This window comes from Lynx canadensis, chromosome C2 (genome assembly GCF_007474595.2).
Source record: "Lynx canadensis isolate LIC74 chromosome C2, mLynCan4.pri.v2, whole genome shotgun sequence".
Lineage (NCBI taxonomy): Eukaryota > Metazoa > Chordata > Mammalia > Carnivora > Felidae > Lynx > Lynx canadensis.
This window is the reverse complement of record NC_044311.2, coordinates 152,785,727-152,929,905: the sequence shown is the minus strand read 5'-3', so window position 1 is coordinate 152,929,905 and position 144,179 is coordinate 152,785,727. Positions and strand designations below refer to the sequence as shown.

At 45.9% G+C, this 144,179-nt stretch overlaps 1 protein-coding gene across 1 annotated transcript; it reads right to left on the bottom strand.

Annotated features, from left to right (window-relative positions):
- Window positions 1-79,399: 79,399 nt before the first annotated feature.
- On the bottom strand, window positions 79,400-139,627 carry LOC115523499 (SH3 domain-binding glutamic acid-rich protein). The gene is made up of 7 exons (XM_030329595.1): window positions 139,465-139,627; window positions 130,395-130,580; window positions 120,338-120,420; window positions 96,208-96,280; window positions 95,487-95,577; window positions 81,681-81,809; window positions 79,400-79,870 (listed from the first exon to the last, which is right to left on the bottom strand). The coding sequence occupies exons 1-5, from the start codon at window positions 139,507-139,509 to the stop codon at window positions 95,503-95,505; spliced, it is 462 nt and encodes a 153-aa protein (XP_030185455.1). The 5' UTR covers window positions 139,510-139,627; the 3' UTR covers window positions 79,400-79,870; window positions 81,681-81,809; window positions 95,487-95,502.
- Between the last annotated feature and the right edge of the window lie 4,552 nt (window positions 139,628-144,179).

The window sequence follows — 144,179 nt, the reverse complement described above, 5'->3', positions numbered from 1 at the left end:
CCCTCAGGAGGTGGCCAGTGGATGCGGCCTTCCCCACCAGCCGCCCCGACCGTTGTGTAGCCCGTGGCCGAGTCATGCGCGGGGCGTTTAGAGGGGCCTCCTCCTTAGTGGAAGGACATTCAAGTGTCCCAACCCAGGGGAGGGACGTCTCGGCCTTTCACATCATCTCATGAGCCCATCCAAGAGCTGTGAACAGAAACCCCTTCATCATCCGTCTTTCCTGCCGCTGGTGGCTGAGGGACGCTGTGTCAGTGAAATGTCCCCACAGGTCTGGCCTCAGGGGCATCCTGTGCCCGTCTTTCCAGGCTGACCAATGAGGACAGGAACATATCCTGTCAGAAGAGCCCTCGGCGTGGCCCGTGGCTGTCACAGGCAGTGAGCACTTGCCCTCATCCCAGGCCCTCCTGAGAGGCCCCCCTGTGCCAGGCCGGGGTCCGGGTGCCAGGAGCTCCACGATGAAGACAGACCTGGGAGGGGCTCACGGCCCACAGCACGGGCAGGACAACAGCTACTGCTGAACACAGCGAGGAGGACCGTGTGCCGGACAAACACTCTCCGACCAGGCTCCCATCGGCTCCTCAAATTCCTTTCCCAAAGAGGCCTTGACCTTCAGACTTCTGCCCAATTTTAGCCAGAATCCTGCTAGGTTGGTTTGGCCAGACCCCCGAGCTCTGATGTTTCTTTCCTCTTAAGAACCTCTCATCCGTGGGGCGCCTGGGTGGCTCAGGCGGTTAAGCATCCGACTTCAGCTCAGGTCATGATCTCGCGGTTCATGGGTTTGAGCCCCGTGTCGGGCTCTGTGCTGACAGCTCAGAGCCTGGAGCCTGTTTCAGGTTCTGTGTCTTCCTCTCTCTCTGCCCCTCCCCTGCTGCGCTCTCTCTCAAAAATAAATAAACATTAAAAAATTAAAAACTAAAAGAAGTTGTCATCCACTGACTGCCCCCGCCCCCCACCACCACCCTGCTCCTTGGCTACACATCCCACTTGTCTGTGCCATATTTGGAGTTGAACCCACCTCTATCCTGGGGTCTCCCCCCACGGCGATAGTTCCTGCCGCTTTATCCGCTGACCAGCTCTGGTTTTTCTTGGAGAGCGTAGAGGAGAGAAGAGAGGTTTGCTGGGGCGGGGGGTGGGAGGGGATGCTCCGGGGAGGCTGAGGGGCAGAGGCAGGGAATCCGGAAGGGCCTGGTAGGTTCCAGAAACAGGGAAAGTTGTACTAAAGGAAAATCTGGGTGTCAGGTTAGAGACCAGGCAGGGCAGGCTCAGGACCTTGCATTTTCTGAGGACCCCAGGGAGCCCACAGTCCTTCCGGAGGCTTCCCACCCTGATGAGTCTGGGGTCCGATGGGGCCTCTCTCTCCTACTCATAAGACAACAGAGAAGCCTCCCACTAACTTTGCACATGGCCGCTCCAATCAAACCAAGGAGGCATCTGAGGAGATACAGTGCGGGATTCATGCCAATGATCAGTTGTCTCCAAGTCGATGAATTTAGAGCTTTCAGAAGGCATTTTCAGGAATGACATTTTAGGCAACAAAATACCGCAGACTGGGCGGTACTTTGAGCAACAGACCTTTATCTCTTGCAGCTCCGGAGGCAGGAAGTCAGAGATCAGCCCGCGAGCATGGTTGGGTTCTGGGGACAGTCCTCCTCGTGGCTTGCAACAGCCGATTTCTCACTGTGTCCCCACGTGGCAGAGGGGGGAGGAGAGAAGGAGAGAGGGAGAGACAGAGAGGGAGGGGAAGGAAGGTGCACAGGGGCTCCCTTGGGTTCTTGGGTCTCTTCTTTACAAGGACACTAATCCCACCACCACACAAGCCCCACACGCATGACCTCATCGGAACTTACTTAGCTCCCAAAGCCCCCCCACCCCCGCAAATGCCACCACATACATGAATTTGAGGGGCAGGAGCACAGTTCCATCAAGAGCAAGGATGGAACTTTCACTGAGCACCTACTACGTGAAAGGCTGTGTCACCGCGAGCAGTCCTGGGGTCTCCTGAGACTCCTTGCATCTTCCTCAATTACATGAGCTTACTACCCAGAGGAAAATGTCGCCTTTCCATGCTATCCGCTGTGCTTCCCACTGGGAAGGGCCATTTCCAGACACTCTAGACTCATTCCCTCCTGAACATGGACAAGATGATCGTACCTGGCCTGGTGACACGAACCCAGACACTGAGAGAGACGTGAACATGCTCGGGGGGTCTAGAGGCACCCCTGCTGCCCCCTTGCTCTGCACTCTACTCCCTGCTAAAGCTCTCTCTATTTAAAAAAAAATGTTTTTTGGGGCGCCTGGGTGGCGCAGTCGGTTAAGCGTCCGACTTCAGCCAGGTCACGATCTCGCGGTCCATGAGTTTGAGCCCCGCGTCAGGCTCTGGGCTGATGGCTCAGAGCCTGGAGCCTGTTTCCGATTCTGTGTCTCCCTCTCTGCCCCTCCTCCGTTCATGCTCTGTCTCTCTCTGTCCCAAAAATAAATAAAAAACGTTGAAAAAAAAATTTAAAAAAAAAATGTTTTGCTAGCAACTCTCAAGCCTTCAGAAAACAAAATCACAGCTCAAGGTTTTTAAAACCTGATTCCTTTAAACCTCTGAAGCGTTCTTTCCCAAACAGTCCAAATAACACTGAGCAGTTGTACGGGACAGTTGTATCCACAGCGTCAAAGGGAGCGGCGGCAACAAATAGTGTCTGTCCACAGATTCAGGAAGGGCCAATCTACAGTGGGCTTCTTAAAGCATAAGCTCTGGGGGCGCCTGGGGGGCTCGGTTGGTTATGCGTCTAACTCCAGCCCAGGTCATGGCCTCTCCGTTCCCGAGTTCGGGCCCCGCATCGGGTTCTGTGCTGACAGCTCAGAGCCTGAAGCCTGTTGTGGATTCTGTGTCTCCTTCTCTCTCTGCCCCTCCCCAGTTCACGCTCTGTCTCTCTCTTTCTCTCTCAAAAATAAACATTTATAAATAAATAAATAAATAAATAAATAAATAAATAAATAATAAGTTTTGGTGGAGCCTGGGTGGCTCAGTTGGTTAAGAATCCAACCCTTCCTATCAACTCAGGTCATGACCTCATGGTTCGTGGGTTCAAGTCCTGCATCAGGCTCCTTGCTGCCAGGGTAGAGCCTACTTGGAATTCTCTCTCTCTCTGTCTCTCCCTCTCTCTCTGCCCCCGCCCTGCTTGCTCTCTCTCTTTATCTCAAATAAATAAGCATTTAAAAAAATTTAAAAATAAGCTATGGATTATTTCAGTAAGCTAAGAATTGGGGGCCCTTCTTCTGACCAAACGCCAAACAAAACCAACTGGTAAAATGCAGAAAGGATACAGCACCACATCATGAATGGGTCTGTTGATTATTCTACACAGTCAACTATGGGACCAAAAACCTGGAAAAATTGGAAAAGCTCTTCGATTGCCTGGGTCTGGTGAAATACAGGCAGGAAAGTACTCTTTAATCCCACGTAAAACAGCCTGAAAACAAGTACAAGAGATTTCTCGGGGGCGGAGGGGCATCTTATCCCTGATTAGTCCACAGTCCTGTGGCCCAAAGGGTAGAGCCACAGAATCTAGGCTGCCTGGATGGCCTCAATATGAATTCTAGAGTGATAGGAATTGAGCATACAAACCACAGAACAGGGAAGAGAAGGAAGAATAGTAATTAAAACCAGTGAATGTGATCATTCTGCAATTTGGCCTGCCCAGATTTTAATTTTTAAAAAAAAAAAAGTTCATTTATTTATTTCGAGAGAGAAAGAGAGAGAGAACAAGTGGGGAGGGGCAGAGAGAGAGGGAGAGAGAAAATCCCAAGCAGGCTCCATGCTGTCAGCACAGAGCCCGACCCGGGGCTCAATCCCACGACCGTGAGATCACAACCTGAGCCGAGATCAAGAGTCAGACGCTCCACCGACTGAGCCACCGAGGCGCCCCGGGCCCAGATTTCACTTTACATGAGGTGCCCTGAACAAGAGGCAGAGGACAAAACGGGCAGCGTTCAGGTTGGCCCGTGCTGCCTGCGAGGCGTCTTCGTGGCTTGAAATTTCATTTCTGGACGAGCAGGTTCAGCCAACCTTTACGATGACGACTCAGGGCTCCTTATCAGTTAGCCCCTGCCCTGGACCATCTGTTCCGTTAACATGGGCACCTCTGCCCTCAGGCCACTCCCGTTCCCTTTCAGTCCCACAAACAGACCTGTTCTTTCCCTTCTGTGCAGACGTCCCTCCCTGCGTGCGTTCTGGGCCTCCACCTGCACCCCCACACACTTCCGCTCAGCTAACTTAGCTCACCCCTCACCCGCCACCCCCAACTCCTCAGCAAAGCGCTGCCTTCATTTACTGCTCATGGCACCCACCGTCCGGTATTTTGTCAATTTCATTAATGGATCGTACTGTATTACTTCCTTTTTCATGTTTATTTATTTTGAGAGAGAGAGAGAGGGCGGGGGAGGGGCAGAGAGAGAGAAGAGAGAGAGAATCCCAAGCAGGCTCCACACTGTCAGCATGAAGCCTGCTGCCGGGCTTGAACCCACAAACTGTGAGATCATGACCTCAGCCAAAACCAAGAGTCAGACGTTTGACCAACTGAGCCCCCCGGGCGCCCCATACTTTCTTATTTTTTTGTGCAACCTTGGACTGGCTTTCCCGCTGCTTGGTAACTCCTGCTGCTTCGTCCAGCAGAGCAAGGACCACTTTCCTTCGGTATTTTTCACTGTGGTAGCAGCTGCCAACGCACCATATTTGCCACATAGAAGCCCAAAGGAAAGCTCTGTATGAGCCAATGAGAAGATGCCCACGTCTCCAAAAGCCAAAGCTTGCTTCTTTGCAACGTGGATACACTTCCTTACTTGAAAACCCTTGCTTTGTATGGCATCTCCCTGGGATGAAATTTTTTTCGCAAAATTTTCCGCTGCCTTAGGTATTTTTGCATTGTGTACATTTCATAAGACCTCAATTATTCCCAGAAGAAACAGAACCTGGCATACTTCAATGGAAGAAACAGCCAAACCGAGAGTTTCACCCCCTACTGCTCACCCTGAGGGGGCTGGCGGGTTACCAGAGGCAGCGTGCGGAGTGTTAGGAGGGTGTTCAGACAGAACATCAAATGCTTTCGTATGGAAGGGAACAAAAAGCCATGCAGAGAAGGAAGACAGGAATCAACTCCACACATTAATTCCAGCGTTTGCCTATTGGTCCCAGGAGGTAGGCATATGGTTAAGAGAATGGAAGAGAAATTTCCTTGAGAAAATAGTGCATGTACATGGTAATCAACCACGGCTGTGCACGCACAAAGGTCAAAAGCATTCATGATTTGTCCACACGGCGGAAGGGACCCTTTGAGAGGAGCTAATCCTCTGCCGAACAGCCTCCTGGCCCGAACCCCGAACACCTCACTCTCCAGGGCCCGTCAAGAGCACCCTCGACGTGCTACTTTCCTCTGATGATGGAAAAACTCTCTCTTCACAGATTTGGTCACTCATGGCTACCTCTCAACCCTGACAGAAGAAGACCACAAAAGTCTACAAACGAGCAAAAAAGCTGAAATCCAAGTGCCCATCCTGAGGCTTCCACTGCTGATTGCAATGATGACCATGCATCTCCTGCTAGAATTAAAGCCCTTCGGACAGTGGGCTCTCGATGTCACCGCGGGAGGTGTGGCAGGTGATTTTGACCTCAAGGTGACGAGCTACGTTCTTAGGCCTGTGGGTTTTTTTCCTACAGGATGATCACTTAACTTCCCTCAGCTTCTCTTACTTGCTGATTGTTCAGGAAGGATCGCACTGAGAACACGTGACTGACTAGGAAACGAAATTTGTGTTTCTAACAGAAATAAGGCAACACGTCATGACGTCTGCTCGCTGGGCTCAAGATCACTTGGCTTGGCCTGAAGCCAGTGCCTCTGCCCAGGTTCTGGACAAAACTTCGAGGCCGTGATGCCTGGACAAGAAACTCACTGATCGGGGAGGTTGAAGGGCCCCTTTTCATGATTCAAACACTGACCTACACAGTTGCCAAGACACTTCCCTCAACCTTGCAGGCCTGTTCAACCTGCAGGTTCATTTACAAACATGAGCCATAAAGAATAAACCAATGGACACTTGAGAATTAGCAAATGTTAGAAAGACTGGGCAAACATCTTCGCAGTCTTCTTAAGAAAGCAAATTTCTACCTGACACCCTAGAAACAAATTTTACAACTGCTATTTGTATATGAATATTGTTCTGGTCACAAATACTCTTACCTAGATCACAGTGCAAGCCTTGTAGAGACACCTCGGTCGCAGGGAAAGCGAACGTCGTTATGCCTAATAATGAGTTCAGGAGTTTAAACTGAACTTTTCCCTCACTACTGAACTTGAGAAAACCTTACCATAGTGGTGACGAGTAATGTTGAGTCACACCTACTTTTTAGGAGTCCCTTATTGCCAGGGACCAAGCGCAAGACGGCCAGTCAAGGCAAAGCCTCACGGCCCTCAGGTAGTGCACGGAGCCATCTGTCTGTCTCCGCTTCCCCCTCTAGGTGCATCATGGCACCCATTGCCCTACTCCCTAAAGTACTCAGCCTTCTAATAAAAGAGTCCAATAGTCACTTTCCATCGGGAATCTTCGGATCAGGAATGATGGGATATGTACCTGCTTTGCTTCACTCCCCAGAGGCCCAGGAACCTCAAGGCCTAACACAGTGGTAGGAGGTACGCAAATATTTACTGAACAAATGATCTGAAGTGAACATCCGGGCAGAGTCTACGACCATCGCTAAGCTCCAATGCTCTGCTCTCACTCCTTCCTCTCAAGGGGCATTCACACTCACACCTCAATCCCTGTCCACACTCCGGGACCCAGGCTTCAGGTCCAGGGGGAACTGTGAATTTCTTCCTCATCGGTTCCAATGACAATAGATAATAACGAACAACGCAAATGTGTTGACTTTTCACTTAGGATGACAATCACTGCCTGTGTGGATTTCTGCTGTAGGTCTGACTGCAAAACAAATATTCGCTCCAAAAAAGCGTTTAAGAGACCTTATCCCGGGGCGCCTGGGTGGCACAGTCAGTTAAGCGTCCGACTTCAGCCAGGTCATGATCTCGCGGTCCGTGAGTTCGAGCCCCGCGTCAGGCTCTGGGCTGATGGCTCAGAGCCTGGAGCCTGTTTCCGATTCTGTGTCTCCCTCTCTCTCTGCCCCTCCCCCGTTCATGCTCTGTCTCTCTCTGTCCCAAAAATAAAAAATAAAAAAATAAAAAAAAAGAGACCTTATCCCAACCACCTGACACCTTCTGGGAGCTCACCACTGCCTCGTCCACCAATTAGTTAATTAATCTTCGACCACAGCAACCTGCGTCCACGCCCACTGCTCATCCGAAAACACCCTGCCAAAGGTGAGCCACAGCCTGTTTGGGGTCAGGAAAGAATTCACAGGGGGATGCGCAGAGCCTAGCCCTGGTCCCCGGTCTATCGAGAACACTGCCCATTACCAGCTTGCTCCTTGCACAGAGTTCGGGTGGTAGATGAGGACAGAGTTGAGAAATGCTGGAAAAGGCAGAGTGACTAGGGGAGCAGAGTAGGGTCGACAGGAAGATGAGAGACACCAGGGCAGGAGAAAGGGTGGCGGGGGTTAGCATACAGAGGGAGTAGCAAGAATTGAAAACTTTGCTGGGCATTATGGATGGACTCATCTTCGGTGTTCTTCCAAAGATCTCAGGAAAGGTTCAAATTGCCGTTCTGGATACCAAACTGGTGACACACACATACATATCAGAAGAGACTTTGAAAACATCATGTCAAGACTGAGCCACAGGCCACACTGCTTTTGTCGGCTTTATCTTCCATGACCTACTTGTGATGTCAGGGGTTTCTGTCCAAGCTCTTCTCCTTGTCACCGCCACACTCCTCGGCTTCGGTGGGGTGCCCACCTGGTCCGATCTCCCTGATCTTTCTCTCTGACTCTCCTTAATTGGCTCTTCTTCCTCATCCTGCCCCTAAAATCCAGGTGTGCCCCCGATGCCCCCTTCTATTTGACACAATTATCCGCTCCCATGGCTAGACACAAAACAATCCCCGAATGCATACTGTCCTTCCATGCTTTTTGCCTGACTCCAAATCCAAGTGCCACTGGACATCCCACCAACAATCTCAAGCTCCACTCTTTCTCTCCGACCGAAGGGCCTTGGAATCCACTCAGTGCCACAAGCACCAGACCCGTGGTCATTCCCACCATTTTATCTCACAAACTCTAGACTTAACCACCTGCGCTCCAGCCTCCATGCTGTCAGTCAGAAGAACATTCCCGAAACTACAAGTCCAACAGCATTGCTCTAACACTTAAGACTTTGCAGTGGCCACCCACCACAGTGCACCCTATCCTCCTGCCACAACATGGCTTCAAAGTCCGTGAATGCGCCATTTTGTCTCATGCAGTCTACCTAGTGAGCTTCTTTGAATCCTTTCGCATCCAGCTCAAGCTTTGCCCCCATAGTGGTCTCTTCCCCAGTGAGGAGGCTTGACCAGTTCCCTTCTTGGCACCACAATTCTTCGTACCTACCTTTACCATGACTCCGCCAATCACAGCTATTTGTTTATATGCCTCTCCTACTTTACTGTAAGTGGTTTGGTACAGGAAATGTTTTACTCATATTTATTTAAATCTCAATGCCTCATATCACACTTTGCACATAATAGAGGCTCCTTAAACATTTAACGGGTGTGTAAATAAATATTTACTGTTATGGGCTAGGATTGTGTCCCTTCACCCCCAAATTCATATGCTGAAGTCGTTCGAAACCCCCAGGACCTCAGAAGGTGACCTTGTTTGGAAATAGGATCATTGGAAATGTAATAAGATCCAGTCACGCAGAGTAGTGTGGACCCCTAATCCAATATGACTGGTGCCCCTATAAAGAGGAAATGTGACACGGGGCACCTGGGTGGCTCAGTTGGTTAAGCGTCTAACTCTTGATTTTGGCTCAAGTCATGATCTCATGGTTTGTGGCTTCAAGCCCCGTGTCGGGCTCCGCACTGACAGCAAGGTTGGGATTCTCTCTCTCCCTCTCTCTCTGCCCCTCCCTGTCTCATACTCTCTCTCTCAAAATAAATGAATAAACTTAAAAAAAAAAAAAAAAGAGGAGGGGCGTCTGGGTGGCTCAGTCACTTGAGCATCCGGCTTCCGTTCAGGTCACGATCTCGCGGTCCATGAGTTCGAGCCCCGCGTCGGGCTCTGTGCCGACAGCTCGGAGCCTGGAGCCTGCTTCCGATTCTGTGTCTCCCTCTCTCTCTGCTCCCCCCCTCCTCAAAATAAATAAACATTAAAAAAACTTTTTTAATTTAGAAAAGAGGAAATGCAGACCCAGACACACATACACAGAACACCACGTAAGGTGAGGGCAGAGACCGGGGTGATGCAGCCCCGGGCGAGGGAACGTCAAGGATGGCCATCAAACCACCAGAAGCTGGGGGAGAGGCCTAGAGCACATTCTCCCTCGTGGCCCTCGGAACCAACCCTCCTCGCCTTGATCTGGGACTTCGGGCCTCCAAAGGGTGGCAGCCAACTTCTCTCGGGGAAGCCCCTCGGTCTGTGGTGCCTTGTTCCGGCGGCCCTAGACGCTTCCGCGTTTACTGAGGAATAAATGATAACATGACTCAGAGCAGCCACCACCTGCGAGCACAGTGGTGTGAGACAGAATTCCGCCCACGGCCCACGCGCTCTGTCAGCGAGGGCTTCCTCCTCTCTCTGGGAAGACTTTGAAAGGGAAAGTGGTTTTTTTCCACATAACTCTTCCCCACTAGATTTTTCTTTCTGTTAGGAGAAAACTCGACAGGGAGGGACAGTTCTCCAAGACAAAGGGTTACACTGAAGACTCGAGAACAGCTCGGGGGCGATTCCCATTCAGCTGTGTCCTGCCTTTCCTGTATTTCTGCCTCGTCTTCCCTCCCTGGACGGCCTTCCCTCCTCGGGCCACCTCTAGGCACTCACGGCTTTTCCGTGCACCGATGGAAACCACATTCCCTGAGATGGAAAAAGAAAATGCTAACAGGTGACCAACATCTCTCGTCAAATGCCAGTCACCCCCTCGTGTGTCACTTGAAAACCCAGCACGGACGCCAGGGATCAGTGGGAGAAGCCAGAAATGTGTGAGGAGGACATTTCACTGGCTAAGTCACCCATGCCCAAGTGGTCCTGACTGAGTCACTGCCATACGCGTGTCAGGGAGCGTGGCCAAAAAGATTGTCACTGCCATACGCGTGTCAGGGAGTGTGGCCAAGATCGGGAGTGTGGCCCAAGATTAACAGAACCAAGACCCAGATGCCCAGGAAATCCCCGCTCCGACACCTGGCTTTCTTGTGGGATATGGGATCTGCTTCCAGGCTCACTCACATTCCCTCCCCTCCAAATCTAGCTGAACGTACACAGCTTTCGCTAAAGATAACTCTGGCAGGAAAACCACAGATTTTAATGTAAAATGACTCACAGTGAAAATATGACATTTTTTTTAAAGTTCATTAAAATCGTTAAACATTGGTGGGCTTGTTAGAGAGCCGTCCTGTTCCACTTTTAACAACACCTCCTCATTTTGTCACTCTATCTGGCTCTGAGTGCTGGTTGTTATACAACAGGCGGGACCACTTTCCTATGAAAACCCAACTGGCAATGTGCCCCCAAGAATTTTATTGAGAATATATATTCTATTTTAATAACAAAAAGAAACACAACGTATCAGTTGGAGAAACAAGAACTCAAATTTAGACTAAAATAAGTGAGGTATAAGCACCGTTTTCAATCCTGCTCATGGTCATTTTAAACCAGTATTTCCACTGTTACAACCACATATACTCCTGATAGCAATGGAACTGTATACAGACTTAAGAGGAAAACAATAAGCTGTCATCCTGACCATAAAGCAATAAAGGAATTAAGGAATAAAGCAATAAAGGAATAAGAATTTGATCAAGATCATCCCAAATCCCAACCACTTAGAAATAAAGAAAATTGACTAAGAAGTCAAAGGAGAAATTAAATGTGTAAAAACAGATTACTTATAAAACAAAACAAATGAGACCACCACAGAGCATTCCTAAGGATGTGTTCAAAGTTGCTTTCAGAGGCAAATGCATAGCCTTGAGTATTTTCATTATACAAGAAAAGAGGGGAGCCTGGATGGCTCAGTCAGTTGAGCATACAACTCTTGATTTCAGTTCAGGTCATGATCTCTCAGTTTGTGGGATGGAGCCCCATATAAGGCTCTGTGCTAACAGCATGTAGCCTGCTTGGGATTCTCTCTCACCTCTCTCTCTCTCTCTCTCTCTCTGCCCCTGCCTTGCTCACGCCCTCTTGTGTGCTCTCTTTCTCTCTCAATAAATGAATAAACAAGCAAAAAATAAACAAACTTTTTTAAAAAGAAAAGAAAGAAATTTTTAAAAACTAAGCTCTCTCAACTAATTTAGAAAACAAACAAAAAATTACAGAAAAGAGCAGGAATAATAAAACCAAAAAGCAGGACTGGACTAATTCAAACATTAAAACAAAATATTACTGGGGCACCAAGGTGGCTCAGTCGGTCAAGCATCCAACTTCGGCTCAGGTTATGATCTCACAGCTCCAGAGTTCAAGCCCCACATTGGGCTCTGTGCTGACAGCTCACAGCCTGGAGCCTGCTTCTGATTCTGTCTCCGTCTCTCTCTGCCGCTCCCCAACTCACTCTCTCTCTCTCTCTCTCTCTCTCTCTCTCTCTCAAATATAAATAAACATTAAAGAAAAAAATTTTTTAATAATGCAATTCATAGAAATTGGTGAAAAGGCTAAATTCTCCCAGATTTGAAGAGTCGCCGACATTTTGAAGAGTCGCCGACATGGCTGTGGATGAGCTGGCGAGGGGGCGGCTGGCGAGGGGGCGGCTGGCGAGGGGGCGGCTGGCGTGCAGTGATCTGACAAGAGTCAAGTGTCCTCCAGAACATACATCCCTATAGCACAATTCTGAGATCTGCGTTACAAGAAGCCTCCCGCTAAAATGTAGAGAACCGACCTCATTAGATCTGCCCGCACAGGGTGGGACACTGAAATGGCAAGAGTGACACAATGTCTGGGATTAGACTAATGAAGAACAAAGAACAGAATCTCAGAAACACGAGTCAGAAGACGGAAATTGGGAGCGGAGAGGGATCAAGTGGATACACAGGAGGAAAACCACGTTAATGTGCCAACAGTGGCTGACACAGACACGTCCTGCACACGGGCAACCATGCCAAGTGCTTCTCATGTGATTGCTTGCAAATCCTTCCCACGCATGTTCACGGTGGGCGCCAAAGTTCTTTTTGAGGAGAACCCCAAGAGTGAAGTCACCAGCCCGGGTCCTGGCATGAGTTAAAGGACAAAGTCAGCATCAACAGCCAGGCTAAGGTGCCCCGGGGCCCACAGTCCTGCACCCACTGCTTACTCCCCCACTCGGTGTCACAGAGAAGTATCCCAGGGACCAAGGAAGCCCAAAGAAGGGAGGGCCATCATCAGTGCCAATCCCATAGAGGGCTGCGGGGAGCTAGAAGCTCTTGGACTTCCACAACGCTGCTTCCGTGGAGTAACTGTGGCTAAAATCAAACAGCAGATGACACAATCCTTTAGGAAGAAAAGGAAGGTGATGGGGAAATGGACTTAAACAAAACAGCCCAGTCAAGGAAACAACAGCTAAAAAGACAAGGGTCCAAAACACGGGCCGTGGAAAGGGGTGGGAAGGAATGGAGCCTCGTGGTTCAGCCAGAGACTAGGACAAGTAGGACAGTGATAAATGATGGCTGATGTCAGAAAAGAAATTAATGCTGCCAACATCCTTCCCGGAAGTAAAGTTGATGCCGGTAAGAGAGTCTTACCTGTTAACAAGTAGGGGACTCATCTACAACGACAATAATACTGATTTCAAAAATGGGCAACAGACATGAATAGACAGTTTTCCACAGGAGAAATTCAGACGGACAAAAGACTGATGAAAAGATGCTCAACATCACTCATCATCAGGGAAATGCAAATCAAAACCACCATGAGATGCCACTTCATACCTGCGACGGGGGCTCTTATAAAAATAAATTTTAAAAAATTAACAAGTGTTGACAGCTCAGAGCCTGGAGGCTGCTTTGGATTCTGTGTCTCCCTCTTGCTCTCTGCCCCTCCCCCCCCAAAAATAAACATTAAAAACAATTCACAAGTGTTGGCAAGCGTGTGGAGAAATTGGAGCCCACCTTTGCGCAAGGCTGGCGGGAATGTAAAATGGTGCCGCGTTCTACGATACAGAGCATGGCAATTCCTCAAAGAAGGAAACAGAATTACAATATGACCCAGTAACTCCGCTTCTCAGGATCTACCCAAAAAGCAACCCACACGTCCATTGACAGATGACTGGATAAGCAAAACATGGTTTATACACACCGTGGAATAGTGTTCAGGCTTAAGAAGGAAGGACATTCTGGGGGCACCTGGGTAGCTCAGTCGGTTCAGCATCCGACTTCAGCCCAGGTCATGATCTCCTGGCTCACGAGTTCGAGCTCCGGGCGTCAGGCTCTGTGCTGACAGCTCGGAGCCTGGAGCCTGCTTCAGATCCTGTGTCTCCCTCTCTCTCTGCCCCTCCCTGGCTTGTGCTCTCTCTCTCTCTCTCTCAAAAATAAATAAAAACATTAAAAAATGTTTTTAAAAAGGAAAAACATTCTGACACCTGCTACAACAGGGATGGATCTCGAAGACATAATGCCGAGTGAAATCAACTAGTCATAAAAGACCAGATACTGTCTGACTCCATTTACAAGGTTCCCTAGAGCAGTCAGATGAAAAGTCCGCCAGTAGTACAGTGGTCGTCAGGGGCTGGGGGCTGTGGGGAGAAGTGACTGATAATGGGCACAGGGTTTCCTTTGGGGTGATGCAAGTGTTCTGCAACTAGACAGCAGGGATGGGAGCACAACATCGTGAATGTACTGAATTTCATGGAATTGTGGCTAATGTGGCCAACATAATTTTTACCATATCTTTTTTTTTAACCATAATTTTTTACATATCTTTTACCACAATGATAAAAAAATTGGAAGTTCACTAAATTGTAAGCTTTGTGGATAAAACTTGTATCGATACTGCACACTAGTAAAAGTGTTAATAAAACAAGAAAAGGGAAGAAAAAATCAAGGGTTGAAGGGAAGCCGAGATCAGAGCTAGAAGGGATGTAGAGGCTTTTCTATAGCTATAGGACAGGTTTTCCCAAACTGTGCCCACCACACACCCAGAGGACCCGCCGTGTGTCTGGGGGGGATGCATCGGGGTGGCAGACAGGTAGACTGCAAGTTGGGGAACCACTGGATTCAACAGAATTAGACGAGCTTCTTCACTGCAGGACTTTGGGGAAACTTTACAAAGTTAACGTTCAGAGTAAATCTCAAAAAAGAAAATTCCTAGGCAGGGCTGCCCAAACTTTTTGGCCCTAGACCAGTTTATGAAGAACACATCCCACGGACTAATGAAAACAGAAAACAGACACAGAAAAAGATTGACGAGTGGGGTTGGAGCTGGGTCAACAGCACAGGTGAGGTGGGTCGGCAGGTGAGAGCCATGGGATCTACGAATCTGAGTCACCAAGAACCAACCACATGAAAAATGCCTTTCTAACCTCATCATTCGGCCTCTCTAACCATTTAAACCTCCCACACAGTGCCTGGCATGATCAACTTTCATTAGCCTGGAAAAGCTACTCCACGTTTCATCTAACGGAATAACTTACGCAAACCACTTTCCGTGTGGCGGACCAGAGGATGCTGCAGATGACCCAAGACAGAGCTTCAACAAGACAAGTGTTAATAGACTGTGTTACAAGTCAGCAAAACAGGAAACTGGAACACGTGCCTGTCAGTCAATATTAGACACAGCGCTACCACCTAAGTCCCAAATGGGAAGCATAAGTCTGTCACAGAGCCCAGGTGGCTCAGTCAGTTAAGTGTCCGACTCTTGATTTCGGCTCAGATCATGATCTCACAGTCTGTGAGATCGAGCCCCCACTCGGGCTCTTTGCTGACAGTGTGGAGCCTGCGTGGGATTCTCTCTCTCTCTCTCTCTGCCCCTCCCCAACTCACACACTCACACACATCTCTCTCTCAAAAATAAATAAACATTTTTTTTTTAAAAAAGAAAGCATAAATCTATCAAAGGATAACAGAAACAGCTCCTTTATGTTGCATGTAGTTCAGTTATCTTTTATACAAATTATTTTCTCTCATGGGACAGTCAGCTGGTAAACTAATTCTTAGAACAGAAGCAAAACCAAGATTCACAGGAGAGTTAGAATGAGAAGAAAAAACTACAGTCCTAGAATGATGAATCTTGCACATTTTGGGGATGGTCACGTGATTAGTTAATAACTAGCAGAGGGGGTATCTGGACACTTTGTCCTTGAGAAAGCCAAATTAGGGTATCAAAACAATCCAATTTGGCTACTTCTGGGTCCTCCAGGAAACTCTTGAGTGTGAGCTAAGAAGCATTGGTGACAGGTTGTATCTATGGCATGTTGACCACCATCTTTCCATCTATACCCCTACCTTAGTAAGGCCATCCCTCAACCACTGATTTTGCCTCATTCAAATTTCTCAGTTTCTTAATCCCTGTCCAATTATATAGACACCTGTTTCCCTCCAAAGATGTCAAACACCTGGGCATTGTGCCAGGCTTCATACGAAACGGGGGCACTGAATACCCACTCTGACCTACTGCTCATGGGTTGAGTAACAGTACCAACTCTTACTGCTTAAATGTGTAATAGGGTATTGAGACATTTGTTTCTCTACTTTGTCCACAATGACATAAAACCGTAAGTTCAAATTGGCCAAAAGTAGACAAGCAACATTCAAATGATAGTATGACTATGGGCGTGGTCCCTGAAAGCAGTGGCCAGGGAAAAACACCTGAATTTTACCTGTGGGAAAAATTCACTGGGGAAGTGTACCTAGGGGAAAGGTGAGGAACCGACACTCACAAAAGTCTTATTTTTATTGGTCTCCCTTCCCGAGCTTGAGAAAAATGAACAGGGGTGGTAAGTAGGAAGCCTCAGGGAAATGGCCCTCTAGAGTAAAATGGGATCAAAAACCTACCCCTGCCTTCCACTTTCCACAGTGAGGAAAAGCCCAACTGAAAGGAGAATTATTACCACCCCCCAAAATAACTGCCTCCAACACAGACAAGACTTACCAGAAAGACAAAGGAGATGTAACAGACAGGTTACGAGGGTCAGCTTAATCTTGTAAGCATTCCTGAAAAAAAGAATAAAGGGAATAGATGAGAAGACATATCAGCTGAGGATTTTCCAGAATGGAACATGGGAGTTCTCAAATCAAAATTGCAGCCTAAGTGCCCAGCACAATGATTAAAAGTAAATCCACACCTCAAATTATCCTAGCGAAACTAACAAACATCGAGGGCAAGGAGAAAGTCTCAAAGGCTACCAGAGAGACAGGAATATTATCCACAAAAGCCTGAAAATAAGATGGACAGAAATTTCCCATAACTGATAATGTAAGTCAGACGATAATGCAGTGTTACCTTCAAAACACCAGAGGAAAAAAACTGCCAATCTAGAGTTTTGTAACCAGTTAAAATAACATACAGGAGTAAAGTCACATTTCCAAACACACAAATAGGAACTTTATCACCATGGAGCCTCACTAAAAGAATTATTAATAGATGCACTTCAAAAAGATCGTCAAGGGGCGCCTGGGTGGCGCAGTCGGTTAAGCGTCCGACTTCAGCCAGGTCACGATCTCGCGGTCCGTGAGTTCGAGCCCTGCGTCAGGCTCTGGGCTGATGGCTCGGAGCCTGGAGCCTGTTTCCGATTCTGTGTCTCCCTCTCTCTCTGCCCCTCCCCCGTTCATGCTCTGTCTCTCTCTGTCCCAAAAATAAATAAACGTTGAAAAAAAAAAAATTTAAAAAGATCGTCAAACCCAGGCCTCTGTCAAGGAATACAGGACACAACAATGAGCATAGAAATTGACCAAATATGTGGTTAAATTTAATTAATTTATGTCCATAAGAATAACTCATTTTTTATGTTTAATTTTTTTAATGTTTATTTATTTTGAGAGAGAGCACATGCAAGGCGGGGAGAGGCCAAGAGAGAGGGAGACACAGAATCCAAAGCAGGTTCCAGGCTCTGAGCTATCAGCACCGAGCCCCATGCAGGGCTCGAACCCACAAACCACAAGTTCATGATCTGAGCTGAAGTCAGATGCCTAACTGACTGAGCCACAGGAGCCCCTAATTTTTCATGTTTAAAAACTTAAAACCAGTGGCGCCTGGGTGGCTCAGTCAGCTAAGCATCCAAATTTCAGTTCAGGTCATGATCTTATGGTTCATAGGTTCGAGGCCCACATAGGGCTCTATCCTGACAGCTCAGAGCCTGGAGCCTACTTCAGATTCTGTGTCTCCCTCTCTCTGCTCCTCCCCCACTCTCTCTCTCTCTCAAAAATAAGCATTAAAAAAATTTTTTTTTAATAATGGAAATACAGTTTGTAGATTGAAAATCAGCAAGGGGAGAAAATGGGAACACAGAAAACTTTACTAATTCAACAGGAAACAAAAAAATAAAGAGAACTAAAGAAAAAAACCTAGTAAAGAGAAAACACAGGAGACAATAAAATTAAGTCCCAGTACTTCAGAAACCACACTTATTATAAATAAATTAAACTCACTTATTTAAGAACAATTTATCAGATTGGCCAAAAAAATATCCATCTATATGCAGATTCAAAAGATACACAAAATAAAGATACAAAGACAGGTGGGGAAGACACCAGCAAGAATTGGGGTCAAGGAGATCCCTAGAGCAGCTCTGTGACACAGAAGAGAATTCAAGCCAGAAGCATCAATACAACACAGCACTTCACCATATAATTTGTAATATAGATCCTTGATAAACCTGTACACTTTTTACAACTTGGCCTCAAAATATACAACACAAAAACTGACAGTACCATAGGATAAATTATATTTTTACACATCGTCTCAGAAAACAACACAAGCAAACCAAATAATAATAATGATCTTATGGGGGCACCTGGGTGGCTCAGTCGGTTAAGCATCCGACTTCAGCCCAGGTCATGATCTCGCGGTCTGTGAGTTCGAGCCCCGCATCAGGCTCTGTGCTGACAGCTCAGAGCCTGGAGCCTGTTTCAGATTCTGTGTCCCCCTCTCTCTCTGACCCTCCCTCGTTCATGCTGTCTCTCCCTGTCTCAAAAATAAATAAACGTTAAAAAAAAAATTAAAAAAAAAATAATGATCTGATGAAGAAAACTAACAAATTCCATTCTATCCATAGGGAAATAGAGAATAAACAAATCTAACAGATTCTGTTGAATGTTTTACGTATTTGATATTTTGGTTATCTGTGTCTTCCTAGCACATGGGAGGGTTTCACTTCCCAAACTATTTTTTAATGTTTTTTTATTGTTTATTTATTTTGAAAGAGACAGAGCATGAGTGGGAGCTGGACAGAGAGACAGAATCCCAAGCAGGCTCAGTGGTGTCAGCACAGAGCCTGGCATGGGGCTCAATCTCACAAGCAGTGAGATCATGACCTGAACTTAAACCAAGAGTTGGACGTTGAACCCCCTGAGCCACCCAGGTGCGCCCCTCAGGGCGCAGAGTTTTACTGATTCATTTATTTTTGGTTACATCTTTTGAGGTAATCATGCATTTCTTCCCTCCATTAATTTATTGATATAGTATATTAATAAAAACCGGATATATTATTTAGGAACATTTCACTTGTGTTTAGAAGAGATACTGGGTTTTTTTAGAAGATAACCTATTAATTCTTTTTTTTTACTATCTCTTTCTGAAGTGGAGAACTTTTCTGTTTTCTAAAACAGCTTGCACAATAGAAAGAGTGGTTTTTTGCTGTGCCTTTAAAATTTAGTGTTCACCCCTAAATCTTTGGGGGGTTGTTGTCTTTTTAGGATGGGAGCAGGCAGAATTCTGATTACAAATTCAGTATCTTTAGTTGTTATTTTTTACTCAGGTTCTATTTCTCTTCAGTGAACTTTGTTATTTGTGATTTTTTACAAAATGATTTTATCTAAACTTTGAAATGTATTGGCATAAAGTTGTCCATAATATTCTGATTTAAAAAGGTTGTTTCTCTGTGCTTGTGGATATTCTTCATTTTTAATCTGGTTTGTTTGTGTTCCTTTTCTCTTTTTGGTTCAATCTTGCTAGGCTTTATGTTGTTGGTTTTTCTTTTCTTTCTTTTTTTTTTTAATGTTTACTCATTTTTGAGACAGAGAGAGACAGAGCATGAACAGGGGAGGGGCAGAGAGAGAGGGAGACACAGAATCTGAAGCAGGCTCCAGTCTCTGAGCCATCAGCACAGAGACCGATGCGGGGCTCGAACCCACAAACCGTGAGATCATGACCTGAGCCTAAATCAGACACTCAACCGACTGAGCCACCCAGGCGGCCCTGTTGTTGGTTTTTCTAACAAACATTTTTTGAGTCTGTAGCTACCGCTGTTTGTTTTATTCTCTATTTCATTCACTGCTACTCATATCCTCATTTTCCCCCTTCTCTTGCCTTTGGAATGTTAACTGCCTTTTTCCAGCCTCTTGAATTAAATGCTTAATATATTTTAAATCCTAACTCATCTGTATGTTTGAAATACTTCATACTCTGGGGAAAAAATTTACAAAGGGCAAGCTACATTCTGAATTCGGAGGCAGTTTGAACCCCAAGGGTACCCTGAAAACAACTTGTGATACAATTACAGGACACATAGAGACTAAACCCACCAATCATAATTAGCCATACCTCCTCCTTCAGATCCTCAGGCAACAGAAAGGCAGAGAAAACGTGATATCCAGAACACAGATTAAATAAAGGTCCAAGGCAAACACGGTTCTCCCATTAGGAGAGATGCAATCCAAGATCATTCACTCAAATTATATCTGAAGGTCTAGCTGAATCTGCCCTTCTCAAATACACTTGACATGAAGATAGATAGCAGCTAAGCATAAAACTATAGAGAAGGGACAGCAAAGGGAAGGGAATGTGCAAAAGACAAATGAAGAAACCAGTCTGGACGAAAATACGTCCCGGAAGTGGGTTACGAGTTTCCCCATAGGTCCCCGTGATACTCCGTGAACACAAGGCAAGTATCCCCGGATGGATGGATACTTCTCCAACCCTGGCTCCACGTCTAGCCTTGAGGTTGATTCGCAATATTTCATGAGAAATGGGATGATTACTACTGTAAACAATGATTTTAAAAGCTGTCGGTGTAACACCACGCACTTTAAGCTTTAAAAAGATTGACCACACTCCAAGCTCAAAAAAAAAAAAAAAAAAAAAAAAAAAAAGCATTTACAACAAATGATTTGCGGCTACAAGACGTTAAGAACAGGAAACCAGCAAAGCAAGATGACAATGAGAAAGCATGGGATTACAAGGAGACACTGCAGAGCTCAGGAAACATATGGAGACAAACCACGACTACAGACCAAAAAATATGAGACAGATAGCAAGAAACAGAACAGACAGTTGTAAGCTTACACAGTAAGGTCCAAGAACGGCTTCAGATAGTCAAGAGGGTCAGAGGTTCAATAAAAGGGTCAGGCACCAAAAGTGAGACAACAAATTAAATACTGTGCTCCTGACATTAGTAATTCTATTACAGCAATTCTGCTGTTGTACAAAATTGCTTGGGCACTTTCTTTTTTTTAGCAATTACCTTTAAAACCAGGGTGCGTTTATTGTTTTAATTCAACAAAAGAAAACTAGTTTTGTTGCCCTATCTTCATGCCTCATTCTGGACCTGAAACAATCTTTTTAAAAAAATTTTTTTTTAACATTTATTTATTTTTGAGAGACAGAGAGTGAGCGAGCATGAGTAGGAGAGGGGAGAGAGAGGGAGTCACAGAATCTGAAGCAGGCTACAGGCTCTGAGCTATCAGCAAAGAGCCCGACACGGGGCTCGAACCCATGAACCATGAGATCATGACCTGAGCTGAAGTCAGATGCCCCTTTAAATATTTTTTAATGGGGGTGCCTGGGTGGCTCAGTCAGTTAAGCATCTGACTTTGGCTCAGGTCATGATCTCATGGTTCATGGGTTCAAACCCCATATTGGTCTCTGTGCTGACAGCTCAGAACCTGGAGCCTGCTTCAGATCTGTGTCTCCCTCTCTCTCTGCCCCTCCCCCACTCGTGCTGTGTTCTCTTTCTCTCTCTCTCAAAAATAAATAAACATTAAAAAAAATTTTTTTAATATTTTTTAATGTTTATTTATTTGGGGGGGGGGGCGGGCAGAGAAAGGGAGACACAGAATCCACCGAAGCAGGCTCCAGGCTCTGAGGTGTCAGCACCCAGCCTGACGCAGGGCTCGAACTCACAGACTGCGAGATCATGACCTGAGCCAAAATCAAATGCTTAACCGACTGAGCCACTCGGGCACCCCCAGGAATTCTTAATAGGAAACTTATACTTACATCATAATTGCTTATTGTTTTTTTTTTTAATTTTTAAATATTTATTTTTGAAGGAGAGAGACAGAGCATGAGTGGGGAAGCAGGGGGCAGAGAGAGAGGGAGACACAGAATCGGAAGCAGGCCCCAGGCTCTGAGCTATCAGCACAGAGCCCGATGCAGGGCTTGAACTCACGGACTGCAAGATCATGCTGCAAGCTGAAGTCCAACGCCTAACCGACTGAGCCACCCAGGGGCCCCTGGACCGGAAGTAATCTTTAAAAAAATTTTTTGGGGCGCCTGGGTGGCGCAGTCGGTTAAGCGTCCGACTTCAGCCAGGTCACGATTTCACGGTCTGTGAGTTCGAGCCCCGCGTCAGGCTCTGGGCTGATGGCTCGGAGCCTGGAGCCTGTTTCCGATTCTGTGTCTCCCTCTCTCTCTGCCCCTCCCCCGTTCATGCTATGTCTCTGTCTGTCCCAAAAATAAATAAAAACGTTGAAAAAAAAAAAAATCTTTAAAAAAAATTTTTGGGGCGCCTGGGTGGCGCAGTCGGTTAAGCGTCCGACTTCAGCCAGGTCACGATCTCGCGGTCCGTGAGTTCGAGCCCCGCGTCGGGCTCTGGGCTGATGGCTCGGAGCCTGGAGCCTGCTTCCGATTCTGTGTCTCCCTCTCTCTCTGCCCCCCCCCCGCCCCCGTTCATGCTCTGTCTCTCTCTGTCCCCCAAAAAAATAAATGTTGAAAAAAAAAATTTAAAAAAAATTTTTTTATGTTTGCTTTATTTTTGAGGGGGCGAGGGGCAGAGAGAGAGAGAGACACATAATGCGAAGCAGGCTCCAGGCTCTGAGCTGTCAGCACAGAGCCCAACGCGGGGCTCGAACTCACAAACACCGCAATCGTGACTGGAGTTGAAGTCAGAGGCTCAACAGACTGAGCCACCCAGGCGCCCCTGGACCTGAAAAAATCTTATGCGGCATGGTAAAACCACGGTAAAGTGCTTGGCAGAAAACGACCAAATAATAATAATGGCTCTAACTTACGTAGCTCTTGTTCATATCCTGGCACTGTTCTAAAGCTTTATTCATATGGAACCATTTAATCCTCCTAACCGCCCCCAACTATGAAATGAGCCCTCTTCTCTCGGATTTCAATGGAGGAAACTGAGGCACAAAGAAACTAAGTAACATACCCAAGGTCACACAAGTGCCTGGCAGAGCTGGGCTGTGAAATCAGGCATCAGGATCCAGAGCCCAAGCCCTTCCTCTCTCCATGCGTGCCTGCCGAATGAGTAAACGGATGATTAGCTACTTTAGGTACCCAACTTGGTCCCAAATGACTTCAGGTTAAAAAAAAAAAAAAAAAAAAAAATCCTGGTTGATCTGTTTTCAAACGAGTCTCATTACCCAACAGCCAAATCTCCTAATTCTGGGTTTCTTTTTTTTATTTTTTTTTATTTTTTTTTCAACGTTTTTTATTTATTTTTGGGACAGAGAGAGACAGAGCATGAACGGGGGAGGGGCAGAGAGAGAGGGAGACACAGAATCGGAAGCAGGCTCCAGGCTCCGAGCCATCAGCCCAGAGCCTGACGCGGGGCTCGAACTCCTGGACCGCGAGATCGTGACCTGGCTGAAGTCGGACGCGTAACCGACTGCGCCACCCAGGCGCCCCCTTTTTTTTTTTTTTTTAATTTTTTTTTTCAACGTTTTTTACTTATTTTTGGGACAGAGAGAGACAGAGCATGAATGGGGGAGGGCTAATCCTGGGTTTCAAGTGAAGGCCACATGGAAGATAAGTCATCTTAGCCACCCCCTCTTCAGGCACAGGCTCCGATACCTCTGCTCCCTTGCAGGCAAAAGGAAACGTCTCATTGAAATCCACGGGAGAGCAGCCACAAAGCCTGAAGGAACCCCCGTCCTCGGGCGAGGGGCAAAGGAGAAGAGCCTGGAATTGGGCCGCTGGGAGGAGCCCTTCCCCACTCGAGGGGCCTCCCTGGGGACAAAGAAGGGAAGCAGAGGCATGCCATCATGGCGGACAGAGGGAGGAAGGTCGGGAGAGTACCACAGGAGGTCCCGAGCCTGGGGTCTCCCAAGGGGACCAATGAAAGAGAGGAGCAGAAATTAGGCTCCTGGGAGGAGCCCCTGGCTGAATGTTGACAGTTATGCTCAGGTGGATAGAGATGTGGTAGTTCAAGGTCGGGCAAGCTCATCCTCGCCAGCATCCCAGTCATCTGGGGAAAGAGGCTGACAAGGACCAAGCAGCGTTTTACGGTCACTGGAACCGGGATTCAGGATCAGGATCTAGTCCTGGCAGAAGACTAAGTCGAAATTTGATCTGAAGCCCAGTCAAACGACAAGCATCCTGGGGAGACAAAGAGTTCCCCTGGGACACCAGCGCCTGGCTCAGGGCCCAAGGCCAACTCCAGGCTCAGGAAGGCAGCGATGAGGCCCCCGAAAACCCTTCCAGGATTGATCCAAACCGGCCGGGGTCTCACTGCCAGTCCAGCAGGACTGAGGAAGAAGGGCTGCCCACTGGTGTCCCCTGATGAACGATGAGACTGGCACCTGTTCGAGGAGGAGTGGTCAGGTATATAGACGCTCATAAAATCAGACATCAACAGTGGTCCTTGTTTATTCAAAGTACCTACTTAGGAATCCCACAAAAGAGGGGCACCTGGGTGGCTCAGTCGGTGAGGCATCCAACTTCGGTTCAGGTCATGATCTCATGGTACCCGAGTTCAAGCCCCGCAGCAGGCTCTATGCTGACAGCTCAGAGCCTGGAGCCTGCTTCGGATTCTGTGTCTCCCTCTCTCTCTGCCCTTTCCCTGCTCAAGCTCTCTCTCTCTCTCAAAAATAAACATTAAAATAATTAAAAATAAGGGGTGCCTGGGTGGTTCAGTGGGTTAATCGTCCGACTTCGACTCAGGTCATGATCTCAAGGTTTGTGAGTTCAAGCCCCGCATCAGGTTCTGTGCTGACAGCTCAGAGCCTAGAGCCTGCTTGAGATTCTGTGTCTCCCTCTCTCTCTGTTCCTCCCCCACTCGCACTCTGTATCTCTCTCTCTCTCTCTCTCAAAAATAAAGATTAAGAAAAAATTTTTTTAATTAAAAATAAATTTAAAAAGAAAGAAATCCCACAAAAGAAACGGCACTCATGTTCTGGAACCTTTGCAAAGATAACACTGTCCTTGTCAATGTTTCGAGATAACTTAGCGAGGTAGCTTTCTGCTCTGACTTGCAGATGCAGGAGCTAAATGTCAATGGACCACACAAGTTTCGTTATTTTTTAGTTGACCTAACGAAGGAAGCATAAAAAATGAACTGACTTGGAAAGGAAAAATTGAAAGGAGACAGGAAACAGGTCTCAATAGATAAGCAGCCATTCCTTAAAGAAAAGATAGATGTCCGTATTTTTTTCTACCACACTGTACGTTACATCCCCAGGACTATTTATCTTGTAACTGAAAATTTGTACCTTTTCATGCCCTTCACCCATTTTCCCCCACCCACCCGCATACCACCTCTGGCAACCACCAATATGTTCTCTGCATCTACGAGTTCAGTTTGGGGTTTGTTGGGTTTTTTTTTTGTTTGTTTGTTTTTTTAGATTCTGCATCTACGTGAGAGCATTTGTCTTTCTCTGATTTATTCCACTAAAAGGAAGATATTAAAAGCTGTCTTTGAAACAATTTGTGTATTACATGCACCTGTTTAAGAAGAAACGCGATTAAAGAGGTGTGCCTACAAGACTATATAACTTAACTAAAATGTTTTATTACGTGTGAGGATGAGTAGAATCAGTATGTATTTACCCACAAACGTGACCCTAGGAATTTCCATCTATAAAATACCCTAAGGCCCTCCCACCCCCAGGATTCATGGGAATATGATGTCTCCTCCGATGTCTTCATTAAATTTGCTTCCTGCATCTCAGGAAGCAAGGGCAGAAACAGCAAATGAAGGAGGCGTGGACGGGGGCAGTGATGTTAACATTTACAACAGGCAAATACCTAACAGGGACTTTTAGAAGCTTCTCGATGTAACATAAAGGAAGGGTGACAAGTTCACGATATCTGATTACTGCAGAGCAAACTCAGAGTTTTCTATTGGAAGCTGTATTTACCCCCAACAAGTCAGAGATCTAAACAGAAATTTAAAAAAAAAAAAAAGTGAAGCCGGAATAGGATAAAAAAAAGTCAGTTGCAGGGTAAACTGCACACATTTAACACACACACACACACACGTGCACACGCACAAACGTGACTGGTGGAGACATTATGAGAAACACTGATTATAAAATCATAAGGCAGCTCACCGCACTTAGGAACGACCTAAAGAGATGTCCTTCTCATCCTGTCCACAAAACCAAACCCCCTCCTGTGGCTCCTTCATGAAGCCTCTGAAACCTCCTGCCGGTCAGTCCTCCACAAACGCCACTGCAAGGAGCCACCCCTCCCCCACCTCCTCCAGCGCGCCAGGGGGTCGGGTTTGTTTCTCAGGTTGGGTTACTCATTTCAACCGTAGGATGTTTCCATCCCAAGTTAATTTTCCCCATCCTATGTTTGCACTGTGCCCACCTCTCAACACCACTTCCTCAAGGGTGTGGTGTGAGCAGAGATAATACTTTGTACATGGATATAGTGTTATCAGTAGCAGAGGTAATAATAATGGCCCAATTAAAAACTGGGCAAGGGACCTGAACAGACATTTTTCCAACGACATCCAAATGGCCAACAGGTACATGGAAAGATGCTCAACATCACTCGTCATCAGGCAATGCAAATTGAAACCACAATAACCTGCTGTGTGTTAGGATGCCCATTATCAAAAAGACAAGAGATAACAGATGCTGGCCAGAACGTGGAGAGAAGGAAACCCTGGAGTACTGTCGGCAGGAATGCAAACTGGCACGGCTACTCTAGAAAATACAGACGTTCCTCAAGAAAGTAAAAATGGAGCATATGATCCAGCAATCTCACTTCTTAGCACATAATCCAAAGGAAACCAAAACATTATCTCAGAGAGGTATCCGCACTCCCATCCACACTTCAGCAGTACTCACAATATCCAAGGTACAGAAACAACCAGTGTCTGTGGACAGATAAAAGAGACACAGAAAATGTGATGTATGCATACAACTGAACGGTGTTCAATCTTTAAAAAGAAGAAAATCCTGGGGCGCCTGGGTGGCTCAGTCGGTGGAGCGTCCGACTTGAGCTCAGGTCATGATCTCACAGTCCGTGAGTTCGAGCCCCGCGTCAGGCTCTGGGCTGACGGCTCGGAGCCTGGAGCCTGCTTCCGATTCTGTGTCTCCCTCTCTCTCTGCCCCTCCCCCGTTCATGCTCTGTCTCTCTCTGTCCCCAAAATAAATAAAAAACGTTGAAAAAAAAAATTTAAAAAATAAAAAGAAGAAAATCCTGCCGACTGGACAACACGAACGCACTTGGATGGCACGGTGCTAAGTAGGAAGAAGAGAAAGAAAGAAAAAAAGCCGGATAAAGACAAATACTGCAGGCGGAATTAAAAAAAAAATAAAATAAAATGGGACGCCTGGGTGGCTGAGTAGGTTAAGCTTCCCACTTCAGCTCAGGTCATGATCTCACAGTTGGTGGCTTCAAGCCCCACGTGGGGCTCTGCGCTGACAGCTCGGAGCCTGGAGCCTGCTTCGGATTCTGGGTCTCCCTCTCTCTCTCTGCCCCCTCCCCCTAGTGCTCTATCTCTCAAAAAATGAATACACATTAAAAAAAATAAAAATAAAAAAGCGGAACTCACAAGAAGAGAACAGAAAAGTGGTTGCCAGGGGCTGACGCTGGGAAAACAGGTAACCGGTTGGAGGATGTATGTAATATCATGAGCATAACTGCTAACACTGTGTCGTGTAGTTTAAATGTGATGAGAGTAGAACTTAAATGTTCTCACCAAAAAAAAAAAAAAAAAGGCAAGGTGAATTTTTTAAAAAATAAATACACTGTTAGACCAAGTTTTTATTTATTGTTTTAAAAATTCACCTTGCTTCACTGTTAGACCAAGTTTTATGAAATCTGATGTGTAACCATTTTCTTTTCCTTAATTTAAAAAGAAAAAAGAAAACAGGACAAGCCTGCAGAACCCGCGCTCCTCCTAAGCGCTGGGCAGTCAAAAGCGCCCGGGTGCGCCCGCGTCAACCCCGCGTCCTCCGCTCCCAGCCCCCGCTGCCCCCGCAGGTCCCGCGTCCCCGGAGCCTCCTGCACCCCGGAGCCCCGCTCTCCCACTTCCAGGTCCCCGGCTCCGGCACCTCCCGGAACCCCCTCCCGCGTCCCTCGCGACCCCCTCACGCCCTCACCTCCGCGTCCCCCTGCGCCCGCGCCCCCCCCCACCCCTGCACCTCCCACGTTCCCTGCGCCCCCTGCGCCGGCGCCCCCCCGCACCTCCCGCGCCCACGCTCCCCGCACCCCAGCGCCTCCCGCGTCCCCTGCGCCCGCGCCCCCCCCCCCCCGCGCCCCTGCACCCGCGCTCCCCTCACCCCCGCGCCTCCCGCGTCCCCTGCGCCCGCGCCCCCTCCCCCGCCTCACCGGGCGCCCCGCACTCCCCCGAGGCCCGGCTGCAGCCGCGGCGAGCTCAGAGCCGCATTGCGGCCGGCACAGCCAGGGGCGCGCGGCCAGTCTTCGCAGGCACCGGGTCCAGGCCGAGGGCGGCTTTCCCCTCCGCGCGGCATTTAGGAGGTGGGAGGAGCGGCGCGGCGAGGCGCCCGGGAAATCTGATAGGTGAGGCGGCGGGCGGGCGGGCGGGGACGCGGGGGCGGGGAGGGGCGGGGGGTGGGGGCGCCCCGGATCCCCGCCCCCCCTTCCCCTCGCGCCCGGCGCGGGGCGGGGGCGGCGGGACCACCCGGCGGAGCGCCGGCGGAGGGGGCGGGGGCCGCGTGCGGCGTTCCGCCTCCGTGGCCCCGAGGGGAAGAGCATCCTTCGCGGGGCGGCAGACGTTCGGGAGGGTGGAATTTGCTCCCATCCCCGTAGGCCGACTCTTTGCGTTTACCCTCCTGGCCTCCCGGGGGACCGTCCCAAAGTGAACTCGGAGAACACTCTGTACCGGGCAGGCAGTGCGGCCCTGTGCTTCTCAAACCCGAGTTGCCTCCAGAAAGGATACCCTCCCCTCCCCCCCCCTTATAGGCTATTTTTGTCGCCAGCGGTTTGATTAGCAGCAAGAAGAGAGGTCTGCTAACGGAATGGGGAGTTTGGGGGGCTGTGTAAGCCTTAAGACCGCCAAATGAAGTAGGTACTATTCCCATTCCGCATTTCACGGAGGAGGCAACTGAGGCCCAGAGCAGGTAAGGACTAGAGGAAGGTGAGCAGACGAATAGTGACATATAGATGTGGTGTCATGGGGACCCCCGCCTAACCTAACATGTATTTTTTTTTAAGAGTTGGAGACACATCACCGATCGTCTAATTCCATGGCTGTCGCCTCTGGCTGCAGAGTAACATCCCCTGAAATCCCAGGGCCCAGGCCCTACCCCGACCAAATTAATCCAGCATCTTTCCCTTAATCTCCTATCTGCAGTGCCCCCCGAGGATGCCGGGCCTGATTCCCCCACCCCAAGACTAGCATGCTTCTTCTTGCACAAAGACGAAGTAAACTGATGTGGAGGAGAGGGGTGGCCAAGACCCCAAAATAATTTAGTGAGCTGGAGTGCCAAAGCCTTTCTGAAAGGTTGGGCATCGGTCCAGAGTTTGCAAGCAGAGCCCCCCCCCCCCCCAGGAGGGAGCCGGGAGCCTCAGCGGGGTGGAGGGAGGGCAGCCTGCGAAGAGGCTGATGAGTAAGAACATAGTAGCAATGTAGCACAAAGACCAGCCTGGATGATTAAACTCCCCCGTGCTTCTGCGCGGTTCCCGGCTTTTAGACAGCAGTTTCCTGGGGTAACCAAATGGCCTGGCGCACTCAAAGCTGAGCGCTGTTAGCCGGCGGAACCAGGCAGGATGCAGCCCAGGGAGCCATCAGGTGGGACCGACCCAGAGGGTGAAGGAGATGAAGCCGGTCCTCACACACTCCCCTGCCCTTTCCCTGAGTCCCCTCCCACATCCTTAGCTCGCCAGGCTCAGCCAACTGGCTTCTGGCATCCTGGGGGACTGGGTCCCAGGGCAGCTGGCCTGGGGAGGACCGGACACTGTTCCAGCTGAGAACACAATGATGGAAAGAGCATCGGGTGAGGAGAACGTCTTCCGGGCAGAGGAAGGGCCCTCAGACAGGCATTCGCCTGCCCAGTGGCTCAGTATTACTATGTGGAAATGGGCGAATAGAACAGGGCAGACCAGGGGCGCCTGGGTGGCTTGGTCGGTTGAGCTTCCGACTTCGGCTCGGGTCACGATCTCACGGTCCGTGAGTTCGAGCCCCGCGTCGGGCTCTGTGCTGACCGCTCAGAGCCTGGAGCCTGCTTCCGATTCTGTGTCTCCCTCTCTCTCTCTGCCCCTCCCCTGTTCATGCTCTGTCTCTCTCTGTCTCAAAAATAAATAAACGTTAAAAAAAAATTAAAAAAAAAAAAAAAAGAACAGGGCAGACCAGGCAGGGAGGTGCACACCAACGGCACAGCCTTGGACACGTCAGGAAAATGAAAGCACCGTCCCAGGGGCGGGAGCCCGTAGTTAAGACTCTGACCTTAACTGCGAGACCTCAGCAAAGACGTTGCTCTGCCCCTTTCACCACGGGGTGGGTCTCAGCTGTGAGCCATGCAAGCTTCCTCGCTGATGCTTTTCCCTACCCCCACCCCACACCCGCTCCAGAGCAGGGACCCCGGGACCCCGGGACTGCCGGCCCAACGTCCAGCCTTACAGGCTGCTGAGACCCACAACAGGAATTTGCACCATCAGTGTAGACAGCGGCGGTCAGAGGTTGTTGTGGAGACTGCTCTGCATGTTGTAGGGTATTTAGCAGGATCCCTGGCCTCTGTCCACTAGATGGCAGCAGCATACACACGCTCACACACAGTTGTCTTCAGACCTTGCCCCTTGTCCTCGAGGGAGAAATCCTGCCCCGAGTTGGGAACAGTTGCTCTAATAGGAAGCAAGGGGACCAAGTGCTCCACAGATCACTATAGAATACAGTTATTTTTTTTAATGTTTATTTATTTTTGAGAGAGAGAGAGAGCGAGCAGGTGAGGGGCAGAGAGACAGGAAGACACAGAATCCGAAGCAGGCTCCAGGCTCCGAGCCGTCAGCACGGAGCCTGACAACATGGGGCTCAGACCCACAAACTGTGAGATCATGAACTAAGCCGAAGTCGGACGCCTAACCGACTGAGCCACCCAGGCGCCCCCAGCACACATATTTCGTAGTGATGCCCTCACAAAAGGGCCAATTTGCAGATTGGAACCATTGTGCTACATAATGGGGCCCCTGGCCAAAGTCCCATTACTCCGGTCACACCAGCTTTCTCGTGCTCCTTGAACAGACTGAGCTCATCCCCAGTGCAGATCTGTTCACCTCCTCTTCCCTCTGTCTGGAATGTTCCTTGCCCAGATATTCATGGGACTGTCCCTGGCTTCATTCATCTCTCTGCTCCAATGCCAGGTCCCAGGCAGGCCCTCCCTAAGCACCCAGGCACCCACACCGTCCTGCTCTGTCCTTCCATGTCCTGTTAACCCCGCTCCGTCCTGCCTCGCTGCCTGACATCATAGACCATTTGTTTCATTCTGTGTGCTCTGTCTCCCCTTGCAGAATAGGACTTTAAGGCAGACCACCGCATCCCCAGCAGAGGGCCCGGCACCCAGTGGATGTTTGAGCAATACTTGTTGAATGAATAAGTGGGAAGATGGACAGAAGCGTGTGCAGTGGCTGGAAAGAGCGGAGAAAGCAGAGAGCTCAAATGCCCATGGGTTGGGTCTTGGGAGTTGTGAGAAGCAGAGAGCGATCCTTCCCCTCCTTATGTAGGCCAGTGACGACTGGTGCGGGGAGGACAGTTTGCCTACATCGAACCCATCTCAGAGAGCTTAAGGCCACTGCCAGCGGGAAAATCCTGCGTTTCTGATTAAACAGCCTGGCTGGAAGTGACATTCTGGCTGAGACCCCCAAGAACCCTCATGCAAATTAACAGACCGATCGGAGGTTCCTGGAGGCCTGGAAAACGGTGTCCCAAGGAGGCCACTGTACTAATTCGAACTGTGGTGCCGGGAAGGTTTCTCAGGTCCCCAGCAGCGTAATGAAACGTTAAACAAAATCATCACGGAGCAAAGGGAAGGGCTGTCGGAACTGAGCTCCAGAGCTCAGAGGAAAAGACGGCCGGTGTACGTGTGGGCTGTGGGACAGACCCTTCAGGGGACACCCTACCCACGTGGCCCGCAGAAGCCCGCCCACCTGGGCTGACCACACTGAGGCTGCCTGTTCCCCCACTGGGGGTGGGGGGAAGCTGCAGCTATAATTGTCAAGTGCAGTTGTAATCCCCACCCCCCCCCCCCAACGGACGGGAGGGCCCAGGCTGGCCCACATAGCTGCAGCCAGTCATACCTTCAGGTTGGGTCATGTGTGGCCCCAGCCAATGAAGGGATTCACACCCAGAGTGGGGCTAGAACGGGCAGTCTACCCTGGTCTAAAGAATGTCAGATTAGGGAGGAAGGCTGAGTTCAGATGACCCTGGCCACCTCTGAAGAAATAGAACCCTCCAGCCACCAGGCCACAACCGAAGTGCAGTAAATAAAGTTGCTTCTTTTGTTACAAGTATTTCACATTCTTTCGGGATTATTCTAGAGTAATGCAATTTTATGGTACATGAAAAACTCAAGGATTCTTAGAGAATGGCCACTGATTTCCAGCTGTCGGGGTGGGGGGGGGGCTTTTGATACTAAATTCTTGACACAGTGCGCCATTATTCACCCAGATGAATGCTCCCCCTGACATCTCCAGTGCTGAAGCATGTAAACCTAAGCGGATTCTGAAGTCTAAAAACAGATACTGATCTTCAGGGGCAGCTAGGTGGCTTAGTCAGGGAGCGTCCGACTTCAGCTCAGGTTATGATCTCATGGTTCATGGGTTCAAGCCCCACGTCGGGCTCCGTGCTGACAGCTCAGATTCTGTGCCTGTCTCTCTGTCTCTGCCCCTCACACACTCACTCTGTCTCTCTCTCCCTCTAAGATAAATACACATTAAAAAATAAATTAAAAAAAAAAACTTTTTAATTAAAAAATAAATAAAAACAGATATTCATCTTGAATGTGAAGGACAGAAGTTCCAAGCCAGGGAGGCGATGGAGAAGTAGGATCACCTGGTTGTGCAACGTTCTCCCTGTAAGATGGCGACACCATCGGTGGCCAAGACAATGGAGTTGTCGTGAGGGTTAAGTAAGATAGTGCAGTCACAGGCTGGGCACGCCCCTGTGGCACCTTGTGCTTTCATCAGAGTACTTCATTCTGCAGTATTTTCTTTGTTCAGTTTGTTTGTTTGTTTTAATTGCGTGTTTCGTGGCCAGAGCGTGAAGGCACCCCCTTCTCTCAGCCTTGCCTTTAGAAGCATTTGCCATCCGGAAACCCATCTGTCGAGGGACACATCACCCTTGTCAGAGAAGCTGTCTACATGGTGCTAACTGATTTGTTGACAGATTGAAAATCAAACTTCACATTTAAAGTGTTTTCCACAATTGAGGAGGTTTTCATGCACCCTGAGCTCAGCAAACAGCTCCTGAAGAAAACACATCGAAGGGAGGGTTGAGTCCTGGGGGCCATTTGCTAAACATGACATTCATTCAAACATATAAATTTTGGAGCATTGACTTAAGACATTGATCATCCCTTGAGGAGGGCACACACAAAAAAAGTCATCATCTTTCTTCTTCAGGGACACCCAGTGGCAGGAAAGAGATCAATTTTTCAATAAGGGACCATGTCAGGAGGTGAACCTGGCCAGGAACGTTAACAGAAGTTTAACAAAATATGGTGGGAACACAGAGGAAGGACCAGTTGCTTCTAACCAAGGGTTTGACTTAGTCTGCTATGTTCCATCTCTTTTTAGCACTAAAAACTCCTTTTTTCTGGTTTTATTTATTTTGAGAGAGAGAGAGAGAGCAGGGGAGGGGCAGAGAGAGAGAGGGAGAGAGAGAATCCCAAGCAGGCTGTCACTATCAGCACAGAGCCCAATGCGGGGCTCGAACATACGAACCGTGAGACCATGACCTGAGCTGAAGTCAGATGCTTAACTGACTGAGCCACCCAGGTGCCCCTGGAAACTCCTTTTTCAAATGGAATGTGTGTCGGCCTCCAGTGTCGGGAAGCGAGCTGGGTCAGAGCTGCTCTTTTGGGGACTGAGGGACAGCCTCCAGTCCCGTCAATGCTCTCCTTCCTTCCATTCCCCCTGAGGTACCATCTTATGCCCAGGGCCATGCCCCACGATGCCCCCACATGTCTACACAAGAGGATGGGGGGATTCCTTCCAGTTCTAAGCACCCACGATGGTTAACGGGACCACGGTAGCAAACACAGAGGTAGCCAAGGAAAGTCAAATACTGGCAGCTTCCGAGGATTCACTCCGGGCCTTCTGTCTCTCCTCAGGCTCCTACCCTTTAGATAAGTCCTTCCCTCTTGCCCACGTGCAGCTGTGCCAGAGTGGGGTGAGAAAACAGAGCATCTTCCATGGTGTGGAATCACACTAGAACCAAAAGTGACTTTCCCCAGAGGCCCCAGCTTCAAGGCACTTTTTATGCAAGCAGCCCTGTTCACACTTCTAATAACCCCCCAGGCAGACCCAGTAGGGGACTGGCCTCACAGGCTCCAAAGCCACTTACCAGCCCTGTCACCTCCCTGCCCCATGTCCACAGTGGAGAAGTGTGAAGAAGGTGCTTTGAACTGCCTGGCATGTGGAGTGGCATGGCGAGCCCTCCATACATGCCAGCTCTGAAGGTTGGGTAAATGACCCAGGAGCACATCTCTAAAAAGTGGGGGGCGAGGACCAAGACCCAGGCCGCAGAGTCCCCCACCCCGCCCCCGCCCATACACACACCATTATTCCAGGATCCTTTGCATGGTTGTTTGAGTGCCCACGGAAGCACGTTTGATCTCCAAAATAAAGTAAGGAGTGCTACAATGCTTGGTAGATGCATAAATAACGCTGGGATGTGAAGGCTCTGTTTTCCAGAACTTTTCCTTCTTGGTTTTCCTGGATAAAGCATGGGAGAAAGAGTTGATCATAGTCAACTTAGGCAAACTCACTTGACCATCTTTCGTAAAAGCAGACTTACTATTAGTTATTATTAAAGCTCTATGCCAGTCATTACTCTAAATGTGTTACATGCATTAACTCATTTATTTCTAGAACAACTTTATGGGGTAGGTGCTATTCTATCCCCATTTTACAGATGGGAATACTGAACCACAGACAGACCAAATGATGGGTCCATGTAAAGCAATCTCTTACCAGCTAGAAATAATCTAAAGTTATAATGTTATGTCCACGCATTTCATTCGCCCACCCAGTTCCTCCCCCCCCCCCCCGCTTTTTATCATAAATGTTATGGATTTAAAGTTGGGGAAAGAATTAAGGATGCAGTGCCTCCCTCTTTAGTCTGAATGAATGGGGAGCTGACAGAGGTTAGCACAGATTGGTTTCAGAGAAGGAAACCCATAAATCCATAATTAGCCCTGGGCTGGGAGCTGGATGAGATACCTTTTAAAATTTTAAAAAGAGATAAGGAACCAATCACCCTACTTTTGTCTGAGGCAAAACATCCAGGAATAGGGTGGAGAGCAATAAAAAATAAATGAACAAACAAACGAGAGACAAGATTTTTTAAAAAGGAGCAGGGGGTAGAGAAATTGATACAAAAGAGGGCAAGATACTCTTTCAAGGTCCAGAAAGATCCCTGCTGTCCATCACCCGTGGTTCTACAACTTGGTTTTTCCTCTTTTATGGACTGAAGAGCGTGACTTTTAAGGTTCTCATCGTTTGTGCCGGGACAAGATTTGTAAAAGTCTGTCCCCTGGACATTAAAAACCTGTATTTAAAACACAGAAAATGAGGTCCAGGGTCTCATGTACTAACAACTAATTTGGGGAGACCCTGTCTATACAATTCTTTGCCCCAATTTTATTGAGATGTAATTGTCACATACCATTGTGTAGGTGTAAGGTGTACAACATAAATAATCTGATATAGCTATATATTATGAAATGCTTACCAACAATTAGTTAGTATTCATCACCCCACATAATTAGTGTCTTTTGCTTGTGATGAGAACTTTTAACATCTACTCTCATAGCGACTTTCAAATATGCAGAACAGTATTGGTGATCACGGTATTCACGTGAATGTTACTATACAGTTTTTTAAGCCAGGACTTCCCAGAGCCCTCATTATGGATTGTGAATTTTTTTTTAATTTTTAATGTTTATTTATATTTCAGAGAGAGAGAGAGAGAGCAGGGGAGGGGCAGAGAGAGGGAGACATAGAATCCGAAGCAGGCTCTGGGCTCTGAGCACAGAGCCCGACTCGGAGCTTGAACCCACGAACCGTGAGATCATGACCTGAGCCCAAGTCAGATGCTTAACTGACTGAGCCACCCAGGCACCCTTGGATTGTGAATTTCAAGAGGGACACAAAAAATGCAGCTTTTTCCAAACTTACCAAATAATATAACCCATCTTTTCAAAGAGCCTGCTATAGGGCTAACGTTCCAACCTTGGTCCCCGCTTTGGGTAAGAGCATTCTAAAGCAAAATAAACCCATGGAAAATAATTAATGATGTGTTACGTCTGTTATTTCTGCTATTATCTGATACCCATCTGGCACAGCATGACATCAAAGTTCATGAACACAGAGGGGAGGAAGGTTGTCTATGGGGAGGGAACTTGAGCCTCTGACATTTGTGGGGCTGGACCACATTGTTCTCCAAGCCCCAGGGACAGAAAACAACCACCACGCTTGGAAACAAAACTGAGTGCTTTAAACGCCACGTGTTCATGTGATTGTTTTCTTAAGGTCCTGGATCCTTCTCTCCCTGGGACGAGGAGCACGCACTTTTCGGAGCACTGCCCGCCTTTTCACGCCCCGATGCAGCCAAGGAAGGAGTTCTCATGTGTCTTGTCCAAGAAAAGTGAGCGGCAAAGCAGGAAGCTCTAAATCTACCCATTTGGATGAGACCCAGTCCCTCATCAATGGCTGGCTCCCGTTTACAGAATGCCCAAGCATGAATGTGCCAACCCAAGCCAAAATTCCTGCCGTGAACAGAGATGCCAAGAGACTGTGAAGCAGGCGGGGGGCTGGGGGTGGGAAGCAGAGAAAGCACACGGATGCGTTCGAGATCTTTCCATGTGCGAGGGAAGGGACCTATCGGAGCAGACCATCATCACTAAGCTCATAAGCTTCCCCATCAGGAACGCAGACCTCCCAGGACCATTGCTCTGGATCTACAGTGTTACCCTCCAGCCTGACGCCCAGGTCAGAAGTCTGAGCTCCCTCGTCTCTCCCTCACACACCCCAGTCCATTCTCCCTGAGCACATGTTTTCCATCCAGCCCCTCCTGCCACCCCGGCCCAGGTGCCACCACCTCTGGCTGGTGTTTTACAGGCGCTCCATGACCGGCCTGAGCTCCACTGTTGGAACAATCTGACCTAACTAACTCAAGCCCTTGCTTGAAAACCATGGGTGCTTCTGGAGAGGTGTATCCTCACCTGGCCTTCATACCTACCAGGAGCCACACAGCACCTCCCACCAGCCATGCCAACAGTCTGCCATTTGTGACATAGCACTCTGGCATTATTTATGACTTTCCTGCTCACGCTTCCCTTCCCTGGGTCCCTTGAAAACTCCTATTTAGCCTTCAAAACCCACATGGAATGCCACCTTCTCTCCCCAGCTCAAAGTCAGTGACTTCATCCTCCAGCCATGTCCGTCCCTGCCTCTGCAGTAGCACTCACCACATGGCACGCCTGAGGCTGCCCTCCATTGGCTCACGTACCTGTCACCTCACTTGGGGACAGAGACCCCAGGCATTGGTGTTAATGTTCCTGAACCTTGAATGGGTTCCCACATAAGTGTTAAATCATGCACAAGGGGACACTGAGGAAAGCCCTGCCTGCCTTCTAGGACCCCCTAGAAGCCCACCCTCTGCATCACAGAGCTAGAGATGGCTGTATTCTTGGCTACAGCCAGTTGTCAGTCATTCAGGCTAAAATATGAAAGAGAGGGGCGCGTGGGTGGCTCAGTCGGTTAAGCGTCCGACTTCGGCTCAGGTCATGATCTCGAGGTCCGTGAGTTCGAGCCCCATGTCGGGCTCTAGGCTGACAGCTCGGAGCCTGGAGCCTGCTTCCGGTTCTGTGTCTCCCTCTCTCTCTCTCTGCCCCTCCCCCACTCACACTCTGTCTCTCTCTCAAAAATAAACATTAAAAAAAAAATTTAGATATGAAAGAGCTGTGTTGAAAACGAGTGCGTTATCTGCAGAAGCAGGTGGCATGTAAGGCCGTGTGCTGGGACACAAGATGCCGGTAGGTGTGCTGTCATAGGAGGCCATGCTTCTCTCCATAGGCGGCCACTGCCAAGGACAGTCCCAGCCACAGTGACATCCCTGGAGCACCAGGGGCAGCTGGGCTGGGAACCCAGAGAGGGGAGAGGACACTAGTGATGGTGGCCCAAATCTTGTGTCTCCCTCTGTCATTCTGACGCTGGTCGTGCCCCGTATTTGGGGGAAGGTGTTTTTGTTCATCCTGTCACTTACTTCCAGCCCTGGTCACAGTGAAAGGACTTTGGGAAATTATTTGATCCCATCAACTATTAATTCTCATCTGCTCTAAAGGAGTCGCATCCTACAGTTAGTATTTCTGCAATGCACCCTTGTGGGAGCTGCGTGCAAACAAACGAGGATCCCTTATGTAATCCAGGCTCCATTTGCAGAACTATAAACAGCATGCTTCATAGATCCGTCTTGATGGAGTTATCGTCGACCATAAAAGGATTCCCTCGTGGGAGGAAGTGCAGCGTCATCTGCCAGTGAATACAATTCTGGAATGAATTAAGCTACTGGCATCGAATCAATAAATTTAGAAACTGAAGGGGCGCCTGGGTGGCGCAGTCGGTTAAGCGTCCGACTTCAGCCAGGTCACGATCTCGCGGTCCGTGAGTTCGAGCCCCGCGTCGGGCTCTGGGCTGATGGCTCAGAGCCTGGAGCCTGTTTCCGATTCTGTGTCTCCCTCTCTCTCTGCCCCTCCCCCGTTCATGCTCTGTCTCTCTCTGTCCCAAAAATAAATAAACGTTGAAAAAAAAAATTTTAAATTTAGAAACTGAAGAAAGAGCTCTAGGAAGAAAGAGGGTAAAAAAGCCAAAGGCGTAGGTGGCTGCCACGGGCAGAGGTTCAAGTACTTCACCCGGCTCTCGAAAAGCAGACACAGGTATTTTCCCCATCAAAGGGTTTAATCTCCATAAAAGAGATCATAAAAAAGACACATCACTAATTTTACAGCATTAGAAATTTGTTGCTTAATAATTTACGCAGCCCAATTCTTCCGTTTAGATTCTACGGAACAGGCAAGGGCTAGACCATCATTTCCAGTCTTTACATTTGACCTGCCCCAAGAGCTCTTGAAAACACTGGAACAACAATGTTTTAAAGTTGTTGGGGTTTTTTTTGTTTTTTTTTTTAGTGTTTGTTGCTTGAGAGAGAAAGAGAGAGAGTGAGAGCGGGGGAGAGGGAGAGAGCGGGGGAGACACAGAATCCGAAGCAGGCTCCAGGCTCCGAGCTGTCAGCACAGAGCCCGACGTGGGGCTCGAACTCACAAACCGCGAGACCGTGAGCTGAGCTGAAGTCGGATGCCTAACCCACTGAGCCCCTCTAGGCGCCCCTGGAACCAACAGTGTTTTCACTGGGCATCCTCTGTGATTGCCCCGAGGGCTCACATCAGGTTACATACCCCTGTTGAATCCAAATTGAGTGTTAAAATCCCTGCCACAACCTCCTCCTGGCTTTGCCTTCTCAGCCAGTCATTCCCCCAAACCTGCTGTGCATTATGAATAAAAATCATAAAACAGTGGTGGTTGCAAACTATATTTCTTTATCGATTCCTCTGTTCAACACAGATCCATGGGGAGTTATGGTATGTCAGGCACAGTGCTAGATGCTAATGTAGAAACAAATGGGGCATCCTGGTGGGCCTTCAGGAAGAAGTGTGACAAGGGAGAGAAGCATATGGATAACGATTCCCAAGAGCATGATGGGTATCAGGAAAGGAGTAGCCCGAGGAACGCCCCCCCCCCCCCCCGCCCCATCCCAGTTCCCAAGCCAGGTTGTCTCACCCTCTGCCAGCAAAGCAAAACTTCACACAGAAGCAGCCATTTGGGCAATCAGTCAGGTGACCTCAGCTCCCCTCCCCCATAGGGAGGTTCCAGAATCTTCTATCCCATTTTATTTGTGGGCCACATGCCCAGGCTTCCATCCACCCTCTGAACCCTCTGGACAGCAGTCCCACCCTGCCTGGTCTCTGGCATCGGGACCCTGACTCTTCTGTTCAGCTCCTGGCTCAGGTACCCCCGTGTCTTGAGTTACCAGCCACCCTCGGCCTCAGCCTAGAGCCCAGCTGAGCCAGCCTGGTACCCACTGCCTTCCAGCCTCCAGGGTTTCAGATGAGGACCGTAGTCACCTGTATGCAAACTTTCCTTTCTCTGTGGCTGTTTCAAGGTGTTTTCTTTCTCTTTGGTTTTAGCAATTTTGTTTTTCCGTGTCTGGATATGCTTTTCTTTACTTTTTTTTTTTCATTGTTTATTTATTTTGAGAGAGAGAGACAGAGACAGAGCGCAAGTGGGGGAGGGGCAGAAAGAGAAGAAACAGAACCCAAAGCAGGCTCCGGGCTCTGAGCTGTCAGCACAGAGCCCGACGCGGGGCTCGAACTCATGGACCGTGAGGTCATGACCTGAATCAGAGTCGGATGCGTAACTGACTGAGCCACCCAGGTGCCCTGCTTTTCTTTACTTTTTATCCTGTTTGGGGTTTGCTGAGTGTCTTAACTGTATGAAGTTATGTCTTACTGAATTTGAGAAGTTTGGGGTCACACCTTGTATCTCTCTACAAGCTCCCTCATTTTTTCCTGTGTCATCATCTGTCAGCTCCATTCTGCTATTGGGTCTGTTTAGCATTGTGAGTTTTGTTTTGTTTTGTTTTGTTTTGTTTTTTAATTTGAGAGTTGCATTTTTCGCTTCTAAACTTTCCATGTTACTTTTTCTACTCCACATTTTTCTGCTGAGAAGTTCTAACTTTCCATTCATTTCAAGATTGTTACGGTTACAATAGCTGCTTTAATGTGTGTGTCTGATCATTCCAACATCTCGGGGATCTTGGGGCTGTGTTTTCCCTTGAGAATGGGTCACGTTTTTTGTTTCTTTGTAAGTTAAATAAATATGTATTATATCCTAGACAGTTCAAATACTGTGTTGTGAGATTCTGGGTCATGTTACAATCTTCCGGAGACTGTTGATGTTTTTCTGTATTATTATCTTAGTTGTCAACCAACCGGTTAGTTCAGACCACGAGTTTTGCTTCACGCTCTCTGGCAATGGCTTCAACGTCCATTCAGTTTTCAGAGTCAGAATTGTCTCTCCATCCTCTAGCTCCTGGAAGCCCCCTGTCCTGAATCTCCATCCAGAAAAGCAAATTTCTAGAAGAGTGTCAGCAGCTCCCACTGCTACCATGGTGTTCAATGCAGCTGGGTTCTACTCAGGGCAAAGCAATGAGGGAAAGGGGAGGGAGAAAGTAGCTCTTTGGAGCACACAAGCCCATCTCTCCAGGCACCCTGGCCAGACACATGCGGCTTCTCTTCAAGATTTTGCTGCCCACGCTGAGCACACACTTCCCCAACCAGGACAACCCACAGGTCAGAGCTGAAAGAGTAAGAAATGAAAGATAAAAAGCAAAAACAAAAACAGAAAACTCACCCCAGGTGAGTTTCACACAAGGGAAAATTCACCCTCTCCTTGATCCGTCGGCCATTTTTGCTTTTCAGAGTCATCAGGTAATTTCTACGCATGTTTTGTCCAGAGTTTTTAGCGGTAGACTGTGATAGAGAAAAACTACGGTGGTAGATTACAGTGGAATCTGTACAATCCGCGAAGAGAAAAGCTTGCTCCATATTAGGCAGCTCTAGAAGCGGATGGTCTTGGGTCACTTTAGATGCAGCGATACAGACTCTTCCTCGGTGAGGATTGATATTCTGAATTATTGTTATGTTAGCTTTCAGCATGTTCATTTTATTTTTGTAATGTTTATTAATGATTTTGAGAGAAAGCAAGAGAAGGAGAGTGAATCTCCACGCTATCAGCACAGAGCCCTACCCAGGGCTCGATCTCACAAACCGTGAGGTCATGACCTGGGCTGAGATCATGAGTCAGACACTCAACGGACTGAGCCACCCAGGCACCGCACCCCAATGAGCGAAGTTTTTTTTTTAATGTTATTTATTTTGAGAGAGAGAGAGAAAGCAAAGGAGGGGTAGAGAGAGGGAGAGACAGAATCCCAAGCAGGTTCTGTGAGGTCAGCGCAGAGGCCCGACTCAGGGCTTGAACCCATGAACTGTGAGATCATGACCTGAGTCGAACAAAGTCAGACGCTTAACCAACTGAGCCACCCAGGCGCCCCAGCATGTTCATGTTAAAAGCTGTATTTTCAGTCTTAGTAATGAGGATGCCAAGACGACATATTTCTTGCTCTGCGGCCAATCTCTTTTGACAAGTCACTTTAATACTGTTTTCCTAAATTCAGGTCCCAAATTTAGAATCACGAAGCTGTTAAGATGTCTTTTACACCTAAAATAGTTTTGCGGTTTCCTGGACAGCCACCAGGTAAACATGAATATTGGCTCCTTTGCCTTATAGAAGGAGAACTAACAAAAATAATTGGGGTTGTTGGGCATTCTCTAGATTTTAATGAAGTCAAAACCATCATGAGAGCTCTTTTGTTTCTCAAACCCAGAATATTAAAGAATAAATAAATAACTAAAGAGAAACTTAGTCTTCCTAGTTTAATTTTATAGAGGTAATGTGTTGCTAATGTAGCTATGTCTTAGCGATTATGATGAGGTTTTGGAGTGATGGGGGTTCGGAGCTGAAGGCCAAGAAAGAATTCTTCAGAGGTCTTTGGGGCAAATAGGTGAATTTATTAAAGCACGGGGGACCTGTGGGCAGAAAGAGACCTGTGGGCAGGGGTGGTAAAGTCGAAAGGGAGGCCTCCAGAAGGATTTTCATGTGCTAAAGAGGACTCCTAAGTTACCTGAGGCCTTGCTATGGTCAAACTAAGGTTGTTTTCCCTCTAGTAAGTCATTAACATTAGGACAGTAGGGGTTGGGGGGGGGGGGAAGCTTTCTACTCTGGATTTGCCTCAAGTATCTGTCAATGGGCTGTTATAAGGAAATTTAATCTTACCTGCCATTTCCTTCTGCCTTTGTTCCCCACATCACTGTGGAGGGGAGGGTGATGTTGGGGCTCCAGAAAACTGAGTCTGTGGGTTTCTGGAGATTAGGCTATGGATAAGACTGCCTTTTTCTTTTAATTTACTAAGATATTTGTAAACTGATGGAGACTGGTGTCCTGCATGACTCTGATCTGTGTCAGTTAATCACTTGTTTTCCCCTTTGTTCTTGGCTGGGGGTGGGGTGGGGAGGGGTGCTCTTTGCAGAGCATCAGCCTACCTTATGCTCCCTTATTAATTATATACTTTTCAGGTTGAGAAGGATACTCATGGTCAAGTACAAAGACTGATGTGTTAACTGCCAGTTAATTTGTTTTAAGAAAGTTTGTTTCTATCCATAAGTACCCTTCTCAATTGAGGATAATCCGAACACACTACATTTTAAGATAAAGCCCATCTCAGTGGCTCCGTGGGTAGAGTGTGTGACTCCTGATCTAGAAGGTCCTGCGTTGGAGCCCCACGATGGGTGTGGAGATTACTTAAAATTTTTGTTTCATTAAAAAAAATAAAAAAGATAAAGCCCATCTCTGCTGGCTGCAATATGTTCCTACCTTAAGGTAATTATTGACAATATCCTTATAAATGTATATATATCATGCCTTAAAGGAAACTATTTTCTCTCATTCTGGTATTATTAATTATTGTGAGAATTGCAAACGGGCATGATTTCTATTTAATTTGTTCAGTATCGTTGAGTCATGAAATTCTACTTGCAACTTTTGTGACAAACTGAATCCAAGATGGTAGTGTAGACCTGGGGTGTGATGGCTCGCCTTCCTTTCTGTGGTCAGCCCATCTCAGGCGGCGGGAGGGCCCCAGGAGGGTGGGAAGGATTCGACTCCACATACAACATTCCTTTGTCCAAGAATTATCCACACTGACCAGTGCACAGCAGGTGTTCTTTCGACCACCCAGGTACACACTCATGGCCCTGTTTTGTGACGATTTCACAGCGTTTTTTATTTGAATCTATCCTGTGACATGTACACCTTCCCACTGAACTCTCCTAACTCTCATAGAAGAGAGAAAATATGGCACTCACGTAGACCCAACTTAAAGTATCCCACTTTCCCAGGGACCCCTGTGGCTGTGGCCTCAGGGCTCCATTCACCTGTACGCAGGCCTTGGCCAACTGGCTGACCCTGCATTGTCTGGGAACCCCACCTGCCTCATCCCTGGGCTCGCTGCATCCCCAGCAGGGCTCAGCCAGAAACAGAGTGGGTCAGAGGGTCTCCAGGGAAGAGGAGTTCCCGAAAGGCAGATGACGCCAGCCCTTTGATGAAAAGTATGGGAGGTATTGAACGGGCATCCATTTAGTAATTATTTGTCAAGGTGAGAAAGTAGACTGAGTAGAAACACGTACTCCTAAAACAGGGGAACCCTATAAAATGGATCCAAAGGCCAGGCCCTCCCTCATACAAGCTCACAACCTTGGCGAGTCTACTGAAGCATTCCCAGACGTCCGGGCCGGGTGCGGGTTCAGTGGGAACAGGCCTGGTGCCCAGTGGCCTCAGCAAGGACTACAGGAACGAGTGAAGGAGTGAATGAATGAATGAACAAATGAGTGTAGGGTGGGCTGAGATTCTGAGCCACAGGTGCTAAAACATGGGTAAAGATGGATTTAAACCCTGCATTGCTAACCAAAATCTCCCTACGATCAGCATGGCGTGCGGAGTTCAAACCAAAAGGGGTATGGGATCTCCTTTCCCGCAGGAAGTCAGGAGTCCGCACTGCCCAGCGAGAGGCTGCAGCCGGCGTGGAAGCCGGGGCAGCACCGTGCACACAGTGGTTGAGGGCCCTGGGTGAAAAGCCAAGTTCAGGGATTCCCACATATTTAGCGAAAGGACTGTTTGCTCTTCTTTTCTTCTCATTACGTAAAAAAAAAAGATGCCCTGCATCCCCACCCCACCCCCCACGTGATGATGTGTGTTGTCTAGGAAGAGAAACACGGATCAAAAAGCCTTGTAAATTTTACACAAATTTGTACCTGCCGTTTCACAACAGCCTCTACACGTGTACGAACAGCAGAAGACATGTAGGAACAAGACTCTGCCCGGATGTGCACAACGCTGGGGACACAGAGCCATGGGACAGCCTCTTTACCAAGCTCTCTGCTCCTCGGGAGTTTGGAAACCCTGTGAAGTAAAAATATCCGGGCCTGGGGGTGCCCGGGTGGCTCAGTGGGTTAACGGGTTGAGCGTCCGACTTCGGCTCGGGTCACGATCTCCCGGTTGGTGGGTTGGAGCCCGGCGTCAGGCTCTGTGCTAATGGCTCAGAGCCGGGAGCCTGCTTCCGATTCTGTGTCTCCCTCTCTCTCTGCCCCTCCCCCACTCACACTCCGTCTTTTTCTCAAAAATAAATACAGATTGAAATAAATAAATAATAAATTTCCTCTGATTGACACTCAAAAGAAGTGCAAAAACATTACTGCCGCAAGGGCCCTTTTCCCAAAAAACCTACCTACCAGCTGACACCCCTTTCCAAGACCAATGACTAAAACCAGGTGCACCCACGACTCCCTTCTGGGATCAACCAACCTGCCTGTCTGCTCTTCTCGTCCGTCTGAAGGCTAAGCATCAGGATTTCATTCATTGAACACAGCAACACTAAATTTCTCTCTCTCTATAAGTCAGAGACTTAATGGCGCTTTATATACTTGCCAACTTTCTTAGCCTAAATTTTACACTCAAAACCAATTTTCCCTGTTTCTTTTCTTTCAACTTAATGGCTTGCTAAATAAATGGGAATACATTTATTTCTAAGTGAAATGGCTCCCTGTGTAATTGCTGGCCCATGGCTTTTCCATCTCCTACTTTGGCCTTCTTTAAGGCTGCACTTTGTTGAAACCATTGAATCATAAATGTGAGCTCCAGGAGGCCAGGGCCTTGTTCTTGCTCAACCCTTTATCCTTAGCCCTGTAGTACCTCTCAATGAGTCTTTGTTGAATTAATTGAAGAACCTTTAAGCTTTTCCAATTAATTCCCCTCCCAAAGCTGGAGTCCTTTTTAATAGCATCTTAGTAATCCACTCCCTCTCTAAACCTCTCCAGCGGCAGGGAGCTCTCAACCACACGTGAGGACAATTCACCCATCACTAGATCTGTCAACCGCCACATCTTTGTTTGGTTTTGGTTTTCGATTTGAGTCACTCTTACTTCCTACACCCAATCGACCTGGGTCCCGGTGGATTCTTCCAAGGTAATGCTCCCCTAGGGCCATAGGTACATGACAACCTACAAAAATACCTCTTCCTTGTCTGTGACAGATTCTTGGAGTTGGACAGGATCTTGGGTTGGGTCTTGGAAATCCTCAGTTTTGAGAATGTCCCCAGTGGATCCGGATGCAATCGGTTCCAGGGCCAGCACTAATCTGGTACACCATTCTAGCAACCGGTTCTCCTTCAAGTCTCCTCCTCCTCAGTTGAATATCTCTCATCCTTTTCACCAGTTCTGTAAAATTGTCGTTTCCAGTTGCCCGTTTCTAGACTTGGTCCAGTCTGTACATTCCTTCTGAAAACATGTCATATATAAATAGACACAATACTCTAGGTGTGATCCGGCCACTACAGACAAAAAATGGGACCAGTCAGACACCACTTTTCTATCCGTGTGGCCTGAGTTTTTCCATAGCCCCAACCATAGGCATAGCACAGCCATAGCACATGCAGTGGGGGGAAAAAAAGAGAATACACTAAATGCAAAAAATATTTATTTATTCTTTTTAAATCTTTTTTTTTTTTTTTTGGCATCTCACAGGTATAATTTATTCACACCACAAAGGAAATAACATGTCTACAAGTACAGCGATGCTTCATGCTCCCATCCAACAGGGCTTGCTGAGATTTGCAGCCAGAAGCATGTTCCATCAGATGTACACGCCAAGGGAAGCTGGCTAATGATGACCCTGAGCAGGTACAGGACTCGTAGCTTTCAAAGCTTTACTTCTTTATCAGCGCTCCTGATTTTATAAACAAGGAAGCCCATTAACCCCCTTCGTACCCAAATCTCCCGGTAAACCTGGGTATCCTAAGGCTTCATGGTGACCAAACTTTTTTTTTTTAATGTTATTTTTGAGAGAGACAGAGACAGAGCGTGAGCGGGGGTGGGGCAGAGAGAGAGGGAGACACAGAATCCGAAGCGGGCTCCAGGCTCCGAGCTGTCAGCACAAAGCCTGACGCGGGGCTTGAACCCACAAACTGTGAGATCGTGACCTGAGCTGAAGTCGGACACTCAACTGACTGAGCCATCCAGGTGCCCCCGTGACCAAACATTTTTGATAAGGTTCTAAGCATCCTGATGCAGGATCCCCAGCTCAGGCAACCCCAACCTGCATGGCCAGTGACTCAGAAAGGTCCTCTTTTAAAATCTTACATTGGTTTTTGGCAGGTATTCCAATATTTAGAGAAAGTTTTCATCTTCAGTATTCAATGGCAGTTTCCATTGAGAGATTTTTGTGAATTTTAATCCACAAGCATTCCGTTTCTTCATTGATTCTCTCAACAAATACTCACTGATCACCCAATACGTGCAAGTCATTAGCCAAAGCTGTATGTGGGACACGAATGTCTACAAGACTGCTTGCAGGGACCCTGTGGTCTCATAAGCAAATCCACTAGGTCTTCATCTGCATGATTAACAGCAAAAACCATCCCAGGCAGAAACTTGTGGCCCAAGGTTACAGCTCTTTACCTCAACACCATGTCCTTAATTGACTCTATTTGAACACAGTCATTCATCGGTTAAGAATCCACCTTCTGGAAAAATGAGATTAAATCAGAGAAGGAGGCCAACCATAAGAGACCCTTAATACAGAGAACAAACTGAGGGCTGCTGGGCAGGGCGGTGGGGCGGGGGGGGGGGGAGGAATTGGTAAATGGGGGATGGGCATTGTTGGGATGAGCACTGGGTGTCATATGTAAGTGATGAACACATAAATTCCATTCGTGAAACCAATACTGCACTATGTGTTAACTAACTTGGATTTACACTTTTTAAAAAATTAAAAAACAAAGCCTTTGCCACCAAAAAAAAAAAAAAAAAAAAAAATCCACCTTCTGGCTGTTAGCCTATTTCTCCCTGTCCCAACTCGTTGAAGATTATGAGAAACTTCATCAAGTGTTTTCATGAGATGAAAACATGCATGCAATATTCCTAAATGCGCTCATTAAAAACAAGAAGGAAAATGAGGCTAATTGGTGATGGTTCATCAGGAACCTCAGCTGGCACTCAGAGTTCACGATTTCCTTTTGTGAATGTTCAGAAACCGTCTGCTTCACGCACCATTCCAGAAGCTACCAGGGGCCGACTTGACGTTCACCAGTCCAGAGAGTCTGTTTTTCCCTTTTTTCTGAAAAGAACTTGCACGAGTCTATTCCCAGTCTTTGGAGCCCTTATTCATGACTGTGCAGCCTTAAAGGTACCTTGCAGGAGCACCAAGGAATTCTCTGGGCTCTGTCTCATCTGGAGCTGATGCTCCCATCCACCATATAAATGCCTGTTAGGCTTTATGGCTACCCTTCCACGTCTCCTATGTCCACCTCCCTTTGTATATTGTTCTACTCTTTCCAGCCTCTTTGGCGGACCACAGAGTGAGTGGCCTTCCTCCACTCTTCTGGCCTTCCTCCTTCTCCTGCATAATAGTATCTTTCTCAAGGAAAGATCTTACGTTTTCAGTCCCCTGACCCTCTTCGTACAGATCCCTGCCAAAGAGTTTTACTCCATTTAGATAGAGCACCTCCCCCTCCAACCTTTATAATAACATGATTTCTCAAAGCTGAGCTCCAAGACGTTCCAGTGTGGCCTTCCGTCTTCTTCAGATGCCTTTCCCTGTAATATCACTGGTGAGTTTTGAAACATCATTTTGCTTTTTCAAATCTTCTTTTCCCTAGGCTAAAATCCCTTCTAAGAGTCTGTAGTTGGATCATTGAATTTTAAGATATTTTTAAAAATAAAGACAACAGAAAATCCAGATAGTGGGGAAGTTTGTGTTTCAACAGGAGACTACGTCAAGGGGATGCCAACAAAAGAGTTTGAGAAGTTTGTGACCACTGAAAAGAGATCATGTTCAGAATTTATAGTACAACAACATCAAAAGTAGGAAGCCACTTCCACTATCATCAGAATAGAAAAGGGATATTTGGGGACATCAGCAGAGACGCACATGATTTTTCCCATAGTTGCACTGAAAATCAAAAGTACACTTGCTGTGAAATAATCCAAACGTTCCAGAGCTGCACCAAGTTCTGCAAATGCCATGGGCACAACCCAGAGACAAACCACAGTGAACAGTTGTGTATGTATGTTCCCTAAGACATGAGGATTTCTTTTTCTACAGTAGGCATTGAATCAGAACATTCAAATGAGTTTTGACAGAAAGATCAAAAGCATCAGACTTAGTCATGTTTGGCAAACAGGATGTTCTAAACCCAAACGGACAAACATATTTCTAAATAAGCCATTCAGTCCTCAGGGCACCCACCCAAGGTGAAATTCTAAAGCATAATGTTGCTGTAGAAGACACCCTCCCCAAGGACTGAAGCAAAGCTTAGCCCCCATTTAAATATGTCAGCTGAGAGGGGCGCCTGGGTGGCTCAGCTGGTTAAGCATCCGACTTCGGCTCAGGTCACGATCTCACTGTTCCTGAGTTCGAGCCCCACGTTAGGCTCTGTGCTGACAGCTCAGAGCCTGGAGCCTGTTTCGGATTCTGGGTCTCCCTCTCTCTCTCTCCGGCCCTCCCCCACTCATGCTCTGTCTGTCTGTCTCCTCTCTCTCTCAAAAATAAATAAACTCTAAAATAACAAATAAATAGTCAGTCAGTCAGTGGAGAGGTGTGCACATTCCTCTATTTAAAAGGATTCTTGGGGCGCCTGGGTGGCTCAGTCGGTTGAGCGTCCGACTTCAGCTCAGGTCACGATCTCATGGTTCGTGAGTTTGAGCCCCGCGTCAGGCTCTGGGCTGATGGCCCAGAGCCTGGAGCCTGCTTCGATTCTGTGTCCTCCCTCTCTGCCCCTCCCCCATTCATGCTCTGTATCTCTCTGTCTCAAAATAAATAAACATTAAAAAAAAAAGATTGTTAATAATATCATTAAAAATAAATAAATAAATAAATAAATAAAAAATAAATAAAAGGATTCCTCAGGGGTCCCTGGGTGGCTCAGTTGGTTAAGGCTCTGACTCTTAATTTGGGCTCGAGTCATGATCTCACAGTTCATGAGATTGAGCCCTGTATCAATCGGGCCCTGTGCTGACAGTGCAGAGCTGCTTGGGATGCTCTCTTCCTTCTCTCTCTCTTTGCCTCTCCCCCACCTCTCTTTCTCCTCTCCCCCTCTTTCAAAATAAATAATCTTAAATAAAGTAAAAATAAAATTTTAAAAATTAAAACAACACACACACACACACACACACACAAAATCAAATAAAGGAAGCTAGATCCTAGGTGTGTTTTGGTCTGGTTGTTGAAAGAAGCTTGATAGAATGGAGAAAAAAGGGAAAGAAAAGAAAAGGGAAAAAAAAAAGTAAGAAAAGGTTTAAAAAAAATTTTAAGTGTATACAATAAAATAGAATAAAATGAAATGAAGAAAGCAAAATAGAATTTAAAAATTTACAAAAAAATTTTAAAAAGTAAAATTATAGGGGCGCCTGGGTGGCTCAGTCAGTTAAGCGTCTGACTTCGGCTCAGGTCATGATCTCGCGGTTCGTGAGTTCGAGCCCCGTGTCGGGCTCTGTGCTGACAGCTCAGAGCCTGGAGCCTGTTTCAGTTTCTGTGTCTCCCTCTCTCTCTCTGACCCTCCCCCGTTCGTGCTCTGTCTCTCTCTGTCTCAAAAGTAATAAATGTTAAAAAAAATTTTTTTTTTAAAAGTAAAAATTATAGTGGAAAAAGGTTAAAGAAAAGTATTTTTATGAAAAGAGAAAACAAATAAAACCTTTCTCTTTCTGTATACAAGAATAAGAGAAGAAAAAATGAATACATGGACCAGCGAGCAGAATGAAATCCAAACGAATCTACATCCAGTTTCCCCAAGAAGTCAAACTATGAAGCACTTTAGTCCATAAACTAAGCAGCTGGACAGATTTGCGGTGGTCCTCTAGGGCTTGGTTGGCGCAGTTGGGCGGGGTTTGGTGTAACAGCTCTGTTCTCCTCTAGGTGGCGCTGCTTGCCTTACTCGGGTGGATCGGCATGTATGCACATACGAGGGAGAAGTAAAAATGGCGTCACCCAGCTTCCCAGTCTCTAGCATCAGAACTCTGTGCTCTCCATGACTGGCAGTCAAGCACCCCTCCTTTGTCTCCCGCTTCCTTCCACTCTGCTTCTACACTGTTTGCGACCAAGCCGTCAGCCTGCCAAGTGGCACCTCCCTCCCAAATTTTATCTCAGAGGGGGCTGTATCTCCAAACCCCTCACTTCTGAGGGCCCCGCGACTTCCACCTGCTTCGACCCTCTGGGGAGGGTCTCCCTGCGCAATGGCCGGGTGCCAGCTTGCCCCCGGGAACGTTCGTGTGGCTGTGCCACTGCAGAGACCCATAGACTGTGGCTGGGTGCTGGCCCGTCCCAGAAAAACTTCCTGTGATCACGTAGCAGGAGCAGTTCAGGGACTATGGTAAATCACGACACACATCTGGAGCCAGGCTTCACCCCACCCTAGTGTCCTTGTTCCAACACCAGCAAACGTGGCTGAAATCTGGGGTACGCTGGGACCTTCGCCTGTGGGGAGGCTGCATGGCCTCGACCAAATGTCCTCCCGGCAGGGGAACGGCCTCTCCCCGTTTGGTCCAAGGACCCCTCGGACCTCACTATCTGCTTCTGGGGATTCACCCTTCCCACCAGCACGGCCAGGTATTGAGCTGCGGAGTTTTCAACTCCCTTTATAGAGTCCTAACGGTATCTGAAACCCTCTCCTTTCTCCCTTTCTTGTTCAGTCCCTTGCAGGTGTTTTCTCTCTTTCCCTTTCTCTCCAGCTGCTTTCAGGGGTGGGAGGGTGCTTTTCCTGTACTCTCCCCCCATCTCCGTCCTCTCTCTGAGAACAAAAAGAGCTCCCTATGCTCTGTGGCTTTTCTCTCCCCCAGTTCACCTCTCCGCACCACATACCTGCTGAGTTCTGTGGCTCAAGTTATGCAGATTGTTTTGTTAGTCCTCAGATCGATTTTGTAGGTGTGCAAAAGGTTTGGTTGCTGATCTAGCTGCATTTCAGGGACGATAGAAACAGAGAACTTCCGTGCTGCTCCACCATCTTGGCCCCCCCCTCAATAATCTCAAATAAAGAAAAAGGATTCCCCGTTCCTCATACATAGATAAAATGAAACTATATCGTGAATGAGGCCATATATGCACACACACATATGTACTTGTGTACGTACATCCCTCTTTCTTTCCATGATACTTACCTTGAACCATCAGGTTCCCAAAATAGCCCTGGATATGTCAGTCACCCTGTTTAATGTTCCAGGGCCACCATAACAAGGTGTGCCACAATGCAGGGCTTAAATAACAGAAACGTACTCACAGTTCTGGAGCCCAGAGTCCGATATCAAGGTGCCGCAGGCTTGGTTCCTTCTGATGACATGAGGTAAAGATCTGTCCCTTGGCCAGTAGATAGCTCTCTTCATGTTCACATGGCTCTCTCTCTATGTGCAACTCTGTCTCTGAATTTCCTTTTTAATAAGGATTCCAGTCATATTGGATTAGGGGCCACCCTAATTATGTAATTAAAAAAATTTTTTTGAATGTTTATTTTTGAGAGAGCGAGAGAGACAGAATGCAGGCGGGTGGGGGTGGAGGGTGCAGAGAGAGAGGGAGACACAGAATCCGAAGCAGGCTCCAGGCTCTGAGCTGTCAGCACAGAGCCCAAAACGGGGCGAACTCATGAACTGCCAGATCGTGACCTGAGCCAAAGTGGGATGCTTAACTGACTGAGCCACTCAGGTGCCCCCTAATTACGTTATTTTTAACTTGGCAAACTCCCTGTATCCAAAAATGGCCACTTTCTGAGGGACAAGGGGTCAGAACTTCAACATACGAATTTGGGCAAAACAACTCAACCCGCAACACGCGCCCACCTCTGGCCTCCACCCAGAAAGCCACTTTAGTCTGGAAGAAGCAGCTCTTCAGCATCAAGAAACAAATCAGCTGAGAAGAACCAGACTTCTCAGGACCGTGCCCAGTTCGTGTGGAGAGCCATGTTCCAGCTGGCTGGGTATCTGCGAGAGAACAGCCTCTCCCGGAAAGGAAGAAACACAGGACGCATGACAAGAAGGAAGAAGAGAAAAGGGAAGAGAGCACAGCAGAGAAAGGTACCCCCAGGAGGAGAGAGGCAGACGGAGCGGCTGACCGTCTGTCTGTTCGGCCCAACCGTGCGGTTCTACTCTGAGAAAGGAAGTCGGGAGCGCCCGTGGGTCAGAAGCCCAGGCATCATGACATTGGACTAGAGGCCCTCCGCACACGGGCCCTCCAGGCCTATAAGGCACCGAGGGTCCTGGCTGCCACATTTCATGCCTTAAAGGTCACAGATGCAACGTACCACCTAGATTGCTACATAGACCATTAACTGTCACGGAGGGCCATTGTTCCCTTCCACACTGTAGACACAGGTGAGGACGTGGCAGGACATGGGAGTTTGCACGGAGCCCAAGCATTGGTCCTAATCCTATGTGCCTCCTTTATTCACTGAGCTCCTGATCTGTGCCAGGTGCTGTGTTGAATATTTTGCTTAAGTGTAGCTGGGGTCATTTAATGGAGTTCACACGTGGATGGGACATGGGGGCTGGGAGTTTCCTGCGCCCCCGCCCCAGGTATCCACCTTCATCAGGTGATGGAGGGGAAGGCACGTTGAGGTTATAGGAGGCGGGAGGAGATGGTGTTCGGGGCCTGGGGAAGAGCTTGGGGGAAACCGGGGAAACAGTGTGGGAAAATGTGGGGGACCCAGCTCATCCTCACACCTCCTTCAGAAAGCAGTGTTGTAATAAACCACAAACGGGATATTTTGATTAAGACTGGGGCGCCTGGCTGGCTCAGTTGGTTAAGCATCTTGATAACGACTCAGGTTATACTCTCACAGTCATGGGATCGAGGCCCTAACCTCTGCATTGAGCGTGGAGCCTGCTTGGGATTCTCTCTCTGCCCCTCCCCTGTGCAGGCTCCTCTGTCTCTCTCAAAATAAATAAACTTAAAAAAAAAAAAAAAAAAAAAAAAAAAAAACCTCTGTGACTTTGGGGCTCATGGACAAGTGTCTCCCCATTCCTGTATGGACCCCATAGCCACATCCAGTAGGGGCCTGTGACGACCAGAAGGGCAGCTGCCCAGCCCAGCCCGACTCTGTCCTTAGAATATTCTAAAATTGCCAACTTACCCCAACTTGGGTTAATAATTTATTTTGCAGGAATCTTCTGAGCCAGTTTTTCCTTCATACCCCCGAAGTATTTTGTCCCTGATGACAAAGTGCTAAGACTTGAAAATAACTCCAAATCTTTATTTTTTTTTTTTAATTTTTTTTTCAACGTTTATTTTTTTTGGGACAGAGAGAGACAGAGCATGAACAGGGGAGGGGCAGAGAGAGAGGGAGACACAGAATCGGAAACAGGCTCCAGGCTCCGAGCCATCAGCCCGGAGCCTGACGCGGGGCTCGAACTCACGGACCGCGAGATCGTGACCTGGCTGAAGTCGGACGCTTAACCGACTGCGCCACCCAGGCGCCCCCCAAATCTTTATTTAATAAACCAAGTATTATTATTAAATTATATCAATTCCTAGATACTCAGGTAGCCATTACAAGAGGAAAATGTCTCTCTGTGGCATCTGGCCACTGGGGAACTTTTCAATGGTGCCCTTTGCGTGCTTATAACTGCACCTCTTTAGGAAGGACCTGCTACACTATAACAGAAAGCATTTTTCTGTGTAATTTTTTTTAACGTTTATTTATATTTGAGAGAGAGAGACAGAGCATGAGCAGGAGGCAGAGAGAGAGGGAGACACAGAATCCAAAGCAGGTTCCAGGCTCCAAGCTGTCAGCACAGAGCCCAATGTGGAGCTTGAACCCACCAACCGTGAGATCATGACCTGAGCCAAACACAGACACTTAACCGACTGAGCCATCCAGGCGCCCCTAACAGAAAGCATTTTCGATGCTTGACTTTGTATTGATGTTTACAATAATGTTTTAGAATTGGCCTCTCCACATTTTAAAGTCCATTTCTGTCCCTCTTAAATACTCAGGATCTACTCTGGGCTTGCAACTTGCAAGTGTATTTCAGGCTTCATGCCTTCGTGTCGTCCGTGAATTATTCCTATCAGGTGACATAAGTCATTACTTATGGGTTTTTTTCCCTCCAAGAAAAAGGCCACTTTCTGAAACAAAATTTCTCAGCCAGTAGTTTATGGTTCTCTTTCTTCTGCCAGTGTATAAAAGGTTCTGTTATAATTTGTATAAATCAGCAGCCAAGTGAATTAAATTGATGTGCAAAATGAACGTGTCACCATGCATGTGTAGACACCTGCCTGGATGTGAGGGAATCCGACTCATCCTTAAGCAACAGAGCAGGGGAACCTCCACCCTCTCCTCCCCCGCCCCAGACATAGGGAGGCTGGCTCAGGGCATTGAACATTCATTTTATGACCCACTCATTGGGTATCAGAACAGTCCTGAATTCAAGAGCTGGAAGTCTCAACTCAAGGCTTTCTTAGTGATTGGACAGATGGTCCCCACCACCTGCAAATGTCATCCACAGAAGAGTTCTTCTGACCTTTCACCCTAAATCAACATAAACATGACCATCAACTGGTTTTAAGGTCTGTACATATTTTGTCCTCTTGTGATATGTTTATACGCAGTGAATGTAAACCATACTCAAAAGTTCTAAATTTAGCCAAATAATTTCATTTCTCACCAGTGTTTAGATCTCACCTGCCCATCTCCTCCTCTCCCACCCAGCCCAGCAGCGTTCCCAGGATGGGGGCAGAGAGCAGAGAAACCGTGCTGGGAGGCAGGCGCTCCCCTTAACTCCTCTCCCTGGGAATTGCGTGCCCACCATAGCTAGCTTTCCAGGGACTTTGAAAGGACCAAGTCGCCTGCCAGGAAAAGCAGGCCCTGAGGAAGCAGGTCTTCCAGGGTCATTGTCGTTCTGTCAGGTTCTGAGGGCGCTTTTCTTCTCAGAATCCCTGCTTAGACCTCTGGGATGCGCTCTGTACCGGGGACGCATTTACCTGTGGCTTCTGGAAACCGACCACCTCCAGCTGGTGGAGAGGAAGACAGCCATGCCCACCTTAGAGCACTGTTCATACACCGCAGTGGGGGACGACTGGGCGTCAGAATCCTGTATCCCAGGGAGCTCTAACACTCCCAACAGCAACACCCACATTGCTCAGAAGAGCCTTCCAGACCCTCTGGCCAAGTCAGGCCACGTCCTCTTTGGGAAGGTGGCTTTGCTCTTGGGACACGCCCCCGTCTGATGAACGACACACAGATGACGCACCTGCATCGCGTCATTTTGGGCCCCAAATGATGTGTGATGAAAGTTTTGATACCCGTTTTCTGGCATGATCGGTGAGCTCCCATCGAAAGCAGTTTTGAGTCCCAGCAACAATATCTCAGCCAGCGAGGCATTTCCCGGTGACCTGCGGGAGGAAGAGCAGGCGACCAGGTGACTGGGGCGCCTTCCACCGCAGGAGCCTGGGGGAGGCCGCGAAGGAGACGCGGAGAAACCTCCACTAGGTGCCCCCCCACCATCATTCTGATAAAATCCAACTATTTATAATTCTACACCTGGGCCTTTCTCTGGGCTTCTTTTATGACTTGTTTTTAAGAAATACCTATATCCCCAAATATTTTCATTGTATACACTGTGTGGATTTTTTAGATTCCATTTATGAGTGGAATCGTATGGTATTTGTCTTTCTCAGTCTGACTTATTTGACTTAGTATAAATCCCTCCAGGTCCCTCTGCGTTGCCTCAAATGGCACAAAATCTCCTCCTTTTTATGGCTGTGTAATATTCCATTGTGTGTATATATCACATTTTCCTTATCCGTTCGTCTACTGATGGACACAGAGGTCGCTTTCATGTCTTGACTATTGTAACTAACGCCGCAATAAACGTAGGGTGCATATATCTTGTCATGTTAGTGTTTTCATTGTCACTGGGTAAATACTCAGTAGTAGTAATATTGGATCATATGGTATTTGTATTTTTAATTTCTTGAGGAACCTCCATGCCGTATCCACAGTGGCTGCCAGTGTATATTCTTACCAACAGCGTACAAGTGTTCCTTTTGCTCCACATCCTCGCCAACACTTGTTTCCTGCCTTCTTGGTTTTAGCCATTCTGATAGGTATAAAGTAATATCTCGTTGTGGTTTTGATTTTCATTTCCCTGATGATGGGTGATGGGCATCCTTTCATGTGCCTGTTGGCCATCTGTATATCTTCTTTGGAAAAATGTCTATTCAGGTCCTCTGCCCATTTTTTGATAGGGTTGTTTGTTTCTTAATTTTTTTTTTAATTTTTTTTTTAACATTTTTATTTTATTTTTGAGACAAAGAGAGACAGAGCATGAACGGGGGAGGGGCAGAGAGAGAGGGAGACACAGAATCGGAAGCAGGCTCCAGGCTCTGAGCCATCAGCCCAGAGCCCGACACGGGGCTGGAACTCACGGACCTCGAGATCGTGACCTGAGCTGAAGTCGGACGCTTAACCAACTGAGCCACCCAGGCGCCCCTCTTAATTTTTTTTTTTTTAAGTTTATTTTTGACAGAGACAGAGTGCAAGCATGAGCAGGGAGAGGCAGAGAGAGAGGGAGACACAGAATCCGAAGCAGCCTCCAGGCTCCGAGCGTCAGCACAGAGCCTGACACGGGGCTCAAACCCACGAACCGTGAGATCATGACCTGGGCCGAAGTCAGACGCTTAACCGACAGAGCCACCCAGGCGCCCCTAGGATTGTTTGTTTCTTTCGTGTTGAGTTGTAGTTCTTTGTATATTTTGGATATTAACCCCTTAAAAGGAGTCTACATTTTCCTAAAAGTTTTGAGATTATTTTCTCCAATTGATGCAGTGAATTAAATAGCGTCTCCCCAAAATCCATGTCCACCCAGAAACTCAGAACATTAGTTTATTAGAAACAGTATCACTGCAGGGAAGTTCACTTGAAGTTCTCAAGATTAGATCATCCTAGGTTTAGGGTGGACCCTAAATTCAACAGCGGTGTCCTTATAAGAGGAGGAAAGGACACACAGAGGCATCGAAGGGCCACATGAAAATGGAGACAAAGATGGGTGAGAGGCAGACACAAGCCAACAGATGCCTGGAGCCACCAGAAGCTGAAGAAACAAGGAAGGATCCTCTCTAGAGCCTTTCGAGGGAGCACAGCCCTGCTGACACCACGGTTTTGGACTTCTGGCCTCCAGAACTGTGAGAGAATAAATTTTTGCCGTTTGAAGTCACCAAATTTATGGTAATTTGTTACCCAGGAGACTAATACCATTAAATTAAACACAAATCTTATTTGAACCATCATGGAAACACCTCATAACCTGAGGCAAACAATTAATCTGAAAGAATTATACAAAATAATAAAAAAAATAAGGAAACTTTTGGAGGTTATGGTTTATTAACCCATCATTCCAGGTCTGTCCAGAAAGAGTGCGGCCAAATCACTAACAGACCCGATGTCTCCTGACTTGTCTTAATCGCCACCCCTTGGGTTTACCCCAGAACTTCAGGGGAAAAGGAAGGCGTGTGGGGTTCTACTGCCTCTGTACATCTCCTTTGGGATTTTCACCCGAGCAGCTGTCTCTACAGAAAACTCAGGAGCTGGATCAAGCAGAGTCTGCCCTATTAATCGGCACCAAAGGCCCACTTCCCACAACATCCGATAAGTCAGGCAGAGCAACGTGTCACTTCTGCGGGAGACACCTACGGAGGCCTGCTCTGATAACCACAGAACTAGAAGCATCCCTGGAAGCAGGAGGGTGGCGATATTTTAGTGAGTCTTTCTGAGATTTCCCCAGGGCCCTAAAGTAAGGGAAGCAGGCATTGTTCTACAAAAACCCAGCTGCTTCTCCAGTCACAAGACATTCTACCCCACCCAAAAATGCCACGTCAACCTCAGATGCCCCCTTGCTAGTTAAAGACGGCTGACCCCAGACGCCATAAAAGAGGCTAATAATTTAAGTCCATAACCCTTCCCAATTTCTGCATGAGAGAAAACACAACATCATAACCGAAGTCAGAAGACAAATGATGATTAATCTATTCCCAGTAAGTCCGGCACATAGGTAGACAGAACTTACTTCTTCACCACACAAAGAGCTTTTACAAATCTGTAAGGAGCCACCCACAGGGAGAGAAAAACGGGATTGGCATAGGTAGTTCACATGAAAGCATAGGAAAACTGTCTCAAACTGGCTCATACAGAAACTAAGAGAAAAATAATAAAAACGTTACTTCCAATGTTGGCAACAATTTTCAGTTTAAGTACGGGAGACAGACATTCTTATACGCCGTGGGCTGGATTGTAAGTACAATATCTGGGAAGGAATTTGGCAACATTTATTTAAAATGTACAAGCTAACAGCGTTTAAATTCTTAAAATCCTGTTTAAGAATGTAGCCTGTGGATATTTACATAAATACGCAATAACGGCTCTACAGAAATGTCCGTGGTAGCATTATTTGTTATAGCAAAGAACTAGAAACGATCCCCAAAGTGTACAGTATAAGCCTGGGTAAGTCAGTATAGTAACACTGACCTTGGCTTTTCGAAACAGTAAGAAAATCTAAACGTGCTGATAGGGAAACACTGCCTGGATATTTTACATAGAAAGGAAACAAAGTCAGAACAAATGTATCATCCCATGCTATACTATTACCTACAGTAATACATATTATACCCATTACACTATATTATAGCCTTCATACCATTCTACAACTTGCTGTCTCTCTTTTAGGAAATATATATTTGAATTCTAGAAAAATATGCCAAACTATATTAATCGTTTTTATTAACTATTAATAAGTTACTAACAATTAGCCTTTATTAAATGGTAAAGACTGAGAGAAGGATCAGCACGTGAAAGGGAATTTTTACTCTCCCTCCTCTGAATCTTTTCTTTTTACCACGAGCATGAATCATTTTTATGATTTTTCAGAAAGATGATGCTGATGTTGAAGTCGAGTGGGGTCGGGGAGGCGTCACCCTGCAGGTCAGGGGCACTTGGAGCAAACTTATAACTGTTCCTGTGAGTCGCTGCTTATTGATATCCTGACACAGTTTATACCCATACTTCGAGGACTCTGCCCTTTCGAGAAAGTTCTTGACCTTCTTTGGGTTGTCATTACACGTGTGCACAGTTAATTGGGTCTTTTCGGAGTGCGTTAGGATTTGTCTCTGCCCTGTAACTTCTATTGCTGTCTACAGAGACAGAGACAGAAACAGCCAGAAGGAAGGCGAGATAGAGGCTGACACAGCGCGGGCTGCAAGCTTGTCTCCAGCCCTAACCGGCTTTGTGGAGGTGTCCAGGGTCCTCACAGGGACCTCTGAAGGCATCAGGAGCCTAAAACCCTTAACACAGGTGGTTACTTTTCTGGGTTTGCTTCCCAGGGAGACTCCACCAATGTTTGTGGCTCATGAGGGTGGGGGAGGGGGAGGGAGTCTCCTTGCACCTACAGCCCAGAACCCCACAACTCTCTGACTCTCCGACCCACCCTGCATCACCCCATAGGGAGCTCACCTAATTCAGAGCACAGCAGGGAGGTGTGGGGGCACTTGCCCTTGGGCAGTCAGAAGCCCCCAAACCCCTTAGAAAGCCCTTATGCCTGAGCTGAGGGCTTTGGGGGCACCATGAGCTGTGCTAGGGACTTAGGGTATATTTTCACGTAATACGTGATAGGGTTTTGGAGCGGTGGGGCTCCGGAGCTGACGGCCAAGAAAGAATTCATGAAGACTTCTTTGGTGCAAAAAGGCAAATTTATTAAAGCACGGGGGACAGGACCTGTGGGGAGAAAGAGCTGCACTGGGGTTGTGTGGAGTGACTGCTTATACACTAGGGAGTTGGGGGCAGGGGTAAAGGCAAGAGGGAGGCCTCCAAAAGGACTTCCATGTGCTAAAGAGGACTCTTAAGTTACCTGCAGCCTTGCTATGGTCAAACTAAGGTTGTTTTCCCTCTACTAAGTCATCAACATTAGGACGGCAGGGGGTTCCTGGACAAAATCCTACTCTGGATTTGCCTCAAGTGTCTGTCAATGGGCTGTTATAAGGAAATTTAATCTTACCTGCCATTTCCTTCTGCCTTTGTTCCCCACCACTATGGAGGGGAGGGTGATGTTGGGGCTCCAGGAAACTGAGTCTGTGGGTTTCTGGAGATTAGGCTGTTGATAAGATTGTCTTTTCCATGTAATTTACTAAAACATTTGCAAATTGATGGAGACTCGGGTCCTGTGATCTCTATCAGTTAACCATTTGTTTTCTTTCCTTTCCTTTGTTCTTAGGCAGCCAGGGGTGACTGAGGAATGTCACACACATCCCACCTGGGATGGGGGTGGGGGTGTTTGCCGGGTGTCAGCCTGCCTTATGCTCCCTCATCAATATGCACATTGTTCCTGCATGTCACGTACTGGCATACTTCAAGGCTCTCCTGATGGCACCAAGGCCACTCAAGTTCACGCAGCCATAAAGCAGATGAGCTGGGAGGCCTGCCCCTTTCCCCTACTCCCGGCAAAGTCGTAGACTCAGGTCTTCACACACAGGCTCTGGCAGACCCTGCCCTTACGGTTTCAAGAACGAAACCCGAGCCATCTGGAAGAGGCCGTCTGGCTAGACCTTCAGCTGCTCTGATTCTTGAGTTGTAAGATCCACAGGACACTGTGCTGTCACAGATTCGTAACCACAGGTCAAGGCTCTTGGGCTGGAAATGAACCTGGATGCTGATTTCTAACTTCCTGCCTTTGGAATTCCTTTTGGCATTCCCTTTACCCTGCTTTAGACCCCAAGCTTGCAGGTGCTGAAGGAACACCACTCACCTCCAGACATTTCATTCTAATTCTCCTCTGTTGGAAAAAGAACACTCTCCCCATCACCAGGGCAGGACGTCGTGTAGAGAACAGAATGGTTTGCCAATCCCATGGCGAATCCTACTGGTAAGCTGTAAGTCCAGAAGTTGAAACCAGCATCTTGAATAACCTTAAACTCAAGCCAAGAATTAGGCTAATTCTTACTGGACCTTCCCATCACCACATTCCGTACTGAAGTAATAGTTTCCAAAGAAATGTGCACATGGTCTGACTAACAGCCATCATGGGGCCATGAAGCTTGTACTGACATCATAACACACAGGTGAAGAAGCACCTCCTGTCCTCACGTACATTACATAGCACACTACCCAGACCAAATCAGTTAATGTTCACAACGTTCTCGGGGTTGGTATTATTTGTATTCCCACTTTAGCACTCAAGAATCACCCAAAACGATATTTAATAATTCATCAAAAATTTCGTACCTGGAAAACAAGAAGCCCAAATCAAGCCACGACACCTAAGATTTTCGCCATTGTAACTTCCAACATAGCTGTCATCATGGATTGAAAGAACTGAATTCAGGGACATGTTTACTGTCCTAAAATTTGCAAACTGAGCACTCTTCCTCTAGAATTCAAAAGTGAGCCTCCTTTCGGGCTCAATACTTCCCACCCCAAACATTTTCTACCTTTGGATCGATTTTCTCTTGACTTCATTACATTGAGCTGCTAGTTGATGGTAAACTCCCTAAATAATGTGGCTAAAGCAGACAGCCTTAGAAATAAGTGATATGACCATGGCAAAGATGCTACTTTTCTTTTTTTTTTTCTTTTTTTTTTTATTAAAAAAATTTTTTTAACGTTTTTATTTATTTTTGAGACAGAGAGAGACAGAGCATGAACGGGGGAGGGGCAGAGAGAGAGGGAGACACAGAATCGGAAGCAGGCTCCAGGCTCTGAGCCGTCAGCCCAGAGCCCGACGCGGGGCTCGAACTCACGGACCGCGAGATCGTGACCTGGCTGAAGTCAGACGCTTAACCGACTGCGCCACCCAGGCGCCCCAAAACAAACCCATTTTAGAAAGGATGGTGTTTCCAATCCCGTTCAGCCATTTGAGACAGCTTTGGTCACTGGGCATTTGGGACACAAAATGGGAAAGATTGAAAGAACACGTCCAGACTATGTGGACAAGCCCTAAATGCATTTCTGGGGGAACATGTCTAGTGAGGCAATGATACCTTTTAGGAGAGGAACCCAAATCATAGGAGGACATTCATCAGGTTTGGTAGCATTAAAAAAAATTTTTTTTTTAAATCTTTATTCCTTTTTTGAGACAGAGAGAGCGACAGAAGAAGGGGGGGGGGGCAGAGAGAGAGGGAGACACAGAATCCGAAGCAGGCTCCAGGCTCCGAGCTGTCAGCACAGAGCCCAACGTGGGGCTCGAACCTGTAAACCACAAGGTCATGACCTGAACCAAAGTTGGATGCTTAACCAGCAGATCCACCCAGGTGCCCCAAGGTTTGCTAGCATTTTTTAAATTCATTTTTTCATAAAATGACTAATGATGCGAAGATTGAGACTCACATCTTTCCCTCACGGGTCCTGGGGCTGAAGGTTTGTCAGCCATTGTCACAACCCTGAGCTCTCCTGGGCCCACTTGAACACAAAAAAGGCTTTGTTAGAGGAATTAGCCTCCTGGTCTGAGCCTTTGCTCTGAAAGCCACTTCCTTGTGGCAATGCCGTTGCCATAGTTACCAGGCCCTCCTCCACTCTCCTTTCCACACCTCACCACAAAAGACTGGGGGGGGGGGTGGAAATAATAAATAAAACTTAAAGCTGGGCCACATGCTAGTAAATTGGCCTAGATGATTAGTTGTTGACGTCAAATATAGAAACTATTTTGAAAGAGGAAAGAAAGGTGCAGAGGATTTTAGAAAGCCATCTGTAATTGTTAACCTATTTGGATTTTCAAACGGACAAATAGTTTGTCAGGAAATAGAGGGTGCTTTCCAAATTACAGACGTCTTTTCTTTTTTTTAAATCTGTTTTCAAAGTGTATTTATTTATTTATTTATTTATTTTGGAGAGAGAGAGAGATAGAGACAGAGAGTGAAAGAGCATGAGCTGAGGAGGGGCAGAGAAAGACAGGGAGACCGAGAATCCGAAGAAGGTTCCAGGCTCCAGGCTCCAGGCTCCAGGCTCCGAGCTGTCAGCACAAAGCCCGACACGGGGCTCGAACTCATGAACTGTGAGATCATGACCTGAGCTGAAGTCAGATGCTCAATGGACTGAACCACCCAGGCGCCCCTACAGAAATTTCTTGAAAACAGACTGGTTCCTTGGTGTCTATTTATGTAGTTTGTAGTGGCTTTATTCTTGAATGGAAAGCCATTGTGACCCTCTGACTCAGGAGGATAATCCATCTTGGGGCCAGTATTCCACACTCGGGAGCACAGTGTGGCCTTACCAACGGAACTTATGCCTTTACACAAATGTCCTTACATTCTGTCTATTTCACGTCTTGGTGGGAATCCCATGACGAGTCACTTCAACAAGGAAAAAAAAACTACTCTTCTTCAAACATGTATTACTGATGGAATAAAGTAAAAATAATAGTGACCAACTAAAAACCATCATTTATGTTTTGTAGGCGTGAATTCCTTTCCAGAGATCAGGATTACTTATGGTGAATCACAGATGTACCATATTGGATCTTAGAGGAAAGCAAAGGTCCTGGGGGAATTGTTAGCATCACTTAAGGGGCTGCAAGAGAGGTCTCTGGAGAGACGGCCAGAGGCTGGCCCCCCACGCACCAGTCATGGTAAGCACAGCACGCGCAAAAAGAAATGACCAGCTCCATGAGGGCCAGAATCTCAACTGTCATTATGAAGGTAAGGTCAACCCAACCTACATCAATATATAATGATACAAGGGGCAGGGGCGCCTGGGTGGCTCAGTCGGGTAAGTGTCCGACTTCGGCTCAGATCATCATCTTGCGGTTCAGGGTTCGAGCCCCATGTCGGCTCTGTGCTGACAGCTCAGAGCCTGGAGCCTGCTTCCAATTCTGTGTCTCCCTCTCTCTCTGCCCCTCCCCACTTGTGCTCTGTCTCTCTCCAAAATAAATAAACATTAAAAAAGATGTTTTTTAAATGATGCAAGGGACAGTTACTATTTACTTTGAAGTTTCATAAAACTTACAGTTAGGTCTGGGGACGACTGATGCCGAGAGGGAAAACTATGTGCTGTTCTTTCTGCACCAGTGAGAGTTAAAGATAAATGGATATAAGGAGCCACATGAGCAGGCCACGGCCAGAGTAGCTAAGCGCACCAGCTTTGAAGTCAGGCAAATCTGGAGTCAAATCCCGGCCCCTGGGGAGCCACGAGAACTTAGGGGAGCCACCCGCTGTTTCTAAGTCAGCCTCCTTGTGGCAAAAAAGGGGATGGTGATGCCAACTGTATGACTTAATGAGAAACTCTAGGCGAAGTGTTGGACACAATGCTCGGAAGGCAGTAAATGTTCAGTGGGTGGAGCTATAATAATAAGCAAGAAGGTGGGCGAGGGGTGGGGTTGGAGAAAGGAGGAGGAGGGTGACAGGAAGGAGGGGGGAAGGAGCAAGAAGAGAAAGGGAGAGAGAGAGAGGGAGCGGGAGCCTCGGGGAAGAGAAGGAGAGAAAAGGAAGAGAGGGAGACCTGCAGGTGGGAGTATTTACAGCGCTTATCACCTCCTGTTGTATATAAACAGGGTAAGAGAAGATGAGTTGTGGCTTTTAGATAATGATTCAAACCCTGACTCTGACATGTATGTATTCAGGACCCCTGAGCAATCTCTGTCAGTTCCAGAATTTACCATTTGACCTTCCCCTCAGACCACACAGGTTGGCTCAGGTCGTGCCGGTTTCGTAACCCGGGGAGAAGAACGAGGCACAAACAAGTCCGCTGCAAGAGACAGGGAGCTGGGGACGACAGCTGGAAGGACTGTCGCCCCGAACAATTCCTCATTCTCCTATTTATTGGGAAAATGATATCAATCATCAGCGGACGTCACAACTCATCACATTGTTTAAGGAGTGTTCTCAGGAGGAAAACAGAACTTGTTGAACGCGCAGCGGGAGTCATCTAGGGTTGAGGGAGCACAATCAAAGCATCTGATCGGATCCACAGAATCTGATCAGATCCATAGTAGGTGGTCATGGTCCCTGAGGAAGCGGAGAAGTGCGAGCAAAGGAAGCAGGCAGCGGTCCACCCTGAGCGGGCCAGGCGTTCCCGGCAGCTCGGCCTCAGCAACGTCAATCAACCGCCTCCCAGAGAGACGTTTCGGTAGAGGTTTTTCTTAGAGCTATATCGTTTATTTTACAGTTCTAGTTAATGTTTTCCTCCAGTAGGATGTTTCAAGCATCACGTTGATCTGAGGGGCCGCTACAAGGTCATGATCTCATGGTTCACGCCTTCGAGCCCCATGTCAGGCTCTGCGCTGACAGTGCTGAGCCTGCTTGGGGTTCTCGCCCTCTCTCCCCCTCTCTCTGCCCCTCCTCTACTCGTGCACATGTGCACTCTCCTCTCTCAAAAATAAATAAGAAACCATTAAAAGAAAGAAAGAAAGAAAAAACACCACACCGCCACCTCCCCCTGAAACAGGAATATCACAAAGCAGACAAAACGAGGCTCCAGCTTGAGGTGCTTCTGAAACTCTCAGTCTTTCCCTGTTGGCTTCCTTCTCTTGTCTCAGTGGAACAGTCATTCTGTTCCCAAGCCCATTCTCCAGAGCAGAGCCAAAAAGGGGGCCTCAGAGGCTGGGTTGTTACTCAGAATTACTCGGGGCCACTAAACCACCCTCCTACCCATGAGGGGCAGTAAAATCGAGTACCGGCTGGACTTCTAGCCACAGGAAATATAAGAGGTCACCTGCTGCCATTTGCAACATTCATCGGCTTCAGGACTGGCCCTGGGAGGCAGGGAGCAAAGATTACCGAAGAAATGAGGCTTAAGGATTTTTCCACCTTTTGCTGAGACATTTCCACTAAGAACCAGATTTATTTCCCTGATTCCAAGAGCTGGGTAACTGTGCCATTCTGATGGCAGATCCAAGTGTGTGTGTATGTGTGTGTGTGTGTGTGTGCATGAGTTAAACATTTGAGATACCATTTATGGATTGTTAGAAATCAACTCTGCCTTTGCACACACATCAAACACTTTATTCGATCCCAATATAAATTGGACCGAATAATAAAGAACTACACGCATTCCGGGCTCCGACATACCAATGTGAACAGGTCGGAAGGTGTGCAGGGTAACAATGCCTGGATGTGTGGCCAACATTTTAGCGAGGAGCTCAACTTAGTCATCCCCGTACAGGGCGCCTCAAACAAGTAACACTCGAGTCCCTGTGAACACTGTGAGCGCTCTATGACACAAGCCAGTTGGTCTCTTTCAGGATTCGTTCAGCACCTGCATAGACTTAAGATTCCTATAGACTTGGCTGTCCACTTGGTGGTTGTCACTGCTTTTTCAGACCCACCTCCTCAGTGTATGGCCACCTACGTGGCCTCCTCACCCATGACCTCTACGCCCGTTTAGCAGTATTCCCCAGTACTTTTGGGTTCCCAAAACAGGGCATTTCGGATTATCTCCAGTCCTGAGATCTAAGACCCTAGTGCTGTTTACCCTCCTCATGTATTAGCCATGCCTTCTTCTCTGTATTTTGATGCTCTGACACCTGGGTGCCCTGTTGACCCTGGAGAGACTGCCCACCCAGGACTAGCCAATTCCTAGAGACGGTAAACAACTTGCATGCTTTTCAAGTGCAAACCCACCAAGGCAGAGCCCACACCCCTGACCACTTTCCCTCACACTCATACTTTCTCTCCACTAGCCGCCTGGGCCTCATCACCTGGGGCCACGTACCAAACAATGAGGGACAGTCCCTATGCCCCAGAGTCTGCTGAAATCATTCCAGCCGGCCTGTACCATGCCTGCTTACTCTGCGAAGGTTGTGCCTTCCTGTGGGAACCATAGTAAAGGCTCCTGCCCACATTTCCCCTCTCCCTCTGTCTCCTGACTCACCTGGGGTTTATCCACGTGTTCCCTGCCCCGTGTCATAGTGTGGTGTGCTCCCTCCTCTGGGAGCTGTGAATAACCAACTATCATTTCGTTGGCAATTGTCTCCTGATCTGCTGGCCTTACTGAACCTCGTACTTCTTATGAAGGAAAACACAGTATTTGAAAACATCAAGGAAGCAAAGTCTTCCTGGAGGGAAGAGAGGCAAGGATTGAAGATTAGTTGCTGGGACCACACATTGTAGGCAAAGAGACCCCTGGTTCTCACTGAGAGAACGGTCTTCTATCTTACAAAGTCCTAAGTCTGTGCTAATGTCTTCAACCCAAACCTCGCGTCACTGTTTCTTTCTTTCTTTTTCTTCTTTTTTTTTTTAAGATTTTAATGTTTATTTATTTTTGAGTGAGAGAGAGACAGAGAACGAGCAGGGAAAGGGCAGAGAGAGACAAAGAATCTGAAGCGGGCTCCAGGCTCCAAGCTGACAGCCCAGAGCCCGACGCGGGGCTCGAACCCACAAACTGCGAGATCATGACCTGAGCCAAAGTCAAATGCTTACCGACTGAGCCACCCAGGTGCCCCATGTGTCACTATTTCTTATAGTGATCTACCACAAAAGCATCTCCATTGTGTTCTCTTTTCCTTTCTGAGAAATGATTTTTTAATGATGTTTTTGAAATGACTCTCTTGTGCCAGCTTAATGTATATAATGTATATATAATATATAATGTGTATATAATCTTAGATCTCGGGATTCTAGATTATTCCAAACTGCCTTGTTTTGGGAACCCAAAAGTACTCGGAAGACTGCTGGAACAGGCATGGAGACCATTGGCGATGAGGCCGCATAGGGTGGCCCCACATTGAGGAGATAGGTCTGAAAAGCAATGTGTAGTTACATTTACACAATCAATTATTCAACATAGTTATTGAGCACCTATTGTATGTACGTTCCAGACCCAAGAGATACAGCAGTAAGCAATACAGACAAAAAATCTCCAGGGGTGGCTCAGTCAGTTGAGTGTCTGACATCAGCTCTGGTCATGATCTCAGGGTCCATGAGTTCGAGCCCCGTGTCGGGCTCTGTGCTGATGGCTCAAAGCCTGGAACCCACTTCACATTCTGTGTCTCCGTCTCTCTCTGCCCCTCCCCTGCTCGTACTCTGCCCGTCTGTCTCTCCAAAATAAACATTAAAAAAAAAAAATCTCTAATCACATGGAGTTTATAATCCAGTGGGAGATAACAAGCAGTAAACAAAATTTAAAAATGGCATGTTAAATTGGGCTTAGCAGGACAATAAAGCAATTGTATTTGAGGGAGACAATACATGATAGGAGGTCAGGGAGTTCACATTTTTTATAACGGCTTCATTGAGATATAATTCAGACACCATAAAACTCACCATCTTAACTGTCCAATTCTGTGGTTTCTGGTGCATTCACAGAGTGGTGTAACCATCCTCACTATCTACTTCCAGGACATTATCTATCCCTCCCCCCCCCCAGGTAAAACATACCCCTTAGCAGTCCCTCCCCATGGCCCCCTCTCCCTAGCCCCTGGAAACCACTGATCTACCTTCTGTCTCTGGATTCGCCTATTGCGGGGAATTTCATATAAATGGAATCATACAATATGTGGCTTTTTGTGTGGTTTCTTTCACTTAGCACAATGTTTTCAAGGTTCCTTGATGCGATGGCACGTGTCTGTACTCCATTCCTTGTTACAGATGAAAACGATTCCACCATATACATTTACTGCGTTGTGTTTATTTACTCATCAGTTGATGGGTGTTTGTGTTGTTTCCACTTTTTGGCTGCTGTGAATACTGCTACTGTGAACATTCGTGCCCAGGTTTTTGTGTGGACACGTTCTCATGTCTCTGCGGGGCACACCTAGGAGCAGAATTGCCGGGTCATATGGTGACCCTATGTTTAGCCTTTGGGGAGACAGTTCCCTTTGAGTCAAGTGATCAAGGGAGGCTTTGCTGGTAAAATGGCATGGAGCACACATCTCAAGGAGGTGATCAAAATAAGCCACACCTAGAGCTAAAGGAGGGCGTGTCAGGCAGAGAACAAGATCAAAGGCAAGAACACAGTGGCAGTCTGAGGAATAGCAACCTACAGTATGTGGCCGGATCAGAGAGAAAACAGGGAGGCAGCTACGTGTTGACCTACAATACATCACATTTAAGTGGCAACCTGTTTAAATACTTTAAAAAGATTTTTAATGTTTTATGTATTTTTGAGAGAGAGAGAGACAGAGCATGATCAGAGGAGGGGCAAAGAAAGAGGGAGACACAGAGTCCCAAGCAGGCTCCAGGCTCTGAGCTGTCAGCACAGAGCCTGAAGCGGGGCTCGAACCCATGGACCACGAGATCATGACCTGAGCTGAAGTCAGATGCTTAACCGACTGAGCCACCCAGGCACCCCAATATTTTTTTAATCGAATGGCGCTATATCCCAGCTTCCTGAACTTAACTCAATTTATCCATAACAACGTCCTTAACTGATTGATTCCGATTTCATCCATGATTCTGTCTTCTCCGGACATGTTTCATGAAGAAATACCGGAATATACATGCACAATGATTATATAACAAAGATTAAGTTATAGACACATCGGGGGCGCCTGGGTGGCTCGGTCGGTTTGAGCGGCCGACTTCAGCTCAGGTCACGATCTCGTGGTCCGTGAGTTCGAGCCCCACGTCGGGCTCTGTGCTGACAGCTCAGAGCCTGAGCCTGTTTCAGATTCTGTGTCTCCCTCTCTCTGACCCTCCCCGTTCATGCTCTGTCTCTCCCTGTCTCAAAAATAAATAAACATTAAAAAAAAAAGTTACAGACACATCTGTGTTTGGGGTGGCATGAACGAATACACTGCTGCCCTGCCAGATAAAGGAAAGCCCATCGCCACGTCCCGCTAGTGCCCACTATTCCCCAGCCCTGGCGAAGCAGACTAGGTAACGACTCAGCAGTAGGTCTGTGACCGGGCCCCCAGCGGGCTGGAATGGTGGTCCCCTACAGGCCGGCTCTGGATCACCTCTTCTCTCTGTACTGGTCAAGCAAGAGAACTAAAGAGTGAGCATATGGTTTGGCCACTTGCTTCTCTTGGAAGTTTGGGTTGCTGTGGCTGTCTCTTGATTTTCCCGGGGTGGCCTTGTATTTATGGCTCAAGGGGGCAATGGAAGTTCTAAACAAATGGTGTGTGCGCTGCTAAGAGGGACTAACCAGGCACAGGGGAGAGTGAGGAGGCCGAGGGAGGCCATGCAGAGAATCTGATATCATGGCTAAAACTTGAAGGGTGAGGTTTTTCTGGATGTGAAACGAACGAAGCCATGACAGGAGAGAGAGAATAGCAGGGTAAAGGCTCGGGCACAGGAGAGAACACAGGACACTTAATTAAAAAAAAAAAAAAAAAAAAAGAGCAATTAACTGTGGCCTGGTTGTGGCGGAGAAATGCAGAGAAACGAGCAGCCTTGGAAAGCACAGCCAGGTCACATAGAGCCTCACTGGACGTTTGGAGCCACCTGGACTTCATGCTAAAAGCCAGAGGCAGGACGGGAAGGATTTCCAGCAGCGAGGGGACGCCATAAAGGTTTGATGAGGCTGACGATCATGGACTGAGCATGGGCGAGACAGGAGGCGAGGCGCTCAGATATATTCCCGGTCCTCTCCACGACATCGGATGCAGCCCCCAGGACCACCTGAGCGTGCCGCTTTGGGAGGTCACATTACCCAGATTTGTGTCCTAGCTCGGCCACCAACTCTATTTACTAACTAGGAAAAGCATAAACACTCCTTGAGATAACAAATATCCCGCAGGGAGCCAACATGGCGTTCCAGATCAGACCCATCCAATTCAGCCACGTGAATGTTGTAGTTCTTGCCAAAAGGACCCACAGTAGAAGGGTTCTTTTGCCTTCCCTTCCCTGTTTTTCCTTTTTAACCTAAAAACTATTCCATTCAGGGGCCCCTGGGTCACTCAGTCGGTTAAGTATACAACTCTTGATTTCGGCTCAGGTCACGATCTCATGGTTTGTGGAATTCTCTCTTGGGATTCTCCTCTCTCTCTCTCAAAGTAAAATAAAGAAACTAAAAAAAGAAGTACTTCAATCAAACAAATGGAATTATACCACTTGTCTATGAAGCAAAGCAACTGTGACAAATAGATGTGTATGCACATGTAATACGTATACATACAATACAATCGCTGAAATTTTTCTCTCCACTAAACTAACATTTCACCAAGATAGTCTCTGCCCTTGGAGAATTCTCAGTGGGGGACAGGTTTCCTTCTATGAATGAAACAGGAATTTGAGTCAAATTTAAGTAAATCTTTTTTTTAAATGTTTATTTATTGGGGGGGGGGGGGGGGGGGGGGGTGGCAGAGAGAAAGGAGAGAGAGAATCCCAAACAGGCTCCACGCTGTTAGTGCAGAGCCCAAGGTGGGGCTCGAACTCACAAACTGCAAGACCATGACCTGAATCGAAACCAAGAGTTGGATGCTTAACTGACTGAGCCACCCAAGCGCCCCCCAAATTTAAGTAAATCTTAAAAAAAATTTTTTAACTGTCTATTTATTTTGAGAAAGAGAGAGAGAGAGACAGAGCATGAGCAGGGGAGGAGCAGAGAGGGAGGGAGACACAGAATCTGAAGCAGGCTCCGGGCTCTGAGCTGTCAGCACAGAGCCCGACGCGGGGCTCGAACCCGTGGGTGCTGTGGTATAGTAAGCGGTATATCTGGTCTTTTTCTCCGGTTCCTGACAGAGCTCCTAAAAACCCTTGCAATTTCCTGAGTGATGAGTGTCTTTTGTTATTCATAAGGAGCCCCAGTGTGTCTTGAGAAGACTCTTGATGGGGGAATGGGAGCTGGTTGCCAGAAAAAACCAACCTGTGATTAGAAGGTTAGACCTTCCGGCCCACCTGACCCCCACATCCTGGAGAGTGAGTTCAATCATCAATGGCCAGTGATTTGTGCCTGCATAATTCATGCCTACATAGGAAACCTGGATAAAAAGTTCAGAAACTAACCCCAGGAGTTAGCGTCAGAACTGAATTGTAAGATATCTGGCTGGCATCAGAAAATTGGAGAACGTGCCAGTGTTAGGAAAACAACACAGGTGCATATTACCATATAAAGTAAACCTCAGTGAAGCTGATTTAAAAAGAAAGCTTCCAGGGACGCCTGGGTGGCTTAATCGGTTATGCATCCGTCTTCAGCTCAGGTCATGATCTCGAGCTCCGTGAGTTGGAGCCCCACATCGGGCTCTCTGCTGACAGCTCAGAGCCTGGAGCCTGCTTAGGATTCTGTGTCCTGCCCCCCCCCCCCCACTTTCTGCCTCTCCCCCACTCATGCTCGTCTCACTCTGTCTCTCAAAAATAAATGTTAACTTTTTTTTTTTTTTTTTTTTTTTTTAAAGAAGAGCCTACAACCAAGCAGAACTTCCAAACTGTTCTCTGCATTGGGATTGTCTTCGGGGCCAAGGTCCACAAAATTCTACTCAGAGCTGCTCTCCTTCCATCTGATTTTTACACTTGGAGATCCATTTGAACTGAGAGCTCCATGGCTTAAAAATATATATTTGAAAACCACTGGTTCCTTTGTTAAGAGTCCGTTGGGAGTGATCAGTCTGCTTGGCCCTCATAGGTGAAAGAATGAGGGCCTGGCTCTTTCTCAGAGTCTAGATTCCTTCTGGCCAACATTTCTTAAACCCAGCTGCACATCTCATCGTCTGAGGAGCTTCCAAAAATACTCTGATGCCTTCATGGTGAGTTGAAGACACCATTGTTGTACGGGAAGTCCCCAGGGATGCCTGTAGCCAGGTGGAGAGCCATCTCCAACGCGTGTTCAGGAACCATCCGGAACTCTCATTCCCCTGCCTAAATATTTCACAGAGAACCTCCTCATATCACTGAAATCCCTTGTAACCACTCTGAGATACCATCAAGCTGCCTTTTGGTGGATTTGACTGGATAGTATCTCAAGATTTAAATCTCTATGAACCTAGTTAAAGGCTGGAGAAGAGCTCCACTCCTTAGAGCAAAATAAAACCAGGTTGTACTTCTCTGCTTCATTTTTGAAGAAACTGAAGAGAAATTAGCCTGTGAGTATGAGGTTTTTAATATGAGCTTCATTTTCCTCCCAAGATAATTTCTGTTTCCTTGCAGTGGTAGACAGGCATTTTTTTTTTTTTTTTTTTTTTTTTTTTTTTTTTTTTTTTTTTAATAAAGGGAACACAGAGAAATCTGATCTGCTACAAAACCGGCAAACTAAAAATTCATGTCCTGGGACTCAAGTGTATGTCGCCTCATTAAATCTTCCTCAACGAAGAGCCAGAAGGAACCATCCTCTCTGCTAAAAATACCGTAAGGAGCTAGCTGAGACACTGGGGCATCATTGGGTGGCCAGTGACAGCTAAGCCCCGGAGGAATTCTGAGTATACCCTTCAGCATCAGCAAGCGAGGTATACCCGAGGACAAGTAGACTGGAAAAGGCAGATGACAGTTTTTCGTTTCCTCACTCTGCAACCTAAGACTCTGGGTCTGAAGCCACCGACCCATTTCTAGAGTACTGTGGGCTGACAGAGGTTCACATCCATCTATAACTGGGCCTGGCGTTGGCGGCCACGGCAAGCGGCCCAAGAATCTGAGAATGAAGGGGATGGAATTGCTCCCTGATGGTTCAACTGAGAAGTCAGCACATGTGGATTACAGCTGAGAAGTTCCAGTTCCCTTCTCCATGCGTGAGCGTCTTGACTATGGCATTGAGTCTAAACGCAGAACACGAGGACCGTCAGAGTCCTGGGAAGGATGCCCTCTGAGGACAAGGCACCCACTGCCCACTGCCCAACCAGAAACTGTCCAGGGGGTGTGGCTGTGGTCAAGGGCAAAAGAAAAGGGTTTATTGGGAAGGCTGGTCCTGGCCGTGGGGTGGAACACAGGTACATCTCAGTCCCAGCTTGGCCATTCTGGGCTGTGTGACCTTACGCGAATACTGAACGCTCTCCCCCGCCTCACCTCCCCGCCACCTCACTTTCCTAATCTGCAAAATGAGGATGATGTCTACCTCATCAGGTTACTTGTAAGGATTACGCGAAGCCCTTAATACAGAGACTGACTCATAGCAGACACCCAACAAACGTTAGCAAATAAAAACATGATGAAACACAATAACCCGGGCCCACTTTGAATCCTGAACTGTGTGTTTGAATCTTGTGACCTGCCGAGAAGGCATCATACTCCAGTGCAAATACGTTCCGCCCCAGCTACTCCCTGTCCCCTACACCTTACACACACTACCCACCCCCTGGCTGAGTCACCTCTCACGGTGCACCTTCCGGCCCTGAGAGCATCACCACGTCTTTCAACAATCTCTGGATTTCTAGTTCTGGAAAACAACCCGACCCGCTGATAGGTTTAAAGATTTCACAGCTCATTTTTTTCTACTTACAACAGAGTCCTTCCAAAAGAATAGAAAAAAAAAGCCAAGGATCTTAGACGCTCATGAAAGAAATGCTTTTGTGAGGATCATGAATATATCTCCCGACATTTGGAAATATGCTGTGTTAGGGCCGAAGGGCTTGGAATGGGGAGGGACAATCGGCCACTTGGCTCCTCAGGGCTCTGTTATACTCCTGGGAGGGGTTAGAACCATTTATAGGCCACAGGAGGATCCTGCACTTATACCAGAAGTGTCCGTAGGCCATCAGTTGTTGACTGACTTTAGACTCCTTCCGGGTAAGGCAAGGATGTGAAATTCAAACGATCCATCCAAACAAAACAATGGTTTTCATGACATTTAAGAATGCACAACATTTTGGGGGCGACTGGGTGGCTCAGTCGGTTAAGCGACCAACTTTGGCTCAGGTCATGATCTCTCAGTTCAGGGTTCAAGCCCCGTGTCGGGCTCTGTGCTGACAGAGCCTGCTTTGGATTCTGTGTCTCCCTCTTTCTCTCTCTGCCCTTCCCCCACCCGTGCTCTGTCTCTCTCTCAAAAATAAATAAACATTAACAAGATTAAAAAATATATTAAAAGAAAAAGAATGCACAAGGTTTTACCCAAGATAAATGATCTCAGATAAAAGCTTTATAAATGATGTGCTAATTAATTGACCAGTGGGTGTGCCGGGTTTCTGTTTGTCCTTCCTCTGTCCAGTTGACAAATACCCTAGACCCACCTTCTGATTTCAACAGTACCCTACCTTGTACAAGCTGCCAGGGGGCTCTGGGGGCAGCACACTGTGTCAAGAAGCTTGTGTTTTATCACCACCTAATGGTCCTTCTCCATTATTACAATTCACTAGGGTCACTACACCTCACCACGCGTGCACAGGCGTTATGCCGAAACTGGGTTTGCAAGGAAACATTGAAAAATATTCCCCAGGGGCGCCTGGGTGGCTCAGTCAGTTAAACATCTGACTTCAGCTCAGGTCACGATCTCGCGGTCCGTGAGTTTGAGCCCCGCATCGGGCTCTGGGCTGATGGCTCAGAGCCTGGAGCCTGCTTCCGATTCTGTGTCTCCCTCTCTCTCTGCCCCTCCCCCGTTCATGCTCTGTCTCTCTCTGTCTCAAAAATAAATTTTAAAAAACGTTAAAAAAAATTAAAAAAAAGAAAAGAAAAGAAAAATATTCCCCAAAGGAGGCGCCTGGGTGGCTCAGTCAGTTCAGTGTCTGACTTCATTCAGCTCAGGTCATGATCTCATGGTCCGTGGGTTCGTGCCCCACGTCAGGCTCTGCGTGGACAGTTCAGAGCCTGGAGCCTGCTTTGGATTCTGTGTCTCCCTCCCTCTCTGCCCCTCCCCCGCTCATGCTCTCTCTTTCTCTCTCTCTCAAAAATAAGTAAACATTAAAAAAATGTTTTTTGAAATTCCTCAAGGAACTCAGCAGGCAATAGATCTCACTCTGTTCATGCGCCTCTCACACTGAGTCTTAAAAACACACACTGTCTTTATCACACATCTTGGATCTGGGTTCCAAATGAAGATTCCAACCCCAGGAAATGCGAGGAGACCCCAGATGGGGAGAAGTAGAGTGAAGAAGGGAGCATTTATTGCTTAGGGGCTAGAAAAGTGCGTTTAGACTTTTTTGTGTAGTTTTTTTACTTAAACATTAAAGAAAAGAGAAACCATTACTTTGAAATTCAGCCCCCTGTAAACTAATAAATCAAATTCTGTACCTCTATTACCTTCAGATCATCAGACAAGTATTCCATTTTACCATGTTTTCTTTTTTTGGAACGATTTTGCTTGTTCACTTGGGTTTTCCTTTCAGTTTCTTTTTTTTATGTACTCATAATGCTGTTTGGTTTCTAGAAATTTCCTATGCTGATAAAGTGTGTTTAAAACTGTATTTTGATGAGGTACCTGGGTGGCTCAGTCGATTAAGCGTCTGACTTCAACTCAGGTGATGGTCTCACGGGTTTGTGGGTCCGAGCCCCGCGTCGGGCTCTGTGCTGACAGCTCGGAGCCTGGAGCCTGCTTCGGATTCTGTGTCTCCCTGTCTTTCTGCCCCTCCCCCACTCACGCTCTGTCTCTTTCTCTCTCTCTCTCTCTCTCTCTGAAAAATAAATAAACATTAAAAATTATTTAAGAAGCTGCATTTTGATATTGCACAGTCCATATTGGGGGATTTTCCTCGCTGTGCCGCTGGACCCACCAGCCACTGAAGGCTAAACTGAGCCTGCACGAAAGCTGATGCTGTTTGTATGCCACTACAGACCTAAGGGAAGTCTGCATTGCAATAACACGTTAAGACAAGGAAAGGAGAGTAAATACGACCACACTCACACAATGTTAATTTTCTGATTACAGAAAGACCGATATAAGAAAAACAATTCAATTTAAATCAGTGGTCCTTCTTGTTATCTTGCTTACTGTTAGCATAAAGTCATTTTCATTTAAAAATATGAGAAATAGGGGCACCTGGGTGGCGCAGTCGGTTAAGCGTCCGACTTCAGCCAGGTCACGATCTCGCGGTCCGTGAGTTCGAGCCCCGCGTCGGGCTCTGGGCTGATGGCTCAGAGCCTGGAGCCTGTTTCCGATTCTGTGTCTCCCTCTCTCTCTGCCCCTCCCCCGTTCATGCTCTGTCTCTCTCTGTCGCAAAAATAAATAAACGTTGAAAAAAAAATTTAAAAAAATAAATAAATAAAAAAATAAAAATAAAAATATGAGAAATAGAGAAGGAAAATTGGCTTCCAGCTAAATAAATCTGTCTCCATCGGACTCCACCAGAAAAGAGCTAAAAGTCAACCCAGCAACAGCAAAAAGCTTGAGGCTTCTTATGAGCAGAGTTATTACAAAATTATGTGTGCTCTTTAGATAGGAGAACATTTACTGCAATAAAGTACAAAATTGACATTAATTTTTAATGATATGAATTTTCATTTCACTGTAGTCTCACCTCATTTTTAGCAAAAAAGAATTTTTTGTTGCTGTTTCTATTTTTTTTAAGTTTTTATTTATTTATTTTGAAAGAGAGACAGAGAGAATGGGGGGGAGGGGCAGAGAGAGGGAGAGACAGAATCCCAAGCAGGCTCCACACCGCCCTGACACGGGGCTCAAACCCACAAACTATGAGATCATGACCTGAGCCGAAACCAAGAGTCGGACGCTTAACCGACTGAGCCACCCAGGCGCCCCAGAAAGAAATGTTTTCAGGTAGCCTACTTCAACGATTAGGAACAAAATAATCTTAATTCTCTTCAAAATGCCTCGTTTTGTTACCAGGGTAACAAGAAAAGAGCGGTTTCCAGAGTCTCTGTGATGCCCACAACCTCAGCCACCACCCAAGACGTTCCCAAATGATGCAATCATGCTTCACTGCAAAATCAATAGGCAGACGGAGGAGGTGCCATTGACGGCCACTCCAGGGTGAAGGGCCAGAATTATCGTTCAATAGAAATGCATCGAAGGGGCGAGATCTTCTGACAGGATGGAAGCAATGCTTTTGCAGCAACAGAAATATTAAGGAATAGCACAGATGCCGAGAGCGGAGGGATGTCCACAAAATTGGACAAGAAAGAAAAAAATACCTCTGATGATCAGAGATGGGGTGGGTATGCAGAGAAACGCTTCAAGCCTACCTGGTGGACAAGTCAGAGGGGCTGGACTGGCTCTCGGTCAACTGTGGCATCACGAGGCACAATGAGAGTAGTGGGCTCTGCCTACAGCAGCCCTGGCTGCAAATCAGTAAAAGGCTGCGGGAACAGAAGCAGACACTCCCTTGGCGCAGAAACGTGCAAAGGCACTGGGGCGCAAGTGTATCTGCCCTCACCATCATCCCCACGCATGCGGATGGCACACTTACACTTAAAGAAGGCCTCCAAGATAATGTGCCGGGTTGAGTGTGTAACACAAAATAGACCTAACAAGACAACCAGTGTCGTTGGAAAACACGGGCCGAGTAACCGGCGCCTCAGGAAACACGGAGCCCGGCGCAGACAGAAAGCGTGTGCTAAGAATTCAGACTTGGCAACAGGCAGACGGAGTTCAGGCAAATCCAAGTAGACATTATAAATAAAAAATTAATGTTCCTTGGGACAAGATGTCTGCTATTAATCTTTATTTGGAAGATTGTTTTCTGGAAAGCTCTTTAATTTCCAAGCTCTTTATTTTCAGTGAATTATCAGACAAGTCGCATAAGGCACATACAAAGAAATACTTTGATTATGTCATAAGGAGAAGCTGTATGTTTTGAAATCATTTTTCAACATCCTTTTTTTTTCAGGGTATTAGTAAGAAGATCTATTCATGCAGAGCAAAAAATAAGATAAAATAAATAAGCAAAGGCCAAAGATGTCAGGCACATGAAGGTATATATGTGTCGTCCTCACAGAGAATTTCACGTTGATACGATTGGGGAGACATATCCGCGTACATCTCACCATGTCAGATAACGCAATTCCTCAGTGAACCCCGGGCGTACTGAGAGAGGGGTGCTAGCTTTGTGCCAAAGCATTTTGTTGAGGTTGGTTTGGGGGGAGACGGTTGAAATACTGCTTCGTGGCTTGAGTTTTCTAAAAGAAAGAGAAAATATTAGGGAGAAGAGTGTTAAGGAGAGACAGACAATGTTCACCACAATCTTCATTATTTATCATGCATTAGGGAGAAGTTTTACCTTTTACTCTATAAACCACTACTCACCATTTGCCTCCAAGTGCAAGGACAGGAAAGTGAATGTTTTTCATGGAAAACTAGACCAGGTTTATATCCTTTCCCTGCGCTAACACCTATCAAACACCACAAGGATGCCAACATCTCCAATTAACAGTTTCCCCACTGAAATTCAATGGAGAACGGAGAGGCTGAATTTACAGCTTAGCCCCGGAATAGGATGTTTAAATGGTCCACACCGAGACTGGAGGGCAGTATTGAGAAGCAACCGTCTTGGGGAGGAAGAATTCAGTCTCAGACTATAGATTATTTCTCCTGGCGCATTAATTTAGCATCAGTTTCAAACCCAGGAAATGAGAATTCCTTTCTAGTTCGGTTCATTGTTCTCCCCGTGTTGTACCTAAAACCACCTTTTCAGATAAAATGCGTGGATTCCCCATGAGCTATGAGACGGGGTTGGCTTTGGACACTGAGTGGTCTGCCCGGTTGAACGCACGATGGCATTGCAACGTTGCACTTGTAAGGGTACGTACGAACTCTCTCCAGGAGTTGGGCGGGGCGGGGAGGACTTTAGGGGGATGTCACTCACTCCTTCACTCTCAGGCATTTTAACCTCACAAAAGACTACTATGGACTAGATTCTAAACTCAAGAATCAGTGAAACAGGCAAAATGTATGGGCTACAGCTGTATTTGCTTTTTTTCCCCTTTGAATCAACTCAGTGTTTGAGCATTTCCTCCAGGTCCTCAATATCCACTGTCATCAGATACTATCATTATCATATTCATATGTTTACAAACTGTTAAGAATTACATAACGATTCTACATGGTCCGAAGTTTAAAATTACAAGACAGCAAGCATACTTGTCAAAGATATGCCAGGCGATCTGCACTGAACTCCACGATGTTTCTACAGGAGTATTCTGGTGAATATTTGATAAATGAAAATGTCTGTTGAGTACTTCTCGCGAAATCTCTAGCAGCGATATTTTTCTCTTGTGACCAGCAGTCAGCATTGTGATTTTTTAAGGTTGTAATTTACTGCCCTCATTGTGAACCCCGGCTGTCATTCCCCTGTAGATGAGTAAGTTTACTGGGCAGTAGGCGTCGGTGTAATGGAACATGAATTAACAGAACACGCCTGTGATTTCACTTAAATGAAGGGCACACAGAGGAAGAGGAGGAAATAAATACAAAATAAGCTCCTCCTAGCCTCCCAGGTACGCTTTTTTCCTAGAAATCATATAAACCATAGCCTCCCATACCCTGGCACTCGAGACATGGGTTAGATAGAGCTCACCCGCCCTGAGGCTCCAGAAGGGGGCAGCCTGGGGGCTTGGTGGGCGGAGACAGACAGGCCTCAATTGGATCTTCGTCTCCCACTGCCAAGCCAGGGGTACTAGAGATCCAACAGTGTGGTGGCGCCTGGGTGGTTAAGCGTCTGACTTCAGCTCAGGTCACGACCTCACCATTTGTGGGTTCGAGCCCCACATCGGGCTCTGTGTTGACAGCTCAGAGCCTGGAGCCTGCTTCACATTCTGTCTGTCTGTCTGTCTGTCTCTCTCTCTCTGCCCCTCCCCTGCTCATGTTCTCTCTCTCTCTCTCTCTCTCTCTCAAAATTAAATAAACATTAAAAAAAATTTAATCTTAAAAAAAAAAAAGAAATCCAACAGTATAATGAACATGTTCTCAACCCCAGGACTTGGCGATTACCTGGAAAAGTTGAAGAAATAAAGCATGAAAAGGCCTAAGATCTTCTTCTTCTCCTTGTTCTTCTTCTCCTTTTTCAGCTTCCTCTTCCTCTGCTTCCCCTTCTGCTCCCTCTTCGGTTATTTCTTCCGTCTTAATTTTAACAAAATTTTCATTATTGTTGAGGAAGATCACAGATATAGCGAGGAAAGAGATGTAAAATCTCAGACTAGAGATGAGGGCCTCCCACATCCCCCACCCAAGACATACACACGCATCACATACACAATACACACAACACACATCACACACACAACACACACATACTCAAAGCACGCACACACGATATGTATCACACACACAATACACATACACACACAGCACATACACACCACACACAATACATATCACACACACAATATACACAACACCCTAACAGACACAATACTCACAACACACAGCATACAACACACATCACCCACACATCACCCACACAATACACACAACACACAGCACGCACACACAGAGCCCACAATTTAGGACGGTGCTGCAGAGCAGTAGGTTAATTCTAATGGGTTTCATGATTCCTCTTAAGCATATAGTCTTTACTCATATTAATGGACTATTCTCATCAGATTACCTTTAAAAATTCAGAAGCAGTTGGAAGAATAAAATACAAAGAGAATCTCAGCAAACAGAATGTTATCAGAAAAGATGAAGCTTTAAATGTAGAAGCTGGTTATATTTTGTTACAGCAATCTAATTTTTTCAATCCCAAGTCATCAGCAACCCACACATATAACCTGAAATTACTTCCAAATTAATAGTACCTTTGTCTTATTTTTATATATAAAAATGGATTTTTAAAAATGGAAAACTTGCCTCTCAAGAGAAAAACTAATTATTGGAAAGGTATAACTTATAATTTTAAAAATCATAGAGTAAAACAGGCTAGGAATAACCGTTAGGTCTAAAAGCAGGGATTAATTTGACAAAATGACATTAAAAATAATGAAGCAGATCTATATTTTCTATGTCCTCCCCCAAAATACACACACATTCCATGAGTGAAAGTAGATTACAGGAGTTTTCATCGAGGTTTGATAAATATGTGCATGTCTGTGTGTATGCACCTGTGTGTTTGTGCATGTGTGTACATGTGTGTGCACATCTGAGTGTGTACATGTATGCATGTTCTGTGCACATGTGTTGTGCACACGTTTTGTGTGCATGTACATGTGTGTGTGTGCATATACATGAGTACGTGCATGCTCGTGTGTGTTGTATGTACGTGTACATGTGTGCATGTGTGTGCGTGTGCATGTGTACATGTATGTGTGCATTTGTGTACATGTGCTGTGTGTAGCTAGTGGTTATCTCTGGGTAATGGGCTATAACTATTTTTGTGTTCTTCTCTTATCTGTATTTTCTAATTTTCTATAAAGACCATGAACCATTTATAATTTTAAAAAGCAACATGGGGCACCCGGTGACTCAGTCGGATAAGTATCCGACTTCAGCTCAGGTCACAATCTCACAGTTTGTGGGGTTGAGCCCCGCATCAGGCTCTGTGCTGACAGCTCAGAGCCTGCTTCGGATTCTGTGTCTCCCTCTCTCTCTCTGCCCCTCCCTGCTCTCTCTCTCTCTCTCTCTCTCAAAAATAAATAAACATTTAAAAAAATTTAAAAAGCAACAAAGGTTTTTTTAGGGGAATTTCTTTCGACATGTGGGATCCTCTTTAATGCTGATGACCCTCACCAATAAAGGATTTGAAGAAACACCGAGACAACACGTTTGGTGATTTTTGGTAAATTAGTCACCCTTTTCTGGAGTTCTCCATTTTAATTTAGCTCTCCCTGATCAGCATTTTAAACAATCCAAAATGTTCATTCACAGCATTCTTAAAACTCTTGATTATAATGAAAGTCACTGAGACTCAGCCAACATGAGGGCTGGGGCGCCTGGGTGGCTCGGTCGGTTAAGAGTCCAACTCTTGGTGTTGGCTCAAGTCATGATCTTGCGGTTCGTGAGTTCGAGCCCCCCCACCCCCCTTGGGCTCTGCACTGACAGTGCGGAGCCTGCTTGGAATTCTGTCTCTCTCTCCCTCTCTCTCCGCCCCTCCCCTGCTCATGCTTGTGCGCTCTCTCTCTCTCTCTCAAAGTAAGTAATAAACTTAAAATATATTAAAAAAAAAAAGAGGGAGAATCTGAGAATGTCCCTTTGGACTTGCCCTCACAATCCACTAACATTCTCTCAAGTGATGCCTCTACACACTGACATGACTTCATCCCTATGAGGGCTTAAATTAAATCTCCCCAACACTCAGCTACTAAGCCACAGATTCCACCAGCAAGCAGCCGGGCAAGAATCTCGATTCTGCTTCATTTTGACACGGAGTGCCTCTTGCACATCGTCAGCGGTACAACACAGGATGCTGCCGTTGCAGTGTTAAACTAACGACAATTATCATGAAGTTCCTTATAATGAAGTCCGCCCCCAGTGCCTATCCGGAAGCAAAACAAAATTTCTCAAACAAGAAAAAGATCATTCTTGAAAGCTTTCACAATTACACTGGTAAAATTAGAACATTTCAACCAGCGGGAAAAGAATGGGAAAGAAGAGAATTCATTCGTAAAAAGACCTAAGCCGAGTTTCAGACATTCCTGGGTCTGGGGTCTCTATCCCCCTTCTCATCTCCTGTTACTCATTTCAATCCCGAAAAGAAAAATAAGGGTTTGGGGTTTCATTTTACCAAACACAAGTTCCTAACATAAAGTAAACCCTATTGTCTTTGAAATTCAATGGACTCTTTATGATGAGGATCAAAACAGTGGGAGTTCTTGGGGCGCCTGGGTGGCTCAGTCGGTTAAGCGTCTGACTGAGTCTCGGCTCAGGTCACGATCTCACAGTTTGTGGGTTCAAGCCCCACATCAGGCTCCGTGCTGATGACGCGGAGCCTGCTTGGGATTCTCTGTTTCCATCTCTCTCTGTGCCTCTCCCCTGCTCGCATTCGGGCGTGCACGCCCTCTCTCTCTCCTTCAAAATAAACAAATAAACTTAAAAAAAAAAAAAAAAAACAGTTGGAGCTCTTGCAATTGGCCTCCCCTTGCAAACACATCAGGTTACCTAGAACTTAGGTTCTAATCCAGCAGGTCTCAGACGTGATGGGGCATCAGAAACACCTGAAGAGCTTGCCGAACCACAGTTTCCTGGGCTGCGCCTCGGGGTTTCTGATTCGGTGGATCTGGGACAAGGCCTGAAAGTGTGTGTCCGTACAGGTTCCCAGGTGAGGCTGCGGCTGCTGCCCTGGAACCCCATTTTGAGAACCTCTGCTGCAGTCTACCTCGTCTCCCTTAAATCACGCTGGTTGATAACCAGAGCACGGCGGGCACTCACAAGCAGTACGTTTGCCATCGGCACCCACTGCAGTCTTCACTCTCCAGGATGGGTTATGTTGACATACTTGTGTATGCAAGTTAGAGCCGTTCTGTAATTCCACAATTTTAATAAACACCATGGAAATCAATGAAATACGAGTACGGAAGGATGTTTTTCCTTATGTGAACTTAATGGAATGCTTTGGAAAGACCCTGTACATGTAAGTCACCTTAAAAACCTGTCATCGGGGTGCCTGGGTGGCTCCGTGGGTTAAGCATCCGACTTCGGCTCAGGTCACGATCTCACGATTTGTGAGTTCGAGCCCCCCATCCGGCTCTGTGCTGACAGCTCAGAGCCTGGAGCCTGCTCCGGATGCTGTGTCTCCCTCTCTCTCTGCCCCTCCCCTGCTGGCTCTCTCTTATGTGTGCTCTCCTTCTCTCAAAAATGAACATTAAAAAATTAAAAAAAAAAAAAAAAAAGTAATTCTTCCCAAATCAATAAGGCTCTCCCTGGGTAGGTTCCCACTAGAAATCCCCGGACCATGTTATGGTTTCCTAAGGTCACATACCTTCCAGACACCCAGCGATGTGCTGCATGCTTAAGCTTCCCGGTTTCCACAAAACGTAGCCGTAGCACAGTGTCTAACGTGGACTCAATATTATGTGCTGCCCTGACATCCGGTAAAATCTGGACAGCCGGAAATGGCCTACACACTGGCCTAAGCTCCCACAAAGGAGGTCTCCTAGCCAAGCAGCCGGCTTCGTCAAGGACCCGGGCACAGTGCCTGCCCGTCCCCTGCGATGATGAGTCAACAAGCGAATCCAAACAAGTGAACCAGGACACGCTTGCTGTCTTGAATCCACAAAGCCCGCCTCCCACGCCCCGATTGTTCACACTGTCCCAGTGCAGCTCCCTGTGTCCCTGCACTGTACTGACGTCTTATTGATGTCCTCATCCCTTGGGCTTTGAGAAGAGGTGACTAGTCATCTGCTGGCAGTCTCATCTGCCCGCTGTCACGCGGCAGGTATCAGCCATCCCCGTGGCCACCGGAAGGGAATCCTTCCCTCACCAACCGGGTCAAAACAGCACTGCCAAGCACCGTGCAAGCTGCATGAAGTGTGCACACTAGGCAATAAGGGGTAAAGGCAGAGTGGAAGAAGGACCCGGTCCAGCCTGGCCTGACTCTGCAGACACAAGGCTCGGAAAAGGTCCGCAGCCACGCCATTTCTCTAGCCACGCCCCATTTCTGGAGCCACGCCCTATTCCTCTAGCCACCCCTCTTGGACACATTCACCTCCCACTTCTATTTCCCTTCTCAGCAGCCTAAGGGAGGCTCTTCTGGGATGCAGGCTGCATCGGCTTCTTCACGTCATGAAGAACAAGGAGAACGTGGCTAAGGCTGCGATTCTCTGACCTAAGAGATGCTTTCATTAGGCACCACCGTTAATGACGCTACTGTACCTCTTCCGTCGCTGCCTCTCCCTTTTCTTCCTTAGGTCCATAAATAGAAAATGAAGGAAAAAATACGAATTCACATAAATTTTAAGTTGAATCTAAAAATGAAGCCAACTACGATAAAAGTACATTCCATTGAAATGAAAGACAGTAATTTGTTGATAAAATATATAAATAGCCAAGACATGATAACTAAGCAATGCCTACTTATTTCATGCGTTATATTTCAAGCCCTTAGAATATTATGAGATTAGAGACGTTTTTCTACCACTCTTACTCCTGAAAAGATATAATTAATTAGTAATACTGCCTAGCGGCACCTGGGTAGCTTAGTCGGTTGGGTGTCTGACTTCAGCTTAGGTCATGATCTCACAGTTCGTGGGTTGCGGCCCACGTGGGGCTCTGTGCTGACAGTTCAGAGCCTGGACCCTACTTCGGATTCTGTGTCTCCCTCTCTCTGTGCCTCTCCCCCATTCACGCTCTCTCTCTCTGTCTCAAAAAAAAAATAAATAAACATTAAAAAAAATTTTTAATAGTGCCTAATTATATAATTAATTTTTGTCTGTATTCAAAGAATATTGCAGATCTCTATCACTACCCAGGGAAATTTCAGACCATACACGTAAGCAGTTAGAAAATCTGAACAAAATTATGTCTTTTCTGACTTTACGTGCCTATAAGTATGCCTTTACTTCAGCTTTGAAACGGCAAATAAAGGTAGGTCATCAAAAGCTTTTCTTCCATCAAAACAAATGCTAACATTGCTGAGCCATTTAGTAGTTAAACACTGATTTCTGGTTAAAGAAAGAAAAATTTACAAGGTAAGAGAGGGTGAGGCCATGCCAAGTTCACACAGGTGTCTACTCTGCCCACTGGAATTTCTACGTCCCTAAAGCTGTAGGACCAGGCTGTATCTCCTCAAGGGCAAAGAAGGAAGAGTTTTTCCATCCCTTTTCCAAAATGGCCCTATGAGAAGCCTTTGTGAGGCCAGTGTACTACAATTACTTTAATTAACCGAAGGGAACAGTGCCTAAAAGTTCCTAATGCCTTACAACTCAGGCAGTGAGCTCACAGAATCTTGGAATGGGGACATGAAAGCAATCTGTATTCCCAAAGCCTCACACTCAATCCCTCCTTTGGACAGGTGAGGACACTGAGGCCACAGAGTTAAGTAATTTGCCAAAGATTAGAGGACAAGTAAGCACCACAGTCAGGATGGACTTCGAGGCTCCTGGTCCCTGATTCAATGCCCTTCCCACTCACATGCTATGTCTCAAGACCAGTAACAGAAAAAAGCAAAATCATACAAGGCGGGTGATGAGGGCCCATCACACGGCCACATCCCTCGGTCCAGCTCCATGTTCTTGGTCAGTTCTGGAATAATACTCTCAGATTCCTGAGGTTGGCAGAGAAAACACAGAACCTGAAAGGCTGCTCGAGCTGGCCAGGCTGAGTCAGCCTCAGAGATTTTCCCAATACTGGGAGTCTCCAAACTCACCCTCACATTAAACACCACTGGCGGACACACCAAGTCTTCGCACTAAAATAATGTCCAAGAAAAGAGAGACCCACACTCGGTGCAGAATTCGGGTGTTGGTTCCTCAGCAATGTGCTGACTATACCTCTCTAGTATCGCCCAGTTATGCCCAGGCCTGTCCCTCGTCTGCCACGACCCCCATCTTCTCTCACCCGGGTCACGGCGCCTCTGTCTTCCTTATCACCGACCTGCTCTCCACACTGTGGCCAGGATGTTGTTCTAAAAGACAACACCTTGATGCGCCTGGGGGGGCTCAGTCAGTTAATCATCAGACTTCGGCTCAGGTCGTGATCTCACGGTTCATGGGTTCGAGCCCCACATCGGGCTCTGTGCTGACAGCTCAGAGCCTGGAGTCTGCTTCGGATTCTGTGTCTCCCTCTCTCTCTGCCCCTCTCCCTCTCATGCTCTGTCTCTCTGTTTCTCTCAAACATAAATAAACATTAAAAATAATAATAATGAAAAATAAAATACAACATCCTGCCATGCTTTCCTCATGTTGATCACGTCCATCTTTTCATGGAACTTCCAACCATTATTCTTAGAATGGCTGAAAGGCCATCACAATCCAGACCCTCCTTCCCCCACTCCCACCTCGTCCCTCCCCACCCTTTATTTCAACCTTATGGACCATATGCAACTTTCTCACATTGGCCACACCCTCCGGACGCTACTTAAAATGACCTTCCTGACCCATAAGGCTGAGTTACGGGACCCCCTTATCTGCTCCCGCGACTGTCACTTTTCTCTCAGACTGGTCTGCATTCTTCTTGAGGCACGACCTGCATCTTTACTCATTTTTGGATCTCCAGGATCCAGCCGCTCTCTGGAACCGAGGTGTAGAGCTCAATAAAACGTGCTAACGTGACCAGATCCATGAACGTATACTCTGCTAGTAACTAGATTATCTTCATATCCACGTGAGATCAAATAAAAATATGCAACACTGAATTATCAGCTACACAGAGTTTCACCGTTTCTAAATTCAATTCTTTACATGAACTGTATTCAGCCAAAACAAACACATTAACAAGATGCGCACTGTGAAAAATGAGGGTACCCTTAGAGTGAGGCTGGGGGACTGGAGGGTGGTCCCACGGGAATTAAGTACCTGTCTCAACTTTTACAGGTCAGCTAGGAGCAGTTACCGAGGGACCTAGGACTCTCTATCGATATCTGAATTGACCTGAATTTCTTGAAAGAGACATTAAATGGGTTAAGCAATGCCCAGAGAATTTACAGAAATACTTAGATGCAAAAACTCAAGTATGCTTTGAAGAACCTCAGCTGTTACCATCACTGGCTCTAGTGGAACATAAGCTCTGTGGGAACAGGGACTTTGTCATTTTCATTGCTCTGTCCCCAGTCCCCAGGATTCTGCCTGGCATGTGGCAGTATTCAATCTGTCGATAAAATGTTGAGTGGGTGAATTTATATTTGCTAGTTCTGCCTCGAATCCCCTGGAGGGGCGGGGGATCTATGATTTCCTTTTGAAGTTTATTTATTTTGAGAGAGGAGAGAGAGAGAGAGCACAAGCAGGGGAAGGGCAGAGAGAGAGGGAGAGAGAATCCCAAGGAGGCTCCATGCTGCCAGCATAGAGCCCAACGCAGGGCTCGATCTCACGAACCATGAGATCATGACCTGAGCCGAGGTCAAGAGTCAGACGTTCATCAACTAATGAGGATGTAACATTTAAATAGAACTTACACTTCCATCCTTAGTTCACAGAATTACAAAAGATGAGAATTAGGCAGATATTGAAAGTCATCTATATACGGGACGCCTGGGTGGCTCAGTCGGTTAAGCGGCGACTTCAGCCAGGTCACGATCTCGCGGTCCGTGAGTTCAAGCCCCGCATGGGGCTCTGTGCTGACAGCCCAGAGCCCGGAGCCTGTTTTCAGATTCTGTGTCTCCCTCTCTCTGTCTCTCCCTGTCTCAAAATAAATAAACGTTAAAAAAATTTTTAAAAAAAGTCATCTATATACAATGCTTGAACAGACGTTTACTACTGGCAAATAATTACACTGGCAAAAAGGGTTTTTTTAAGATCATTGTAATCGCACGGTCAACTGAGCTAAGCTCTTGCAAATCATAGGACAGGCTATGCACCATTCACCTGACGAAGCGACAACTTGAAATCACTGTCCCTTGCTGTTCCTGCAAGAAAGCTAGTGAGGGGAAGCCTCCGAAGTGGGGAGCCTTAGAACCTTCACCAGCAGCTATTCTTGCCAGGACTTGGCCAGCGAGGCGGGCTGCAGAGGCAGCAAGTAGCCAGGACCAAGGACAGGTGTCGGCCGTGGTGAGTGTCAGGCAGTGGCCAGTCAGGGCAGGTGGCTGGTGTGGAAGGAAGCCCGAGGGCCAGCCCAGGGTGACCTGAGGTGGGCAGGGGCCTCAGAGCGGCTGGAAATCTCAGGGACAAGGGCAGAGTTCTCTCGATCTTCAGGCACGACAGGGACCCAGCCTGAGATTCCCCAGCTCCTCATGGACCTAAACCAATGTCCGCCCTTCACGAAAGCAACTTTCCTCAGGGCCGGTTCTGGAGGAAGCTGGGAGGGCTTTACAAGCCATAATCATGTAGCCAGTCAAGCTAAGGTCTTACGAGGTTTGGGAGAGGACCGCTGAGTTGGCAAAGAACACAACTTAAAATAATTTTACCTCAGGGGAAACCAAAGGCCAAGGTGAACTTTCCAGGCTCCCATAAAGTTCTCACGATGCCCCGGGGCCGCAGCCCCCACTTCATAGTGTGCCCTCAGGCTTTCCCCCCTTCCTCCTCAGGTACCATTCACAAGCCTCCCCTCCCCTCCATAGCCCCTCGTCCCTCCCGGGTCGCAAGGAAGGGGACCACAAAGTCCCCTCTCCACCGGGGGTCTGAAGCAGCAGGTGAGATCTTCTTAGGCATAAATGAATGGTATTTCCAGTGTTCGCTGCCTCCCAAATGCCCCCCAGCCTGTCGGCACGTAGGTAACACCCATCTTGGCATCTGGAGCTTAAGAGCCCGGACTCTTGGGTTGGCGATCAGGGGAGGTCCATCTCATTAAAGGAGGTAATGGTTTCTGTCTCCATTTCTGATTTTTTTTTTAATTTTTTTATGTTTATTTATTTTTGAGAGAGACAGAGACAGAGACAGAGACAGAGACAGAGACAGAGTGTGAGCAGAGGAGGGGCAGAGAGAGAGGGAGACAGAACTCGAAGCAGGCTCCAGGCTCTGAGCTGTCAGCACGAACCATGAGATCATGACCTGAGCCTAGTTTGAACGCTCAACCGACTGAGCCACGCAGGCGCCCCATTTCTGATTTTTTTTAAATCAAGAGTGATATTCTTAGATAAATATTCCTCCCCATTAAAATGGCACTCATTTGAGGGGCGCCCGGGTGGCCAAGTTAGCTGAGCCTCTGACTTCAGCTCCAGTCATGATCTTGCAGTTTGTGGGTTCAAGCCCCACATCGGGCTCACTGCTGTCAGCACAGAGCCCACTTTGGATCCTCTGTTCCCCTCTCCCTTTCCCTCTGTCCCTTCCCTGTGCTTTCTCAAAAAAAAAAAAAACACTTAAAAAATAAAAATAAAACAAAACAAAACAAAATGGCGTCATTTGGGTGTTTACGAGTATGTGCCCAGTGAGCATGTGCAACAGTTGAGATCAGGTGAGCAAGCCCACGACTCAGACACTTCCTCAACTGGCCTGTCACTCGGTTTACCACTGCCAGTTGCTGACGTCACACGCTTGAAAGCTGCTCGTGGCACACAGATAGAATGGCATTTAACGCACAAATGAAAGGTTTGAAATAGTGGTGCACACCAAATAAGGTCTGTAGTCTGCTTCACAGAGAGGCGCCAACACCGTGTTCCTGGTGTCGCTAATTGTACCGTGGCTATGTGTGACGTCACCAGGGGGCAAAGCCAGGTAGGACACTGAACGATGGTCCCGGTTTAAGTCTGTAATTATTTCAGAATAAAAGGTGAAAATATGTGTGCATTCTTGGTCTAAATAGTGTGGCTGAATGCCAGGGTATGAATTACCGTTGGGTTCTCCCCACCACACAAAACTGGGAACAGGGAGTCGAGTCTGCCCCTCCCACATTCCAAGGAGACAGCCCAGACTGGCTGTGGCTCTGGGATCCCAGGGGAGAAATTCTAGGCCTTGCTTTTCAAAACCCTGGGCTAACAGAGGTGATCCCTAAAAAAGGGGGGCTTGGAGCTTGGGTTCAGAGTGGGGTTGACAGAAGCAGGCAGGCTGAAGACAGAGGGACAAGAGGAGGGACACTCTGCGCCCAGGACAGCAGCCATCCTGCGTCAGAGGCATGTCCGCCCGCGTCCAGCCGGGGCCGAGGGCCCGACCCAGCCGAGGGGCCAGCACTCAGTAGCTGCAACGGACAGCAGGGAAGCCATGGGTCAGCGCGACCACCACAAAGGACCAGAGCCCTCTCCCCGTGCCACTGTGACTCAGGGGTGACCTAAGTCCCTGCAAAGCCCCTCACCCCAGCCTGAAGTTCCTGCCAGCGTTCCAGATGGTTTTCAACAGAGCCAGAGTTTTATCTAAACAAGCACTGGGGGCGCCTGGGTGGCTCAGTGGGTTAAGCGTCCGACTCTCATTCCGGCTCAGGTCATGATCCTTAGGGTTGTGAGATCGAGCCCCCTCTGTCGGGCTCTGCACTGAGCGTGCAGCCTGCTTGGGATTCCCTCTCCCTCTCTCTCTGCTCCTCCCCTGCTCCTGAAGGTTCTCTCTCTCTCTCTCTCTCTCTCTCTCAAAATAAATAAACATTAAAAAAAAAAGTTAAAAAAGCATTGGCTTTTTCTGAGCTGTAATATCTAAAACAACCTACTAGATTCATATATTGAAAAAAAAAGAAAAAAAATTGACAATAAATTTCATATATTGAAAAAAAAAAAAAAGAACCTACTAGAATATGTCTGTACTTGAAAATCAATGTTTAAAGGGTAAAACACAACAATCTAATTGGCTTTCTGTTTGTTACAAATTAGTTTATCCAAGCCTGAGTGCACTTCAGGCAAAAGATGTTATGTCAAACAGCCTGGATGGCCTTCCCAGCTTACCCTTTAAAAATAAACCCCAAAACCACTAAAACAGATGGGAGGTTCTTTAAGTAGAAAATACAGGCATTCTAAGTATCAGATAGTTTTTGTCTCCTTTTTAAATTTCAATCCAGGGGCACCTGGGTGGTTCAGTCAGTTAAGCATCTGACTTGGTTTCGGCTCAGGTCACGATCTTTCGGTTTGTGAGATCAAGCCCCGCGTCGGGCTCTGTGCTGACAGGTCAGAGCCTAGAGCCTGCTTTGGATTCTGTGTCTCCCTCTCTCTCTCTGCCCCCTCCCCCGCTCATGCTCTGTTCTCTCAAAAATATATAAAACATTAGAAAAAATTTTAATTTCAATCCATTTTCTTATATATTCAGTCCCAGAGCTAATTACGTTATTGTGTCATTTGTAATGCTTACTGACAAATCATGGGTTCTTTTTTTTTTTTTTTTTTATTTAACTGAATTAAAATGAGTCACACAGCATGGATCACTTGTCAAATGGGAAAATGTCAGAATCTGTCCTTATGTAGACTAAATGTTATTAAAGAGTTGAAAAGTGAGTTTGATAATTAACGTGACTAATACAATCATCTAAAATTAAAATGTTTTTTACTTAGTGTTTTCTTCATCACAGTACAGGCAAAAATGACAGAAATGATTTTTTTAAATTCCTGTCAGGATTCACAAGATTGCAATTTACTTTGTCAAGGGCTCACAATTAAAAAAAAAAAAAAAAAAAGTAATAAAGAGAACTCCCAGGCCAGATGGCTTAGTACCTCACTAAATAGTAGCTGGGAAGCTAAAGCAGACCCATCCTTGGGGCGCCTGGGTGGCTCCATTGGTTAAACATCCGACTTCACTCAGGTCATGATCTCACAGTTCGTGAGTTCAGCCCACGTCAGGCTCTGTGCTGACAGCCTGGAGCCTTGGAGCTTCAGATTCTGTGCTGCCTCACCCTGCTCACCACTCTGTCTCTCTCTGTCTCTCAAAATAAATAAACATTAAAAAAATTTTTTTTGTAATTAAAAAAAAAAATAAAGCAGACCCATCCTTGCTGTAGAAAACCAGGGTCTGGTTATGAAAATGCTACCTCTCTCTAGGTCCCCAGGAGGAAAGGGATTACGGTATAAAGTGTCTTATCTTTGTCTGTCTTACAAGAAGCAAATGAATTTCCAAGTGTACATCAGTAATACTGTAGGAGTGCATTAGGCAATTCCTGTAAAGCCCGAATTATAAAAACATGGATTTTCAAATTTCAAGGTAATGAAATGGTCACTATATAAAACTTAACATTTATTATTTCTGAATTATATAGGCTGCTGTCAAACCCCATCTAACTTCTAGGTCAGGATTTAAGTTTTATCTTTCTTCCAAACAAAAGACTTCAAAGAGTCTTAAGTAATCAACACTTTGAAATAGCAATCTTTAATATGAGGAATTACTGCCCCGGCCCCTCCCAAATTTAAATCCCTTAAGATAACAACAAATTGATGTCCGTCCCCCCCCCCCCAACCCAGTCTTCCATAGCCTGCTCCCTAGTGTCCTTCCTAACCACATTCCATCTGCCGGGAATGGGAGTCCAACACCTTTCCCAGAATCAGTAAGTAGGTAAAAATGCAAACCATCAGTACTCAGTCAACAGTTTTTGTTACAAGCGGCCCAATGCGTTTACACCACTGAGACTCTAGAAGGAGGCCAGCAACCCCACCAGTCAGCTCCCCATGCACCGGGGTCTCCCCTTACCTGGGTTCCCAGGTACATTTTCAGAATTCCTTGACTAAGTAGCCCATCTGATCCCCCTTATCTCTGCTTGGCCATTCTAGAACCACAGTCTCCCCTTCCCTCCCATACACCCCCCTGCCCCGCCCCTTATTTCTGTGACACCCTGACTGGGACCCCCTTTAGAATTAGATCACAGGCCTTGAAGCAGGTCACATTCCCATGACTGCATCAGAACTGGGTGGCCTTCCCTCCCCAAGGCCCCTCTCTATCCTCAGCTCCTGTTGGCCTTCCCACAAATGCCCCCCCCACCCCCTTACCTCTGTGTCCCTAGTAGGCAGTGCTGTTGGTGGGTGTTTGCTGGGAATCCGTCATTACTCATGACCAAGGAATAAGGTCCCTTGTTCTACAGAGAACTTGAACCTAACCCAACCCCTAACATCACAACTAAGATAACTGAAGCCTTGTCTAGCCTGTCCCTCCAGGCCTGGGTCAGGGTCCCCCCCCACTCCTTTTAGCCCTCTGCCTTGACCACAGTCATTAGCACTTCCTCCTGCTTTCCTCCCTGGCTAAACCCTCAGCTCTGGGCTTCCGTGCTCACTTTTGTGTGCCCAGAAAGATTCCTGGCACCCGGGAGGAGCTCAGAAAAAGCTTGATGAACCGAATCCAGTGAAATGATGGTGGAAAAAAAAAAAAGACAAACACTCACATTCTTCTCTGGAGACTCAGCGAGGTTGCCCGAATCCTCCTGTCCTCTTTTGTGCCTCATTTTCTCCACTTTCTTCAGCCTTCTCTGTTGCTGGTCATAAAGCAAACCCATGGTATCACTAACCTTAGATAAGCTTTCAAGGGAAAACCAAGCCGCACATGCTTTGGTTTTCTTATTTGGATAATAAGTAAACACAGTATATAAACAAAGCCAAACACAGACTTCCTATTTATCAGGTCACCTGGCTACTACAATTTAGGGTCCACAACCCCCAATATTGCTCACTGCACCTGCTGTTCTAAGTCAATAGACCTGATTCATATGCCTGGTAGAGTAACAGATCCACTAACGAGGAGCTATTAATCCACCCATTTAAGGCTTATGAAGAGAACTCCAAAGGATTCAATGTTTAGGTAGAGTTGTTTTCTGTTGCTTGAGTAGAGGCAGGCTTTATAATTTTAGAGAGTAAAAAAGATGATAGAGGGTAAATAGATGATAGATAGATAGATAGATAGATAGATAGAGACAGAAAATGAGTAAATGGAGGATGGATGGATGGATGGAGGATGGATGGATGGATGATGGATGATGATAACGGATAGATACATACATAAATAGATATTCTATCTATGTAGAGGAGAATGACAGAAAAAATGAGAACTATGTAGACATTCTGAGCAAGCTGGTCTGAGGGAAGATGGTTCGAGACCCCAACTCTTACCTCTGTGGCGCTCTGCACCTCTCCCACGACATCACCGTTGGGAAGGGAAGATGCTTCCTCGGATGATTTCGTCCCTGTGTCATATAAATTGAGACTGAGAATTTTCCTGAGGATAATAGCTTGCATTTTAACACCTTTTAACTATTCAAATTATGTTTGTCTTCAGCCCTCATTTTATCGTTACAACACTGTAGCCTGATAAGGAGCATGGTCATTACCATTCCACTCTAGAGAAAGAAGTCAAGGCAGAAAGCGTTACATTGCAAGTTCGGGGTGGAGCTAGGTCTACACGTACTAATTTATGTTCTTTGAACTTATCCACAGTTGCCTGTCTTCTAAAAGTTATTTTTCTCATCACAATAAAAAAATTGTATAACTGTGTGAGGTAGTGGATGTCAACTAAACTTATTGAAGTAATCATTTCACAACATACACACACATCAGATCCTTACGTTGTACACCTGAAACCAATACGATGTTCCATGTAAATTATATCTCAATAAAATTGGGGGAGAAATCAGTTACTTTCATTACAGAGGCACTTAAACCATAGACACACCCTCCAGTAACATGTTCCTATGATAATCAATACTAAACTGTGATACATACCTAAATCTATCCTAATACATATCTAGAGGCTATTTTTTTTTTGGTTGGTTGCTATTTTTATTTTTGTGTTTTTTAAAACAGACATGGGGGGGCGCCTGGGTGGCGCAGTCGGTTAAGCGTCCGACTTCAGCCAGGTCACGATCTCGCGGTCCATGAGTTCGAGCCCCGCGTTGGGCTCTGGGCTGATGGCTCAGAGCCTGGAGCCTGTTTCCGATTCTGTGTCTCCCTCTCTCTCTGCCCCTCCCCCGTTCATGCTCTGTCTCTCTCTGTCCCAAAAATAAATAAAACGTTGAAAAAAAAATTAAAATAAATAAATAAATAAAACAGACATGGGAACACAGGGTATAACTTGATTGTTTATTTTAATATATCATGGACACTTGTCCAGGTTAATTCAGATGGTTCTAACTTCGTATTTTTAGCATCTGCTGCATATTACATATGTAATTTATCCAAATATTTCCCAGATGATGGTTGTTCAAAATGTTTACATATATTTGTGCTTCTACAAACAACACTATACTAAGCTGAACAGTGGGGTTTTTTTTTAGATTTATTTCCAAAATAAGAAATTGTAGCAATTCATATTCCATGGTAAATATATGAATGTCCTCTTTTCCTTTATCATGAAGACAGAGGCCATGAAGGCCAATGAAGATGATCTCTGTTTTTGATCTCTGCCAAAGTGTTAGGGAGAAAATGGAATTTCGTTTTTGTTTTCATTTACAGTTTCCTAATTACTAGAAGAGAAAAGCATATTTTTCACAAGTTTTAGCCACTTACTTTTCCTGTTCAGATACTTGCCTTCATGTTTTGCTCCTTTTTACTTGAGTTGTTTGTCTTGTCAATTTCTAGAGGTTCTTTAGATAATAGAAATATTAGCTCTTTGTCAGGTTACAACTTTTATTTTTAGTCTGTAAAGTTTTACAAGTTTGGGGTTTTTTAATTCTTAGCCTTTTATAAAAAATAAATTTATCTAATTTTTATTCTCTGAAACGCAGCACTATTATTTTACATGAGTTATTAACATTTGGAGGCCTAATCCATCTAGAATTTAATTTTGTATATAATGTAAATTAGGGCTCTGTTTTCATCCAGAAAAACAGCAAAATATGTCTGCATTATTTTTTTTTTTTTCAACGTTTATTTATTTTTGGGACAGAGAGAGACAGAGCATGAACGGGGGAGGGGCAGAGAGAGAGGGAGACACAGAATCGGAAACAGGCTCCAGGCTCTGAGCCATCAGCCCAGAGCCCGACGCGGGGCTCGAACTCACGGACCGCGAGATCGTGACCTGGCTGAAGTCGGACGCTTAACTGACTGCGCCACCCAGGCGCCCCTATGTCTGCATTATTTATATGCCATCGTTTTCCCATTTAACTAAGATGTTTTTGTCATTTGTTAAGTTTTATGTATATATTTGGATCTGCTAATACACAATTCTATACATGAATATATAAGCATATCCCTGAATGTATTTATCAGTTCCCATGCCAATATACTGCTTTTATCAGTGTAGCTTTTAAGATTCAGAAAGGCAAGGTGCTACACAAAGTCTTTGTAAAAATTTTCTTGGCTCTTCTCAGACATTTATTATTCCAATAAATTTTAAGGTCATTTTTCCTAGTGTCAAATTTTTAAAAAATAAGCTTTTGTTTAAAAGGGCACTACATATTTATTAGTTTAGAAATTTTTCAGTTCTTTTTGTAAAGTCATCCTACCCAGAGACACTGTAGGGCTATTACTTTAGTAGCTGTGGGCGTCCTTCAGAGTAAAATTATGTTCTTTATAACATGAAGCCCTGTATGCTTCTTCATAAATTTATTCCTAAATCATTCACAGAGTTTTATCACCACTGTGAAGATTTGATTTTTACACTGTAACTTCCTATCCATTATTGTTGATATAAATGAAAACTCCTACTAATTTTTTTTAATGTTTAATGTTTTTAATGTTTTGAGAGACAGAGAGAGAGACAGAACGTGAGCAGGGGAGGGACAGAGAGGGAGGCACAGAATCTGAAGGCGGCTCCAGGCTCAGAGCTGTCAGCACAGAGCCCAATGCGGGGCTCGAACTCACAGATTGCGAGATCATGACCTGGGCTGAAGTCAGACGCTCAACCGACTGAGCCACCCAGGTGCCCCGAAAAAACTCCTAATTTTTTAGTGTTTTTCTTTTATCCAGAAATTTAATAAACTCATATTAATTTTAATAGATTTTATTGGAGTTTCTTGAGATTTGCAGGTGTACGGTTGCATCATATAAAAATAAAGATAATTTTGGGGGCGCCTGGGTGGCTCAGTCAGCTGAGCATCCGACTTCGGCTCAGGTCACGATCTCGCAGTTCCATGAGTTGGAGCCCCGCGTCGGGTTCTGGGCTGACAGCTCACCCTGGAGCCTGCTTCCGATTCTGTGTCTCCGTCTCTCTCTGCCCCTCCCCCGCTCACACTCTGTCCCTCTCTCTCTCTCTTTCTCTCTCTCTCAAACATAAATAAACATCAAAAAAATTTAATAAATAAAGATAATTTTTAAATTTCTTACATACTACATATACAAGACATTTTCTTTCTTTTACATTACTATAATAAATACAGTTTCTAAAACAAAGTTTAATAATAATACAGTGATGACAGGCATGTCTGTTTTGCTTCTAATTGTAAAAGAACTGATTTCAACATTTCATGATTCATTGTGGCACAGTTGCCTTTTGATAATTGGTTTTTATCATGGTTAATTAGTTTCTTTCTATTTATATTTTAATCCATTTTAATTTTAACTAGGAATATTTGAAGAATTGTATCAAATCTCTTCTTTGTACTTATGGAATCATGTAGGCTTTCTCCATTAATCAGTTCTGTGTAATTATGTTAATAGAATAAATTCTGCTTTGCATTATACATTTGCTAACATTTTCAGACTTTTCCCCTCAGTATTTATAACAGGAATTGATCTACGTATAATGGAAAGCATTCTGAGTAATATGTCAACTGGTGAGGGGTTTTATCTATTTCATTTCTCTGTTAAAATTATATATAGTCAAATTACATATATGTACATTCAAATTACATTTCTTAAAATCACATATAAATTATATATATGTACCTATACACATGTCCATAGGCACACAGACACATACTTTCTCCTTCTTTTGTATTTATTTTGGTTGTTCTTTTTTTGTTTTTTTTTTTTAATGTTTATTTATTTTTGAGAGAGAGAGAGACAGAGCATGAGCAGGTGAGGGGCAGAGAGGGGGAGACACAGAATCTGAAGCAGGCTCCAGGCTCTGAGCTGTCAGCACAGAGCCCAACACAGGGCTCGAACCCACTATGAGATCATCACCAACTGAGCCATCCAGGTGCCCCTGGTTTTTCTTTTTATTGGTTCATACTGCCTACTTTTTAATTTTATTTTCCTGTTGTTACTTTTTTTTTAGAGAGAGAGAAGGTGCACACACACACACACACACACACACACACACACACACGAGAAAGGGAGGGGCAGAGAGAGGGAGAGAGAATCCCAAGCAGGTTCTGTGCTGTCGGTGCAGAGCCCGACTCAGGGCTCCATCTCACAAACTGAGATCATGAGCTGAGCCGAAATCAAAAGTCAGATGCATAGCTGACCAAGCCACCCAGGCACCCCTCCTGTTGTCAATTTTTAAATTGAATATTTATTTTACTAAGCTTTTACCCTGGTTTTGTAGAGTGTTTAAAGTTAACAATTTCACTCTGTACAGAGATCTGGCTCTATATTGGGGTTTGGGTATGAAATAATCTCTCTTGCTTATTACTTGATGATCTGTAATATCAGTGCTAAATTTTTTTTGGATACGGAGTTATTTGAAATGGTATACTGTACGTTTATTTCTTAATTTTTTACAATATTTGTCTTTCAGATTGTGATTCTGTAGTTGGGATAAGAATGCAGTCTGTAAAGGGGCACCTGGGTGGCTCAGTCGGTTAAGTGTCCAACTTCAGCTCAGGTCATGACCTCACAGTTCATGAGTTCGAGCCCGGCGTCGGGCTCTGTATGGACAGCTCAGAGCCTGGAGCCTGCTTTGGATTCTGTGTCTCCCTCTCTCTCTGCCTCACCCCTCTCATGCTCTGTCTCTCTCTCTCTCTCTCTCTCAAAAGTAAATATTTAAAAAATTAAAAAATAAATAAATAAAATAAAAAGGGCTTTCCAAAAGCCATAAAAAAAAAAAGAACGTAGTCTGTAAAATCATCCCCTTTTGAAATTTACAAAGGTTTTCTTTGTGACCCGGTGTATGATAGCTATGGAAATTGTTTGAGGAAGCACAAGGGAAGAATATATTTTATTAATATCTATCTAACATACTGGTATTCATGTGGATGTATATCCTATACATATGTATTAAATGAAGCTTCTAATTATAGTTGTGTGCATGCTTAAAATAGTGTCTGATAAGTAACAAGTAAAACATATTTATTGAAAGATATTTTTAACAAGTTTTCATTGTATTTCTAGGAGTTTTTTTTTTTTTTTTTCAACGTTTATTTATTTTTGGGACAGAGAGAGGCAGAGCATGAACGGGGGAGGGGCAGAGACAGAGGGAGACACAGAATCGGAAACAGGCTTCAGGCTCTGAGCCATCAGCCCAGAGCCCGACGCGGGGCTCGAACTCCTGGACCGCGAGATCGTGACCTGGCTGAAGTCGGACGCTTAACCGACTGCGCCACCCAGGCGCCCCTATTTCTAGGAGTTTTTGATTGATGTGCTTGACTGCTGTTTAGCATGATCCATAAAGATACATGACTACTATATTTTCTTCATAGATTTTTATCATTTTTCATTATATAATATCTTTTTCAGCTACTTAAAGCTTTTGGCCTTGAATTCCTCTTTATCTGATATTAATGCCACTCCAGCTCTCTTGTTGTCTGTATGTGCCTGCTCATCCCTTTATTTCAATTTTTTCTTTGAATGATTGTTTTACTATGCTCTTATATATAACATATGGGTCAATCTTTGTTAAAATCCAATTTCACTGTCAATCCCAATTCCATTATAGCCAAGTGATCTCCTTTTAAACCCAACCCTCCAAGGGGCGCCTGGGTGGCTCAGTCGGTTGGGCGGCTGACTTCGGCTCAGGTCACGATCTCGCGGTCCGTGGGTTCGAGCCCCGCATCCGGCTTTGTGCTGACAGCTCAGAGCCTGGAGCCTGTTTCAGATTCTGTGTCTCACTCTCTCTGACCCTCCCCCGTTCATGCTCTGTCTCTCTCTGTCTCAAAAATAAATAAACATTAAAAAAAAAATTTTTTTTAAATAAAAAAAATAATAAACCCAACCCTCCAACAGATAATGACTATAAATTCTGAGTTTAAAAGATAAAACAAAACAAAACAGGGGTGTCTGGCTGGCTCAGTCAGTAGAGCATGCAACTCTTGATCTCAAGGTCATGAGTTGAAGCCCCACATTGGGTGTGGAGCCTACTTAAAACAAACGAACAAACAGAACAAAAGGAAAAATAGGAAAACAAACCAAAGTAAGAAGATTCAAGAGGGAGTTGATACTTAACATGATAAAAATTATTTGCATGTTCATGTTCATAGCAGTATTATTCATAACAGCTAAGAGGTAGAAACAATCCAAATGTCCATCCGTGAATGAATGAATAAACAAAAAGTGGTATATACGTCCAAGGGAGTATCATGAGGCCTTAAAAAGAAAAGTTATCCTGTCATGGGCCACAGCACCGAGCAACCCTGATTGCATGATGCTAAATGAAATAAGCCACTCACAAAAAGACAAATGTTTTTGATTCTATTTATATGACATACCTAAAATAGTCAAATTTATAGAAACAGAAAGTGAAATGCTGGTGACCAGGGACTGGGGAGAGGAGGAAATTGGGAGTTGCAGGAGTATAAAGTTCTGCAAAGTGAAAAAGTTCTGGAGATCTTTTGCACAGCATTGTGAATCTACTTAACATTACGGAACTGTACACTTAAAAATGGTTAAAGGGGTGCCTGGGTGGCTCAGTCTGTTAGGCGTCCGACTTCAGCTCAGGTCATGATCTCGCAGTTTGTGAGTTCGAGCCCTGCGTCGGGCTCTGTGCTGACAGCTCAGAGCCTGGAGCTTGCTTTGGATTCTGTGTCTCCTTCTCTCTCTGCCCCTCCCCCGCTTGTGCTCTGTCTCTATCAAAAATAAATAAATCTAAAAAAAAAATTTTTTTTTAATTAAAAAAAAATGGTTAAAATGGTTTAAAAAAATAGATGAGGGACGCCTGGGTGGCTCAGTCTGTTAAACAGTCAACTCTGGCTCAGGTCATGATCTCACGGTTCGTGAGTTTGAGCCCTGCGTTGGGCTCTGTGCTGACAGGGAGGAGACTCCTTCTCTTCTCTGTGCCTCCCCCTGCTTGATCTCAATCTCTCTTTCAAAATAAATAAAATTTTAAAAAAATAAAAAAGATGAGAATGACACTGAGTGAGTTACTGTTTTCAGGGCTTTTAAGTCTGACAATAAGCAAATGTTACGGGGGAAATAAAACCACAACAAAAAACCTCAGGATTTTTGGCCTGAAGAATCAGAAAGCAGAACTTGGGGCAACCACAGCTACCAGCAAATGAGGACAGAATACTGGACGGGAGAGAGGGAGCCCCAAATTCTGTATATAAACTCTGCAAAATCTCCAGTTGAGCCCCTAACCATGCATGCATGGGACTGATTTGGCTAAAATAAAAATAACTCAGCTGAGATCTGAGCTGCTACTAGAAACATAGAGTTTGCAATCTGAGTCCCACAGATTAAGTGTATGCTGGAATAAAATCATCAACATTTTTCAGAGGAATGTAACAAAATACAGTCTGCACAACACAACATTCACAATGTCCCAGACACAATCCAAAATGCTTGACATAAAAAGAACAAGGAAACTATGACCCCTCCTCAAGAGAAAAAAAACCAATAAGTGGAAACCCTCTGTGGAAGGACCCAGAGGTTGGAATTAGCAGACAAGGATGTCAAAGCAATCATTCTACCCGTGGTCAAAGAAGTAAAGGAAAACATGCTTGCAATGATAAGACGATTGAAAAGTGTTCATTGGCAGAGAAATGAAAATAATAAAAATCAAACAGGTGGAACATTTTGGAACTGAAAAAGGATAATGTCTGAAGTAAAAAGCTCACTAGACTAGATGCAGAATGTAGAAGGAAAATGACAGAGGAAAAAATAAGTGAATATAAAAGATAAGACCAACAGAAATCTGGAGACACCTGGGTGGCTCAGTTGGTTGAACATCTGAATCTTGACTTCAGCTCAGGTCATGATCCCAGGGTCGTGGGATCGAGCCCCAAGTTGGGCTTTGCACTGTGTGTGGAGCCTGCTTAAGATTCTCTCTCCCCCTACTTCTCCCCCTCCCCCAACTCACTCTAAAATGTAAATGAATGAATGAATGAATGAATGAATAAGGAAAGAAAGAAAGAAAGAAAGAAAGAAAGAAAGAAAGAGATAAAGAGATCATCTAATTTGAAGATCAGAGAGAAACAGATATTTTAAAAATGAAAAAAGGGGGCGCCTGAGTGGCTCAGTTGGTTAAGTGTCTGACTTCGGCTCAGGTCATGATCTCACAGTTCGTGAGTTCGAGCCCCGCATTGGGCTCTGTGCTGACAGCTCAGAGCCTGGAGCCTGCTTCACATTCTGTGTCTCCCTCTCTCTCTGCCCCTTCCCTGCTCATGCTGTGTCTCTCTCTGTCTCAAAAATAAATAAACATTAAAAAAAAATGAAAAAAGCCTCAGGGAAGTATGGAATAATAACAAAAGTTTTCACACGTATGTAATTAGAGTTTCAGGAGGAGAAATGACAGCAAATGGGGCAGAAATAATATTTGAAAGTATAATGGCTAAAATGTTCCTGAATTTGGTGAAAGACATATTTTTACAGAGTCCAGAATCTCAGCAAACCCCAATAAACATAAGTACAAAGAAAATCATTTTTAGGCACATTAATAATCAAATGGCTGAAAACCAATGCGAAACAGAAATCTTGAAAGCGACCAGAGAAAAATAACATATCACATACAGGGAACAAGGATTCAAATAATCTGCAATGTCTCATCAGAAGTATAGAGACCAGAGGTAGCTGGGTGGCTCGGTCAGTTAAGCGTATGACTCTGGCTCAGGTAATAACCTCACCATTCATGGGTTCGAGCCCCGCATCAAGCTCTGCACAAATGGTGTGTGCACTTGGGATGCTCCCTCCCTCTCTCTGTCCCTCCTTTGTTTGCACTCTCTCTCTCTCAAAATAAATAAACTTAAGAAAAAAAAAAGTAGAGACCACAAGACAAAAGCAAAAAACACATATAAAGTGCTGAAAGAGGGGTGCTTGGGTGGCTCAGTCAGTTGAGCATCTGACTCCTGGTTTCAACTTGTCATGATCTTGCGGTTTGTGAGATTAGGTCCCACATCAGGTTCTGCACTGATAATGCAGAGCCTGCTTGGGATTCTCTCCCTCTCTCTGCTCCTCCCCTGAGTGCTCTCTCTCTCTCTCTTTCTCTCTCAAAGTGCTGAAAGAAAAAAACTGTCAACTAAGAATTCTACACTCATTAAAAACATTCTTCAAGAATGAAAGCCAAGGGGCACCTGGGCAGCTCAGTCGGTTAAGCATCCGACTTCGGCTCAGGTCATGATCTCACAGTTTGTGAGTTCAAGCCCTGCGTCCAGCTCTGTGTTGACAGCTTGGAGTCTGGAGCCTGCTTTGGATTCCGTGTCTCCCTCCCTCTTTGCCCCTCCCCTGCTCGCACTCTGTCTCTCTCTCTCTCTCAAAAATAAATAAATATTTTTTAATTAAAAAAAAAAAAGAATGAAAGCCAAGACATCTTCAGTTAAAAAATAGAAAAGAAAAAAAGAAAGAAACACTAAGAGAGGGTGCCTGGGTGGCTCAGTCAGTTAAGCATCTGACTCTTGGTTTCAGTTTAGGTCATGATCTCACAGTTCATGGGATCGAGCCCCAAGTGGGGCTCTGTGCCAACAGCATGGAGCTTGCCTGTTTGGGATTCTCTTTCTCCCAATCTCTCTCTGCCCCTCCCTCGCTCACATGCACTCTCTTTCTCTCAGAGTAAATAAAGACACTTAAACACACACACACACACACACACACACACACACACACACACACAGAAAACTCATTGCCAGCAAACATGCACTCTAGAACAATGCACCAGGCTAAAGGACATTCTTGGGGCCAAAATGGCACTAGATGGAAACTTGACTCTTCAGGAAGAATAAAAAGCATCAGAAAATTTTTTTTAAAGTCTGGGTAAATAGAAAAGATTCTTCTTCCTCTTGCTTTCTTTAAAATACATAGGACTGTTTGATGCAAAAATTACAATATTACAGAGTTGATATACACACAAGTGTAATACACATGCTAAGACAGCATAAAGGATGAGGCCAGTAAATGCACATATATGACTGCAATGCTTCCACATATTATAAAGTGTTGCAATACTAACTCTAACTAAACTGTGAAATGCTAACAATATACACTACAATCACTAGAGCAGTCAGCACACAGTAGTTCAAAGACGTACAGCCAAAAATCCAATAGGTAAATTGAAAGGGAATTCTAAAATACACTCAAATAACCTGAAAGAAAGCAAAATGACATCAAACTAAGGAATGAAAGGGAATAATAAAATAATAATAATCTAAACAAAACCAATTCAATGATTACTTAAAAATTAATGGACTAAATGGTGCCACCACAGAGACTGTCAGAATGAATGAAAATGCACAAGCATCAATTTACCTTGTCTACAAAGACACACCATAAAAATAAAAGCACAGGTAGGTTGAAAGTAAATGGATGGTAAGAGATACACCACGCGAACCGCAAGCAGAAGTCTGGAGTGGACTTAATGTCATGATGAAAAAACAGAAAGACAAAGAGAGTTACCAGAGACTGAAGAAGGGACCTCTGAAGTTGATAAAAATGTCAATCCATTAGGAAGTCATAACACTCATCAGTATGAATGCACGTAACCACCGAGTTATGAACGATACAGAGCATAAATTGGCAGGATTAAAGGGAGGAGCAGACAACTCACAATCGTAGTTGGAGATCTTTTTTTTTCTTTAATTAAATTCGAGTTAGTTAACATACAGTGTAGTCTTGGTTTCAGGAATAGAACCCAGTGATTCATCATTTACATATGACACCCAGTGCTCATCCCAACAAGTGCCCTCCTTAATTCCCATCCCCCATCTAGCCCATCCCCCACCCACCTCCCCTCCAGCAACCCTCAGGTTCTTCTCTGTATTTAAGAGTCTTTTACGGTTTGCCTCCCTGTCTGTTTTTATCTTATTTTTTCTTCCTTCCCCCTATGTTCCTCTGTTGAGTTTCTCAAATTCCATCTATGAGTGAAATCATAGGATACCTGTCTTTCTCTTGACTTATTTAGGATCTTAACACCCCTCTCTCATCAGCTGTGGAACAACTATGCAAGAATCCAGACTGACTTGCCTTTTTTCTTTTATTTTTCTTCTTTCGGGGGTGGAGGGAAAGGGGGTGGCAGGAAGTTTCAGCCTCTTCAAACTCATTGGAACAACTGATAGAGTGAATTCAATTCCTTCTGCCATATTAATTCACTCTTCATCTGTCTTTTCCACTCTATTCCCTTCACTACTTTCCTGGCTTAAGTTTCTTCATTCTGTCTTCCTCAGCTCTGCCCTCGACCTTGTTCATCTAACGGTTCTGAAGTGGTTTTTTCACTGCTGCTTAGTTTCCTATCCACAAAACTGAAAGCTCCCTGTTAATTTATCACAATTGTGTGATATAAAGGACCCCCATCAAAATGGCTTACCTGCCTTCCTCCAATTAAAGCGACATTTGCAGAACACCTGCATTTCCTTTCTTCTCTCCATACTTCCACCCATTGTAGATACTCTCACGTAAGTCCGTCTTTACATAGTCCCTTCCACAACTCCTGGATTCTTCTGAGATAGTTTAAATTTCCTGATGTCACTATCATTACAGTGTCTTCCCTTACAGAAGTGGCTCACAAACTAGTAGCTTGGCTTAACTGATCTTGGAGGTAGCCTGGATTCAAACAGCATTGACAGCTCTCCGGTGCTCCTGAAGGGCAGCCCTAACCCCGCCCCCCTGGGGAGGAGCCGCTCCCGGCCCCGCCCCCAGCTCGCGCCCCGCCCCGCCCGGGGACAGGGACCTCTGCTGACCCCTGATCACTGCAGGGCTAAAGGCAGGGTGCTGCTGGGCACAGGGTCCCCGCTTCCGGCCTGCTCCCCATCACTCCCCAGCCTCCCGAACCCCAGGCTGAAATACACCTCCTGGGGGTCCCTCCCACCTGGGCAGGGCTCTGGGCCTTCGTTTCCCCCTTCACATCAGCCCTTTGCTTGCCACCGCCACCTTCGGGCGCGCCTCCCCGCTTCCCGGTCCGCAGACGGCTCCGCTCCGGGCTCCCGCGCTCAGGGGACCAGGGGCGCCAGTATCTTCACCTGGCGGGCCCTCCCGCGTGCCCTTCACAATTCCTTCTCTTCCATCGGGACTTCTGTTCTTCCTGGAACCCCCGTGTGTTCGCAGGTCGGGCGCGTCCGAATTCCAGACTCCTGGCTCCCACGCATGGTGTCTCCTTCACGGTTCTATTTCCTGCTCCGTGTATTTCCCCCTGCGGAGCCCCTGGACCACCATCGGGCCTCCCCTGCGTCCACGCTGTCCTTCACCTTGCAGTGTCAGGTCAGGAAGTCCCAGAACACGTGCTTGTGCCGCAGACTCGTGCCTCTCACGGCTCCCCGCCCTCGAGGTTTCTCCGCGTCTCCTTCGGTGGAAGGCGCCCCAGTCACCTGGTCGCCTGCTCTTCCTCCCGCAGGTCACCAGGAAATGCCTCGCTGGCTGAGATATTGTTGCCGGGAATCAAAACTGCTTTCGATGGGAGCTCACCGATCATGCCAGAAAACGGGTATCAAAACTTTCATCACACATCATTTGGGGCCCAAAATGACACGATGCAGGTGCGTCATCTGTGTGTCGTTCATCAGACGGGGGCGTGTCCCAAGAGCAAAGCCACCTTCCCAAAGAGGACGTGGCCTGACTTGGCCAGAGGGTCTGGAAGGCTCTTGTGAGCAATGTGGGTGTTGCTGTTGGGAGTGTTAGAGCCTCCCTGGGATACAGGATTCTGACGCCCAGTCGTCCCCCCGCCCCCCTGCGGTGTATGAACAGTGCTCTAAGGTGGGCATGACTGTCTTCCTCTCCACCAGCTAGAGGCAATCTAATTATATATATAAGTGGATGTTTGCTGTTGATAGCTTAGTAATATTCCCGTGCCTGAAATAATGTATCAAAGACACTGATTCCTGGTGCTTCTTTTCCTGACATTTGACAACCGTGGTATAGGTTATCAATCATAACTTCAGTAATTTGCTTTAAATCCTAACTTGATCAAATCTTTACTTCTTTCATTTCAATCTAGCATATTCTGGAACAGTAGTTTTCAATTGGGTATTCCCATCACCTACTCATATAGTTTTCTTAATATATAGGTGTTTAGGATCCACTCCAGACCTACTGAATGTCCTTACTGAATATTATTGATATATTCCTACCATATATGGTAAGAATGTGCTTGGCATTCGTGGTATATTTCATGGCACATATGCTGGGTATATTCGTGGTCTAGTATGTTTCTGGGTAATTGTGTTATATCAAGAGTTTTCCTCAGGGCGCCAGGGTGGCTTAGTCGTTAAGCATCTGACTTTGGCTCAGGTCATGATCTCACGGTTCATGAGTTCGAGTCTCACATCAGGTGAGCATGAGCCCCACGTGGGGTGAGCTCAAGCCCCACTTTGGGTAAAAAGCATGAGCTCCCCTTCAGGGGAGCCCTGCTTCTCACTCCCTCTCTCTATATCTGTCTTTGTCCCTCCTGGGATCCTGTCTCTCTCTCTCTCTCTCTCTCTCTCTCTCTCTCTCTGCCCCTTGCTCACTTGCAACCTCTCTCTAAAAAAAAAACAAAAACAAAAACAAAAACAAAAAACTGGCACAGAAACAGACACTCAGATCAATGGAGCAGAATAAAGAACCCAGAAATGGACCCACAAATGTATGGCCAACTAATCTTTGACAGAGCAGGAAAGAATATTCAATGGAATAAAGATAGTCTCTTCAGCAAATGGTGCTGGGAAAACTGGACCAAAACATGCAGAAAAATGAACCTGGACCACTTTCTTACACCATACACAAAAATTAACTCAAAATGGATGAAAGACCTAAACGTAAGACAGGAAGCCATCAAAATCCTAGAGGAAAAAGCAGGCAAAAACCTCTTTGATCTTGGCCGCAGCAACTTCTTACTCAACACGTCTCTGGAGGCAAGAGAAGCAAAAGCAAAAATGAACTACTGGGACCTCACCAAATGAAAAGCTTTTGCACAGAGAAGGAAACAATCAGCAAAACTAAAAGGCAACCAATGGAATGGGAGAAGATATTCACAAATGACATATCAGATAAAGGGTTATTATCCAAAATCTATAAAAAACTTATCAAATTCAACACCCAAAAAACAAATAATCCAGTGAAGAAATGGGAAAAAGACATAAATAGACACTTCTCCAAAGAAGACGTCCAGATGGCCAACTGACACATTAAAAAATGCTCAACATCACTTATCATCAGGGAAATACCAATCAAAACCACAATGAGATACCACCTCACACCTGTCAGAATGGCTGACATTAACAACTCAGGCAACAACAGATGTTGGTTGGCGAGGATGTGGAGAAAGAGGATCTCTTTTGCACTGCTGGTGGGAATGCAAGCTGGTGCAGCCACTCTGGAAAACAGTATGGAGGTTCCTCAAAAAACTAAAAACAGAACTACCCTATGACCCAGCAATTGCACTACTAGGCATTTATCCAAGCGATACAGGTGTGCTGTTTCGAAGGGACACATGCACCCCCATGTTTACAGCAGCACTATCGACAACAGCCAAAGTATGGAAAGAGCCCAAATGTCCATCGATGGATGAATGGATAAAGAAGATGTGGTATATATATACAATGGTGTATTACTCGGCAATCAAAAAGAATGAAACCTTGCCATTTGCGACTATGTGAATGGAACTGGAGGGTATTATTAAGCTGAGCAAAATTAGAGAAAGACAAATATCATATGACTTCACTCATATGAGGAACTTAAGATACAAAACAGATGCATACAAGGGAAGGGAAGCAAAAATAATATAAAAACAGGGAGGAGGACAAATCATAAGAGACTCTTAAATATGGAAAACAAACAGGGTTGCTGGAGGAGTTGTGGGAGGGGGGATGGGCTAAATGGGTAAGGGGCATTAAGGAATCTACTCCTGAAATCATTGTTGCACCATATGCTAACTAACTTGGATGCATATTAAATAAATAAATAAATAAATGAAAAATTAATTAATTAAATAAAATTTTTTTTTAAGTTTTCCGCTATTCATCCATTTTTACAAATAAAATATAATGTTTGCTATCTTCTTTGAAAATAGGTTTAGTGATTGTGTTTATAGATACTTTGTCTAAAACTTTTTGGATTGACTTTATTATTTTGTTTTGCACGCCACAGAAACAACCAAATGTTCATACCGGGCCATTATTCTTGTTATAATTCCCATAAAGTCTTTCACCTTTGAAAATTATCAGTTATAAAATTAACCATAGTTATTTTAAGTCTTTTGTCGTCATCCGCAGAGATTTTTCTTAGCTTGTTTTATTTGGATGCTTCCCTGAAAGCTTTTCCAGTCCGCGGGGAGCCAGAATGCCTCACCTGCCACACAGAATGACCCAGAGCCCCATGGAAAAGGATTATATGGCAGGTGCTTTTGCGGATAGGCTTCTGATGGCAATGCTCAAAGATCACTGGTACCATACCAGTGGACTGAGTCAGGATTTCCAGAATTTCACTTGAGAAGCAGATGGGTTCATGAAACTACGAACCGCAGGTCCAGTGGAACAAGAATTACATAGACCTGAACGAATCAGTGATGGATGAGGACAGGTTTTGTTTGGAATACTGTTGACGTTATTTTAATGTCCTATTTTCTGGACATATGAGGAAACCCTCTGTCTTTCCTCTTAAGCTTTTTATAAATCTCAACAATGTAGGAGGCTCTATTTTTGTAAGTTGAAATGAGACATTTGTAAGTGATACCCTCTCTGCCTGACTCCTTCAGAATTCGAAGATTCTTGTTAAGTCTTTCCATGTTTCAGGGCAATATAGTTATTTGCCTGGGTTCAGTAAGAATGTGTATTCCTTGGGGCGCCTGGGGGGCTCAGTCAGTTGAGCATCCGACGTCGGCTCAGGTCATGATCTCCCAGTTGACAGGTTCGAGCCCCGCGTCGGGCTCTGTGCTGACAGCTCGGAGCCTGGAGCCTGCTTGGGATTCTGGGTCTCTCTCTCTCTCTGCCCCTCCCCCGCTCATGCTCTGTCTGTCTCAAAAATAAAATAAACATTAAAAAAAAAAAAAAGGAGAAGGATGTGTATTCCTTATTGCCAGGGCATTAACTGGAAACTGGTTATGCAATCAAAGCCTTGCCTGGAGTGTGGTATTAAGAATGATGTTCATTTAATCAGATATGACCAGATGGCTTTAAAGAACTAAAGTTGCCTTAATGGAGCCAGTGCTCACTTGCAAGGCCCTCTTGGGGAAGATGACCTGCTGCTCCCGCCTTAGACAAGAACAATATTCTAAAAGCAAAAATGTGGTGTATAATACTTAATATTTTATAAGCATACATTTTCTATGTAATTGTCAAGGTGTCTATTTTTAGAGCTAGATTAATTTACTTGCTGCTACTTCTCCACAGTGTTGTTTACTACAAAATGACACTGTGACAAATAATATCATTTCCATAAATCATGAAGTGTCTGTCTTCCCAAAGGACACCTGAAGGACTTTCTCCATGTGTGCATGCATAAACACCTATAAAGCCAAGCAATGCTGACACCACCATTCTAGCACAGTCTATGCCGCTAGTGAATGGAGTATCTGTAAACCCTGTGGGCTTCAAGTCCCTCCTCTGGAAGAGAAGAATCTGGACTGGATGGTCTCTTAGCTCTCGCTACGCTGGGTTTTATAATGCCATGGCCATCCCTTTATTCTCCTTAAAGAGAATTTCAGGGGCGTCTGGGTGGCTCAGTCGGCTAAGTGTCCGACTTCAGCTCAGGTCACGATCTCGCAGTTCGTGGGTTCGAGCGTCGCGTCGGGCTCTGTGCTGACTGCTCAGAGCCTGGAGCCTGTTTCAGATTCTGTGTCTCCCTCTCTCTCTGACCCTCCCCCGTTCATGCTCTATCTCTCTCTGTCTCAAAAATAAATAAACGTTAAAAAAAAAATAAAAAAAAAAAAAGAATTTCATGTAACATGACAGTATTTAAGCACAAATCAAGACAGGATTTAAAAATTAAGATTAGATATTTTTTAAATGGGACAAGATAAAACACAGCAGAGGCTGAAACAGATTTACATACGTTAGTGTAGATACATCTCAAAGCATAATGTTGTTTTTTTAAAGAGCCAGCTATAGAACATTCTAAAAAAGGTGATACTGATTAGGCATTAAAAATACAAAACATATGTACTGCTTATGCAGATAAATATACAGTTTTTACATATAGTTTTATATATAATTTTTTAAAAATTCATGATGTTTGTGGTCTCCAGGGAAGGAAGGAAGCAAAGTGACCTCATAGTTTCTCTACGAGTTTTTTAACCAAAGCAAATATGTTATCGCATTCATTTTGGAGAGGCACGTACATGAATATTTAAATGAGTCCCTAAGTTAGTGGCTGCTAAACAGAAGTGTGCATCAGAATCAACCAAAGAACTTTTTTTTTTAACTTTTTTTAAATGTTTATTTTTGAGAGAAAGAGATACAGACAGACAGAGGGCAAGCAGGGGAGGGACAGAGAAAGAGGGAGACACAGAATCCAAAGGAGGGTCCAGACTCCAAGCTGTCAGCACAGAGCTTGACACAGGGCTCAAACTCATGAATCGTGAGATCATGACCTGAGCCGAAATCAGATGTTTAACCGACTGAGCCACCCAGGCACCCCTAAATCAAAGAACATTTTAAAAATGGAGATCCTTCGGCCTCTCCCCAGCAATTCAGGATCAGTGGGTCTGAAGCAGAACTCAGGTACCTGGGTTTTTAAACCTATACAAGTGATTCTCTACTAAAAAATAGCACTATTTAAAATAAAATTAAACAAAAGATACACAAATGGTCGTAAGACCATTACTCAGAATAGCCCCAAAATGAAAACAATTCAAGTGTCCATCAACTGGTAAATGGATGAAGAGAACTGGTCTATCCACAAAATAAAATGTTATCTGCATAAAAAAGAAGTCCTGATATATACCAGAAACAGGATGTACCTTGATAGCATTATGCTAAGTTAAAGAAGACAGGCACAAAGAACAAAATGTTGTGTGATTCCATTTATACAAAAGGCCCAGAAGAGGAAAATCTACATAGAAAAAAGTATATTTGTGGTTCTTTAGTGCTGAGAGAATGGGTAGTTTTTTTTTTGGGGGGGGGGGTGTGTAACAGCTAGTGGAGGTTGGGGTTTTTGGGGAGTGACTGATGAAAATGTTCTGGAAGTAGATCGTGGTGATGTGATGGTTGTACAACTCTGTGAATATACTAAAAAGCCGTCAATTGCATACTTTCACTGGGTGAACTGTGTAGTGTATGAATTACATCTCCGTATAGTGTTTTTAAAAAGACAATCAAAAATTAGACATTTAATTTCATTATATAACTGAAATAAATTAGATAGAATTAACTGACATATGGAAAGAACTTAATAGAAGAATAGAGGATGATACTTTATGAGAAGACTGGGGTCATTGAAAATGAGAGGCAGTTACTAGTTATTTGTGGGAAATTAAATGCAGCTACTTGCCTTGGCTCCTTCCCGGAACCCCACTGACATGATAGCAAAGACATTTTCAGGGCACCTGGATGGCTCAGCATGTTAACAACCAACTCTGTATTTTGGCTCAGATTCATGATCTCATAGTCATGAGATTGAGCCCCTCATCAAGCTCTGCGATGAGTGTGGAATCTGCTCAGGATTCTCTCTCTCTCTCCCTCTGCCCCTCCCCAGCTTGCACTCACACTGTCTCTCTCTCTCTCTCTCTCTCTCAAAATAAATAAAATAAACATGTTTTTTAAAAAAGACATTTTGTTGTATTAAAAAAAATTTTTTTTAATGTTTATTTATTTTTGAGACAGAGAGAGACAGAGCATGAACGGGGGAGGGTCAGAGAGACAGGGAGACACAGAATCCCAAGCAGGCTCCAGGCTCCGAGCTGTCAGCACAGAGCCCGACGCGGGGCTCAAACTCACAGACCGTGAGATTATGACCTGAGCTGAAGTCGGACGCTCAACCGACTGAATCACCCAGGCGCCCCAAAGACATTTTCTTTTAAAGGGTAAACTTATTGGGGCGCCTGGGTGGCTCAGTCGGTTAAGCATCCAACTTCAGCTCAGGTCACGATCTCGCGGTCCGCGAGTTCGAGCCCCGCGTCGGGCTCTGGGCTGATGGCTCAGAGCCTGGAGCCTGCTCCCGATTCTGTGTCTCCCTCTCTCTCTGCCCCTCCCCCGTTCATGCTGTGTCTCTCTCTGTCTCAAAAATAAATAAACATTAAAAAAAAATAAATAAAATAAATAAATAAAGGGTAAACTTACAAGGACAAAAAGAACAAGTGAGAGGCTACTGCATTAAAAAAAAAAGTGCACAAATTTTGAAGGCAGAAAAGGAAATGGTTGAGTAATAATTGGCTTAACCTCAAAAAATCTAAGACATCATTTCTTACAAAAAGGGATGAGGGGGAATGAGAAGCAGATTTAGATTCCCTCCACATTCCTGGATGGCAGGCAACTGCCTACTCAAAGAGATTAGTCTCTGCACAAGTTGGACCAGAAAGACTCTGACCCCTTGATCATGAGGCCAGCTGAGGTGGGGACCCAGGATCTACCTGAGAAGTCCACGTCATAAAAAAGAAGACATTCCTATCCCCCTTCCCAACCTGCATCCAGAACACTGGCAACCAGAATTACTCTCCGCTTACCACCACAGTCATCATCTCCATTATCACCTCCACGACCACCACCACCATCACCACCGCCATCACTCCCACCACTATCCCCTCCACACCCACTAACACCATCACCTCCACCACCATCACCTCCACCACCCCCACCACCACTTCAGGAAATGGAAGATTCCTCCCTGGAGAAGTTCACCTGAACCAACCGAAAAAGCCCACGGTACAGGATCCCTAACAGAAAGCCAGTAAGTCCTCTCTAAATCATCCCATGGGAAAGTCTACCACCCAGACAGTCATGATCATGGATAGAGAGCATCCATTCAGCCTTTTAGCACCTTGATCTTAAATACAGTCAAGGGTCCCCACACATCTGAGAAAAACATCTTACATAAAAATAAAAAGGAAACAGAGAAAGGGGGCACTTAGAGAAAGAGAGAATGCAGAGAGTTGAAGAAAGTGTGTAAAAAGAAAAACCATATTTAATAAACTCAGAGGTAAGAAAAATAATGAACCTGTACAACAAGAACAGGAAGCTATTTGGTAAGGGAGTAGCCAGAGAAAACCGAAGAGAAAAAAAAAGTTTGTGAGAAATAAAACAAGATCGATAGGGGAGAAAATAGAAGGTGGTATAAAAAGTGGAAGAAATGTCCCAGAAGGGAGAGAAAGACAAAAACACAGAAAATGAAAGTGAAGAGATTAGAAAATTGAAGAGTTAGTGGGGCACCTGGATGGCTCAGTCAGCTGAGCGTCCGACTTTGGCTCAGGTCATGATCTCGTAGCCCGTAAGTTCGAGCCCCGCGTCGGGCTCTGTGCTGACGGCTCGGAGCCTGGAGCCTGCTTCGGATTCTGGGTCTCCCTCTCTCTCTGCCCCTCCCCCATTTCACGCTGTCTCTCTCAAAAATGAATAAACGTTAAAATAAACAAACAAACTTTTAAAAAGTAAGAAATGATCATTACGAAAAACAGCACATTACAAGAAAAGAAATGGAAAGAACATGACACCCAGGATGGTCTGTGAACAGAGAGGGTGTTCTGCTCTGCTGCCCCTCTGCCCCCCATTCACTGCGACTCCTGGGGAAGAGGGGGGCTCTGTCTAAGAATTTGACCTATAAAAGGTTAAAGGAAAATCCTCCTTCCCAGGCTTGGCCAGACTACCATTGACCCGGAATAGAAAAGTCTTTGTTGTTTACAAAACCCCCCATTGGGTCTTCAGCTGTAAAATCTAGACTCCCCTCCCACCGCCCACTGGTCTGGGGCCTGGAAAGGGGAGGATGAGAAGTAGCAGGAGTCTGTCCAGCAGGTGGCAGGAGAGAGAAGGCAAGGACACCTGGCGCCAGCAGCTCAAAGCGCCTGGACCCAAGGGTCCCACGGCAGTAATGTGCAGACGCTTTAAAAACAATGCTGCTGCCACATTCTCCCATCCCTGGGAAACTCCCCAGAGATAACTGACCATATGTAATTCCTCCTTCTTACACCAGCTCTCCTTCAACCCCCCCAATCTTGCTTCTATCTTCACCCCTCCTCAGAGACTACTTCTGACATGGCTACCAAGGACCTCTGTGTTATCTAGGCCGATGGTCACTTTTTTGTCCTCACTGACTCAATCTCTCAGAAGCATCAGACCCTCTTGTGTGAAAAATGTTCCCCCTTGGCTGCCTTAACACCACACGCTCTGGGTCTCCTCGTGCCTCAAGACTGTCCACCTTTGCCTCCTCAACCAGCCTCTGCTTATCCTCTACGCTTTAAGCTTGGAGCACCTCCAAGCCCGGCCTCCTTGCTACTGACCCCCTCTCTACTTTAGCCCCATCCACATGCTAGTGGATTCCCCATGTGCCTCCTCCACCAGACCTCAATGAGACACAGATCAACTCGCTACTGTCTACCTCACTTCTTCACTTAGATGTCTTGTTCAAACTTAACACCCCCCTGTAAAGATGGCACCTCCAACCAAAGTGAATGTCTATACCCAACGGCTAGAAGCACTCATTCGTTCCATCCCCACCCCCACATTCATTCCATCAGCAAGTCTTACCAAGTCTTCCTCCAAAACAGGCCCTAAAATCTCCACTCTGTATCGTTCTATCCCACCACCCTGGTCCAAGTCGCCATGATATCTCATCCATTGCCAAGACAGTTTGTACCCTTCTAGTCCATTTATCCCATAGTAGCCAAAATGAGTTTTCAAGAAGGAGATAAGAATACCTCTCCACTAGACAAACCATAAGAGACTCTTAAATACAGAGAACAATCTGAGGGTTGATGGGAGCGTGGGGGAGAGGGGAAAGTGGGTGATGTGCATTGAGGAGGGCACTTATTGGGATGAGCACTGGGTGTTGTATGTAAGCAATGAACCACAGGAAATCTACCCCAAAAACCAAGAGCACACTTTACACACTGTATGTTAGCCAATTTGACAATAAATTATATTTAAAAATAATAATAATAATTAATAAAATAAAACAAAAACAAACAAAAGAGAGACTACTTCTCCACTTAAACCTCTTACATCATCTCCACTGCACCTGAGATAGAATCTGGAACATTGCTGTGGCCCATGGGCTGCCTACCCGCAGATCCCACCTCCTATGGTACCCCCACCCCTCACTCTGGCAATGCCGGCCTCGTGGCAGCTCTTACAATTTCCAGGCTCTTTCCTGCCTCAGGGCCTTTGCACTTGCTGTTCCCTTTGCCTGAAACAGTCTTCCCTCTACCCTTCCTTCCTATCTTCAGGACACAAGTCACCTGAGTGTCCTCACCAAGAAATATACCTTAACACCAATGCACCATGTCTTAAACATAATAACTAAACTAATAGGACCCAGTTAACAAACTCCTATACCAAATAAAACCCTCATACCAAACTCCTACACCAATTAAAAAAGATTAGATTGCATGTAATACCCTTTTTTTTTTTTTAATTTTTTTTTTCAACATTTATTTATTTTTCTTGGGACAGAGAGAGACAGAGCATGAACGGGGGAGGGGCAGAGAGAGAGGGAGACACAGAATTGGAAACAGGCTCCAGGCTCTGAGCCATCAGCCCAGAGCCCGACGCGGGGCTCGAACTCCCGGACCGTGAGATCGTGACCTGGCTGAAGTCGGACGCTTAACCGACTGCGCCACCCAGGCGCCCCTGTAATACCCTTTTTTTTTAACTGTCAATATGGCATTTGAAATGTGTTGCATTCAAGTTGACTCAGGCCAGAAAGGTATTTCACTAAAAGGGAAGATTTTCTTCCTCCTATAAACCCATTAACCAACTGTGAAACCTACATGTTACCTTTGGACAAGGAATTGGTGCTAGACTCACACATGTTAACCTGAGCACTAAGAGGTCCCAAATGGCGTTACCTGAAGAATGCTGACATACGAAAGACAGCACGGCCACATGCCTCTGAGACCAACCCATCTCTATAAGGTAGCATTTTGAGGTGTTTCTCCTACAATGAGAATTAATTTGGACTCACTCATCACAAATCATTTTTGAAATGAAGCTGAGTACAAACAAATTAAGAAATACATGAACCAAACAAATGTGTACTTGTCTTGTATCTGTGGAGAATCACGTGTGAGATCTCGGGAGAAGTAAGGATGCAGTGATTTGGTGCAGAGACTGAAGCTAGGTGATCTCCAGTAGGCAAATTCCTAATATTAGCTTCATTAGCATAATTCTGTATGAAACTGAAATAATTTTACGTAATCAAAGATGAGACACCAGAAGAAAAAAAAAAGCCGCTGAGACTGTGTCTAGATTTTACTTTCCCCCCTCTTTATCAGATAAAAAAGCAAAGTTCAACTCATTTTAAATAGAATTAAAATAGGGTGATATAGTATTGTAAAATTAACTAAAATAAGTCACATAAGAAGTCAGTTCATTAAAAAATAATTTCATAAACACTATCTGGGAACTCAAATTTGTACATCTTTATTTAGTGTATTTAAAATTATTGAATGCAGTATTTCTTAATTTCAGTATTATAAAACTTACTACAACAAGGTATAAAATAGAGAAAAAATATAGCAAAAATATGAAAAGCATAGTTTTGGAACATACTTTAGTAAAAACTTTGCATTATCTCTATGCATAAGACTTCATCAGAATAAGGAATATATTAAAAATCATGTTAACTTAAAGATCATCATTTATGGGGCATCTGGGTGGTTCAGTTGGTTAAGCGTCCGACTTCAGCTCAGGGCATGATCTCACCATTAATGAGTTCGAGCCCCATATCAGGCTGTGTGCTGACAGCTCAGAGCCTGGAGCCTGCTTCAGATTCTGGGTCTCCCCCTCTCTCTGCCCCTCCCCCACTCACGCTCTGTCTCTGTCTCTCTCTCTCTCAAAAATTAGACATTAAAATTTTTTTTAAAAAAGATCATCATTTATTAAACAGCTTGGATGCTGATTTCTATCTTCATTTATTATGACTCGTACTGAGCCTCAATGGGGTGTGTAAGCTTACCTTTGAGCCTGGAGGGGGAGCCAAACCAAGAAATGAATAAATAATATTCTCTTCTTTGGCAGAGAAGAAAGAGTCAAAATCCTTGAAGCAAAAAAAAAAAAAAAAAAAAAAAAAAGAAGAAAAAAAATGTTTAAACCCACTGCACACTGGAGAGCCAGAATATTTACCTAAGTTGATCTTTTTTATTAGTCATTAAGCTAGAAGCTAACACAAAAGGTTATCCCAGTTTGTTTTGTCAAAGATGACTAACCCCCAAAGTTAAGAATCTCTAACCATGAACTTTACATTTGTTTTTATCATTTCACTGTGTGGAATACAGAACAGTGAGAACTCACACACACCCCCACACACACCAGTTTGTGTTCAGGAATCGCTGACAAGACTCAGATACATAGAGTGAAGGATTCTCTAAAAGTTTCACATCTTTAGCTCCTTTCCTTGTAATCTGGCCCCGTGGATTTGGACCCTGATCAGCGGGGACTAAGACGACACAGGATTTCTCCAGTGTTACTATAGGAGCTTCTAGGGGACCAGCCCCATCTCAGACCTTCTGGTCCCAGCAGCCTTAAGATTACGGAGGGCTTACAGCAACACTTGTTTCGGCAAAGGGGAAAAACTACAGGAGGAGGTGAGACCTGGTAACTGACTGAAGTCTGGGGCTCAGTGAAGTCCCTCTGCCACCCCGCTGCCCCACCACAGCCCACCCAGCAGGCGGGTCCAGCCCTAAACCAGTAGTGCGACGGTCCACAGCTCAGAAGAATTTCATTTCATATCCTTGAAAGAGACAGAGAGAGACAGAGAGCGTACAAGTTGGGGAGGGGCAGAGAGAGAAAAAGACCCAGAATCAGGGGCAGGCTCCAGGCTCTGAGCTGTCAGCACAGAGACTGACGTGGGGCTCGAACCCACGAACCGTGAGATCATGACCTGAGCCGAAGTCGGACACTTAACCGACTGAGCCACCCGGGCGCCCCTCATTTCATACAATTAAAACATACGAGGTATTCCCCAGACTACTTCTCCAGACTGCCAATGTGTGTCATCAGGGCAGTGATACAGTCTCTTCACACACTGAGGGCAATGTGACTGGCCCAGCTTGAACAGACGGCACTCACACCAACTCAGTGGTGTTACTGTCTACCCTACTCTTATGTGTATTAAGAACCTTAAAACCGGGGCGCCTGGGTGGCGCAGTCGGTTAAGCGTCCGACTTCAGCCAGGTCACGATCTCGCGGTCTGTGAGTTCGAGCCCCGCGTCAGGCTCTGGGCTGATGGCTCAGAGCCTGGAGCCTGTTTCCGATTCTGTGTCTCCCTCTCTCTCTGCCCCTCCCCCGTTCATGCTCTGTCTCTCTCTGTCCCAAAAATAAATAATAAAAACGTTGAAAAAAAAAATTTAAAAAAAAAATAAAATAAAATAAAAATAATAAATAAAATAAAAAGAACCTTAAAACCAAATACAGGCCACTGACATGGGGAAGAAAGTGTTGTGTATTCTTGTGTGTCGACCTTGTCCAAAGCTTTATTATTTTCCTACCTGTTGCCTGGATTCCCTCAGTGATTAAATTTATTCTTGTATGCTGAATACATGTTTGTAAGCCGCCTCAAATCTGAGTTGAAGGAAACAGAGCATCGTGAGCAAGTGATCCTTTGGTGTCAGAAATTCTGGCTGATTCCTGGGGCACCCACTTGCTAGGCGTTGGTAAAGGATCACATGATAGAATGCGTTAGTACCCGTAGAGAGCAGGTGAAATATAATAAAATAAATTTATGCTGTTTTTCAAAAATTCCGAAAAGATCTATGACTTCTCTAGTTGGCCAACTCTAGAAGCTTTCCAGTCGAGAACGATTTCCTCATAGTTGAGTGAACTGTCCTCTGCTTCAACTTGGGTCCAAATAGCTCCTTCAGCTTCAGAGGACCAAAGAACGATTTGTCGTGATTTTTGACTTGATGCTAACAAACAGATACAGGAAATCATGAGTATGAAATGGTTTTTTCAACTTCCAGTCACGTTAGAGTAGCATTAGATGCCCTGAAGAAGCCAGATTGAGAAAAGAAGTGTAGGTGCACTGCTGAGCTGGTGATACGAAAGGAAAGATCACGACCAGGTGAGGCCAGGAGTCCTAGGAACAAGCACACACCAAGGCTGGGTTTGCAACAAAGCTGGCAGATCTTTATGCCAACTTTGATGCCAGGGTGAGTAAAAGCGAGAGTGGCTAAAGCCTCGAGCCTCCTCAAGGTGGGGAGTTTTATAAAAGGGGGGCAGAGTGGGAGGGGAGAGTGAAGGAGGCAGGGGCAAGGGGGAGAAGGAAAAAGACCCTTCCCCGTGAAAGAAAGACAATTAGATTGACAAGTGGTTTCTGGACAGCAACACAGAAGTTGGAAGAAAGCAACATAATAGTCTCATGTGTTTAGAAAAAATAACCATCAGCCCAGAATTTTAGACCCAGTGAAACTTTTTTAGACATGAGGTAAAACCAACATTAGTCTTTTTTTTTTTTCTTTTTTTAGAGAGAGCATGAGCAGGGCAGAGGGGAGAGAAAGAGAATCTTAAGCAGGCTCCACACTCGGCATGGAGCCCGACTCGGGGCTCAATCCCACAACCCTGGGATTACGACCTGTGCTGAAATCAAGAGTCAGATGCTCAACTGACTGAGCCACCCAGGCACCCCTGAAAAATGTCCTTTTTACTCCAAAATTTAGAGAACTTACCACCAATAGATACTCACTCAAAGAAACTTTTACAGGCTATACTAGGCAAACAGAAAGTGACTGCAGATATATTATCTAAGATGCAAGAAGGAATCATGAGCAAAGATACTAATAAATATGTGGGTAAATCTAAACTAAACAAACATTGACTATAAAAACAATCATTAGGGGTGCCTGGGGGGGCTCAGTCGGTTAAGCATCCGACTTCGGCTCAGGTCATGATCTCGCAGTTCGTGAGTTCGAGCCCCGCATCAGGCTCTGTGCTGACGGCTCGGAGACTGGAGCCTGCTTCGGGTTCTGTGTCTCCCTCTCTCTCTCTGCCCCTCTCCCACTCCTTCTCTCTCAAAAATAAATAAATGTTAAAAAAAAAAACAATAATTAGAAATGTCTAAGTTGTGGGGTAGGATGAAGACCAACAAACTAAAGTACTAAAAACCAAGACAGGGGCTCTTGGGTGGTTCAGTCAGTTAAGCATCCAGCTCTTGATTTCAGTCATGATCTCACGGTGTGTGAGAATGAGCCCCGAATTGGGCTCTACGCTGACAGAGCAAAGTCTTTTTGGGATTCTCTCTCTCTCCCCCTCTCTCTCTCTGCCCCTCCCATGCGTGCACTCTCTCAAAATAAATAAATAAATAAATAAATAAACACACACACATAAATAAGGAAATGGTGAGTGAGGTGTTGAAGTCTCTTTTGAAATCTGGTACACACATGGCTTTTTTGTTTTGTTTTGTTATTTTGTTTTATTTATTTATTTTGAGAGAGAGAGAGAGTGAGATAGCAGGGGAGGGGTAGAGAGGGAAGGGGAGAGAGAATCCCAAGCAGGCTCCACAGTCAGCAAGAGCCAGACGTGGAGCTCAAACTCAGGAGCCGTGCAATCTGGAGTCAAGAGTCGGGTGCTTAACCGACGGAGCCACCCGGGCGCCCCTCATAATAAGTTTTCAACGATGTGAAATAGCTTGTTCGGTAACATCTATGCGTTGAGAGAGCCCTGCCCCACCCCTGCCTCACTGGCCTTGCATCCCGTTTCCCTCACAGCCCTGAGGATGCCCGCCTGTGCTGAGTGGCCCAGGTCCCCTTTGGTTGTGTTCAGGCCCAGGCAGGCACCCAGTCCTTACCTGGGCTAAGATGCACAGCCTCCAACCTGGCATCGACAGACATGTCTGCTACGACCAGTTAGCACTCCTCTGCCAGGCGGGTAAGCTGGCCTCCACTGTGCCTGGCTTCCCGTCAGGTGTCCCCTTTCTCTAGCTAATGGTGGTCGGCCACGCCCTCGGGATAATGTCTTCATCTGCTCTGCACGGGGCAGTTCGCACAGGCAGGGACACAGCGGTGCTCAGAACTACCTCGACATCCACTCTTCTCCCTGCCCTGGTGCGAGAGACCACTGCTTGTCCCTGAGGTTCCCTCTACCATTTTAAACCTGACAGAGGGATGCCTGGGTGGCTCAGTCGGTTAAGTGTCTGACTTTGGCTCAGGTCATGATCTCGAGGTTCGGGAGTTCGAGTCCCATGTCAGGCTCTGTGCTGACAGCTCAGAGCCTGGAGCCTGCTTCGGATTCTGTATCTCCCTCTCTCTCTGCCCCTCCTTCTCCCTCCCCCCACCTCTCGAAAATAAATAAACATTAAAAAAAAATAAAAAACAAAATCCTGACATAGTCTTCAGAACCTTTCTTTGAGTCTCCTTTTAAAATCTGAACCTACAATACAAATAATCATTTTTAGCTACTTTCTGGAAACAAAGCCCTCTGCCTTACCAGTGCACTGTTGTTAAGAGTGTCCACAGATTAGGGCACCTGGATGGCTCAGTCGGTTAAGTGTCTGACTTTGGCTCAGGTCATGATCTCATGGCTTGTGGGTTCGAGCCCCACATCGGGCTCTGTGCTGACAGCTCGGAGCCTGGAGCCTGCTTCGGATTCTGTGTCTCCCTCTCTCTCTCAGCCCCTCCCCTGCTCTCACTCTCTCTCTCTCTCAAAAATAAACATTAAAAAAAAATAACAGTCAAAATAAGGAAAAATAGAAGATTTAAAATATTACTTTCATTGGAAAAGTACTAGTAGAAAAAAATGAAATTATTCTTTTGATAATTTCAGAGTGCAGAAAGCTTTTCTAAGCAAGACTCGGGGTCAGGAACCATAAAGAAAAAAAGATCAGTGAATTTGTCTACATAAAAAAATTTTAAGTTCTGCTTAAAAACTCAAAAGACAAGAAATGTGGGAAAAGAATTTGCAACATCTATGGGAGTAAAGGGCTACTTTCCTTCATAAAGACTCTTACAAACCAATAAATATCACCTGTGACCCAACAGAGAAAGAGCAAATCACAGAAAAACACAAATACCTCATAAACATAGGAAAAGGAATTCAGCCTTACTCATCCAGACAGAAATCCAAGTCAAAGCAGTGAGAATATATTTTTCATCTATTAGATTGGCAAAGATTCAGAAGTTTGCATATGGAGTGTGGTCAAGGTCACAGGGAATTAGCCACCCTCAGACTAGGTTGGTGGACACATAAGTTGGCACAGGGCAGTATAGGGCCATTTGCCAACATCCACTGAAATACAAAGTGCATGCGTGTTTTAACTTAGCACATTTTCTAGGAACTGATTCCTACACGCATATATTCATACTGCATACAAGAATCTGTATGTATCAAAAGACTTCCTGGGGGCACCTGGGTGGTTCGGTCAGTTAAGTGTCCGACTCTTGATTTTGGCTCAGGTCATGATCTCATGGTTCCTGGGTTCAAGTGCCATATCGGGCTCTGCGCTGACAGCGTGGAGCCTGCTTGGGATTCTCTCTCTCCCTCTCTCTCTCTGCCCCTCCCCTACTCGCACTCTCTCTCTCTCAAAAAACATAACAAAATTTTTACAAAAAAGATTTCCTGCAGCATTGTCTGTGTGCTGAATGTTTCCTGAATATTCCCCACTAGAGGGCTGTATCGATAAATGATGTCATATACAATGGAACATTTGGCAGCCATTAAAGTAAGGAGCTTGTGCAGCTCAGGGGTCTCTGAGATACAGTTATGGACTGAAAAAACCCAAGTGTTATAGCACACTCCTATTTTTAAGGGATATACAATATATCAATATATAGCTGCACAATGTATCCTGTATCATAGATATTACAGGTATCTATAAAATATATATGTCATGTATATTATAAATATACACAGAAAATCTCTGGAAGGTCAAACTAGAAATTGCCAACATTGGTTTGCCAGAACAGGTCCCTCTATGTCATTTGCAGGACCCCATGCAAAAATGAAACCCGGGTCCCTTGTTCAAAACCCGTTGTGTCGGGGTGCCTGGGTGGCTCAGTCAGTTAAGTGTCCGACTTCAGCTCAGATCATGATCTCACAGTCTGTGGGTTTGAGCCCCGTGTCAGGCTCTGTGCTGACAGCTCAGAGCCTGGAGCCTGCTTCAGATTCTGTGTCTCCCTCTCTCTGCCCCTCCCCTGCTCATGCTCTGTCTCTCTCTGTCTCAAAAATAAATAAAAACATTAAAAAAAAAAAAAAAGAAAAAAAAAACGTTGTGGATTTCAAGACAGCGACAGCAGAGGGTGCCTGGGTGGCTCACTTGGTTAAGTGTCCAAGTCATGATCTCAGGGTTCAAGTTCCAGGCCAGCATCAGGCTCTGCACTCACTTCATGGGGCCTGCTTGGGATTCTCTGTCTCTCTCTTTCTGCCCCTCTTCCGCTTGTGCATGTGCTTTCTCTCTCTCTCTTTCAAAAATAAATAAACATTTAAAAAAAATTCAAGACAGCAATAGCAGAGTGTTGAACCAAGCAGAGAGCTCTCTTAAGTGTGGGGCCTGGGTGACTTCCCAGATCACAAGTCCGTGAAGCCAGCCACCTCGGGGAAGGAACTAGAATCACAGGGGTCTGACATGGGAGGCAGAATAATTTTTACCAGAGGCAACTTTTGAACCATTTAAATTTTTTTTTAACGTTTATTTATTTTTGAGACAGAGAGAGAGAGAGCATGAACAGGGGAGGGTCAGAGAAAGAGGGAGACACAGAATTCGAAACAGGCTCCAGGCTCTGAGCTGTCAGCACAGAGCCCGATGCGGGGCTCGAACCCACGGACCGCGAGATCATGACCTGAGCCGAAGTCGGACGCTTAACCCACTGAGCCACCCAGGCGCCCCTGAACCATTTAAAGTTTTCAGTGTGCACATGTATTGATTTTTCAATTATTAAGAAAAGTTATAAAAAATAAAATTAAAATTGCCCACCACCACTATTCCTTTCCTCATCCAGTAAGAGCCCCAAGTCTTATGGGACACCTGGGTGGCTCAGTTGGCTAAGCGTCCGACTCTTGGTTTCAGCTCAGGTCACGATCTCATGGTTTGTGAGTTCGAACCCCAAGCCGGGCTCTGTGCTGGCGGCATGGAGCCTGCTTGGGATTGTCTCTTTCCCTCTCTCTCTCTGCTCCTCCCCTCTGCTTGCTCACACACACACACACACTCTCTCTCTTTCTCAAAATAAATAAATAAACATTTTTTTAAAAAAACAAAGAGCCCCAAGCCTTAGAAATATGGGTGAGGATGCAGGGATGTCAGGATGTGGGGAGGGCAGGGGAAGGCAAGAGTGAGAGGTGGAGGGGAGGACCCTTCCTCACATAGGAATTCCATTCTACATCCTGGGAAGCCCCAGCTTAAACCCACAGGAGGCTTGGGCTGGACTATACGTTCTCTTAAACAAGAGCTTGCCACGTTCAGACTGTTTGAAAACACCCCCCCACCCACAGGACTGAGCTAAGCCTCTGAACAATGCTAACACAGCCATGTAAATCCATACAGCCCTGTGCTGTTCCCCACAAATCCCCGTCCACCCAGAACCTGAGAAAGTGACCTTATTCGGAAATAGGATATTTACAGATGTGATTAGTTACAAGAGGCTATACTGGAGTGGGGTGAGCCCTATTCCAATGACTGTTGTCCTTAAAGAAGCCAAGTGAAGACAGAGACCAGGAGAACACAAGGAGAGATGGAGACAGAGATCGGAAAGAGATATCTTCGAGCTGGGGAACACCAAGGGTTGCTGGCAAGCACCAGAAGCTAGGAGAGAGGCATGGAACAGATCCTCCCTCGTAGCCTCCAGAAGAAACCAATGCTACTGACGCCTTGCCTTCAGACCTCTGACCTCCAGAACTGTGCGAGAGTACATTTCTGTTATTTTAAAGCACTGAATTAGTCAGCTTGGATTGCATAACAAAATGCCACAGACTGAGGGGCTTAAATGACAGAAATGTGTCATCTCACAGCTCTGGGGGCTGGACTCCCAAGACCAGAGTGCCAGGATGGCTGGGTTCTGGCTTGCAGACAGCTGCCTCTGGCCATGTGCTCACATGGGGGAGAGAGAGGGATCTCTCTCTCTCTCTCTCTCTTCCTCTTCCTCCAAGGACATTAATCACGTCACAAAGCACCCCCTCCCTGCATGACCTCATCTCAGCTGATACTTCCCAAAGGCCTCATCTCCAAATACCCTCACCATGGAGGTTAGAGCTTCAACCTATGAATTTGGGGAGGGCACAGACAGCTCACAACAGCCACCATGTTTGTGGTGTTTTGTTACATCAACCTTATGAAACGAATACAAACCTCCAATAACCAAACAAGTCGGTGCTTCACGTCGGAGGCTGGCCCCCAAAGCTTTTCTGTAAATGGGCAGATACTAAATACTTCTGGCTTTGTGAGTCATATGGTCTCTGTGGCAACTACTCAGCTCTCCCATTATGCAAAATCAGCCACAGGTGATGGGTCATTGAACTAGTGTGGACGTGTTCCAATAACACTGTATTTACTAAAACAGGCAGCCACAGGCCTTGGCCTTCAGGCTTTAATTGGACCATGCCAGCTTTAGATGAGACACAGAATCAAGAGGAGCTAATCTAAAGAATCAGCCATTTTGCGTGCAAGGAAAGAGGTGAGTCAAGATTCCTACAGGTGGCTCCAGCCTTCAGGAACAACACAACACTGACCAGCTCCCTCCACCCTCTGGAGCCCTGATGGAGGCATCTGAAAAATGACCTAGAAGGCTCAGATGACCCCTAGCCAGCTTCCAGTGCTCGTGTTCTAAAGCCCTTTGAGTTTTTAAACGTTTCTTTTCAACAATTTGATTTACAAAGCAGAACTGTAAACTCTGAGGAAAAAGTGATTTTCTGGGGAAGTGAACTATTAAATGTATAAAATAAAATTGCTGTTGTAATTAAAGTGTTCAGGACAGTTTTTAAACAATCTAGATACATTTAAACAAATTTAAGGTATCTGTATGAAGACCCAACTTCTGAAAATCATTTTTTTTTTTTAGAGAACGCAAGCAGGGAAAGGGCAGAGGGAGAAGGAGAGAGAGAATCCCAAGAAGGCTCCACACTCAGTGCTGAGCCTGACACGGGGCTCAATCTAACCACCATGAGATCAGGATGAGCCCAAATCAAGAGTCGGATGCTTAACCGACTGAGCCACCCAGGTGACCCTGCAAATCATTTTTATAAAAGTGAAAGAAAGCCGGGGCGCCTGGGTGGCTCAGTCGGTTAAGCATCCCACTTCGGCTCAGGTCATGATCTCGCGGTTCATGGGTTCCAGCCCCACATGGGCTCTGTGCTGACAGCTTAGAGCCTGGAGTCTGCTTTGGATTCTGTGTCTCCCTTTCTCTCTGCCCTTCTTCTGTTCGCACTCTGTCTCTCTTTCTCTCTCTCTCTCTCTCAAAAATAAACATTAAAAAAATGTTTTTTTGTAAAGTGAAAGCCTACCTGTGTCTGCCTGGGTTCATGGATGGGTACCTTGCAAGACTGGTCAGAATTCCTTTCCAACAGGGGCACCTAGGTGGCTCAGTCGGTTTAGTGTCTGACTCTTGATTTCAGCTCAGGTTATGATCCCAGTGTTGTGAGATCAAGCCCCCAGTCACACCCTACACTGAGCGTGGAGCCTGCTTGGGATTCTCTCTCTCCCTCTCTGCCCCTCCTTCCCTCCCCTGCTCATGCACACACATGCTCTCTCTCTCTAAAATACAGAAAATGTTTTAATAAAAAATATGTTAAAAAAAAGAATCCCTTTCCAACAAAATGCACACTTTATTTGAACAAGTGAGCTAATTCTTCACAGCAAAATAAGGAACCCAAAATAATCCCAGGAACTTCCAAATCATCATTTTATTGTTTCTCTCCTTTTGTAAATCTCATGCACTGACTACTCACAATGGATCCACCGTCCGGGTACTGGGAGAAATAGATCGTGTCCTGAAACTGTCAACAAGTTCAAATTCTGCCTCCAAATTCATCTGCTTTAAACCATTTCTGGTAAACACTCACACAAGAGAACTTCCCAAGAAATCAAACACTCACCCCACAATACTGCTCTTCATTGAAGATCTGGGGAGGCAAAGGGATCCCGTTTTGAGGTTTCTTCTCTCCAGGAACATTCTCCCTCATCCACTTCCTGTTGTCTTCGTCTCCAGCAATGTCCAATTCCTTAAAGTCGATCTTATTAGCTTCCAAAAAGCCCACTACTTCTTGCTGCTTCTTCCTAATCTGAGTCAAGAGTAGAGAAAGATTACGACTCGACTGGCTTTATTTTGTAATGTCTTGCTTAGATTTACAGAAATCCTTTCTCCAAGTATACCATGCAACACAAATAATCTCGCTATTATTGAAACAAGGTAGACAATGAAATCACACCTCTTCATTATAAAGGATCAACAGAGTGATTATTTAAGTTCTAAAATTGTAATCTCACCAATGTTTCAATCATGGTATAATCAACCTAATAAGAATAGAGATGCCCTCATCCTAGGTTTTATTTGAGGTCTTTGACGTACTTTTAATTCTCTGCTAAGCTTTCACGCCAAAAAAAAATAAATAAGAATTGGTTATGAAGAAAACGGGGGGGAGGGGAGAAGAGAAGGAAGAGACAAAAGAGAATTCGCTATGAAACATAAATACCAAGCACACCCAACTAAAAAGCACTTCCCTCACAGTTATGAAAACGGGCACGTGAGTCACATTGAACAAAAGTGGCTTTCGAAACAGGACAGGAGATTGGAAAGCCCACGTGGAGAGGACTGAAAGGGGAAAGAACAGAGGAAAAGACAGAAAAAGCCAGTGGCTGTGTCTCCCAGCTCGCAAAGCGCAACACAGGCAAAGAACCCTGGTCTCTCTCGGCTTTCTCCTCTCCGCTCACATGGGGAGAGGGCGCCAGCCTCGCCTGAGATACAGCTCTTGGCGCCCTTCTCCCTACCCAGAGCTCTCGTCTCCCAGCCGCCATTTCTCAGGACGCTGGGCCTCTCCACAACTCAGACCTCCATCCCCAGAGACAACTACAGCCACTCTCTCTCTTCAAAGCATTCACTCCCCAAATGCATGACGCCCCTTTCCTGCACAGACCCCGTGGCCTCCCCTTAAGAGCCTCTGAGAAAGAGGTCCAGAGTGGTCAACCGAACCATCAACCAACACTGATTTATCCACTCTCCTCGGCACAAGACATCGCACCGAGTTCTTCGCGTGAACAGATCCGTACGCTGCTTATCTGGGTGGAAAAAAAAAATGCAAATAACAACCCATTTGTACATCCTAGACAGCGAACACGCTGTCGATGATCAGCAAAATAAAACAAAATAAGTCATTTCTTAAAAATATGAGTAAAATTTTAAATGTTTTCTTTGACACAAAAATACCTAGTATCTTATTATTTTGTTAGTAGGCTCCACCCTGGGCATGGAGCCCCAGGTGGGGCTTGAACTCACAACCCTGAGCTCAAATCAAGAGTCAGACACTTAACCAAATGAGCCACCCAGGTGCCCCTAATATCTCAATTTTTTAAGTTCTCTGCATAGAATGTTGTCTCATATCAAAACAAGTCATGAAAAATATTTTATTTAAAAAAAAAGAGATGCCTCGGTGGCTCAGCTGGTTGAGCATCGGACTCTTGATTTTGGCTCAGGTCATGATCCCAGGGTCATGGGAGCGAGTCCTTCGTCGGGCTCAGCACTGAGCATGGAGTCTGCTTAAGATTCTGTCTCCTTCCCGGGGCACCTGGGTGGCTCAGTCGGTTAAGCGTCTAACTTCAGTTCAGGTCGTGATCTTGTGGTTCATGAGTTCGAGCCCCGTGTCGGGCTCTGTGCTGACAGCTCAGAGCCTGGAGTCTGTTTCAGATTCTGTCTCCGTCTCTCTCTGGCCCTCCCCTGCTTGCACTCTGTGTGTCTCACTCTCAAAAATAAATAAACATAAAAAAAAAAAGATTCTCTCTCTCTCTCTCCTTCTGCCCTTCTCCCTTGCTCATGGTCTCTCTCTAAAATATATACACATATTTTATATGTATATATGTACATATTTTATAGGCTCCCCCTTGTTATTCTTGTGTAACTCATTTATCAGTAAAGATACTAGAATTTGAAAATCCCCAAAAAATGATATAAAAGGCCCATGCCCATCCCTCTTTGGGTCAAACCTAATTCCTTCCAGAGACGTGTATATAAAAAATTATTATTATTATTATTACTATTATTATTATTATTATTGTTATTTTAAGTAGGCTCCATGCCCAGTATGAAGCCCAACATGGGACTTGAACTCATGACCTTGAGATCAAGACCTGAGCTGAGATCAAGAGTCAGAGGCTTAACCACCTGACCCACCCAGGCGCCCTCCCAAAAATTATTTTGTTCATTTTTCCCAAAATAAATGAATCTTTCAATGACTTGTGTGTAGAGTGTTTCTTTCTTAATATAAGGAAAAAGAAGGCACGTATGGATGCTTAAGCCTGGGAAGCAAATCACCACCCAAATGAAATTCTGTATCATATCATTTTGGTGGTGCTCTGATTGCATATTAATCAAAAATATAACATAAATGAATATAATTTGTAAATTCCTTACAAGTAAATATAAATTATACATAAGATTGTATATATGTTATGTGCATACCCATATATATAAGTGGTCATCACACATTTACTTTTTCATTAACATTTGTTCTACCAACATAACAAAGATAATGGGTCTAAAAGCATGAGATCACTAAATTGAAGGCTGCGGTTAGCTACAATACAACACTTAATCAGAAAGACTCAGTTTGGGGCAAGCATGGACCAAAATAAAAAATAAAAATCATACAGAAAGGTGTGGGGTGATGGAATTTCCCTCAGGCTCCCGGCACACACATGCTGGTACATTCCTGAGTGTCACATCTATCGGAAGCAAAGGAAAGGCTCGGATTTCTACACCCACGTGTCCTCCCCCAAGGCTGGGCCCTTGGACCTTCTGTTCCTCCGCACAGAAACTGTGCTCCCAACGCCACAGCCTCACAGCTGAATCTCTGAATATGACAAAAATCCCATCAGACCTGATGACAGGTTGTTGGACTAAATTACTATGTTAATTAATCATGTTTCCTATACATACTTTCCAACCTGTCCGTAATTATCCGTGCCACTCTATAAATTGCTTATTCCTTAAGCTATTTCCAGAGATAACTCTGTGGCTTGAAGAGAGGAGACGTCTTCATTTTAGGCAGGTTTGCTTGTAATTAAATAGTCAGAAGGCAACATCCTTCATTCTGTCCAAAGCCCCGTCTTCCTTCCTTCTCAGATACCCTCCCGGGAGCCCGGACCAGCCTGGCCGAGGTCCACGGCCACCTCGCCAACATTATTTCCATCTCTATTAATCATGCGTCAGGACTTGAGGTGAAATACAAGAAGGATTTCATCTTACTCCCTGATTTCTGAATAGATGAAAAGCCCCTTCCCCAAGGGTGCCTTGGGGACCCTTGCCCAAGTCCTGACTTGTGTTTCTTCTGTGAGAAGGTCAAAGAGGGCGAGAGAACCAGGGAGGGGAAGACCCGTTATTTCTTGCCAAACAACTGCATGTACAGGAACTTAACGGACTGTTGGGTGCATGATACTGTCTTAAGTGCTATCTCCCAGCCCCTCGCCCCCCCAAAACAGAGAGGAAAAAAAATCTGCACCCTGAGTGGGGGCCCTCTCCCCCACAGTCCTCCCTCCCGGTGGATATCTATTCAAGGAGCCCCACCGGACCCTCACAGGCAAAAAGTGCTCACTCTTCTTTACACGGCCTCCCGAGCTGACCCCCGAGAGCCATCAGCTCCCAGGAGGCACCTCCCTTTATGGTTCCCGGGGGAAGGTGCGGGCACGGCACCCAGTGGTTCCCACCACAGACACCCTCCCCTCCCCACCTCCTGCCCCTTCTCTTCCCTCCATGGCACCCTGGCCAGCGCCGGCCCCGCAGGCTGCAGCCTCTTTCTAGTAGCCCCTCTGGAGGACCTGGGGGTCCCGGGGGTCTGGGTCATTTGGAGCCTTTGGGACTTCAGCCGAGGCTCAGAGATCTCTGCTTTCCCATCCTGTTACATTCACTCATAAGAAAGTGTTGTTTTCGGGGCACCTGGGGGGCTCAGTGGATTAAGCATCCGACTTCGGCTCAGGTCATGATCTCACAGTTTGTGAGTTCAAGCCCCGCATCGGGCTCTGTGCTGACAGCTCAGAGTCTGGAACCTGCCTTGGATTCTGTGTCTCCCTCTCTCTCTGCTCCTCCCCTGCTCACACTCTGTCTCTCTCTCTCTGTCTCAAAAATAAACTTTTTTTTTAAATCTTAAAAAAAGAGAGGAGGGGAGAGAGAGAGAGAGAGAAAGTGTTGTTTTCCTGAAGTCACCAACCACTGTTGGTTACTGTAATGTGTCAGAGGGATCACTGAGCCACTTGCTTGGCACCTCCCTTTTATTGTCTTGTACAGTTAGGAGCTTTTCCAACTGAGGCCATTGCACTTAGCGAAAAGCACACTGCATTTGGGGGAGGCGACCTTCATTTCCCTCCTGGCTCAGAAGGCTGCTGTCAGCCTCCTGAGGGGATCCACTCTAAGGCTGCAAGATGTTTAAGCGCCACCCCAGCCCCACCCCAGGCTCTGGTGAGAACCAGGGAACCCGGTGTGTGGACGAGCATTTTGCACAAGGTGAGAGCCTGCGTGGTTAGGCACCCGGCACGTCGTTACCTCACTGACTCATCCCGATGACCAGGCCAGGCTAAGTACTCTGATCACCTTTTTTTTTTAAATTTTTTAAAGTTTATTTATTTATTGAGAGACAGAAAGAGCAAGCAGGGGAGGGGCAGAGAGAGAAAGAGAGAGAGAGAGAAAGAGAGAGAGAATTCCAAGCAGGCTCTACACTGTCAGCACAGAGCCAGATATGGGGCTCAAACTCACAAACCGTGAGATCATAACCTGAGCCGAAACCTAGAGTAAGATGCTTAACTGACTAAGCCACCCAGGCACCGCCCCCCCCCATCACCATTTTAAAATTACAAAGCTGAATTACCGGTGAATTACCAATGAATTAAGGAGTTTTCCAAGATTTACACCCAGATCCATCTCATCCAAGAGCCAAGATTTTTCCCCATCATATTTACACTCAGTCAAGACTGGACAAAGGATCGAGAAAGCCAGGAGCCACCATTACAGTCTGTCCTTAAAGATCAAGGTTCCAGGGCCACCTGGGTGGCTCAGTCGGTTGAGCATCCTACTTTGGCTCAGGTCATGATCTCACAGTTCACGAGTTCGAGCCCCACTTCAGGCTCTGTGCTGACAGCTCACCCTGGAGCCTGCTTCAGATTCTGTGTCTCCGTCTCTCTCTGCCCCTCCCCTGCATGTGCTCTCTCTCTCTCTCTCAAAAATAAATAAGAACATTTTTAAAAATTAAAAACGGGCCACCTGGGTGGCTCAGTCGGTTGAGCGTCCGACTTTGGCTCAGGTCATGATATCATGGTTCATGAGTTCGAGTCCTAGGTCAGGCTCTGTGCTGTCAGCTCCCAGTTTGGAGCCTGCTTCAGATTCTGTGTCCATCTCTCTACCCCTCACCTGCTCATGCCCTGTCTCTCTCTCTCTCTCAAATATAAATATACATTAAAAAAAATTAACGAAAAAAAATTTTTTTAAAGATCAAGTTTCCAGGGGCTGTGCAGCTTGCAAACAGTGAGAACCGTCTTCTCTCCCCTTGTCCCCTCAGCCCACTGTGGCAATGGCCTTCAGGAAGACACAGATCTGCTCCTGCTACCAGGGTCTCTTCACCCACATTCCTCTGTAAAGCAGAAAAATATGTGACAGTGCTTTGTGATCAACTGTTCAGAGATGTGACACACAGCTGCATATGCATAAGCCCTCATAAAGAGATTGCAATTTGTTTTTTACTTTTTCTTTTTTTTTAATTTTTTGTAACATTATTTTTTTTTAATTTTTTTAATGTTTATTCATTTTAGAGACAGAGAGAGACAGAGCATGAATGGGGGAAGGTCAGAGAGAGAGGGAGACACAGAATGTGAAGCAGGCTCCAGGCTCTGAGCTGTCAGCACAGAGCCCGATGCGGGGCTCGAACTCACGGACCGCGAGATCATGACCTGAGCCGAAGTGGGTCACCCAACCGACTGAGCCACCCAGGCGCCCCTAACATTTTTAAAATTTATTTTTGAGAGACACATAGAGAGTGAACAGGGAAGGGGCAGACAGAGAGGGAGACACAGAATCCCAAGCAGGCTCCAGGCTCTGAGCTGTCAGCACAGAGCCCGATGTGGGGCCTGAACTCACAAACCATGAGATCATGACCTGAGCCGAAGTCTGACGCTTAACCGACTGAGCCATCCAGGCGCCCTGTTACTTTTTCTAAAAAAAAAAATTTTTTAATGTTTATTTATTTTTGAGAGACAGAAAGGGAGACAAAGAATCCGAAGCAGGCTCCAGGCTCTGAGCTGTCAGTGCAGAGCCGGACGTGGGGCTCAAACTCACGAACCTCAAGATCATGCCCTGAGCCGAAGTCAGATGCTTAACCAACTGAGCCACCCAGGTGCCCCTGTTTTTTCCTTTTTCATTAATTATGTTCATCCAACAGAAATTACATGCCCTCATCAACAAAGTTGCAGGCAAGAACCCATTTTTAAAAGTAAAGAGTGTAGAAATAAGTAGTAAAGGTTTCGCAGAACGACCACCACATACACAGCATCGGTGCTGGCAGTCGCTCTGGGGTTCCCCTGCCAAGAAGCTTCTGGATAAAATCCCCCCCCCCCCAGGAAAAATCAGTAGCACTGATACCATGGGAATAATCCGTTCTCATCCTTCAGGATCAGACAAAAATCTTTCCACTTAAGTGTCTTGGGACAATTCTTCTGAAACATCATCATCACAGACTCACATGTACTAATATTAACTAATAATTACAGCAACTACAATATTGATTAATATTGACTAACATTAGCCAACGATTATAATATGTAATATATATGATATAATAGTTATAATTATATTAAGTAGCCATATATAATAATTATAAAGTTAACTAATAATTGTAGTATGTATTAAGCACTGACTGAGCATTTGACACCACACAGGGCACTCCATGCCTTCTTTCCTAAATCCTCAAGAGGACGCCAATGAGATGATTACTATTCTTATCCTCATTTTACAGATAAGGAAATTGAGGCTTAGCAAGGTGAGATAACTTTCCCAAGGTCAAACACTTCCAAGCGGCAACAAAACATTTGCTTAGGGAACCAGCATTAACGTGGCTTTTCCGAGACCCTGGAATGAACGGTGCCCCTCCAGATCCTCAGAGGCTAACTCAGTCATGTGCCCAAACTTCAAGACTGTAAGACATCAAATAACCCTAAGACGTCCACGAGTTTGTTCGCTGTCTCTGGAAGGTTGCACAGGGCACAGAACATGAGGATATTGGCAGGGCAGGGGTAAAAGTTGCCCGCAATGAGTGTCAACAGCATATTGAGAGCCCACTAAAGCTGTTTCCTTCATTAAAAATCACGTTTTGTCTAGTAATCCAAAACTGTGCTCTTTGTGGACCAACTCAAAGTTTCTGAGGTCGTCAACGGCCACAAAAGACTTTGCAGTTTTACAACTGGAATGTTCCCTCCTCTGTTTCTGTTAAAAGATGTTTTGCAGAGATACTAAGCAGTTGCTGATGCGCTGTGCCCAGAGGGACACACAGGCTCATCGCTCTTGTTTTCTTCTCGCCCTCTAGAAACTGCGCGAACTTTCAGGGCTGTGGGTGGGGGCGTTGAAGAGCCAGCATTGGGGCTGTTCCCGGCCAGTGGCTGGCCTAGGGTATCATCCTGGCTGAGTGAAATCCAAGCAGCAAGATGGCCCAGGAACTAGATATAAAAGGAAACTGCCCCCTTGCTGGTGTCTAACCCTCAGCTTCCTCCCCGTAGCCCCCTAAATGCTCAAATGCTCATGGAACTTTCACTCTCAAGACTGATAGACACCTCAGGTTCAAGCCTAAAAGCAAAGCGTGAATCACTGCCAAGGACAAATGGCTCCCCGTGTTACCCCTGTAACTTCAGGCAGGTCTCTCCTGCACAGAATGAAGGCTGGAACTGGAGGGGTGACTCTAAGCCTGGTCCCAGGGAAATCAGACAGTGTTAGGGGGGTCAGCTCTTCGTACCTATTTTTGGTCTGTTTGAATTCCTAGAGCATTTAAAACTGTCGCCTTAGAGATATTTGCTCTTGTCACTGTGACATCATTTTCCTCAAATAATACTATTACACATGCTAACTTTACACTTTCGGTTTGGTCACATCGCACGCGCAGGTACAGATGACCCTTGAACAACACAAGTTTAAACCGCACCAGTCCACCTATAGGTGGATTCTTTTTCTTATAAATACAGAAAGCCCTATAAATATATTTTCTCTTCCTTATGATTTTCTTAATAACTTTTTCTTTTCTTTAGCTTCCTTATTGTAAGGATACAGTATATATTACATATAACATACAAAACCATGTGTTAACCGACTGTTTATGTTATCAGTAAGCCTTGTGGTCCACAGGAGGCCATTAGGTAAAGTTTTGGGGAGTCAAAAGTTATACAGGGATTTTCCACTGCGCGGGTGTCCGTGCCCCTAACCCCTGCATTGTTCAAGGGTCAACTGTAATTACACCCAGGAGTCATTTTAGGAATGGGGTTCAGCACACCCTCCAAATGGGGTTCAGCACACCCACCAAATATCATTTGTCTGCAACTTTAGTCTTAAGTCTTACAGAATGATTGGCAGAAATACTCCACCAATAAATAAATAAATAAATAGCCCCTGATTCTATAATCTATGCGACACAACACGACACAAATCACATGTTAAAAATTCTAGCATCAAACACGCCCCCTTCCTGGAATCCCCTTTCACACCCAGCTCGCCTGGATCACTCATTTTACACATTCCTCCAACACGGTTAAAACGAACGCAGAAAGCAAAGGCACGCGGGCTTACTGCAGGGCCACGGCTTACTCACACGCTCCTCCAAAAAGAAACTTAAGGCCAACGCTGGGCCGGACCCGCTGCTTCTACTCCCCAGTCTGAGCTCCTCGGAAAATACGATAAGGAAGAAAGCCCCACGAGTTCCATCAGACACCTACCGCTATGGACCCAGAAGATGTGGCAACAAACACTTTGATAACCATTTTGACAGTCGGAAAGAGGGCTCCCCCCAACACACACCCCCGGGAGGGGACGCGGCGCTAGCCCGGCCGAGCAGGCAGCAGGTGCCAGGTGCGAGCTGGCGGCCGCCCAGCGCGGTCTGAGCCCCTGCGCCTCCCGCCGCAACTTAAGCTCTGCGCCTGCCCGGCGCGGCGCCGGCGGCGTGGGCTTCCCCGCCATTGGCCCGGGAGCGGTGGGCCTCTGCCAGGCAAATACGTGATTGGTCGATAAAAGCAGCCACTGACTTTGAACGCCCGACAACAGCCCCTAAAAGGCAAGGCTGCGCCGCGCACCAATCAGACGGCGGCGCGCAGACAGAGGCCGGCCGGCGGGCGGGAGGGCGGAGGGAGGTGGGCGCGGGTGGCGGCGCGGGGCGCTGGAAAAGCCCAGAAGACGCCAGCTCCGTCCCCGCGGACGCCGTGTTCGCGAGGCTTTTGGCAAACGAACAGCGAGGGGCCTTGAAATAAAACTGAGGCTTCCCGACTTTCGAGTTTCCCGGCCGATTAAAACACTTCGGCCAACTCTCCAATAGATTCCTTTATGCGTGGCCCGTTGACAGTTTTCTCCCTTTACCACCTGTTCCTCCTAAAGAACAGAGGCTGACAGGCCGCAGACGGGTAAGGTTTCACTGATATCCCAGACGAGGCAGGGCGACGGAGGCGGGCTGTCAGTACGGATGAGTTCAGCAAGCAAATTGTCTGAACTATTGCAGAGGCGTTGGGAGGAAATAAATGTTTGTCGCAGTCTCTGTCCATCTGATTTATGCAGACCATTTGAATGGTGTTAAAAGTTAGAGGACTTAAAAATCTAGTAAAAAGCCCAAATGCTACTCCCCAATGTTTATCATGCGTTTCAAAATCAAGATCAAGGACATAGGAGACAAAAAGCATCAGTCTTATTTACTCCTTTTAGATAACGGAGTCTCTTTCCTTTCTCATTCTTCCCCCCCCCCCCCTTAAATCCCTGCTACCCCTGGAGGAAGTGTTACTGGCATACTGGAGCAGGGAGGGATCTGTGGGCCTTCTCTACCCGCCCCCTTTTCCAGAGTCCCGACCCCCTTGGATAGGTGCCTTTGATGAAAAAGGTCGCCGCATCCCTGTAATGGAGATCAAACTCATTTACATCAGAATGAATGATTTAAACCACTACCTTTTAACTCAGAGCCTCACTTCTCAAAGTTTACTTCCCAAATTAGCCCCTTGGTAAAGATGCTTACTGGTTCCCCAAATTTAAGTCATTAGCATTGTAAATTTTATTTTTCAATTTTTAAGTTTATTTATTTTGAGAGAGAGTTGTGGGGGTGGGGGGAACAGAGAGAGAGGGAGAGAGAGAATTCCAAGCAGATTCTGCACTATCAGCACAGAGCCTGATGCTGGGCTCAAACTCACAAACCATGAGATCATGACTTGAGCCAAACAGTTGGAAGCTCAACGGCCTGAGCCACCAGGCGCCCCTGTAAATTTTATTTTAAAGGCCACCTAAGATTATAAATAATTTTTGCTCTTCTTTTCTGTATTTTCAAAATTACAAAGGATTTACAATTTTTGTCATCAAAGTATTCTTTCAACACTTTAGTCTCAACATCTACCACATGAGCATGCTACTTTTTTTCTAAATACAGGAGATTAATAAGCTATACATATTTCTCAATGTTTCTGTAAATTAGTAACATAAACTACAGCTGGACTCTCAGGTGCCGTACAGAATATACATCTGCTGATCATATAGGGCAACACTGCCTCTGACAATGACATTCCCCCTCCATCCATGTGCCCTAGGGAGAAATAAATACCCTACCTGAAATAAGAGCTAACAGTTTTTAGGTGTTTGCCTCGTGCCACATCTGTGCTAAGCGTTTTGCATAGACCACTTCCTTAATCTGCACAACACTAGCACTGGATTCTACTACTTTCCCTCCTCAAGGATGAAGACCGAGGGGCGCCTGGGTGGTTCAGTCAGCATCCGACTTCAGCTCAGGTCATGATCTTGTGGTTCATGGGTTCGAGCCCCGCGTCGGGCTCTGTGCTGACAGCTCAGAACCTGGAGCCTGCTTCGGATTCTGTGTCTCCCTCTCTCTCTGCCCCTCCCCAGCTCGCTCGCTTGCTCTCTCTCTGTCTCAAAAATAAATAAACAGTAAAAAATTTTCTTAAGAAAAGGATGAAGACTGAGAACTGGGGATGATAGAACAGGAAATGGTACGTCCAAGACGCAAACCCAACCCATCTGTCTCTGCACCACATCAGAGAAACTCCTGATACACTACCCTCAAACTCCTAGTGCCCGCTCCTTGCACTATGAATTATCCTTTTAATAATGAATTGATAGGGGTGCCTGGGTGGCTCGGTCAGTTAAGCGTCCAACTTCAGCTAAGGTCACAATCTCACAGTTCGTAGGTTTGAGCCCCACTGTCAGAGCAGAGCCAGATGCAAGCCTCCAACTCATGAACTGTGAGATATGCCCTGTGCTGACATCACCCAACTGAGCCACCCAGGCACAACCCCCGCAAGTGATAAAGTTCAACAAGGGGTGCCTGGGTGGCTCAGTTGGTTAAGTGTCCAGCTGTTGATTTCAGGTCAGGTCATGATCTCACAGTTCATGGGACCAAGCCCCGAGTCTGGCTCTGTGCTGACAGCACATATCCTGCTTGGGATTCTCTCTCCCTCTCTCTCTGCTCCTCCCTACTCAAGTGCCACTTGTACTCTCTGTCTCTCTCTCTCTAAAAAATAAATAAAAACATTAAAAATATTTTTAATAAAAAAAAAATAAAGCTCAACAAATCTCTGATTTAGAAAATCCACTTCAGCAATAAGCTGTATGCTCCAGTGAAGAGGTAGAAGGCTAATCATTTCATATCCCAAGTCCTTGATACTAAGTGAAAGGACAGCAATTATAGATGTGACCTCATTTTTTAAAAGAATGTTCTTCAGCTTCATTGAGGTGTAATTGACAGATAAAATTGTAAGATATGTAAAGTGTACAATGTACACATACATAATGAAAGACTGATTTCATCTAATTTTTTTTAATGTTTATATATTTTTGACAGAGAGAGAAAGAGTGTGAGCTGGAAAAGGGCAGAAAGAGAGGGAGACACAGAATCTGAAGCAGGCTCCAGGCTCTGAGCTGTCAGTACAGAGCTCAATGCGGAGCTTGAACTCATGAACTGTGAGATCATGACCTGAGCTGAAGTCGAATGCTTAGCCGACTGAGCCACCCAGGTGCCCCTGTAAAGGCATATTTGATGTAGAATGACAGCGGTGACTACCAGAGTAACCGCTCAGAAGTGAGTTGAATAGTGTCCCCCCAAAATTCACATTCACCCTAAACTTCAGAATGTGACCTTATTTGGAAAGAGGATCTTAGCAGATGAAGTTGGTTGAGGAGCTTGAGATGAAATCATCCCCGATTTAGGGTGAGCCCTAACCCCAGTAACTGATGTCCCTACAAAAAGAGGAGGGACACGCCGAGAGAAAAAAAAAAAAAAAAACACCTTGTAAAAGCAAGGGTAGATATCGGAGTAGTACTGTTACAAGCCAAGGAACACCAGGAGCCAAAAGAGGCAAGGAAGGATTCTCCCCAAGAGCTTTCAGAGAGAGCATGGCTCTGCCGGCACTTTGATTTCAGACTTCCCGCCTGTACAACTGTGGTTGTTTTAAGCCACCGGGTCTTTGGTGATGTGTTACAGCAGACTTAGTAAACTAATACAGAGAAGTAAGGGCGTATGTCAATATGTATCGGAATTACTAAAAGGCATTTCTTCAGCTTGGCACTGCCCCGGGGTCTCTCCCCTTCCATAACACAGGTGGACACAGATGTAAAGGCAGAAACAAAGGCTATAGACTGAGACCAGCTAGCAAAGAAAAGGAGAGACCCTTCAGATGGGAAAGGAAGTTCTGAGGAACCTCCATCTTTCAGGTTCCTCCAGTCCTGAGTACCGGCATTGGGAGGGTCATGTAATAATAAACTGCCGATTTTTTTACTGTCGAGGCAGCACCAGCAGCCATAAAGCAGGCATCTTTCCATGAATGTCAAGTCTAGGGTGACACTTGTCTGATGCGGATCCTCCTGGAGGTGCTTGCTGCCTGACTCAGCGCCAACAAAAACTGCCACCACGCACCTTATAGGAATAACTCGCCACCGAAGGTTGTAGAAACACAGTCCACCAACATTAAGAGTGGGCACTCTAACAGCACAAGAAGGAAGGGATGGTGACGTGAAGGGGAAGCCTTGCCCCCCACCCACCCCTAAAACACTAGATGTAAACAGTGTCAGTGTAGAAATGCCCTCTGCCCCTATTACTTAAAATCCAAATGCAAAAACCATAAAGGGAAGATGTGATAAAGCTGACTCTACACAAATATCAAAATACATTGCAAACAAAATTTAAATGCAAGTGACAAACTGGAGGAAATATTTATAACATATACCACAGACCAAGTTTTCGCATGCCAGACCTGAGCTTCACAGAACATCAAAAGTTCTACAAAGATGAACACAAGTGAAAAATGGGCAAAGGGCAGGAAAAGGCAAATCACAAAGTAAGTACAAATGGTTACTAAAAATATGAAAAAAAAAAGTGTCCTTCCTAGCAATCAAAGATGTGAATAAAATCAAAATAAAGTGTCAACTTAAAATGGGCAAACGTTTTTTAAAG

Excerpts from the sequence above, each read along its gene's own strand:
- LOC115523499 (XM_030329595.1), bottom strand. The coding sequence starts at position 139,509 with ATGGTTATCAAAGTGTTTGTTGCCACATCTTCTGGGTCCATAGCG. Across the intron at positions 130,581-139,464 it reads CATCTTCTGGGTCCATAGCG|ATTAGGAAGAAGCAGCAAGA; the intron begins GTAGGTGTCTGA and ends CTCTTGACTCAG. Across the intron at positions 95,578-96,207 it reads AGGTGCAGAGCGCCACAGAG|GCAACAGAGAAGGCTGAAGA; the intron begins GTAAGAGTTGGG and ends GCTTTATGACCA.